Source organism: Eumetopias jubatus, unplaced genomic scaffold (assembly GCF_037043125.1).
Source record: "Eumetopias jubatus isolate StellerSeaLion01/CBP00866 unplaced genomic scaffold, mEumJub1_p1.0 scaffold_2, whole genome shotgun sequence".
In the NCBI taxonomy this organism is placed as follows: domain Eukaryota; kingdom Metazoa; phylum Chordata; class Mammalia; order Carnivora; family Otariidae; genus Eumetopias; species Eumetopias jubatus.
The window spans coordinates 729,956-834,368 of record NW_028274808.1 but is presented as its reverse complement, the minus strand read 5'-3'; the positions used below and the strand labels follow the sequence as shown (position 1 = coordinate 834,368).

At 47.3% G+C, this 104,413-nt stretch overlaps 1 protein-coding gene across 8 annotated transcripts; it reads right to left on the bottom strand.

Moving 5' to 3' along the window:
- Positions 1–17,494: 17,494 nt before the first annotated feature.
- FBXO25 (F-box protein 25) lies at positions 17,495–75,338 on the bottom strand. 8 transcript variants are annotated; one of them, XM_028099754.2, is made up of 10 exons: positions 75,240–75,338; positions 68,088–68,228; positions 41,360–41,463; positions 40,446–40,495; positions 38,056–38,148; positions 27,658–27,751; positions 26,645–26,829; positions 23,051–23,233; positions 21,008–21,143; positions 17,495–18,198 (listed from the first exon to the last, which is right to left on the bottom strand). In XM_028099754.2, exons 2-10 carry the CDS (start codon positions 68,219–68,221, stop codon positions 17,972–17,974), a joined length of 1,206 nt encoding a protein of 401 aa, XP_027955555.1. In that variant the 5' UTR covers positions 68,222–68,228; positions 75,240–75,338; the 3' UTR covers positions 17,495–17,971. The 8 variants fall into 8 exon arrangements, with proteins under 8 accessions (XP_027955555.1, XP_027955553.1, XP_027955557.1 ...); XM_028099752.2 differs by having other exon boundaries at positions 75,200–75,335; XM_028099756.2 differs by having other exon boundaries at positions 23,051–23,230; positions 75,200–75,334.
- Between the last annotated feature and the right edge of the window lie 29,075 nt (positions 75,339–104,413).

Genomic DNA, 104,413 nt, shown 5'->3' with positions numbered 1-104,413 from the left:
CTCAACTGTAGTGGCGGGGCCGGGCTCTCTTCCCAGAAGCCCGTGATCCAGCTGTGAAACCAATCTTCCAAAGGTTATGTTAAATTGTGTTCAACCTGGCAAATTAAACCTTTTTTCATCTTAAATACCAGGAAAGCAAAGGCTACATTTGATGCAGCACGAAATGCCACTCTCCACAAAGCATCTTCATCACTTGCGCTGGGAGGAGGAGTCTCCTGCGTGCATGGACGACGGGGACAGTGGTTCTTACTTTAGGGTTCATCTTACTCGTCCTGAACGTCCACGTCCTGATCTTCATGTTCTGAAAACGCGCTGTTCTGTGATTGCAGGTTAAAGAATACCATCAAGGTGGATCAGGTTGAGCAACTTGATTCTCTGAATTGTTCTTGGAAAACACTAATTTGCTGATGGCGTTAAAACTGTATATAAAATACTGCAAGTGCCTCTTTTCTATAATGTGCAGGTGTTTGGTTTCCAAAGTGAGTCAGTTGCCGTGGCTACTGCCGGACGCCCAGGAAGGATGGGCCGCGCACCGTGCTCGGGGCTCCTTCGCAGCACGGCCGCGTCCACAGGTGGCGCCGCAGCCGCCTGAGGCAATGGTGGTTTGGAGGAAAAGGTTTAGGGTGTTTCTGAATAAAAACAGAAACCTCCAGTGACACTGTGCATACCTCTCGTGAGAAAACACGGTCCCCCGTTGGCTCCGCGTGCACGTCTGTGCCGCGTAGCAAACACACGTGTGGGAACCCACGCAGGCCCGGTGGCGGGACTCCTGATGGTAGAGCGTCAGTCTGTCCTCCATCCATCCGTCCATCTGTCCACCCATCTTTTTTTACTAGAAGAAGCCTACTTGACTGAGTTTTGAACGGGGGGGCATGTTTAAGTGGCATGAAAATAAAGATCGGTTTGTTAGAACCTTGAGATGCTGGGGGTGTGTCTGGTGATGCTGGTGGATGTTGGTGGAACAAGTCCTCAGGGAAAGGGCTCAGTAGGCAGCGGTGGCCCTGCGTCCCCTGCAGCCGCACCCACGCGGCTGTGACCTGGGCGCGTGTGTTAGAGCCCGAGCTGAGGCGCAGGGAAGGAGGCTCTGTGTCTGGGACTCTGGGCGCGGGCAGAGCAAAGTCAGGACCCCGAGACCCGCTGCAGGTCGCTGCACCCACGCGTGGCGACGCCAAGTGCCTGTAACTCACCTCCGTGCAAATCGGTGACGCAAGGCTGACGACAGTCCTTCATAATATGGTTTCTCAAAATCTGAAGACAAAGCCAGATCGGAATTGGAACGTGCACCGTAAATCACATTTTTCTTATCTACCGAGATTAATGTTAGAATAACCTTTTTCTTCTGTTGTATCTGATTAAATGAAAATAAGTATGTCTGCGGTTTTTAATTTATTTATTGGTGTGCTTTGGGAGAGAAGTATTTTTTCTGATAGAATTTACCAAAGCAACTTTGTGTTGTTCATGGCTTAACGAGAGAATGTGGTTTTTTGACTTTGGGGTTTTTGTTTGCATTCTGTGAACACACGACTTCACTGTGCAAAGAGCGAGCGCTCCGTGCTCCTCCTGTTGCTTACTTTGTAAAAGGAAAGTGATTGGCTTTGAAGAAGGTAGAATTCATTCTCAACGCTGAGGTTTTAAAAAAATAAAAGTATCGTTCATTTCCTCTTTCGTTATTAGTCTGCATGGTTATTGGCAACGGCTTCGAGGTGACTGCTTACGGTGACTTGAGTCACAGAAAGCTGATGGCACTTTTCTTGATACCTTAAACCTCATTTAAAAGTGCAAACAATACACGTAGACTATTTCATAAATGACCAATTTCAACCAAAGTTTTTGGGATGTATCTTTTGCATATTTGAGCCGCCTGCTTCCACTGTCCTGTCTGTGAGGAACCAGGGGGAGCGCCTGTGCTCTGGGCGGAGTTTAGGGTCAGGAATTAGAGACGCACCCAGCTGAGAAGCCAGAGCATCCGAGCAACAGTACTTTTACTTAATCACCCTTCTCTTTTGAAAAGATCACCGTCTCTTACAAGAAAGTCTGTGAGGAACAGTAGCCTGTTCCAGAGGAGACAGGTGCGTACCTCAAAAACTGGGGACGCGCGCGGCCAGCCGAGCTCTGCCATCTGGGGATCTCCGGGCGCAGGTCCTTCGGGGAGCGAGGCGTGGGGGGCACTGCGCCCGTTCTGTCCTCGGGGGTCCTTCCTCGTCTCAAGGGAGAGCTAGTCCACGTCCTGTCAGCGAGGGGGCCTGGGGACCCTGCCTGGAGAGTGGGGTCCCCGTGTGTCCAGGGAGCCTTCTCCGCCCGCCCCTCCCAGGTTACTTCTAGCCACTTCCCGGCTTTCTGGTTGCATGCTCATTCTTCAGTGGGTATTTCTTGGCCTGAACAGAAGACCAGCAGGGCCCTCTATTCAGGAAGCTTTGCAGATTAATTGGCTAAGACAGTTTTTCTAACTTTGTGATCCTTTTAAACTAATGTTCAGAATCACCCACTGGGTGGAGCTGAACGCCAGGGTGGGCTGCAGGGGGAGCCGAGGAGGCGTCTGCCTGACCTTTCCCGCGGGATTCGGTGCACTCCCCGGGGCGGGGAGCCGTCTGTCCCCACGTTCTGGTCCCCTGTGGCTGTGCCTGGCAGGCAGCAACCCCACCAGCTGGCCCTGGGCAGGTCCTCGCCCCCAGACCCCACCTGCCAGTTCAGGCGCTGGCTCACTGGCGCCGGGCCGTCCCATAGGATCTGTTCCCCGGCCCAGCCTGGGCCTTCCTGCAGCCCTGCTGGAGCATCCCAAGTACAAGGGATTCACGGGCGTGCCCCCCACCCTGCCCCCCGTGACCCCTGTGCTGCCACCTTCACAGAAACCAGGGCCGAGGGTGGTTTGTCTGCTGGTCAGACTCCCCGGGGTCATGGGATCCGTGCTGTGTGGGTGGACGGTCCCCTGTGCCCACAGAACGTGTTTCCCAGACCCCCAGCCGAGACGGTGGAGACTTGAAGCCCCAGGGCACCGGGAGCCCTGCAGACCGCGCACCTGGAGCTGGTAACTGATGAACCGGGTGTGGTGGTGGACGTCATGTGGACGCTGTCCCTCCCAGATACCCCGTGTCCCCACAGAATGCCTGTGACGGACGGAGGCAGGGCGGTGGTCAGGCCGCAGGCCACTAGCGTCCTCTGGTGCCGTGGCCGTGAGCCCGGCGACCACAGGGACTTAAGCGAGGGTCCGTGCAGAGACCCTCCGGCGGGTTTGAGGAGCGCCCACACTGCGTGCTGGCCCGCGCAGTCCCTCAGTGTGTCCCCCACTTGGCCACCCAGCTCCTTCTCCATGTCGGTCTGCCCGTCGGCCTTGAAAACCACTGACACTTCGCTCCCTGCGTCCCCTGGGGGCACCCGGCCGGCTGCTTGTGGCGGCGGCCGCAAAGACGCCTGGCACGCGTTGGGTCCGGAGTAGGGTCTGCGCTGTGCGCCCTCGGAACGTGGTCACGGGATCACAGAGCCCACAGGGCCGCAACAAGCGCGAGGCCCTGGTGGAAGGGCTGCAGCGACGAGGCTGCACCTGGAGGTCAGTACGCAGGCCGGCCAGGTGCCGCTTCCGTCAACAGGCCTCTAAACTCAAACTTCCTGTTCCGAGTGCTTCCATGTCGTCGGGATGAAGCCACGCCGGTGCCGCTCCACCGACGAGCGGTGGCTCTGTGGCTCCCAACTGCCCTCCCTGGGGGTCTCCTCGCGGCTGAGGGCTGGCTGCGGTCCCCAGCTCTGCTGGGACGCGGCAGACGCGGTGTCTCCAGGGGCCCAGGACGTGTGCGGCGCAGCAGCAGGGCGGGCGCCCCCACCTCGCGGTGGACAGCACCCGCGGTCCCTCGTGGCTCTCCCCCTTCTCACCTTCTGTGACGGGCAGCGCAGCAGTGACTTCCACCACAAACACCAGGACGCTGCAGCCCCAGGTGCTGTCCCTGGCACCACCAGCCGGATTACTGATCCTCTCCTGACGCCCACACGCAGAGTTCTCCAACTGGCCGGAACATGTCTTTTTAGCTCCTTTTAACTTTTCCCTCAAAAGCGGGACACAGTGTGTGAGCTGTTAAATGCGGTATGTTAGGGGTTGCGTGTCCTCATGGCAGTGGAGGCCGGGCTGAAGGCCGCCGGGTCACGCTGGTGCCCTGGGGACCGGGCTCCAGGCAGCACCACCGTCAGGACGCGCCACATGTCTGTGTGGCCTGTGGCCTCCTGCAGGGATCGCACAGCCCCCGGTGCCCCGCGGGCTCCGTCAGCCTGCCTCCCAGAACGGTTTGTTGGAGAACCTCCCGAGGTTCAGATCTTGCCGCGAGGCCCTCACAGCCTCTGCCTCTTGGTCCACAGTCTCTCCCATGTGTCCAGCAGCAGCTGTGCTGGGCAACAAGCCTGTCACCTTGGGCGGATACATTTACGTTATTAAAATGGTTTTCCAGAATTGCAGGTGAGATGCAGTCATTTGGGTAGAATTTCACCTTTCCAAATAAATGATTATCATTGATCTCTTTGGGATCACGTCTATTGAATGTCATTTCCTTAGTAAGTCAAAATTAGTGTTGGGGTTTTAGGAAAATATAGGATTTTAAAAAGTACAAAGTTTAATTTAACTGTATTTTCAAGAAAGCTGAACGAGTCTGGAAGCGGAGGGGACAATGGGAAATACCAATCACTCACTGGAGTTTTGAGAAGTGAGGTGTGTTTTTCCTTTGGAGACTAGAATTTCAAAAGTCTCCCCCGTGGAGACTTCAGAACTGGTGCAGGAGGTGAGCCGGAGACGCCAAAAATTTCTGTTCTGTAAGAAGTCTTCCAAGCACAACACGTAGAAGCAGCACATGAGAAAGCTCAACCAGTGAGGAGAACCCATCAGGAACACACAACTCCAGGGCATCATATTCTCGTATTTCTCTCCCTTTATGTTTGGGAGCCTAGGTGTCTTCAAAAGTAATGTAAAATATTGGGAAAATCTATCTAAATATGAATATTTACCTCAAAGAATTATGGGTAGCATTTAAAATTTTCTGTGTAGGGGCGGAGCAAGATGGCGGAGGAGTAGGAGACCTAGATTTCGTCTGGTCTCAGGAATTCAGCTGAATAGGGATCAAACCATTCTGAACACCTACGAACGCAACAGGAGATCGAAGAGGAGAGTAGCAACAACTCTCTGAACAGAGAAGCGACCACTTTCTGGAAGGTAGGACGTGCGGAGAAGTGAATCCGAGGCGATATTCGGGAAGATAGACGGCGGGGGAGGGGGCCTCCGTCGGCCACTTCTGGCAAGTGCTAGAGCCGCGGAGCACAAAATCGGACCTTTTAGAAGTCGGCTCCGCGGAGGGACGTCGCTGTAGTGGCTAAGCGGGGGGTGGAACCCTCGTGGGACAGTGTGGTCTCAGGACCCTCAGGGTCACAGAGAGACCGGGGGAGCCTGAGTGCGGCAGAGCTCCCAGGGATCGGAGCGGGGAAGCCGGCTGCAGAGACGGAGCCGAGGCGCGGGCTCTCAGCTCGGGGTGGCCATAAACTGTGATCCGCGGCCCAGTCGGGCCACTGCTCCTCCAGCAGGGACCCAACAAGCGGCAGAGCCGGGGAGACTCCCCTTCCTTCCCAGAGAGGAGCAGCGCGGGAGCGCACCGCAGGGATCTGCTGGGTTTGGAGACTCCACACGGGGTCGGGAGCCAGAGATAGAAATGCTCAGTCACAGGCCGGGTGAGCACGGAGTGCGGCCGGAGACTGGGGAGACGGGAGTGACTACTTTTCTCTGGGGGCGCACTGAGGAGCGGGGCCCCCAGTTCTCAGCTTCTCCGGGTGGAGATTGGGAGGCTGCCATTTTCACTCTAATCCTCCAAAGCTGTACCGAGAGCTTGCAGGGAACAAAAGCTCCTGAGAGCAAACCCGAGCAGCTTGCTTAGCCCGGACCGACAACGGCGCGGCAATTCAGCCTCCGGCAAAGACATTTGGAAACCACAGCAACAGGCCCCTCCCCCAGAAGATCAGCACGAACAGCCAGCAAGCCAAGACCAAGTTTACCGATCAAGGAGAATGGGAGAACTCCAGCGCTAGGGGAATACTGCACATAGAATTCATGGCTTTTTTTTACCATGATTCATTAGTTCATCAAAGTTAATTTTTGTTAACTGTTTTTTTTTCTTTTTCCCTTTTTCAACCAACATCTTATCAATCTCTTTTAAAAAAAAAAAATTTTTTTATTTTTCATTTTTAGAGTCATATTTTATCCCTTCATAGTAGTTACCCTTATTTTTGGCATATATATATAAGTTGTTCTCTCTTTAAAATTTTGAGATACAGTTTCTTCTAACAGATTAAAATATACCCTAAATCACTAGTGTATGGCTCTGTTCTAGTCTCCTGCCTGATCACATTCTCTCCCTTTTTTTTTTTAAATCTTTTTTTCAAACAACTTCTTATCAAGTCCTTTTATAAAATCTTTTATAATTTTCATCTTTACAGTCATCTTCTATCCCTTCATTATATCAACCCTTATTTTGTACATATATGACTTTCTTCCTTTAAAATTTTAGGAGGCACTTTTTTCTAACAGACCAATATACGCCCAAAATCTAGTGTGTGGCACTGATCTATGCACTAGCCTGATCATATTTGATCACATTCTGCTTTTTTTGTATTGTTCTGTTTTTATCTTTTTTTTCTTTTTTTTTCCTCTTTCTTTTTTCTTTCTTTTGCTTTCTTTCCCCCGGTTTCAGGTCTTTTCTGATTTGTATACAGTATATTTGCTGAGGACGTTGTTAACCTGTTAGCATTTTGTTCTCTCATTCATCTATTCTCCTCTGGACAAAATGACAAGACGAAAAAAATCACCTCAGCAAAAAGAACAAGAGGTAGTACCGTCAGCCAGGGACCTACTCAATACGGATATTAGTACGATGTCGGACTTAAGAGTTCAGAATCATGACTTTAAAGATACTAGCTGGGCTTGAAAAAAGCGTGGAAGTTATTAGAGAAACCCTTTCTGGACAAATAAAAGAACTAAAATCTAACCAAGTCAAAATCAAAAAGGCTATTGATGAGGTGCAATCAAAAATGGGGGCACTAACTGCTAGGATAAATGAGGCAGAAGAGAGAATCAGTGATATAGAAGACCAATGATGGACAATAAAGAGGCTGAGAAAAAGAGGGAGAAACAACTACAGGATCACGAGGGCAGAATTCGAGAGATAAGTGATACGATAAGACGAAACAACATTAGAATAATTGGGATCCAAGAAGAAGAAGAAAGAGAGAGAAGGGCAGAAGGTACATTGGAGCAAATAATAGCAGAGAACTTCCCTAATGTGAGGAAGGAAACAGGCATCAAAATCCAGGAGGCACAGAGAACCCCTCTCAAAATCAATAATAATAGGTCAACACCCCGACATCTAATAGTAAAACTTACGAGTCTCAGACACAAAGAGAAAATCCTGAAAGCAGCTCGGGAGAAGAGATATGTAACCTACAATGGTAAAAATATTAGATTGGCAACAGACCTATCCACAGAGACCTGGCAGGCCAGAAAGGACTGGAAAGATATCTTCAGAGCACTAAACGAGAAAAATATGCAGCCAAGAATACTATATCCAGCTAGGCTGTCATTGAAAATAGAAGGAGAGATCAAAAGCTTCCAGAACAAACAAAAACTAAAGGAATTTGCAAACACGAAACCAGCCCTCCAAGAAATATTGAAAGGGGTCCTCTAAGCAAAGAGAGAGCCTAAAGCAGCAAAGATCAGAAAGGAACACAGACAACATACAGTAACAGTCAGCTTACAAGCAATACAATGGCACTAAATTCATACCTTTCAATAGTTACCCTGAATGTAAATGGGCTAAATGCCCCAATCAAAAGACATAGGCTATCAGATTGGATTAAAAAACAAGACCCATCCATAGGCTGTCTGCAAGAGACTCATTTTAGAACCAAAGACACCCCCAGATTGAAAGTGAGGGGGTGGAAAACCATTTACCATGCTAATGGACACCAAAAGAAAGCTGGGGTGGCAATCCTTATATCAGACAAACTAGATTTTAAAACAAACACTGTAATAAGAGATGAGGAAGGACACTATATCCTACTTAAAGGGTCTATCCAACAAGAAGATCTAACAATTGTAAATATCTATGCCCCGAACATGGGAGCAGCCAATTATATAAGGCAATTAATAACAAAAGCAAAGAAACACACTGACAACAATACAATAATAGTGGGGGACTTTAACGCCCCCCTGACTGAAATGGACAGATCATCTAAGCAAAAGATCAACAAGGAAATAAAGACTTTAAATGACACACTGGACCAAATGGACTTCACAGACATATTCAGAACATTCCATCCCAAAGCAACGGAATACACATTCTTCTCTAGTGCCCATGGAACATTCTCCAGAATTGATCACATCCTAGGTCACAAATCAGGTCTCAACCGGTACCAAAAGATTGGGATCATTCCCTGCATATTTTCAGACCACAATGCTTTGAAACTAGAACTCAATCACAAGAGGAAAGTCGGAAACTCAAATACATGGAGGCTAAAGAGCATCCTACTAAAGAATGAATGGGTCAACCAGGAAATTAAAGAAGAATTTAAAAAATTCATGGAAACCAATGAAAATGAAAACACATCTGTCCAAAATCTTTGGGATACAGCAAAGGCAGTCCTGAGAGGAAAGTATATAGCAATACAAGCCTTTCTCAAGGAACAAGAAAGGTCTTAAATACACAACCTAACCCTACACCTAAAGGAGCTGCAGAAAGAACAGCAAATAAAGCCTAAACCCAGCAGGAGAAGAGAAATCATAAAGATCAGAGCAGAAATCAATGAACTAGAAACCAAAAGAACAGTAGAACAGATCAACGAAACTAGGAGCTGGTTCTTTGAAAGAATTAACAAGATTGATAAACCCCTGGCCAGACTGATCAAAAAGAAAAGAGAAATGACCCAAATCAACAAAATCATGAATGAAAGAGGAGAGATCACAACCAACACCAAAGAAATACAAACAATTATAAGAACATATTATGAGCAACTCTATGCCAGCAAATTAGATAACCTGGAAGAAATGGGTGCATTCCTAGAGATGTATCAACTACCAAAACTGAACCAGGAAGAAATAGAAAACCTGAACAGACCTATAACCACTAAGGAAATTGAAACAGTCATCAAAAATCTCCCAAGAAACAAAAGCCCAGGGCCAGATGGCTTCCCAGGGGAATTCTATCAGACATTTAAAGAAGAATTAATACCTATTCTGCTGAAACTGTTCCAAAAAATAGAAATGGAAGGAAAACTTCCAAATTCATTTTATGAGGCCACCATCACCTTGATCCCAAAACCAGACAAAGATCCCATCAAAAAGGAGAATTACAGACCAATATCCTTGATGAACATGGATGCAAAAATTCTCACCAAAATCCTAGCCAATAGCATCCAACAGTACATTAAAAGGATTATTCACCACGACCAAGTGGGATTTATCCCTGGGCTGCAAGGCTGGTTCAACATCCGCAAATCAATCAACGTGATACAATACATTAACAAAAGAAAGAACAAGAATCATATGATCCTCTCAATAGATGCAGAAAAAGCATTTGACAAAGTACAGCATCCTTTCTTGATCAAAACTCTTCAGAGTATACGGATAGAGGGTACATACCTCAATATCATAAAAGCCATCTACGAAAAACCTACAGCGAATATCATTCTCAAGGTCAGGAACGCGGCAGGGATGTCCACTCTCACCACTGCTATTCAACATAGTATTAGAAGTCCTAGCCACAGCAATCAGACAACAAAAAGAAATCAAAGGCATCCAAATCGGCAAAGAGGAAGTCAAACTCTCACTCTTTGCAGATGATATGATACTTTATGTGGAAAACCCAAAAGACTCCACCCCAAAACTGCTAGAACTCATACAGGAATTCAGTCAAGTAGCAGGCTATAAAATCAATGCACAGAAATCAGTGGCATTCCTATACACCAACAACAAGACAGAAGAGAGACAAATCAAGGAGTCGATCCCATTCACAATTGCACCCAAAACCATAAGATACCTAGGAATAAATTTAACCAAAGAGGCAAAGGATCTGTACTCAGAAAACTATAAAATACTCAGGAAAGAAATTGAAGAAGACACAAAGAAATGGAAAAACGTTCCATGCTCATGGATTGGGAGAACCAACATTGTGAAGATGTCAATGCTACCTAGAGCAATCTACACATTCAATGCAATCCCCATCAAAATACCATCCACTTTTGTCAAAGAAATGGAACAAATAATCCTAAAATTTGTATGGAACCAGAAGAGACCCCGAATAGCCAGAGGAATCTTGAAAAAGAAAAGCAAAGCTGGCGGCATCACAATTCCGGACTTCCAGCTCTATTACAAAGCTGTCATCATCAAGACAGTATGGTACTGGCACAAAAACAGACACATAGATCAATGGAACAGAATAGACAGCCCAGAAATGGACCCTCAACTCTATGGTCAACTTATCTTTGACAAAGCAGGAAAGAATGTCCAATGGAAAAAAGACAGTCTCTTCAACAAATGGTGTTGGGAAAATTGGACAGCCCCACGCAGAAGAATGAAACTGGACCATTTCCTTACACCACACACAAAAACAGACTCCAAATGGTTGAAAGACCTAAACGTGAGACAGGAGTCCATCAAAATCCTAAAGAAGAACACAGGTAGCAACCTCTTTGACCTCAGCCGCAGCAACTTCTTCGTAGAAACATCACCAAAGGCACGGGAAGCCAGGGCAAAACTGAACTATTGGGATTTCATCAAGATAAAAAGCTTTTGCACAGCAAAAGAAACAGTCCACAAAACCAAAAGACAACCCACAGAATGGGAGAAAATATTTGCAAATGACATATCAGATAAAGGGCTAGTATCCAAAATCTATAAAGAACTTATCAAGCTCAACACCCAAAGAACAACTAATCCAATCAAGAAATGGGCAGAAGACATGAACAGACATTTTTCCAAAGAAGACATCCAAATGGCCAACAGACACATGAAAAAGTGCTCAACATCGCTCGGCATCAGGGAAATCCAAATCAAAACCTCAATGAGATACCACCTCACACCCGTCAGAATGGCTAAAATTAACAAGTCAGGGAATGACAGATGTTGGCGGGGATGTGGAGAAAGGGGAACCCTCCTACACTGTTGGTGGGAATGCAAGCTGGTGCAACCCCTCTGGAAAACAGTATGGAGGTTCCTCAAACAGTTGAAAATAGAGCTACCATACGATCCAGAAACTGCACTACTGGGTATTTACCCCAAAGATACAAATGTAGGGACCCGAAGGGGTACGTGCACCCCAATGTTTATAGCAGCCATGTCCACCATAGCCAAACTGTGGAAAGAGCCAAGATGTCTATCGACAGATGAATGGATAAAGAAGATGTGGTATATATACACAATGGAATATTATGCAGCCATCCAAAGGAATGAGATCTTGCCATTTGCAACGACGTGGATGGAACTGGAGGGTGTTATGCTTAGGGAAATAAGTCAATCAGAGAAAGACATGTATCATATGACCTCACTGATATGAGGAATTCTTAATCTCAGGAAAGAAACTGAAGGTTGCTGGAGTGGTCGGGGGTGGGAGGGATGGGGTGGCTGGGTGATAGACATTGGGGAGGGTATGTGCTACGGTGAGCGCTGTGAATTGTGTAAGACTGTTGAATCACAGATCTGTACTTCTGAAACAAATAACGCAACATATTTTAAGAAAAAAGAAAAAGAAGAAGATAGCAGGAGAGGAAGAATGAAGGGGAGTAAGTCAGAGGGGGAGACAAACCAGGAGAGATGATGGACTCCGAAAAACAAACTGAGGGTTCTAGAGGGGAGGAGGGTAGGGGGATGGGTTAGCCTGGTGATGGGTATTAAAGAGGGCACATTCTGCATGGAGCACTGGGTGTTATGAACAAACAATGAATCATGGAACACTACACCAAAACAAATGATGTAATATATGGTGATTAACATAACAATAAAAAATTTAAAAAAAATTTTCTGTGTATTGGCTTTTTAAGAAAGCTTTTTACAATGAATATCTATTACTTTTGTAATAAAAAAGAAGGTAACAGCTATTTTAAAAAGTAAAATGGAAAGTGTCACACATATGTAAAAGAGAAGAAAAATGTAAGGAATGGGTTGGCAAAACTACAGCCTGTTGGCCAAATTTGGGCTACCACCTGTTTTTTCCTGGTCCACGAGAATTATTTTTCCATTTTTAAATGGTGAAAAAACTTAAAAGAATCCTCTATCATGACACATGGAAAGTATAGGAAATGCACATTTCTGTGTCGGTGAAGTCTGACTGGAACACAGCACACTCCCCCTTGCACAGGCTGCTTGCATGACGGTGTTGCAGCTGAGAGTGCAGAAGGAGGCACGTGGCCCACAAAGCCCAATAATGTTTGCAGAACAAGTTTGCTGAGCCCTGGTGTAAACTCCTGTGTGTGCCATCCTTCTAGGCTCAGGGATGATCTGATTTTGTTTTATCTAGGTACTCCTGACTGCAAGCAATGATGTTAAAGTCAATCCCAGACATCCTTTAATTTCATCATCTTCATGTTTAAATAAAAAATAGTTGAGAATTCATCAAGAAGATAAAATAATTATAAACATACCTGCAGCAAACAGTGACAGAATTGAAGGAGGAAATAGGCAGCTCCAGGATACCAGTACAGACATCAATCCTCCACTTTCAATAAGGGATAAAATGCACGAAATGATAATTTACTACACACATTAATAGAATGAAGGGGAAAACATGATCATTTCCACTGATGCAGAAAAAGCATGTGATTTAAAAAAACACTCAACTAACTCCGAATAGAAGGAAATCTGCCCTGACTTACTAAGGAGCATATAAAAAGCCCACAGCTAACCTTCTACTTGGTGACAAAAGACTGAAATTTTCCTCTAAGGTCAGGAACGAGACAAGGATGTCCACTTTCACCACTCCTATTACATACACATCCTACTAGAAGTCCTCACCATGGCAATTAGGCAAGAAAAAAAAAAGGCATCCTAACTGTAAGAAGTAAAACTAACTGTTTATAAATGATAGGATCTTGTTGGTAGAAAACCCTAAAGATTGTACCAAAAAAATCCCAAGAAAACCAAAACCACCACCAAAAAGTGGAATAGACAAGCTCAGGAAAGTTGCAATATAAAATATAATGTAAATAATAATATAATATATTATAATATAAAAACAACAGTTGCATTTCTATACGTGACCAATGAAAAACTGCAAGGGGAAATTAAGAAAATCCCATTTATAACAGCAACAAAGAATAAAACAGGAATAAACTCAACCACGGAGGCTAAAGTATTGTACGCTGAACACTATAACGTGCTTAAAACAATTAGAGCAGACACAGATACACGGGAAGACCTACTGTGCTTGTGGGCTGTACGACTTACTAAGATGACAACACCACCCAAGGTGATCTATGGATTAATTGCACTCATCAAAATCTAGCAGTTTTTGTAAGAAGAGAAAAAATCCTGGCCTCTTGTAAAAAAATTACATGGCCTCTCAAGGGATCCCAAATAGCCAAAACAATCCTGAAAAAGAATAAAGTTGGAGGACTCACATGCCCTGATGTCAGAACTCACTACAAAGCTACAGTAATGAAAATAGTTTGGTCCTGTCATGAGAACACACAGACAGACTCAAAGACCAATGGGACAGCACAGAGAGCTCAGAAACAAACCGCCACATGCACAGTCGTGATTTTCAACAAAGGTGCCAACACCATTCAGTGGGGGGAAAGGCAGTGTTTTCAACAAATAGTGCTGGGAAAACCGGATGTCCACATGTGAAAGAATGAGGTTGGGCCTTACCTTACACCACACACAAGTATTAACTCAGTGGACCAAAGGTCTAAACATAAAACCTAAATAAAACTATAAAAGTTCCGGGCAAAAACAGAAAGTTTCATGACCTTAGATTTGTCAACCATCTCTTAGGAGACAAAAAGGTCAGCCAACAACAGAAAAAAGGGAAATGAGCTCCATCAAATTAACACTTGCATGCCTTAAGGACACAACACTGAAAAGGCAACCTTCACAATGGGGGAAAATACCTTCCACTCACATACCTGTAAGGTGTTGGTATCTACAATATACAGAGAACTCATGTAACTCAACAAGAAAACACACAACTTGACTAAAAAAATGGGCGCAGGACTTGAATAGACCTCTCTCCAAATACGACACACAGATGGCCAACAAACACATGAGAAGGTGCTCCGGACCACTGATCACCAAGGAGATGCAAATCCAAACCAGCAGGAGACACCACCTCACACCCATTCGGGTGGTCACTGTACAGCAACCACCCCAGAAAGCAAGTGTTGGCAACAACGTGGAGAAATGGGGGCACCTGAGCACTGCTGGTGGGATGGAGAAGGGTGCAGCATCTGTGGAACATGGTGTAGCAGTTCCTCAAAATATGATCAGCTTGGAGTTAGCATCTGATCCACCAATTCTGCTTCTGGGTATCGATCCAAAGGAACTGAATGGAGTCCTGGAGAGATACTTGCACACCCATGTCCACAGCAGTCCACAGGTGGAAGCCACCCAGTGTCTCTACAGACAAACAAAACAAGATGCGGTCCATCCATGCAAAAGAACAGGACTCAACCCTAAAGAGTTAGGAAATCCTGAGACAGGCCACAGCATGGATGGACCCGAAGGACATGATTTAAGTGCAACAAGCTGGTCACAAAAGGACAAGTACCGTAAGATTCCAGGTATATTCTGCATCCAGGGTAGTCAAATCTACTGAGATGGTAGATGGCGGGAGCCGAGTGCAAGGGACCGGAAGTTAGTCTCATGGGGATAGATGGGTGCCAAGGGCGGGCAGGTCCTAACGGCCTTCCTAGTGCCCTGTGCAAGCCCTCGGGCATTTCACTGGGCAGTGTCTGATGCACGAGGTAGGAATAAGGGTGGAGGGTGGGGTCAAGCATGCACCTGCACACGGTTCATGAAGGAAGTAACAGTATATTTCATAAACACAAGATTTTCTGCCTCTTAAGACTGGTTTTCAGAGGGCAGCACCCCTTACTGCTGGTCCTTATGGAGCCAAGCAGCAGAGTCCCTGTCATGGCCGTTTATCTTAGGGTGGCCTTACCTCTGAAAGAGAAAGGATTTTCCAAGACAGGATTCCAAGCTGCTCCTCAGTAACCACGACCCTCAGAGTTCTACTAAATGTTTAAAGCAGAATTAATACCAGTCCTTCACAAACTCTTCCCCTAAAACAGCAGAGGGACCACTTCTAAGGCAAACTCATCCTAAGTCTGCCAAGATGTATCCACCCTGACGCCAAAACAAGACGAAGACAGCACAAGACCATGCAGGCTGATGTCTACGCAAAAGCCTCAGTGTAATAGCAGCAAACCAGCAACTCTGTACAAAAAGGACAGTTTACCACCACAACCAAGTGGGATTTCAGCCCAGAATGCAAGGATGGTTCAATGTACCAAAATCAACCAATGTGGGGCCCCTGGCTGGCTCAGTCAGTGAAGCATGTGACTCTTGACATCAAGGCTGTGAGTCTAAGCCCCACGTTGCGTGTGGAGATTACTTAGAAATAAAATCTTAAAGGAACAAAAATCAACCAATGCCATCACCGCACAAGCAAGATGAAGGATGAAACCACATGACCTCAACAGATACAGAAAAAAACAGGACAAAATCCAATACTCTTTTATGATTTAAAAAAATCCTCAAAAAAGTAGGACTGGAAGGTTAAGCCCCAACCTGATAAAGGCATCTTTGAAAGCACACAGACAACCTCAAACTCACAGAGGAAAGACAAAGCCTTCCCTCGATGGAAACACGACGGACGTCTGCATCTGCCACTGGCTCGGCACCACAGGCTCCAGCTTGTGAGGAATCTACACACGACCACTAGACTGAGCTCAGCAGGGCCACAGGCACGAAACACACCAGCATTTTACGGATTCTAAGGACCGCATTTACGGCACACGTTGTATGCAGTCAGATCATAAATGCTGTCCTAAAGCAGACCCAGCTCCCGGTACAGAGACCTGAACGGTCAACAGTGCCACGTCGTGAGGCGTTCAGAGGCCACCTCAGTCCTCTGTGTCCACAGACCGGGTGAGAAACGTCTTTTTGTGCCTTGAAAGGGGTAAGGAGAGGCAGCATCTGGATGGGCTTCCTGGCTGGTCGCGCCTACTGGGGCCCCCCAGGTGCACGTCCCATCTCCGGCATAAGCGGACGCCTCAGCCTGGCCCTGTCAGGCACTGGAGGCACATGAGACGTGCTGCGGGGTCTCCAGCTCATGGTGTCCTCGGCTCTCCGTGTCCCCACCGACCTCTGGCAGGCCTCCCAATAGATATAAGTACCATTCCGGTGTGTGACCTCATGACAGTTCTGCATCTCGCCCCTTCCTGTAGGTGACTGATGGCTGTCTTGGTGCTGTCCATCTTCTGCTTACCCTGTGGCCTCTACTCATTCCCGTCTCTTCCCTGACGCCGCCGAGAAGGCTGCCACCATCCCCAGCTTGCCCAGGCCTCCCTGCACCTGCAGGACGTGCTAGCAGAGTGGAACGGCTGGGCTCCCCTCTGTGCTACCAACACGTGTTTGGGAAAAAAGAGAGCAAACTTCAGTGTCCTTCTAAGAAGAAACAATACCAAAAAAGACTAACACTGAAAACAGGCAAAGGACACACGTTAGGTAACTTACCGAAAACAAAAACACACGGTCGATAATACCAAGAAATGTGGACCCACCTTGTCCTTCGGGCAGGAAAACGGCACCGGGGGAAGGGCTCTGCAGCAGCCATCACTCAGGACGACCCTAACAGCTCACACGGGCGGCCTGGGCACCCTCAGACCCGTGGCGCCATCACCTGGGCTCCGCTCATTTGCCTCAGGGGCGTGATGGCCGCACACCAGCCGGGGAACAGCAGGAACCAGCAGCACTCTGCCAGCCATGACGGTACGCGGCCAGTAAGACCCACGTTTTCAAACATGCTTCTGAAAACACAGCTGGTTGTCAAATGGAAAGGGGAAACAGACGCCCTGGGTTCCACGCCACATCTAGAGGGCAGGACGTTGTTGGCCCTCAGCACCAGGTCAGCACAGACAGCGACACTGAAAAGCCAGAATCTTTATTTACAAACACGCAAAACCGCAAGCCATTTTAATATGCTTAGAAGAAGAAAACATTAGAGGAGAAAGGAGCAGTGACTTTCGGGGGTTCACACCGCTCTCCCACAGCGCGGGGGTGGGAACTGCTCTTTGTAGCAGGAACAGTGGTCTCGGGGGGCAGGGTGATGGGGGACTTGTATATTTCATAACACCTTTATTTTCAAAATCATCTAAAATAGACATGCATTATTTTAAAAAATAAAACAATCTTTTAAAGGATTAAATCAACGATATCAAAACCACAGACACTACTTTTTCAGGAAGATGCAAAATCGATGAAGTCAAATGAGTCAATAAAGATGATTTATTACTTTGTCTAGGAAAGCACTTCCAGGACAGTGAAGGGGAGGCTGCACTGGGCGGTCCTACCACCCACACCATGGCTGGCCACAGACTGACCACGGACACAACGGTACCACACGCTGCCCCCGGCGCACTTCGCATTTGACGAGGACTCACTTGGACACAACCAATGCAGTTAAGATACATATTAAGAAAAATAAATATTCTGCACCCCGTATTTACAAGGATCAACTGTTCTGTCCCCTGCCCCTAATTACTACAAAATCAGGAAGCTATGATTTGACAATTAAGCACAGTATTAGCTGTTAGTGTCAGTTTGGCACAGACGTGGTGCTAAAAATCCAGAATCTTACTGAACCATATTTATAAACACACAAAGTTGCAAACCTTAATGGCCTTAGATAAAGAGGATTTTTTTAGAGAAAGCAGGAACGATTTTACTTGGGTTCCCCAACCGCTTTCACAACAAACCAACACCCCTGCCGTGTCCAGGTGGGGAGCGGGGAGGTGTGTTGTCCGTGTTCGTGTCACTCCTTGGAGACGGCACAGTGCGGCGAACCCCTTCCACTGGGAGGGCGGGTGGCGGGCGGGGCGCCTTCAGAACTTGAACAGGTCGATGAAGTGCTGTGGTGACACGGGCATGAAGCAACTGTCGGGATCGGTGGCGGTGCAGGGGTGCCCCGAGTCCTGCAGGAGCAGAGGAGAGGCGTCACCACAGAGCGCCTGGCCCCATCACAGTGCTGTGTGGAGCACGCAGACCCGCGTTCCAAAGACAGCCAGCCACGGGGAACTGTCAGTAGAGACAGGTGGCCCAAGCCCAAACCCCGGGACCGGGGTTTCTCTGCCTCCCTGGCCTGGCCCCACACCTCCATTCCTGTGCTGTTCCTCTGCTCCCCTCCTGGTGCCCCCCAGGAGCTCGCACTCGCTGGAGACCGGGATCCTGTTCAACAGGAAGAATGACTAAGGGAACAGGTGCTCTGTCCCTAAGACCGACAAGCTTAAAAGGAGGAGGAGCCTAAAGAGCACAGGCCGGGTCAGCCCGCGAGGCACCTGCCGTGGGGCACCAGTACCTGAATGAAACCTCACGGACACGACTACAATTTCCCCCTCAGGACAATGTCCCCCCAAGGACATCCCGAAAACGGCTCGTAGGGGCAGTTCTGGCTGGCTGGGAGCATGCATGGACGCGACACGAGGCCTGGTCTAGCACAGAGGTACCTTGAACAACAAAGCAAGGCGGCAGTCCTTTGAGATCGTGGAGAAAGAACCAGGAGGAGTGCAGGGAAGGGAGGGAGAGAAAGGAAAACCAACGTTAGAGAGAGAGCAGGCTGCACGGGCATTAGCTGGGACAGCAATGATCTACAAACGCACGTGAAACCATCCGGCAGTGACGACGTTTGCAAAGCCAGCACGTCGAGCATGAGGACCCGACCGTCCTGACACCAGGCCCGGCACTGCCCTTGCCTTGGGAGCCTCGGCTGAACACTGGCCAGGCTGCAGCCCGAACCACTCACGACTCCCCAGAGCACACGCAAAGCGAGGCTGAAGTCTCCAGTTTGTACCGAAAACATCTGTAACATATTCTGGAAGGTCATTCATTCTCCCTCACATCCCAGCATCTGGTTTGCCAAGTGCCCACCGTCCATCGTAGACACTTTCACTCTGGCTTGTCTGTGCTTTGTCTGCGCCCCAGCCACAGCAGCCCGCTGCCTTCCCCACACGTTCCCCAGCCACCCACCCGCCCCCCGCGTGCCAGCCATCCATGTGTCCTGTAGACACAGCATGCGAGCAGGCCGGGAGCCTGCTGCTCATCGCAGAGCTGCCTGTGACCTCTCCCGATCCTGCCCGGGGCCCCGGACCTGATGCAGACGCTGGTTCTGCATGTACTTTGGTGGCAGACACACCACGACAAAGGTCCTAGCCTTACCTGGCTCCCCAGCCTGCCCACACCAGGCTTTCACTGGTGTTTCGTACAGAGATTCGGTTGCTGCCTGTGTAAGAACTGAGGGAGGGCGCCTTCCCAGGGGCCTCCTGAGGCCCTGAGACCAGATCCCACTCAGGGACCTACTGCAACGGCACCATGAGGGCACCGTTGTGGGTTTGTGTCGGCCCCACTGAGCCCCAGAGGCAGGGACGCAGGGAGCGGTGAGCCTGGTCCCAGTGGGTGAGACCCCCCCGCCCATGCTCCTCTGCTGTGTGCGATGTGCACGCAAGCCTCCCCTCGTGCCCCAGGGCTGGTGACACAGTCCCGCCGTGCCCGCCTGTGGCCCTGCTCCCACCCCCGACACACCTGCCACTCCCTCACCCGTCGGACCCAGGCAAGAACACGCCTGCTCATGGATGCTCTGCCCTCGAGGGACCGTGTTCTACAACATGGCTGTGACTGCAGAGCACGGAACACGCACCGCTGTTCCACTGTGACACCGGAGCCCCACTGAAACAGACGGCAGGGACCTAGAGATAAAACCCCACGTGACGCTGCTGACCTTCCACGTCCTAAGTAAACCATTCAAGTAACGCAGGAAGCACCCTCCATGCCGCTGCATTCATGGCTCGCCGCGGACAATCTGAAAACCGCAAGTGACGCTACCGCCAATGTATTTGGAGAGGAGAAAAACCTCAAGGGGTTGTCTCCTTTCCAACAACGCAGTTTGCCATGTGATCCGTCTGACAAGTTACAGATAAACGCACAGCAAAAAGCAGAGCAGGGATGCTGCTGACCAGGCAGGAGCCAACGGCCATCCCCCCAAGAGCACGGGGGGCCACTCCCACGCAGGCGCACACACGGATCGTGCTCGCCGGCGAGCAAGCAGGGACATCGCAGGACATAATGTATTCGCGGTCAAGGAGACCGTGGGAACACATCCCAGGATGGAGGAAAATGGACTGTGACATGAACTCCCCTCCGACCGCAGACAGACGGAGCCCCCGTCTGTGCAACGGGAAGTCACAGGGTGAAGGGCTGCCCACACCCCAGGGTACTTGGATTCCAAGTGTGAGTTGGGAGACACTGGTTCAGTTTTGATCAAATATGAAAACCGCATGTCGCTCTGAGAGGCCAGGACCTCCCTGCTGCAGGGGCTTGGCGTGGGGGGGAGCTGCGAGGAGGCACCCGCACGGGGTCCCAGGGGCACAGGGCAGGAAGCCAAGTGTGGGGCACCTGCTCAGAAACGTTCTTACTTTATAAAGGACGGGGACGCTTTGGCCCCTTTTTCTCAGGCTGGCAGGAACGTGGGACCGCCCAGAACCAAGTGCCAGGGGCCCCAGTGTCCCTGGAGACCCACGTCCCCGAAGCAGAAACAGACGCTTCACTGCCCGACGTTTCTGACTCAAGCTGCAAGCTGTACGGTTTACTCCCGTGAATCTATTCCCCCGCCCCGATACTTGGTGAAATCAATCTCACGTTCTCATCACAATTTCCCATTCTTTCTACCCTTACACCTAAAACAGAGGCAAAGAATCTGCGTGAGCCCCACTGAAGGCCCGAGGCGGTTACCTTCCAGAAGAGGATGCTGCAGTGACGGCAGAAGTGCAGGGTGTCCCCGTACTGCTCCCGGGGCGGGTAGTGCTTCTGGAGCGCGAAGTACATCAGCTTCCACTCCACGTGGCCCTTCTCCGACAGGATCAGATGTCTGCAGAACTGACACACAGATGCTGCTGAGCACCTGCACGTGGCTTCACAGCACACCGGGGCCACGTGGCATTTCAAGGGCCACGGAGTGCACGAGCTCAAACTCCCGTGGACTGAATCGGTGAGGGATGAACCACGTGCCCCACGGCGTGTGCAGCGGACAGCATGTGGCAAGTGTGAGCACCCTGGTCTAGAATGACGCCCGTGAACTGTATCAAGGTAAGATCACGTCACATACGTGAGGTGTCTAGGACTTGTACCTGGAACAGGCGAGGGACACTTGTCTCTGCATGAAAAACACAACCTGATCGAAAACGGGGCAAAGGACCTGGTGCCGAGAAGGCCAGGGCACCACACCCCATCACCGAGGACGCAGACGAGGTGCCACGGCACGCCGCTAGCTCAGCCACAATGAAAAAAAAAAACAAAACAGTACCGTGGACACCTGGGTGGCTCAGTCATTGGGCGTCTGCCTTCAGCTCAGGTCATGACCCCAGGTCCCGGGACTGAGCCCCGCATCGGGCTCCCTGCTCCGCGGGGAGTCTGCTTCTCCCTCCCCCTCTGCCTCCGCCTTCCCCCTGCTTGTGTGCTCGCGTGCGCTCTCTGTGCGATAAATAAATAGAATCTTTAAAAAAAAACCACCACCCGGTAACCAGGAGCACTGGTGAGGGTGCGGGGACGCCGGAACCCGTGTGCTTGGTGGCCAGCAACGTACGATAGTGCAGCCGCTGGGGACAACGGCGCGGCAGCTCCTCCAAATTTTGACTCAGCTGCCACGGGACCCAGGATTTCCACTCCTACGTGCACACCCATGTCCACACAAAAACGTGTACGGCAGTGTTCACAGCTGTAGAATTCGTCAAAGCCACAAGGTGGAAACGACCCTGACGTCCACCAGCCGTGGAGCGGAAACGGGGTCCGTCCGCAGACAGCGTGCTGACCAGCCCCGGAGCGTGGTGGGGCGCTGCAGGCTGCGGCCGGGGTGACGGGCAGGCGGCCCGCAGCGTGGTCCCACTGGGAGGGGAGGTTTTCCAGACCAGGGAATGGTGCAGGGACAGGGGCCGCTGAGGGGCCGCATCAGGCTGGTGCTTGCTGCCGAGGAGACGCTGCAGCATGTGAAGAAGCAGGGCGGACAGGATTCAGCCTTGGGAAACGGGGTCTGCCTCCTCTGCGGAGAAGTCACTTCTCTGTCCATCGCCCTCTGGACCCCTCACACCAGCCTCCTCATCTCTGCCCAGGGCGTGCGCTTCTGAGACCCGCTGCGCCGGGCCAGCCCCAGCGCCCTGGCCTCTCCTTCATCCATGCCTGCGCTCTCAGCCACCACCCTCCTCCCCGCCGCTGACGGGGCTTCTCTCCACTGCAGCAGGCCCCTCAAACAAACCCTCTGCTCCCAGCGCTTCCGCCGCCCTTCTAAGTCCGCCGGGAAAACCCCAGGACGTGGGGTGGCCGCTGCAGCCTCGTGCACAAGACTCTCAGAGCCAGAGGCACCGGCTGTTTTCCCAAGGACACCGCACCCCCAGGCCCATCCTCTCAGACTGACAGCCTCCCCTGGGCCACATATCCCTGATCCCGCCCTCTGCTCTTCTGTCGGGGCCACGGGCAACCCCGCCTCTGATGTGCTGCATCTGGTGCCCCCACATCCCGGCCCCTGCCGCCCTGTGCATAGCAGGTACCCCACACGTGTGCAGCTCTCACGGAGCCCTGCGTGAGGAGTGAGCACATCAACACCCAGCAGCTCACACAGGAAGGCGCTTCGAGCCAGTTCCCACCCTGTGTCTGCAGGCACGGGGTGCAGGGAGGGGAGGCTGGGAGAGCCGGGTGCAGACGCTGGGGCAGGCGAGGGACGCATGCCAGCCTCCCTCCCGGTGACGCGTCCCGCGCACCGGGGCCCGAGGCTGCCACACTCACCTGCTTCTCGGCAAAGTGGTACTGACAGAGTTTCTTCCACAGACGCCTGTCCTCGCTGAGCATGGACAGCGTCGGGGTCACCTGGCCTAGCGTGACGATGTCCCAGCCATCGGAGAGTCTGTACAGGATGTTGTTGAGCATGTGCAAAGGGAGGTCACTGAGCGTGAGGCCGTCGTTCACCTGCTGGAACGGAAATGGACAGGGTTTCACTGCATGGGATGCCCAAGAGCGCCAGGCTACAAGGAGGCCTAGCAGCCCGCTGAGAGCGTGTGCTTCAAAATGCAACACAACCAAAGAGACACAACCGAAGTGTCGCTGTCCTTCACACTTGGCCACGTGAGCCCTGAGCCCCCGTGTCGAGAGATGGGCAGGCCGCACGGGGACCCCGGAGGAGAGGCGGGAGCAGAACAGAGGCCGGTTTGTGCCCTCGGCTCCTCCAGACCCTGTCCATGTGCAGGATGTGCTCGTCAGACACGACACAGAGACCCCGCGTGGAGAAATGGCAGGGTCCTAGGACAGAGGAAATAAAGCCACCGATCTGCTACCAAGGCCCCTGTCCAGCTGTCAGCATCTGGTATTAAATGTAGAAGCCACATCCTCCCTCCCACAAGCCTGCGGGTGTGTCCCCGAGAAAGGGCGCAACGTGGTGGGCAGAACCCATGCGTCATCCTATCAGGAGGGAGGGGAGGACACATGGACAGAAGAGGGGAGCACAAGGCGACAGAACTGGGGGGGCCAGAGGGGCGGTGGGCGGACGACAGTGTCGCAGCCTCGGGCTGGGCACGCACCCACCCCACCGCGCACAGAATGAGCCTGCTCGGTTCTGTGGGCTCGGGGACGCCTGCACACCGGGCCACAGCCTCATGCTTCTGACGTGGCTGACGGTCCTTGTCCCCAGGGGTTAGCCCTGAGGACGGCTGGCTTCTTTCTGGTTTCTGCTCTCTTCGGTGACCCCAGCGCCCCCGCACACAGCACACATCCACGGAGAAATGACCAGAGCGGGGCTGCAGTGAGGCGCTTAGAGGCTGGCCATGCCGTTTTCCATGTCCTTGCCGCTGTGGCGTGGCCATCCTGTTAAGAGAAATGCTCTCCCGGCACTGTGTGTGTGTGGGGACCCGGGAGGAGGCGTCCTCTGCCCCCCGACGGGGTGACAGGTCACGGCTCATCTTGGAGGATGCCTCAGCGGCAACCCCTGGCCGTGGGGTCCTTGGCAACGGCTGCCCATCTGGGGAACAGCTCGGCGCCCGAGATGTCACCGTGCAGCGTGGTCATGCGTGTCTCTTCGGGTCCCACCATCCCACAGGCACGTGTGCCTGTGCCCCCGATGGCCTGCACGGCGTGAGCGGGTGACAAGGGGCTCACACGGAGCAGGTGTGACCACAGGGTCTTGTGGGCTGGCCCACGGCACAGCACAGATTGCGCTCGCGTGTGCCATTCCTGGCCAGGTCTTCACGCCATTACGGAAACGACGGAGACGCATTCTAAACGGCTGCTTCGTGCCTCCTCCTTTGAAGAGGAGCTTCAGCGTCAGAAGGAGCTTGTGAACACCCCGCTGCAAACATCCTGAGGCTTGTCAGAGTGTGAGGTGGTAGGAAAAACCCTTCATGCACGAGGCGCGAAAACCCAGCGCCACGACACGGTCTCCAGCCCTGAGGTGACCGCTGACAAGACACACAGCCACCACACCAGCAGCTTCTGTCGAGACGGCTGTGACCAGTCCGACCTGAAGGGGCACGAGCGGCCTGCTGGACAGTCCATCGGGGGCGCGGGGCCTTCAGCTCAGCCCCCCACTGCCTGGCTCAGCCATTTCCCGCCATGAACCCCTTAACCACGTCGCCGTGCGCAAAGAACACAGCTCTAGAAGGCCTTGCTAGCGCACCAGCCACAGTGCTCCCCGCTCCCGTGGAAGCACATCTGTCCTCACTCAGGTCCCTCATGCTGCTGTAGCTCCTGGGGGACCGAGGACAGAGGACCTGGCGCGTGAGGGGCCATCAAGGGCTGTCCCACCCCCCGCCCGTCGCTGCCTCGGGGAGCTCTTGCCACCTTCCAGCACACAGCAGCAGCAAGGGGTCTGTCTCCACGGGCTGGACCCCAGACTCAGGCCCCAGGACTCTCGCACCAAGGCCCCTCACGTGCACGAGCTGGCCTGACCCTAGGACATGCACAGTCCCTGCTGTCCTGCCCAGGCTGCTCGGCTCCCAGCACACGGTGACCCCCCCGAATCCAGGCTCCCGCCCATCTGGCCACACAGTTCTCTTCCCCAAAAGGCTTTTGGTCCCTGGTTTTGCAGTGGCCACTGGAGCTGCCTGCACCAGCTCACGGGGCCGTGTCTGTGCGTGTGAGGAGTCAGTGTGACCGCAGGAGACACCATCACCCCCAGCTGGGGCCGCAGGGCACAAGGCCACGGGAAAGCCAGCTCCGAGCAGCCGGGCCCCGGTCAGGACGAGTCCCCACCACTGCCCTCTGTCTGTGCCGCCTCCGAGCTGGTGTCAATGACAGAAAGACGCTAAAGGAGGCCAGCGGCTTCTAGCCTGCCAAGGCGAGGAGAGACCCTGCCTCTGCTCTTTCCCCACCGGCATGCACGTCAGCCCAACTCCCTCCCGCCCTCCTGCCCTGTGCTGAACGCACACTTCTCTCCAAATGACACACTTCCCAGCCTCAAGCTCCCGTGCTGACCACAGACCCCAGTTCACTAGCTGCGGTGGCCAGCCACGTGAGGCACGACTGGGACGTGGGTGCGTGGCTGTCCATGTGGTTTCCACACTGTGTGCGTGTCCACCTCACAGACGGACCTTCCGACCACAGCCCTCAGCCGTGGGGGACACATGTGACGGCTCGTCTGGACCCACCTCACCAACGCTGAACGCAGGATTCCTCGCTGTAACTTCAAGGCATAATTAGGGAACCTCTACTCTTCTGTAAACCTGTTCACATGGCAAATGGCTCAAAGCTGAGGCTTCCCACAGTCACTCCTGACAACAGCTGCTTTCAGGTGGGGCCCGGGACGCAGGGGTGAGCACGCACCATCACCACGCCAGGAGGGCAGTTTGGAGAACAATGGGTCGCCTCTCGGGCCCTGAGAGACACGTTCCATTTCTTCTTTCTCTTACAGAGTCCCAGGGAGGCACAAAATACCCCCGAGACGCAGACCTGAGCTGACAGCATTAACACTCTTGCAGGTGAAACTAGTTCCTGGCATAAACCCGAGCAGAACCAGCGGTGTGACCTGCACCATCTTCTCCCCTAGTCTCCCCCATTCACTCTGCCCAAGAACCACACACGACCCCGGAGGACAGCAGGAAAGGGGGCAGCGCGGACCCTGTGTCGCACAGAGTCACTGGCAGAACAAGGCAGCTGTGACTCGTGGGCGGGTGTCTTAGCCCCAGATGTCTCATTTTCCCCGGAAGGCTCATCACCCGTCCCCTTCTCCATGACGACCATCCCCACAGTCTGCCCAAAAGCAATCTACGCCACCACAGGGCCTTCTGGCCCAAATGCACCTGAAAACAAACGCTCCAACAAGCGGGCAGGGTCTTTCACGCGCCCCCGCGGGGGCTGACGACTCTCGCGTGTGACCCAGAGCGCGTCCCGCACCTTAGTGACCTGCAGGTTCTGCAGCTGCTGCTGCCAGTGGAGGATGGTCTCCAGACGGCAGATCCAGATGTTAATGTTTCCCACCAGCACGGACTTCCCAACGCCCCGGATGAGGATGCACAGGGTGGAGCTCAGGTCCTGCAGGAGGTCCTTGATGAGGCGGGGGTTCTGGTGGTCGTCGAGGACTGGAACGCACAAGAACACAGACTGTGGGAAGGTAAGAGAGACCCAGTGCCACGCCCGTCCACGCAGCACCCAGCGTGGACACACCACGGAAGAGGAAGGGGGTCCCGACCCGCGCCCAACGTGTGCGAACCCAGGGGCCGTGGTGTTGACGGGACGGACCCCGCATGACTCCGCTCAGAGCGGAGGGGTCAGAGTTCGATGGGACGGGGGTCAGTGCGGGACCACAGGATGTTCTGGTGGCAGGTGGAGAATGGGCTTCATGCAACCAAACTGTGTGTTTAAAAATGATTAAAATGGTAAACTCAGGGTATGTGTATTTTACCACAATAAAAATAATGAACTAATTTCACTGCGACCCCAAACGGGCATCATTTCTGAGACACAAGTGTGATGAAATTTAAAAGATTTAAATTTAAATTTAAAAGAACATCAAATATTGCCTAGTGTGACTCTAGTTGCATCAACAATTTTGGCTTTAAAATTGGCAGTGTCTGTTTTCCCTTACACTCATCCCAAGGAGCTTACACACGTGATCAAGTCACATACATGCATAAACTCCTGGTGTGAGAGTTAAAGTTCCTTTACTATCGGCCAGGGATCGATCGAGGCAGACTGAAGATAAAGCCACAGGCTCATCTGAGGCCACGCTGGTTATGGAGGTGTACGGCTGCGGCGACAGGTGAAACTTCCCTGAGACCCAGGGGTTCTTCATCCTCCTGTGGGAACAGCCCATCCCGATACGACGGCGTTACGTGGACGGAGGAATGAAGAGAAGCTCCATCTCCTCACACTGCACTTGTTATCAGACACGTCAGTCACCAACTTACCCTTCCGGACAATTTTGTCCAAAACGTTGAAGTAGTTCTTCTGTGCCACGCCGCTCAGCGACGTTAACTGGGATTTCGCAATTAGCTGCAGGAGCTGAAGGAGGAAGGGACGCGCGTTACTTAGTCTGGAGGCAGAAGCCACAGGGACCTGCCGCCACGCTGGCTTGTCCTCTTCAGAGACCCCGCGCCTGTGGCTGTGGCGTTCGGTCATCTCTGAGGGTGGGACATGGTTTCGAAGGGCAGATCCCAGGGGACTTTTACCTCAGGCAGGTTCTCCTGAACGTTGTCTTTAACCGTTCCTTGGGCCCACCCTTCCCTTCGCATTCCAACCACAGGGCTGGGCCCCGGGGCCTCTGCAGCTGAGGGGACCTTCTGTCTCCCCTTCACGCCGTGTCCTCCTTCCTCGTCTGCCCACCGCTGCCCCTGCGTCCCTGCCCTGTGCCCCCGTGCCCGCTCCTCTCGGGCCCCTCACCCACCCGCCAGCGCCTCCCGAGCCCACCCAGACCCATCTCCTACTCCCCACACCGTGCGCTGGGATCTGCCTCCATGGCCGCCCTCCTGACAAGACGCCGAAGTGCCAGGCGGTGGCGTCACGGCTCCGACGCGCCTCTGCTCAAGCTGCGTCCTGCACCGGTTCTGCGGGGACCCCAATACTGCTGCCCAGAAAAAGCTGCTCTCCGCACAGGGAACCCAGAGCCAGGCCTCCCTGGCCAGGTGGGAGCACACCTGTTCACTCCTCGCCAGACTGTTCCTGCCCCCCAGTCGACGCCGCTTTGAGTAATTACGCCTGCCTCCTGGTTCCACGAACACGGATTCCCTACCTGCCCTCCCGCTCACCTTGCTGGTTTCCAGAGGGAGAAAAGGAACACACACAGACTGCGGACGGTACAATAGGACGATCACGCAAGGATCTTCGGGGGAAAAGCATCTAGCAACGCTTCCGCAAGCGTCCCCCGCTGCAGTGGTCCGGACACACGCCGCAGGGCACAGCCCACAGCTCCGGGCACATCAAACTGGACACGCCTGAGACAGGCCCAGTCCTTCTCCCGGCTCCAGATCTTATCACCCACAGGTCACCCCCACCTGCCAGCTTCAGAGAGCCTTCCGTGATGTAAAATTTCATAATGTGATTTTTAAAAGTTTTCTCAATCTTGCACGTTTAACAAAAAAAGGAATGTGACCGAAACTCTGTAACACAGAGCGTTCTCACCAGCCGTCCTGAGCCTGAGGAGAACCGTGACCCCGCAGTCTGGGCTGGTGTCCTGGGTTGGCTTCAGGGCCTGAGACACCCCCTCCCCCTCCCGTCCCTATGCTCAGAGGCCAAGGGGCGTCCCAACACAGACTGCGTTTGAAACAAGCCTCCCGTTTTGGGATCAGCTCGAGCGCACGGTTTGAGTCGGAATTCCCACTTCTTGCTTTGTCCCTTTTCTCCCCTTTCCCAAGGACTCTTGTCTTATTCACAGACTTCTAGAAGCGGCAGAAGGACCGCTATTTCCTTTAAATTATATTGTGACGCAATTTACAATGTTACTCTCGTTACCAGACCCCTCGGTGGCCCCGTCATCATGCAGGTTGTCTTGTTGACAGTATCGGTGTGGGGACAGAGCCGGGCTGGGTCCCTGCAGACCCATGAGACGGACCTTTCAGGTTTCTGGAGGACATGCTTCTGCCCTCTAAAGAACAAAAGCCCACATTCCCAGTGTTCCCACGCCGAGACATACCCGTCTACCATGATCATCAATTTATGCTGCATCACTAAAAATGTCAGACCTAAACATCGAATTTAATTTTGCTGAGGTCAAAGTGTCAAGTTAGTTGAAGAGCGCTTTCTTTGACTGAAAACCGGTGTCTCTCACAATACTGAATGTGAAATACGAGTATCTCAAAATTACATACAATTTTAATATACAGTTTTAAACAGACACAAATCATAAAACTATCTTCCAAAGGTGATAGAACGATAAACAGGAAAGTCGGGAAAGGGTCAACCTCCAAGGAAGAAAATGAGGCCAAGAAGACACTCACGGACGGCGCGTCGGCCAACACACCGTTAGGAATGTCCTACTTGCCCAGTCACATGCTAGACACACACGCTCACGGTACTGTCATATTGTAGTAAACATATTCTTTACTAAAGTAAAACAAAGAAGGAAAACAGGCATCGGCATGAGGCCCCACACTGTCATCTTGGTCCTTCCTCTTTAATGAATCTTGTTCTTAGGAGAACTGACATATTTTGCTAGTAGCTTTAATCCAGCATGTTTATGGGGACATGATTTAGCAAACACCTGGTGTGGTCGCCTACAGCTGATTCCTGGATCGGCAGTAAGGAAGATTTAAGAAAAATACATCTTTTTTGTGCTAAGGAACACAGAAGACATCTTTTTGTGAAGAATCTTAAGTTTTATAATAAAGAATGAACTTTCTCCGTTTCTAAATATCCAGTTTTCTTGAAAAGAGGAGGAACTGTAGATTCGGTAAAACAACCAGTAAAAATTTAATTATTTTAGAGTATCCTACAAGCCAGCTTGTACCTTCGCCAGAATTTGTGGTGAATATTTAACAGCGGTAGGAAATAACTGGCCTAAGTCACCAAACAATTCACATCCACAGTGGCTCGTTCGACCCTCTGTTTGCCCACTATGGGAAGAACACGCAGCCCCTGATCTGCAGGTGCTGGTTGTGGTGCTTGGCGGGGAGCGGGGCTCCCACATGGCGATCACTCACCTGCAACCAGCAAAGGTGTAGCTCAAGAGGACTGGGAACCTTAGAGTCCTTTTCAACAGCTTGAAAGGCCACCATTTCAAGATGTCATAGGACACATTTAGGAAAGTCACTTGTTTTCCTTGAGAGGGAAAGTTCTTAAAACTAAGAACAGCAAGGTCTCCATTGTCGGGGCAGTGGTGTGTGTGTGTCCCCTGGCCCCTCCTGTGCCCTAAGGCAGCCCTCCCCACCTGCCTCCCACCCTTACATCTTGGGGCATAAATGGCCCTGTCCACAGCTGTGGCCCCTTTGTCTCGATCACCCTGAAGAGATCATCCCAACACAGCCAACATGGAGCAGGGTACCATTTAATGAACGTACTCCCCACAGCAGCCTTCGGAGGTTCAGAAATGTGCCCGGGGGCCCCGGTAAATAAATGAGACTGAACCCAGACAGACAGCAAGGCTCCCTGCCCACCACCCGCCTCAGCCCCTCCCTGCGCACCGTGGCGTCAACTGGGGTTACTACACAGTCCTTGGCCAAGGTCAGGAGAGAGTTCAGAAACGTTCGCATCACGAGATATTCTAGCCACAGAGGTCTTTCTCCTTGTCTTCATGACCCCACTATTTAAAGGATCTGTGAGACACTCCGGAAACAGAGGAGGCCATCCTCCAAAGCAAGTAACACTGGAACACACATGTCCAGGACAAAGGGGCCGAGGCCGCGAGGGTCTCTGGGGAAGCAGCCGCCTGCAGACAGAGGGACCAGCTCCAGGTACCAGGAGTCCACGCGGCCCCCAGCGGCCCCCGCAGTGGGGGAGGCGGGCCTTTCTTCTGGAAGCTGATGAGACAGACATGAAAAGCTGAAACGGGGAAACAGAAACAAATGACCCCCTGATAAAACCTTCCTCCAAGAGAAGAAAAAATTCTCTTAACTTCAAAACTAACTCAGGACACAGGCCCACCGAGGAAGAGCCCAGTGGGTGCCCCCGGGCAGTGGCGCGCTCTGCTCCCCGACTGTCCACACCCCGTCAGCAAGGGTCCCAACACCGGCCCCAGTGGCATCAGGGTCGTCACCCCTTCCCCAAAAGTGAAGGTTTTCACAGGTTCCACTACTTGTCCTCCAGCGTTGGGTCACTCTGTAGCCGTGGCTGTGAACCTGCCGTCACCCTGGACCTGGACATCGGCTGCACCTTCCACGTGACACCTCAGGAGAGCCTCCCAAGCTTTCCGCAGCTGAAACGGTCCTCCCTCAAAACACCTGTGAACAGTCGTGCTCGGGCCCTCAGGGAAGAGTATACACAAAACATGGCTGTTCTTCCCGCGGGTCAAACACCCCGCAGTCCCGTCAGCCTCCTGCTGGAGCTTCCCATAGCTACTGGGGCCACGCGCCAGGCACTGGGTGCTGGGAACATGGGACACCCTTTGTCTCAGCTCCAGAAGCTTGGAGCCAAGCCCTGCAGCTGCCCGGGATCCACAGAACCTGCCTCAGCCCGCCTCACCCCAGCTCCTGGGGGACCCCAGGGAGGCCCTTTCCCCCTCACCTTGGGGCCCCTGGGGGAGGCCCTTTCCCCCCTCACCTCGGGCTCCTGGGGGCTCCTGGGGAGGCCCCTTCCCACCTCATGCCAGCTTCTCATTTTAAGGCCCCATGTGGACATAGACTTTTAGAGTTTGCTGTTCAACCCAGCAGATTCACTACTTAGAAATATTTCCTAGAAAAGCATGATAATTCTGATGATTCGATTGCAGCAGTTACATGGAAGGTCAGAACAAAGTACCCACCAGTAAAGGACATAAACGAAACTCCAAAACTCTGAACTTTTCATGTGGGCACCGTGGGCAAGACGTGGGCCTTTTGGGGCATCCTGGGGGTCCGGCCCTCCCGCCCGTTCACACTGCATCTTTCCTTGCGGGGGGGGGGGGGGGCAGAGCCATGCAACCCTGACCTGCTGTATCCTCCTGGTCGAGTTACTCAACCACCCCTTACAGAAATCTGGTTTCCACCATTTAACTTTCTTCTGAGCCAGGAAGCTGCTGAGACACTCTTTCAGAATACCGTGTGCACTTCTGGAAAATCCCACCTCGCCAGTGAAACGCTGCTATCGGGGGACTCTCGGTCCTGTGAGACACCATCTTGTCTGAACTAGACTCTCCCACGACCCACCTCTCAAAGACTAGCCTCATGGCTTTGTTTGTTAGCCGTGTAGAAACATGTATAAACATTAACATTTGCTCATCCCCTAGTGTGACTAAGGGATTAACAAACTCCTTTCACAGGAACCCAGGATGAGTCGGGGCCTAAAGAGACTACAGACAGGAGGTCTGCAAACAGTCCCATCCCCGGCCACGCCTGTTCCCCAAGCAGGTAACGAACCCTGGGGAATGCTGAACGTTTGTTAGCAATATTGCTAAGTATTTCTGTAATTAAATCATGGAGGGTGCACTCAAGTTTCATAAAACTAGGAAGAACACAGTACGCAACCCCATCCTCGATCTCATGAAAGTGCCCCACAGAATTCCAACAGGTGAGCGAGGGAACAGCTTCCTGAGCCAGGTGACACAGCCTCATTATGCTGAGAATTACGGGCTAACACAAGCTGGAAGAATGTGAAATATTTCAGAATATTAAATTTACCATCACGGGGAAAAACGGATGATCCTGTGAGTGGTTTTAAGTAAAGTTTAAGTCAACTGAACTGTCCATACGTACGACATGTCCAATTACAGGTTCACAGGGAATTAAAGTGAAGAACCAGCTCTGATGCCCCCAGAAGGTGAACAGCGGGCATCTGAGAAAATGCAGGACAGGGCAAGGAGTGCACGTGTCTAGGAAGGAGTCCAAGCCTTGTTCTCGGTAGCACAGACCAACATATGGCATGGTCCTACCTGGGACTTAAAATTCTGTGCGTCCCCACAAAAGTATAAATAGGCACACACACTTGTGTACAGAAGAGAACATTTCCTGAAGAATACCTGAGAAATGAACAGTGGCCACCCGTGGGGTAGGTGGGGCCACGGGGGGGGGCCTGCCCACCTGTGCGGGAGGAGGGGGGGAGGGGGGAGGGGGCGGCTCACAGCATCCCACGGCGGTGTGCAGCTCCCTTCACGAGCACATACTATCTTCTAACTACAAAGCGATTCCGATAAAAACTATCCGATTAGCGAGTCAGCACGTGGAAGCGGAAGAGAGTGAGTGATGCGCCAGCGATGGCAGAGGCCTCAGCCGTCTGCAGGAAAGAACCATGGACCTCAGGCACATGCCCCCTGCAGCCCAAGTGAAGGCGTAAACACTTGATGCTTCTGAGGGGACTTCCCCCAAGGAGTCCCTACTTTAGGAACACAGCACAGCTAACATGTTTGCAAAGTTCGACGGCTGCCGCTTTCACAAACATCCTGAAAAATGCACACAGCCCTTCAACCCGTGGCTGCCCCTGCCACCAGCACACCGCCCTGCTGTCCACGGCGTCGTTCTGGTTCCCAGAGGCACCGTCCGTCCCAGGGTGCGGGGCACGGTCTGTTCTCCCAGTGCTATGGGAGGGCCTGGGAGCCCGCAGGCAATAGGAGGTGGAAAAAGGTTACATCCACAGGAGACACGACCTAAGCTCCCAGCAAGGATGGACCAGCTCTGTGTTAGCCGGCCCTGGGTCTGTACCGGCCGCCGACCTAGGCTGCCAGGGCTCTGACAGCATGCCCTCACTCCACCGTGATGGAGGTGGCCTCACGCAAGTACTGGGGCTCTGCAGTGAGCAAAGCAGGCTGAGTCCCTACGCTCCAGGTGACCACCCACACAGGAGGGAGGCCATGCCCGGGGCAACGCCGGGCCTGTAATGGCCTGTGCCCGTCCCCCTCAATGTGGCTTCACTCACAGACAGGACCAGTGTTTATGGCAGACTGTGGCTGGAATCTGGTGCAGAAGATTCTCTGAAATTGCCAGCTTGCTGTTTCCAAGTGCCTGGTTAATCTTAAGTAAACTCTTCAAAATTCCATCAAATCTGTCTTCATTTTACTGAAAGTAAGCTCATAAAACTGACCAAAAATGCATTTACCTTACTTATGCATGACTTATAAATGGGATAAATGAAACGTGAGCTGAATTATGGATCAGATATTAAGAGTTGCTCACTCAGGGGCACCTGGGTGGCTCAGTTGGATGGGCGTCTGTCTTCAGCTTGGGTTGTGATCCCAGCATCCTGGGATCGAGCCCTGTGTCAGGCTCCCCGTTCAGGGGGGAGTCTGCTTCTCCCTCTCCTGCTCCCACTCCTGCCAAATGAATGGATAAAATCTTAAAAAAAAAGAACTGTTCACTCACCAAGGGTCAAATCTAAGCTGTAACTTGACTTGTCGTTTTTTCCTTTATCAATAAGGAAATTTCTCAAGGTATATTATGAAATAACTGCAAACAGTTGATAAGAGAAAAACTACTACTGAGTGAAATATTTCAGTTTGCATTGATTTTCTGGAAGTAAATTTAATAGCTCAATACATTATGCTAAGGCTTTTGGTAAACCGGCCAGGACAATTTTCGCAAACTATTAAAACAGGAAGAAGCTGGTTTTGAATTAGAGATAGGTGTTAAGAGCAGTGTGACACCATGATGACCAGTTAGCCTGAAGCTGATATATGGCAGCACGTTTATGAAAAGCAACGTGGGCACTAGTGAAGAAGGACAATGACATGGCCCGCCGGTTGCAGGTGGCCTGAGCATGGGTGGACTCCCCAGTGCAGGTGTCCATGTTGGCCCAGAGCAAGCACTGGTATCCGGACTTAGCTCCCGGCTGCCTGATGTGGGCACACGCACCTGCCCACTTACACGAATTCAGAAGCCTGTCCTGGCGCAGGAGGGGTGGGACTGGCCCCCATTGCCCTCCCCAGGTCCTCTCCACACAGTCACTCCCCACGGTTCCCACCAGCACCAGGGGCAGAAGGGACCCAACGGCTCAGCCCCGATTCTAAGTCAGCTACACGTGCTTGAAGAACACGGCATCTAAAATTAATTTTCTCTTCTCCTTTAAAAAGTGGAGTGAGTACAGCTTGGAAAAACAACACTCATTCCTCAAAATCCGACGAAAATTGTGAAAAATTATTAAAGTAACCTAGATATAAAAACATTAAAATATTAACAGATAATCCCAAGAATGGCTTATCAGGAGACAACTTAGTTTTGATTTGCGTTTTAATTTTTTTATTTTTATTTAAAGTTTTATTTATTTGACACAGAGAAAGAGAGCACAAGTAGGCAGAGGGAAAGGGAGAAGCAGGCTCCCGCGGAGCCCAGAGCCCGACGCAGGGCTCCATCCCATGACCCTGGGATCATGACCTGAGCCGAAGGCAAACACTGAGCCCCCCAGGCGCCCTGGATTTCTGTTTGTAGAAGACATAGAATTTCACACCTAACACAGTGAGAACGAAGGCCACACGTCCACTCCAAACTACGTATCTTTACCTCAGCAACTGACACCATTTGTAATTGGATGCTAAACTGATAATAATTTTTACTAATTAGTAAAACTAATACTAAATTTTATTCAGAAAACATGTAATAATTATTGATTAGTCTCAGTTTAAAATTGCTAATTTCTAAGGGAACAAGAGAATCTCATACAGAATGTTGAAAAGTACATATTCTTAATTTCTTTCATACAAATCCTCAGGGAAACCATCACTGAATACCTTTAGAAACATAAGGAAATTCAAACACAATGCCACCTCACGCCTTGTTTGTATGTGTTCCAACATTAATGGGTGCAGACAGCTCAGCATTAATTATGGGAAGAAGTCCACGAGGATCCTCTTAGCTGCTGACTAGGAAGAGTTGCTATAAGCATGTAAAGCAGCACAAAAATCCCAAGCAGAGGCTCCTGCAGACAAGGTTGTCTACTGTCAGTGAGGTCAAGTAGCACGTGCCCCTCTCCGGAGCGCATGCCCTGCTGGGCAACAAGGAAAGCGCCCAAGCACGCGGAGGAGGCCCCGCATCTCCATGGAGGAGAAGGCAGCGAGCGGAGTGGGGTCCAGGGGTTCCCAAGCAAATCCAGAGATGAAAATACAGAATGCAACTGGGGGAGAGCCGGAGAGCCGGCGTGGGTGGAGAAGGTGCCAGAGGGCGGGCAGGGGGCTAAGATCCACAGCATGTCCACAGTGGCACGTGCACTGATGCATCGCTGGTTTCTGTCCCTGCTCTTAGCAGAAGGCGTACATAGCAAGTGGGTTTTTGGAAGGCAGCCCTGATGGCCTTTGAAGGGGGTGCCAAGGGGCAGGGGAAGGGGGTGAGAGGTGAGGATTCCCACCAAGCAGTGACTGAGCCGGGCAAGCCTCACGCACGTGGCCTCAGCACCTCCCCGGGTCACCAGGCTCCTCACTCACCATCTCCGCGGGACGATACAGAGACATGTGGTACTTCCAGGAGGGCACAAGACCATTTCAGTCAGCAAGGCACGCAGTACATTTTAACTTTATACTTATGCATTTTTTATGTATCAGAAAACAACCAGCAGAGGAAACATACAGTTTCACAGCCCTTACTGCTGGGATGAGGCTAAAAAAGGTATTTTCATTTTCAAAAAGATGAAAGACCTCTTCAGCGGGTAAGAGTGTGGCATGCAGATGGAACGAACAAATTGTGAGGAGGTTCGGGTGATGGGAAGGACAGACTCTGGCCCACGGACCCGCTTCGTCAGAGCACAGAGTGCTCATGCCCTTGCGGAGTCCCAGCTCCGACCCAGCAATGAAGTCCCTCTACCTCGACATGAAGGTGCTCAAGAGCGGCAAGGACACAACTCAGGTCGTCCTGAACTCTAAGAGGGTGTGCAGAGAAGCAATTACTGAACAGAGACCTCTGTGCTCATGCACAGTTTCCTGGCCACTGAACTCTCGACACTCTGAACCAGATGAGTCCAATCGCAGTGCCTCACCCAGAGAGGAGCTGAGTGATGGACATGCCCCGTTGGCCAGGGTGCACATCAGGATACACCCCATCGGCCCAGAGAGCGGGACTCCCGGGAAGCACGGGCAGCAGAGGGGCCCCCCCACACTGGTCACACACGGCGCCCTGGCAAGCTCTGACTGGGGCCAAACCAAACAGGTACTATTGCATCAGGTGTAAAGTGATTTAACCCCAGTATTTCTGTCCTGCCACTAACACTTTTAATTCCCTAGAAGCCGTTAAGGAAACTTTGCCTATAATACACATTACATAAGATATATATTCTTTTTGAGCCAAGATAAAAATGTCTTCTACAAATAGATCATTAGTGCAATCAAGGCACAATCAAGGCTTCTGTGGAGACCCACTCTGTGTCAATCCCCTTTCTCCTACCAGCTCACTGCTTGTCTGTGGAGCAGAGCTCACCCTTCTGGGGGACACGGAGTAGAAAATGCAGGTGAAACCATCAGGTCAGAGTCTCGGGAAGAGCCTGTACTCACCCCCTGGGTCTCCCACGGCAATGCACCTGCACGTGCGGCCAGGTGAAACTGGCAACGTGGGGCAGCCCCGGGGAAAAAGCGCGTGGGAAGAGGGGCACCAGCGTGGGAGAAACCCCCACTATTTCTGTCTCCTCCTGAGCTCACTCCTCGTGCTCTGCCTGCATCACAAACACAGCTTAGCACCAGCGCCAGAAGCGTCTTGAATACGTACACTCGTCACCTTCAAAACCCAGCCCATCAAGTGTCCTCGAAATGGTTTTTGAAATAGAAGACTTACTTTGACCACGTAGGTGAACCTTCGAATATCCTGAATTGCACTTGAGAAGTCTAAGCGATTAAAAGCCTCTCCCAAAGTACAATAGCCGTGCCTCTGGAAAAACAGACACAAGACAGTTGAAATCCATAATTAGTCAATTAGTCAAAATAAAGTGACAGTTAATGTCTGTGCAAATTTTTTCTTAAATTTTTGCAAAGGGCATTTGTTTTTATGATGTAGTCCATGTTTAGATTAGCATGGAGTAAAATAGCAATGCTAAATATAAGTCGCGTATAGTGAAGACACTATGCTCTGCCATCTTACAGCACTATGGACACGACAAAGAAATACTTATTAAATGTCTCGTTGATTTCCCTTGTGCGGACAAGCTGGGAAACTGAAATCACAATGCGATGTGCTCTGGGCTAAGCACCTACAGATGCACAAACCATGTGCCCGGCTACTGTGACGATGTGCCCGCTAGGAACACCCAATTCCTCTGCAGGGAGCCCCGTGCAGACCCCACGGGTCTGGAGGGTGCCCTGCGCACCGGACCAAGGCCCAAGGCCCAGGGCTGGGGGAGTGACTGTGTGTGGTTTCCAGGTGGGGAGCCGAGGGGATGCCTGGCAGTGACACCCAGGAGCTGGTCGTCTGACCCACGGGAGCCAGAGCCCAGGGAACAGATGAACACATGGGACGTGTTTTCAGTACTGAAAACATTGCCATCTATTTCAGCTGTGTGTCCCTCATGATGGGCCCTACAGTCTACACTGGTTTACACAGGGTTGTACACTGGGTGTCAGGAGTCATTTCAAACTCAAGCTTCTGCATTTGAAATCCTGAGAGTATACAGAGATTTTCAAGTCATAGTTGTGGGGCTAGACGAGCTGGTGATAATCCTAGAAACATGTAGTGACACAGATTACCCTCGCCTCTCGAACGGATGGCGGGACAGGAGCTGGCAAAACAGCTGGAGTGCACACCTGAGTCTCAGACCAAAGATGCCCCGTGAAGGTTGATTTGGTTTTGTGCCCAAATCCCAAGAACAGTCTTAATATGTGCACAAACCAACAAAACACGTTTTTAAAACAATACATGTTATTAAGGAGTATCGACTATATGCAAACTGTTCTCCTGGGAGCTGTGAGGAAGCAAAGGTTAATTATAGATGATAATCTGAAGGCAATCACCGCTGACATTTCTTTCTTCTCCATGAACGGAACTCTAAATACTGGTATAGACAGAGACCCCTTTCCAGGCAGCCACCCATGCCACAGCGGCCTTTTCTTTTTTAGGGAATTAAATCTGATTTACAGACCGCAAAACACTTGTTTGGGCCACACGAGCCTGCCTGCGTTTGGGGGGCCTGGAACCACATGTGGAACCTCAGAGGCTGTGGGGCAGCCCCAGTGGGCCACGCGGACGAGCAGTGGCGATACCTGGTCCATATCAGGTGCTCAGCCCAGAGATGCAGCTGAGTGCAGGGAGCCCAGACCCTCCCGAGTCTGGCTGTGTCCCTGCCGCAGGGCCCACACAACACTGCTGCAGACTCATGAGAAGTTTCCCTTTGCTGCTTATGCTCTTCCGAATGGGTCTCTGCTCTGTAACGGGTGTGGTAACACAGAGCAGGGGAAGTACTGAGTAGTCCGTTAAGCGCTCCTCTGACGGGTCTCGCTCAGCGTGTGTGTGAGCCGGGGAGGATCTCAAACCCACAGCAGCCCAAACCACCACGAACTAGGCCAAATCAGTCTTCCGGCTCAGAAGCTAGCCCCTAAGCTTCTGGGGAGCGGGGCCACACCGGAACATCGAGCAGTAACCCTCTGGAAGGGCTAACTTACACCTGTGCTAAACAACCACTTCCTAGACTATGCTCCCCGACTGCGGCAAACAAGGCAAAGGAAGAGTTTCTCAGGCCGCAAAGGGAAGGAAGCACCCCTGGGTACTGAGCACAGAAGAAGGAAGCAGAGTCGAAGCGAACGGCTCCGAGAAAAGCTGCAGCCAACTTGGCAGAAGCCAGGAGCGGGAGGGCTCGCACTGCTCTGGACAGGTTCGGACTTCACCACCATGTCACAGCAGTTCTAAATGGGGGCCACCCGTGTTCTCAGCGCCCCTAACGCACGAGAGCAAGGACACATGCCCACAATCCCAGAGGCTTCTGGGGAGACGGAGGGAGAAAATGTCAAATCCTTGCTCTGAACAGCCCTCAGATTGGTAGTGGGGGCACCAACCACGCACCGCACCTGCGCGCGCACACAGGCACACACGAATCACCACCTCAAAGATCCTAGGTTTCCATCTGCTAGAACGTGAGCCAGAGAGTTGATACTGCAAGAGACAGAATTTTTTTAATATGACATTACGTATTCAACAGAAACAGCACCGAATACTCTTAATTATAACAGAATACTTACTTCTCTTGTGCTTTCTTTATGGACATAGATCCATTTCTCACGATAAAAACCTAGAATAAAAATTAACTTTGTTTTTAAAATCTGGCAAATCATTTAAAATGAAGATTTTTACGGAACTTCAACAGTTGTAAATGGTAACAAAATTATCTGACTTATCATATAGATGAGAGATGCTATCACTTGGTTAAATGTCAACAGAACGGCTTTGTTTCCCCGACATCAGTTTAAGAGGTGCTGAAACATCTTTACATGAAAAATGACTTAAGACAGCACCACATCTTTGCAACTTAGAAGAAAACTAGCTCTATGAACAACTGCAGTAATATCAAAACATGACTATAAAAATGTGATTGGTCATTAATTCTGGCACCCTAACAATTCTTCTTTTTCTACTACAGTCTTTTTCATGTAACTCAGTCCCAAAGCTTCAAGGACCATGACGACTCTATTCTCCACAGTACCCTGTCTTTTCCAGGAGGCTGAATACCCTAGGACCGCTGCCAAGGACTCCTGCTTGTGCCGCAGCGGGGAGTGGGGCCTGTCGCGCAGGTGAGCCACCGCCAGGAGGCTCCCTACCCCGCCCGACTGCATTCCCAGTCCAGCTCTGGCAGGATTCCAGTCAAGTGCCCTCTAGCCTCCTTGCTTGGGAGTGAACTGGTAACTGAACTCACGACCATTTTTCAGTCATTCCAGATGCACGATTGCTTTGTGGGCTTTGCTATTGTTTGTTTTTGCAGATCTTACTAACTAAATAGTGAAGCTGCAAACGGTCTGATAACCAAGTCAGTAGGCAGAGAGAACTGTCACTCACGTATCGTCCTTTATCTCTTAAGATAGCATTGTCAAAACAATTTAGTATATCAGTACATTAAACAAGTAAAATACCATAAAATTGTTAATAAAAATGATCTTACATTGAGTATCTGTATCATTTCTAAAATGATCCTTTTTCCTCTTTTTGGATGTGTATTCCTGCTCTTCATTACTGAATATTTCTTCATCGTCACTATTTAAGATACTGAAATAAAGACACATTTTATTAAATACTTTCACAGGGAGATCTTCATTTGGCTTTTCTTTTATAAAAAAAAAGATAATATTGGTTTGCAATTCAGGAGACCAAAACAAAAATCATGTTGAATTCTGAAAGCAACCAGTAACTTTCAAAGCAGCATATCACAAGTCTGAGGTTACAAAGCTAATGTCTCATCTGTTGTTTGCGGTGAGGAATCTGAGATTTGCCCCGGTTCTTTTGAGGATGTCAGACCAGGTAGGGCAAAACACGATCACACTCTCCCAGGGGTTCTGGTACGTGCAACCAAGGGAAGCGCAGACTTCAGAGACTTCACTACAACACAGACATTACAAACAATACTACAAACACTTCGAGAGCAGGCTGTGGGAGAACAGGAGGCCTGACGTGGACTCATGACGTGCCAATTCCTGATTCCACATTCCCTGCATCCCCTCCAGGCTCAGACTTAACCAAAACCACCACTGCATAGGAACACTTTCTTATGAAGCATCAACCAAACAATGCTAACTGTCAAGGCACTTAACTGAAGGCAGGTGAAGGAAAATGTTCATTTTCCTATTTAAATACATCTAATTAAAAGCTTTCCCAATTTTTCTTTTTCTTCCTTTTTTTTTTTTGGCTAAAATAAGGAAACAGAATTTAAGGCAGTAACTCAACAACTTGAACATGTTTTCTTTTAAAGGTAATTTATAGTTAAAAAAAAAATAACTGCATACAGCAGTCCACCCCGTCCAAAGTAAAGGTGCACACAATTTTTATTTTCAACACACTGGCACTGGGTGGGTTTTGGTCTGGAATCCAGGGGAGGCTCCGTGGACAGGCGGTGAGCCGGCGGGCGGAGGTCCGGGCCCGGCACTGAGGCTAAGGGCTGGCGCTGCTGGTTCCCAGCACGCTCGACAAGAAAGCAGTGACAGCTCCACCACGCGCCGGGGAATCCATTCATCACATCAGGAGACCAGACTGCTCTGACAACAGCGGTCACTCAGCAGGACGGGCACAAGTGTGTTGACAGAAACGTGCAGAGCATCCCATCCGGTGGTGGGCACCACAGAAAGGAACTCATGGACACGGCTGGTCCCAGGGTGTCACACTCAGTCTTACACGGGTCGGCTGTCATTGACTCGATCCTGAATGTGGAAGCTCAGCTTTTCCTAGAGTCATGGGCACACCGAGGAAGAGCAGCAGCGGCTGCCACACAGGCGACAGCCTGCAGGACGAGGGGGCAGAGCAGGCGGGCCCTGACCCGACCCAGACCCTGCCTCGGGGAGGCCCTCTGAGCCCCCGCATCGGCCGGCAGAACAGTCCCATTCCATCCCACGGACACGCGGCAGGCCTGGCTGGGGGAGCCGTGTCCTTCCAGCAGGTGTATCACAGACGGTGCGAGCGTGGCCCCTGGGGCTCCCCACGCTAGCGCACAGAACGTGGAGTCCACCCACGTGGCCATGTGGGCAGTGAGGTGCTCATCGGACTCAGGCCCCGGGGCACACCAGGCATGACCCCCCACATGGTCCACGCGGATAATTAAGAGAAAATGCCCACTCTACGGAAACTTAGTTGCCATTTTCACAAAGTGTATCTTCAGTGGTTTTTATACTGTCAGGTAAAAACATACACATATATAAGTGGGTAAGAAAAATCAATGCTTCCAAAATTAAAATCAACACTTGAAACCATGACTTCAACAGTGCTGGATGCTGATAGCATCGTTCCATTTCACGTGCACATAAGCCACTGAGCAACCGAGTTTCATAGGAAATGCTCTTATTTATTACATCTGGTTTCACGAGTGAGATCAACATCACCAACCTGGATTTAAAAGTCAGCAGAACTTCAACAACAAGACCAAACAACTGGATTAAAAATGAGCAGAATGAACAGACATTTCCCCGAGCAAGAGGCACCGGTGGTCAGCAGGCACATGAGAAGATGCTCCCCATCACTGGTCACGAGGGACACACAGATGCAAACCACGGTGAGCAGGCAGCTCCCACCTCGTAGGACGCCTACCATAAAGAGCCCGGAAAATAACCAGTGCTGGCGAGGATACAGGAGCCCTTGTGCTGGTGGGAACGCAGCAGGGCAGCGTCTTTAGAAAACATGTATTTGCAGCAACTGCTCCAGAAACTAAGCACAGAACCACCACCTGATCCAGCAGTCCCAGTTCTGGACAGGTCCCTGAAAGAGCTGAAAGCAGAGTCCCCACAAGGCACGGGACACCCACGCCCCCTGCCACCTGGCAGCGGAGGGCCACGCATGTCTGCACACGGCTGGACGAGCACAACAGAAGGTGGCCCACACGCACAACGGGGCACCATCCCGCCCAAAACAGAAGGGAATCCCGGCACACACTAGAGTTTGGGGGAGCCAGGAGGACATGAGTGAAACAAGCAGTCGTAAAAGGACAAAGTCTGTGTGCTTCTGAGAATCTGAGGGAACGGGTGGAGTCAGAAAGCAGCGGGGAGGGAGCTGGGGCTGGGAAGAAGCCTGGAGCCGGTCCCGGGACGGAGCGTCGGGGCTGCAGGGCGCGCGGTGCGGAGGGCGCGGTGACCGCGCAGGACGGCGCGCGCGAGCTTCCTGCCGCCAGCACCGGGAGACAGTGGAGTCAGGTGCGGGGCGCCTTGTTTACCTCAACCCTCACGCCATCCCTCTGCCCACCCACATCGCGGCCCCGCTGCCGCCTCACTGTTCTGAGGTAAGCCCCACAGGGCATCGTCCGGGGGCAAACATCTCAGGATGAGCTCCCGCCAGGCAGGGTGAGGCTGTCCCTGTCACCCGCAGTGAGCGCACCGTGGCTCCCACCACGTGGTGACGCCGCGCGCTCGGCCAGGAAGCCCGTCGGTCTGGAGCTGCACCTGCGTCTCACCGACTCCCCACTTCTTCTGAAGCGCCCACTTTCTTCTGAGTACCACAGACACTCACGGCATTCGGGAGAACGCGTATCTCTGCTCCTTCCTGGGATTTTGCTTAGGACGGGACGCCGTGGCGCCCCACCCCCACTGCCGAGGTCAGGGCCCCACACTGTACGGAAGCAGGCGTGTGTCCCACGGACGGGGCCGACGAGTGGCCCTTCAGAACGTGTCTACGTGCTCAGCCCGGTTCCTGTGCCACCTTGTCGGTCCTCAAAGAGGTCTCGCGCCCCTTCTCTACCTCTTCCCCTTCCTCCACAGGGAATGTCTGTTCGCTGGACGTGTCCAAGACATCCCTCGCCCTCTCCTCCGTTTCAGACGTCGTTTCCTCTTCTTGCTGCTCAGCCTGGGTGCTTTCCACTCCTCCGCCTCCCTCATCCCTGACCCGTCCTTCTGCATCCTCTCGTCTGCTGTGGACCCCTCGGCGTGGTCTCCATTTCTGTCACTGTGTTCTTCAGCCCCAACTGGCTTTGTTTTGCATTTCCTGTCTCTGCTGAAGGTCTGAGTTCACCCACCCTTCCCTGCAACCGAGTGAGCATCTGTACGACCGACAGACTCTCCCTCGGGCACACCGCTCACCTCTGCGTCAGGTCGATCTTCCACCGACGTTGTGTCTTGTTCTTCCGGAGCACAGTCCTCTGTCGACCCATCCTGCTGGACTTTCTGTGTGTTTTTCTGAATCCTAAGCCTGAGGGAATGGTATTATGCATGCCGGGTGACTGGCGGACGGAGTTGTGGCTGGCGGAGGCTGGGGGCCGTGGGGCTCTCCGTGCCGGGCCGCCCTGTGGGATGGCCAGAGCTCCAGCGGTCCTGGGCAGGGACAGCCCCGACGCTCCCCGCGCAGAGGGTACTCTGGCAGGACAGCTGGAGCTAAAGCGGCTACAAACGCAGGGGTCCCAGGACCTCCCCCGTGTGGGCACCCTGGAAGGACAGTATGTGTAGGGAAGCGAGCACAGGAGGATGCAGGCTCTGGGCTCTGGTGCAGGGGGCGCCCGGCGGGACAGCTGAGGCGGGGCTGTGCACAGAGTGCCCTGGCGGGACTGCTATATAGCTGAAGTGGGCACGGGCTGGGGGGTCCCTGGACTGTCCATGCAGGGGGCATCCCGACAAGACAGCGGACGGTGGAGTGGGTGCAAGCCGGGATGTCCCAGGTGCTCAGCACAGGGGGCGCCCTGGTGGGGTGGCTGGGAGGCCCTGGAGCAGCCGAGCAAGGCATAGGAAGCCAAGGTGGTGAGGGTCTGCAGTGTTCCAGGATGCAGTAAGCACCGTGCAGGGGTGCCCCAGTGTGCACGGTGCAGGGGCCACCTCTCTGTGGAGTGGCTGGGGCTGGTGTGGGCTCAGGGACCTGGGCTAGGAGAGGCGGCAGGCCGGTCAGAACACCTGGACCCTGCTCCCATCCACACTATCAAGGGGCAGGGGAACGTAAGCCATGACGCTCACCAGCCCTAGCCCCAGAGAGTTCCAGAAGCTCTCCACAGTCTGGTACAATTTTAAGGGTGTCTCTTTTATAAGCTAGTTGACCTTTTCAACTGTGGCTTTTTTCTGTGCCCTGGGGCAGATGCATGTGCTCAAGGTAGCAGTTCACAGCACCAGGGGTGGGGGGTCCCTCCACCATCATGTCCTCCTCTGTACACTCTCTGCATGGTCTCTAGCTCTGTTGTACAGAAGTTGCTCAGTCAGCCCTCAGTTCTTCTTCAGGAGGAATTGCTTGGTTAACAGCGCTGGATTTGGGGTGTCCCTGGAGGTGGTGAATTCAGGGTCTTGGACCAGAACCAATCCTGAACACAAACTGATCTGGAAACAGGACCTTTGGCGATGGAATTAAGGGAAGGACCTTGAGATAAAATCATCCTGGATTAACCATGTGGGCCCTAACTCCAAGGGCAGAGGGAAAGCCACAAGGAGACCGGCAGGGAGAAGGCCGTGTGACGGTGGAGGCAGAGACTGGAGTGAGGTGGCCACCAGCCAAAGGACGCCAGGACTGCGGCAAACACTGCAAGCTGGGGATCCCCCTCAGAGCCTGTCTGCACCTGCATTTTGGGCTTCTGGCTCTTATACCACTGATGTTATGGTTATGGCAACGGCAGAAAACTAACAAAATGGCCGACGCTTTAAAATTACTTGAGGTCAATTATTGATCTTAAAAGCACTACCAACTCTACTATCAAATACACAAGATGTTGGGAGAGATAACTCAGCAGACGTGATGCCTCACTGGAAACATAAACCAAAGCAAACATCAGATACAAAATGTGGTCACTTTTATCCCAAACGAAACAAAGCACAATGAAGCCCTCAAACATAATTGCTGACAAATGATTCCTGGCTGACGTCCTCTGGCATCTCTGTCAGAGTCCCTGAGCTGTGTGTCCTCGTCGAAGCAGCAGACAGACGGCATTTAGCTCCTCTCCCCAACAGTGCCACAGTCTCTGCTCTAACAGTTCCTGATGACGGTTTTCAGTTTTACATCAATTCATCAATGGCTGCCTGTTAAACTTGGGATTTTTATCCACACATTTTCCAAAAAAAGATCAAGGGTTATATATTATCTTCTCCTGCTGGACAAATGTCCACATTTACCCATTTTCCTATTTAAGGTCACTCTTGCATCAGCAATTAGTCTTTCTTACAAAAAGATATTAAAAGGAAAAGTCCAATTTATTTAAGTTTTTAAGAAAAGATTAAAAGCTTGTTGTTAGGACTAACACTTTATTCCTGAGTATTTCCCACAACACACTGAAGGACTTTGACGCAGACGTGTTATGGGAAGGGGGCGTCCGGCGGGTGGTTGCCATGCAGCCCCACGGTTCACCCAGCAAGGAGACGCACTGGGCCCCACACATCACGTGGTTTAGTGAAGGAAAATGTGGACTTGCAGAGGTTCCGGATGGAGTTTTCCCAGAGATGGGCTGGTGGGTACTCCAACTCCAGCGGCTGCGACATCTGTGAACAGGAAGCGTAAACGCAGGGCAGGCCAGTGCACTCTGGCCCTCACTGATGCCCTGCACACACAGAGCAGACCACCGCCGACAGACTCCCAGCACCAGCCGTGATCCTCACACAGCCACCCACCCTATCAAGTCCCCCCACCTCACGTCACGACGCAGGCCCTGACCTGTAATGAAGAAGCAGACCCCACAGCAGTGGTGTACCAGGGATCACAGGCCAGGAACAGGCTCAGGAGAAAAAGTCAAGAAATTCAAGTGAGCCGCAGATATATCATCTAGGTAAATGGACATATAGGGTAAAGCCCATGACAAAATTTATGAACGTGCACCAACACAGGAAGCGGCGAGACCAGGAGCTTAGTGAGGAATCCATTATAGAATCCACGCTGGAGCAGAATGCTGGAGACAAATGGGACGAGACAGGTAGAGACAAATGGCTATCCAGCAAATAACATGTATTTATTTGTAGGACTATGCGGCGCAGCACGGCGTGTCATGTCATGTGACAATGTCCACAGAGAACAACCACTAACAGTGTGGTGCAGGGATGGGGCGTGAGATCAGCAGCAAACCGCATTATTTACTGTATGGAGCCGACAGTCAGGAACCAAACGGAAGGAAGGAAGTACAATACAAAGATTTTCACTATCAAGGTGAAAATAAGGGGAAACGATGTCCTAAGTACTGAAGCAGTGAAGGCGAGCAAAACGCAAGATGACAGGCTCTTCACACGTATGTATGAGAGACTATTCACGGGCACAAGGGTACAGATCCGATGACGTCTGGAACACTGGGAACTGAAGCCAGACGGAGCAGGAAGTGCAGGGGGCCCGGCTCGGCTTTCAGAAGGAAAAGAGCTAGGGATGGGCTCACCAAGCAAAATCAGACACAAATACCGAATATGAGAAGCACACCTCTGAGAAGACGGGAAACATACATCAGAATTCATGCGACCCCAGAAAAACAACTGTCACAGGAAATCACAGCATCAGGTACATGTAGTTTAAATATATAAATATAGATAAAAACCTAACAGAAGTAAATAACTTAGACATACAATTTAAAAAGCTAGAAAAAGAATTACTAAAGATAAAAGCAAATACCAATAACTAGAAAAAAGGTAGCACTAAAAAATCCAAAGCTAGTTCTCTGCAGAAAACAATCAGCAAGATAAACCACAAGATAGCTTATCAGAAAAATAAAAGTACAAATATTTAAATTTCACAATGACAAGAAGAAAATTATCAATGCAAACAGAAAATTTTAAGACCTGTAAAGGACTATATTATAAAACGCTTTATAAATTAGTTAGAAGAAATAAAACTGATAGTTTTTTAAATACATAAATTTGGTAGACACCAATAAGAAATTGGATTTTTTTCTTAGAAGGCAGGGATGTTAATTATAAAGTGCACCTGAGAAGCAGCCAGGGGAAGCGACTCGTCCCACTGGTTCTGAAACACATTGTAAAACCTCGTGAAAACTGCCTCTGCTCTGGCTCAAGGTGGCAACACAGGAGGACCCTGAACTCAAGGCCTCCCCTGCACATATCAAGGCTCTCTGGCCTATGGAACAATTTCCTCAGGGGTAGAAAAAAGGCTGAGCAACTCTTACACATTGAGTGAACGAGAAAAACCTCCACAGGAGCAGGTGGGAGAGGCTGAGACCCAATCTTGCTATAAACCCTAACCCAGCACAGCAACACACAATTGGGAGCAAATCACAACCACAAGCTTGTCCCTGAGGAGCAGAGGATTTGAACCTGCCTGGGGAACCCTGACATTTACAGCCTGCATCTGAGACAAGCCCTCAAAATGTCTACCTCGGAAAGCGACGGACACAAGGCCGAGTACAGTGAGAAATGGCTCTCTCTGTGCAGACTCTCCCACCCTGCGGCCCAGCACAGACTTTGTGGGAACGAGGCTTTTCTGAGCTTTATAAGGCACTGGCCTGGGGGGGGTAGGCCTACAATCTAACACACACCTCGGGGCCAACTGACACGCCCTATGGAGAGAGGGGCTGGAGGGAACATCTCTGTGCTCTCCTGCCTCACCTGGAAAGGAGATTGTCCACTCATCCAGCAGGATGCTTTCTGTGGCTGGCGCACAAGGGACACCGCCAGATCTCCTGGCTCTGGTAGCCAGCAGGGCTTGAGTTGGGGTCTCTCAGCACCATATACATTCACATGCTTTAAAAATGGATGCCCACGAGTCTGGCTGCCCATCGGCCTGAAGGGAGGTGCTGCTTGAGATCCGCCCCCCTGGAGCAATGACTGGTTTCGGCACACTCTCAACAACTGGTAGCTGGTAAGAATCAAGAGGCTGCCTGGACAGTCACAAAGATCTGCAAGGTAACCAAGACTGAGGGCAGGGTTGACTATGAAGTTGCATCTCCTAGACGAGCCCAACCCATTAAGCCTGGGAGAGCTGGCGGTTTCCTCTAATGCATAAAAACCCACAAGGAGAGTCAAGTAAAATGAAGAAACAGAGTTGTATGCATGAAACAAAAAAAGATAAAACCTGAGGAAAAAAAACCTTAGTGAAACAAAGATAAGTAACTTACCTGATAAAGCATTCAATACCTGATACAGAGTTCAAAATAATGGTCCTACAGGTGTTCCCTGAGCTCACAGGAAGAACGGCTGAACAGAGAGACAGAAAACGTATGGAAGTACTAGGAGTCCCAGAGCTGAAGACTACAGCAGGAGGGGCCCCACAGCAGACTCACGGAGAAAGCAGGACAGAGGGTCAGTGGGCAGTGGAACTCACCCAATCAGAGAAGCCAAAGGGAAAAAGAATGAAAAAAAATTAAGAGAGCTTAAGGGAATTATGAACACCACCAAGTGGACCAACATTCTCATTACAGGCACCCCAGAAGGAGAACACAGGGAAAAGAGGGGAGAAAAAACTTATTTGAAGAAACAATGGCTGAAAACCCCCTTACCCTGGGGACAGAAACAGACATCCAGACCCGGAAGCTCAGAGAGTTCCCATAAGAAGAATCCAAAGGGATCCACACCAAGACACACTCTAACTCAATTGTCAAAGTTAAGCAGCACGAGAAAAACCATTTGTTGTATACAAGAAAACCCTCTAAGACTACCTGCAGATCTTTCAGTAGAAACTGTGCAGGCCAGAGGGAGTGCCATGATGTATTCACAGTGCTGAAAGAGAAAAGCGGCCGAGAGTCCTCTACCCAGCAAAGTTGTCCTGCAGAACTGAGGAGAAAGAGTTTCATAGACGAGCAAAATTTAAAGTATTTAATTGCCACTAGACTAGCCTTACAAGAAGTGTTCAAAGGACTTCTTCAAGCTGACATGAGAGGGTATTGTTTAGTAATAAGAAAAATACGAAAAATACGAAAATAAGAATAATAGAAAATAAGATATAAAGATAAGATATAAGACATAAAATAAGAATAAAAGAAAATTATAAGAAGAAAAATACGAAAACATGAATCTCACTGGTAAAGGTATATATATACTAAAATCCAGAATACTCTAATATTGTAAAAGTGCTTGGTTAATTACCAAAAAAGCTAATATAAAGACTTAAAACAAAAATAGTAAAAATAAGTATAATTATTTAATAGATACACAAGATTAAAAAATGTAAATTGTGATATCAAAAACATAACAGAGGTAAAATATAAAGCCTTAGAATGTCTTCCAACTTAAGTTGTTATCACATTAAAATAGACTGTTATAAATATAAGTTGTTTTATGTGAGCCTTGTAGTAACCACAAAACAAAAACCTATTGTGGAAACACAAAAGATTACAAGGGAGCAATGGAAGCATACCACCACAGAAAATCATCAAATCACAAAGGAAAAGACCCAGAGAAGAAAGAAACAAGGAAACTACAAAACAACCAGAAATTAACAAAATGGCAGTAAGTACATACCTATCAATAATGACTTTAAATGAGGAAGGACTAACTTCTGCTATCACAAGACACAGAGTGGATATGGATATCCAAATGGATAAAAGAACAAGACCCATGTGCGTGTTGCCTACAACAGACTCACTTCAGATGGAAGGACACACACAGACTGAAAATGAAGGGATAGAAGAAGATAGTTCATGCAAATGGAAATCAAAAGAAAAAACTGGGGTAGCGATATACACCTCGTAAAACAGACTTTAAGACAAAGACTACAATAATAGACACACTCCAACAAGAAGATACAACATCTGTAAGTATCTTTGCATCCAACACAGAAGTACCTAAATAAAGAAAATATTAACAGATCTAATAATCATAGAGGATGTAATACCCTCATTTCATCAATGGATAGATAATCTTCACAGAAAATCAATAAGGAAACAATAGCTTTAAAGGACACATGAAACCAGATGGGACTTAACAGGTACACACAGAACATTCCCTCCAAAAGCAACTGAACACACATTCTACTTCAATGCACATAGAGCGTTCTCCAGCATAGATCACATGTTGGACCACAAAACAAATCTTACTAAATTTAAGAAGATGGAAATGATATCAAACATGTTTTCTGACCACAATTGTATGAAACTAGAAAGCAGTAAGAAAACTGAAAATTAAAAGATGTGTAGAGTTACAACAACTGGTTATTGCACAACCAATGGGTCTAACAAGAAAACAAAAGAGAAGAAAACTTACCTTGAAACAAATGAAAACGGAAAACAACACAGCAACACATACAGCAGTTCTGCAAGGGAATTTCAGAGTGACAAACGCCTACGTGGAGAAACTAGAAAAATCTCAAACCAACTTCACATCTCAAGGAACTAAAAAAGAACAAATGAAATTTAGCAGAAGAAAGTAAGTACCAAATTTCAGGGCAGTTATAAGTGAAATGCAAAATAAAAAGACATAGAAAAGATCAATGAGACTAAGAGATGTTTTTTTCAAAACATAAAATTGACAAACCTTTGGCTAGACTCACCCAAAGCAATCTACAAACTCAGTGCCATCCCTATCAAAATTCCAAAGGCATATTTCACAGAAATAGAACAATCCTAATGTGTGTATGGAACCACAAGAGATTGTGAATTGCCAAAGCAATCTTGAGAAAGGGGGACAAAGCTGGAAGCATCATGCTCCCTGATTTCAAACTATATCACAAAGCTGTAATCATCAAAACAGTACAGTACTGGCACAAAGACAGACACAGAAATCAATGGAACAGACTAGAGCACGCAGAAATAAACCCTCACATATGTGGTCAATTGAGCCAAGAATGGCGAAAGGATAGGCTAATCTTTAATTAATGGTGCTGGGAAAACTGGACAGCTTCATGCAGAAGAATGATATAGGACCACTACCTCACACACCCACCAAATTAAGTTGAAACAACGAAAGACCTGAAACCATAAACTCCTGGAAGGAAACACAGGGGGTTACCTCTTTGACATTCATCGGTTTTAGGAATGATTTATTTTAATCTGACACCAAAAGCAAAGGGAACAAAAGCAAAAAAAACAAGCGGGACACATCAAACTAAAGAGCTTCTGGACAGAAAAGGAAACCATTCACAACATGAAAAGGCAACCTAGTGAATGGGAGAAAATATGTGCAAATCATATACCTGATATGCAATTAATATCCAAAATACATAAAGAACTTTAAATAAATAAATAAATAAATAAATAAAAACTTTAAACTCAAAAGTTAAAAAAAAAGTCCAATTTAAAAGTGGGCAGAGGATCTGAATAGACGTTTTTCCAAAGGAGACATACAAATGGCCAGCAAGTATATGAAAAGGCGATCAAATTATCAAAAATGTATATAAAGGGGAGTGGCAAGATGGCGGAGGAGTAGGAGACATGGATTTCGTCTGGTCTCAGGAATTCAGCTGAATAGGGATCAAACCATTCTGAACACCTACGAACTCAACAGGAGATCGAACAGGAGAGTAGCAACAACTCTCTGAACAGAGAAGCGACCACTTACTGGAAGGTAGGACGTGCGGAGAAGTGAATCCAAGGCGATATTTGGGAGGATAGACGGCAGGGGAGGGGGCCTCCGTCGGCGGCTTCTGGCTAGTGCTAGAGCCGCGGAGCACAAAATCGGAACTTTGAGAAGTCGGCTCTGTGGAGGGATGTCGCTGCAGTGGCTAAGCGGGGGGGTGGAACCCTCGCGGGACAGTGGGGTCTCGGGACCCTCAGGGTCACAGAAAGACCGGGGGAGCCTGAGTGCGGCAGAGCTCCCAGGGATCGGAGCGGGGAAGCCGGCTGCAGAGACGGAGCCGAGGCGCGGGCTCTCAGCTCGGGGTGGCCATAAACTGTGATCCGCGGCCCAGTCGGGCCACTGCTCCCCCAGCAGGGACCCAACAAGCGGCAGATCCGGGGAGACTCCCCTTCCTCCCCCGGGAGGAGCGGCACGGGAGCGCACCGCAGGGATCTGCTGGGTTTGGAGACTCCGCACGGGGTCGGGGGCCAGAGATAGAAACGCTCGGTCACAGGCCGGGTGAGCACGGAGTGCGGCCGGAGACCGGGGACACGGGAGTGACTGCTCTTCTCTGGGGGCGCACTGAGGAGCGGGGCCCCGAGTTCTCAGCTCCTCCCGGTGGAGATTGGGAGGCTGCCATTTTCACTCTAATCCTCCAAAGCTGTACCGAAAGCTTGCAGGGAACAAAAGCTCCTGAGAGCAAACCCGAGCAGCTTGCTTAGCCCGGACTCACAAAGGTGGGGCAATTCCGCCTCCGGCAAAGACATTTGGGAACCACGGCAACAGGCCCCTCCCCCAGAAGATCAGCACGAACAGCCAGCAAGCCAAGACCAAGTTTACCGATCAAGGAGAACGGGAGAACTCCAGCGCTAGGGGAATACTGCACATAGAATTCATGGTTTTTTTACCATTATTCATTAGTTTTTCAAAGTTAATTTTTGTAACTGTTTTTTTTTTTGAATTTTTCTTTTTCCCTTTATCAACCAACATGTTATCAATCCCTTTTTTAAAAAAAATATTTTTTATTTTTCATTTTAAGAGTCATATTTTATCCCTTCATAGTAGTTACCCTTATTTTTGGCATATATATATAAGTTGTTCTCTCTTTAAAATTTTGAGATACAGTTTCTTCTAACATATCAAAATATACCCTAAATCACTAGTGTATGGCTTTGTTCTAGTCTCCTGCCTGATCACAGTCTCTCCCTTTTTTTTTCTTTTTTTTTAAATCTTCTTTCTTCTTTCAAACAACTTCTTATCTTACCAATTCCGTTTATAAAACCTTTTATAATGTTCATCTTTACAATCATCTTCCATCCCTGCATTGTATCAACCCTTATTTTGTACATATATAAGTTTTTCTTTCTTTAAAATTTTAGGAGGCACTTTCTTCTAACAGACCAAAATACGCCCAGAATCTAGTGTGTGGCACTGATCGATGCACTAGCCTGATCATATTTGATCATATTCTGTTTTTTGTTTTGTTTTGTTTTTGTTTTTATCTTTTTCTTTTTTTTCTCTGTCTTTTTTCTTTCTTTCCCTTTCTTTTCCCCTGGTTTCAGGTCTTTTCTGATTTGTATACACTATATTTGCTGGGGACGTTGTAAACCTGTTAGCATTTTGTTCTCTCATTCATCTATTCTCCTCTGGACAAAATGACAAGACGAAGAAAATCACCTCAGCAAAAAGAACAAGAGGTAGTACCATCTGCCAGGGACCTACTCGATACGGACATTAGTACGATGTCGGACCTAGAGTTCAGAATCATGACTTTAAGGATATTAGCTGGGCTTGAAAAAAGCATGGAAGTTATTAGAGAAACCCTTTCTGGAGAAATAAAAGAACTAAAATCTAACCAAGTCGAAATCAAAAAGGCTATTGATAAGGTGCAATCAAAAATGGGGGCACTAACTGCTAGGATAAATGAGGCAGAAGAGAGAATCAGCAATATAGAAGACCAAATGATGGAAAATAAAGAAGCTGAGAAAAAGAGAGATAAACAACTACTGGCTCACGAGTGCAAAATTCGAGAGATAAGCGATACCATAAGACGACACAACATTAGAATAATTGGGATCCCAGAAGAAGAAGAAACAGGGGGAGGGGCAGAAGGTATATTGGAGCAAATTATAGCAGAGAACTTCCCTAATGTGGGGAAGGAAACAGGCATCAAAATCAAGGAGGCACAGAGAACCCCTCTCAAAATCAGTAAAAACAGGTCAACACCCCGACATCTAATAGTAAAACTTACGAGTCTCAGAGACAAAGAGAAAATCTTGAAAGCAGCTTGGGAGAAGAGATATGTAACCTACAATGGTAGAAACATTGGATTGGCAACAGACCTATCCACAGAGACCTGGCAGGCCAGAAAGGACTGGCATGAGATCTTCAGAGCACTAAACGAGAAAAATATGCAGCCAAGAATACTATATCCAGCTAGGCTGTCATTGAAAATAGAAAGAGAAATAAAAAGCTTCCAAGACACACAAAAACTAAAGGAATTTGCAAACACGAAACCAGCCCTACAAGAAATATTGAAAGGGGTCCTCTAAGCAAAGAGAGAGCCTAAAAGCAGCATAGATCAGAAAGGAACACAGACAATATGCAGTCACAGTCACCTTACAGGTAATACAATGGGACTAAATTCATACCTTTCAATAGTTACCCTGAATGTAAATGGGCTACATGCCCCAATCAAAAGACACAGGCTATCAGACTGGATTAAAAAACAAGACCCATCAATATGCTGTCTGCAAGAGACTCATTTTAGACCCAAAGACACCCCCAGATTGAAAGTGAGGGGGTGGAAAACCATTTACCATGCTAAGGACACCAAAAGAAAGCTGGGGTGGCAATCCTTATATCAGACAAACTGGATTTTAAAACAAAGACTGTAATAAGAGATGAAGAAGGACACTATATCCTACTTAAAGGGTCTATCCAACAAGAAGATTTAACAATTGTAAATATCTATGCCCCTAACATGGGAGCAGCCAATTATATAAGGCAATTAATAACAAAGGCAAAGAAATACATTGACAACAAAACAATAAAAGTGGGGGGCTTTAACACCCCCCTGACAGAAATGGACAGATCATCTAAGCAACAGATCAACAAGAAAATAAAGACTTTAAATGACACACTGGACCAAATGGACTTCACAGACATATTCCGAACATTCCATCCCAAAGCAATGGAATACACATTCTTCTCTAGTGCCCATTGGAACACTCTCCAGAATTGATCACATCCTAGGTCACAAATCAGGTCTCAAGCAATACCAAAAGATTGGGATTCTTCCCTGCATATTTTCAGAACACAATGCTTTGAAACTAGAACTCAATCACAAGAGGAAAGTCGGAAAGAACTCAAATACATGGAGGCTAAAGAGCATCCTACTAAAGAATGAATGGGTCAACCAGGAAATTAAAGAAGAATTAAAAAAATTCGTGGAAACCAATGAAAATGAAAATACAACTGTTCAAAATCTTTGGGATACAGCAAAGGCAGTCCTAAGAGGAAAGTATATAGCAATACAAGCCTTTCTCAAGAAACAAGAAAGGTCTCAAATACACAACCTAACCCTACACCTAAAGGAGCTGGAGAAAGAAGAGCAAAGAAAGCCTAAACCCAGCAGGAGAAGAGAAATCATAAAGATCAGAGCAGAAATCAATGAACTAGAAACCAAAAGAACAGTAGAACAGATCAACGAAACTAGGAGCTGGTTCTTTGAAAGAATTAACAAGATTGATAAACCCCTGGCCAGACTGATCAAAAAGAAAAGAGAAATGACCCAAATCAACAAAATCATGAATGAAAGAGGAGAGATCACAACCAACACCAAAGAAATACAAACAATTCTAAGAACATATTATGAGCAACTCTATGCCAGCAAATTAGATAACCTGGAAGAAATGGGTGCATTCCTAGAGATGTATCAACTACCAAAATTGAACCAGGAAGAAATAGAAAACCTGAACAGACCTATAACCACTAAGGAAATTGAAGCAGTCATCAAAAAACTCCCAACAAACAAAAGCCCAGGGCCAGATGGCTTCCCAGGGGAATTCTATCAGACATTTAAAGAAGAATTAATACCTGTTCTCCTGAAACTGTTCCAAAAAATAGAAATGGAAGGAAAACTTCCAAACTCATTTTATGAGGCCAGCATTACCTTGATCCCCAAACCAGACAAAGATCCCATCAAAAAGGAGAATTACAGACCAATATCCTTGATGAACACGGATGCAAAAATTCTCACCAAAATACTAGCCAATAGGATCCAACAGTTCATTTAAAGGATTATTCACCATGACCAAGTGGGATTTATCCCTGGGCTGCAAGGTTGGTTCAACATCCGCAAATCAATCAACATGATATAATATGTTAACAAAAGAAAGAACAAGAATCATATGGTCCTCTCAATAGATGCAGAAAAAGCATTTGACAAAGTACAGCATCCTTTCCTGATCGAAACTCTTCAGAGTATAGGGATAGAGGGTACATACATCAATATCATAAAAGCCATCTATGAAAATCCTACAGCGAATATCATTCTCAATGGGGAAAAGCTCTCCCTAAGGTCAGGAACGCGGCAGGGATGTCCACTCTCACCACTGCTATTCAACATAGTATTAGAAGTCCTAGCCACAGCAATCAGACAACAAAAAGAAATCAAAGGCATCCAAATCGGCAAAGAGGAAGTCAAACTCTCACTCTTTGCAGATGATATGATACTGTATGTCGAAAACCCAAAAGACTCGCCCCAAAACTCCTAGAACTCATACAGGAATTCAGTCAAGTAGCAGGCTATAAAATCAATGCACAGAAATCAGTGGCATTCCTATACACCAACAACAAGACAGGAGAGAAGACAAATCAAGGAGTCGATCCCATTCACAATTGCTCCCAAAACCATAAGATACCTAGGAATAAATTTAACCAAAGAGGCAAAGGATCTGTACTCAGAAAACTATAAAATACTCAGGAAAGAAATTGAAGAAGACACAAAGAAATGGAAAAACGTTCCATGCTCATGGACTGGAAGAACAAACTTTGTGAAGATGTCAATGCTACCTAGAGCAATCTACACATTCAATGCAATCCCCATCAAAATACCATCCACTTTTGTCAAAGAAATGGAACAAATTAATCCTAAAATTTGTATGGAACCAGAAGAGACTCCGAATAGCCAGAGGAATATTGAAAAAGAAAAGCAAAGCTGGCGGCATCACAATTCCAGACTTCCAGCTCTATTACAAAGCTGTCATCATCAAGACAGTATGGTACTGGCACAGAAACAGACACATAGATCAATGGAACAGAACAGAGAGCCCAGAAATGGACCCTCAACTCTATGGTCAACTTATCTTTGACAAAGCAGGAAAGAATGTCCAATGGAATAAAGAGAGTCTCTTCCACAAATGGTGTTGGGAAAATTGGACAGCCACATGCAGAAGAATGAATCTGGACCATTTCCTTACACCACACACAAAAATAGACTCCAAATGGTTGAAAGACCTAAACGTGAGACAGGAGTCCATCAAAATCCTAAAGGAGAACACAGGCAGCAACCTCTTTGACCTCAGGTGGAACAACTTCTTCCTAGAAACATTGCCAAAGGCAAGGGAAGCAAGGGCAAAAATGAACTATTGGGATTTCATCAAGATAAAAAGCTTTTGCACAGCAAAAGAAACAGTCCACAAAACCAAAGACAAACGACAGAAGGGGAGAAGGTATTTGCAAATGACATATCAGATAAAGGGCTAGTATCCAAAATCTATAAAGAATTTATCAAACTCAACACCCAAAGAACAAATAATCCAATCAAGAAATGGGCAGAAGACATGAACAGACATTTTTCCAAAGAAGACATCCAAATGGCCAACAGACACATGAAAAAGTGCTCCACATCGCTCGGCATCAGGGAAATCCAAATCAAAACCTCCATGAGATACCACCTCACACCAGTCAGAATGGCTAAAATTAACAAGTCAGGAAACGACCGATGTTGGCGGGGATGTGGAGAAAGGGGAACCCTCCTACCCTGTTGGTGGGAATGGAAGCTGGTGCAACCCCTCTGGGAAACAGTATGGAGGTTCCTCAAACAGTTGAAAATAGAGCTACCATACGACCCAGCAATTGCACTAGTGGGTATTTACCCCAAAGATACAAATGTAGGGATCCGAAGGGATACGTGCACCCCAATGTTTATAGCAACAATATCCACAATAGCCAAACCGTGGAAGGAGCCAAGATGTCCATTGACAGATGAATGGATAAAGAACATGTGGTATATATACACAATGGAATATTATGCCGCCATAAAAAGGAATGAGATCTTGCCATTTGCAACGACATGGATGGAACTGGAGGGTGTTATGCTGAGTGAAATAAGTCAATCAGAGAAAAACATGTATCATATGACCTCACTGATATGAGGAATTCTTAATCTCAGGAAACAAACTGAGGGTTGCTGGAGTGGTGGGGGGTGGGAGGGATGGGGTGGCTGGGTGACAGCCATTGGGGAGGGTATGTGCTATGGTGAGCGCTGTGAATTGTGCAAGACTAATGAATCACAGATCTGTACTTCTGAAACAAATAATGCAATATATGTTAAGAAAAAAAGAAGAAGAAGAAGATAGCAGGAGGGGAAGAATGAAGGGGAGTAAGTCGGAGGGGGAGACGAACCATGAGAGATGATGGACTCTGAAAAACAAACTGAGGGTTCTAGAGGGGAGGAGCGTAGGGGTATGGGTTAGCCTGGTGATGGGTATTAAAGAGGGCACGTTCTGCGCGGAGCACTGGGTGTTATGCACAAACAATGAATCATGGAACACTACATCAAAAACTAATGATGTAATGTATGGTGATTAACGTAACAATAAAAAAAATTTTTTAAATGTGTATCAAAAACAATGAGATTTTAAAAATTTTTAAAAATACAATGAGATACCCCCTCGCATGTGTCAGAATGGCTAAAATCAACAACACAGGAAACAACAGGTGTTGACAAGGATGCAGAGAAAAGGGATCCCTCTTCCTACACTGTTGGTGGGAATGCAAGCTGGTGCAGCCACTCTGGAAAACAGTACAGAGGTGCCTCAGGATGTTAAAAATAGAACTATCATGCGAGGCAATCCCACTTCGGGGTATTTATCTGGATAAGATGAAAACACTAACTCGAAATTACGTCTGCACCCCTGTGTTCACTGCCGCATTATTCACAGTAACAAGGCCATGGAAACAACCCAAGTGTCCATCGATGGACACACGGATAAAGAAGGTGGGGCATAAGTATATACAACAGAATATTATTCAGCCATAAAACATCATGAAGTCTTGGAACTTTCGACAACACAGGTGCACCTTTAGAGCACTGTGCTGAGTGAAGTCAGTCAGACACACAAGGACAGACACCAGATCATCTCACTTACATGTGGACAAGTGAGGCTCACAGATAGTGGAGCAGAGACTGGTGGTGTTGGTCGCCGGCCGGTAGGTGGGGAACGTGCAAAATGAGCACCAGGGGTCAGAAGTCACCAACTTCTAGTTCTAAGATAAGTAAGTCCTGGAGAACATGAGGTCCGGCGCGGCGACTGGAGTTAAGGGTGCCACACTGCACATTTGCACGCTGCTGACAGAGAAAACCCCAGAAGTCCCCATCACAAGCTACATGCTCCCTAGACTGTGGTGGTCATTTCAAACTACAGACAAATATCCAATCATCACGCTGCACGCCCGAGACTTCTCTAATGTTGTATGTCAGTGTATGGAACTGAAACACAGGAAGCAAAATCCGATCAGTGAGACGCGGATAAGGAAGTTACTGATCTAGATCAATGAAAAACGAGGTAAGTCCACACACACTGACGCAGAACTACTTCCAGGAAATGAGCAGCAGCAAGAAAGGGTGACGCGCACAGTCCCATGAACACACGTTGATAGCAGGAGCATGCACAGAGACCACCTCGTTGGAACGTGCAAGATGCGCCCACCCTGCACCCTGGGAACCCAAGCCCTGGGCACCGACTCTACAGAGTCTTGTGCACATGGGAACAAGAGAACCCCATTCCCCAATGCTCCCTGCTTGCCTCCTCCCTGCCAGCACACACACTGCTCAACCTCTCAGCCAGCCCTGGGAGTGCTGGCTGCAACACACACACCCAGAACCTGCACCTTGTCACCTCGCCCAACACCTCCATCCTCCCCATGCTACGACCACCTCTCTCGCAGGGATCACCTCCCCGAGAACCTACACCTTGTCACCTCCCCCAACACCTCCATCCTCCCCATGCCCCAGGGATTTACCGTGAGTCTCTGCCCTGCCCTTGCTTCCCTGCAGCCCATTTCTAACACAGTGGGTAGAAGGAGCCTGTGAAAGCCTGACCTGAACTAAGTTCCCCTCTGTGGAGCACCTGTGACCGCCACCTCCCTTGGGGAGAAGCCCACGTCCCCACAGCACAGGAAGAGTGTCCCCATGACTGGCCCTGGCTCACTCCAGCATCTGGTGTCCTGCTGCCCCCCCGGGAGCCTCCTCTCAACAGACCTCTTCCTCAGGGAGCACCCCCGTCCACATTTCCGTGTACCCCCTCCTCCCCCTTACGTTCTTGCCTCCCACACCGGCTCTTCCCCCTCGCAGCACTCGTTATGTGGAAGGAACCACACGCTACACTCATTTTGTCCACTTTCTGTCTGTCACACCAAAATGAAAGCTCTGTTGGGGCTTGGGTTTTGGGTTTCCATGTTCTGCTGCATTCCGCACAGAGAACACCTTGTGTGCTGAGCGGGTACAACAGCACGTGAAATAAGAACCTGGCACCTCTCGGGTCTGGCTCATGGGAGGGATCCGTCCATGCCCCTAAGGGGCAGAGGTAGACTCAGGCGCACTGCTCCCAAAGCAGCTCTTTCTGGAGGGGACGGGACAGCAGCGGCGTCCTTCTTGCCTGCAGGCAAGTCACTCCCCCGCCCTCACGGTGAGGTGTCTGGCCACGGTGTAGGCACGCTGGGGCTAGGAGGGTTAACACGGCTCTGCTGGCAATGGGGGAGTTAATAAAAATCTACCAAGTCTCTGACTCCAACACCTGAAGTGTGCTGCATAAAAGGAGCAGAGCTTCAGGATTCTGAGAACAAGCGTGTTGTCTTCAGATTCCCCGGGGCGACACGAGCTCTGGTTGCCCCCAGGAGACTCAGAAGTCAGAGGAGAAGGAAGGAGCTCTGCCGGAGCCCTCACCAGGCTGGAGCGGTTGCACGGTGCTGGCGGCCCATCAAGCACAGAGCAGAAGGTCAGTGAGCACGAGTCTCCCGAGTCAGTGGAAGAACGAGGAGATGAGCAGCTCAAGAAACTAGGGCGCGAGAAAGGGACTGAGTGAGCTGATGAGGGGGAGGGTGGGAGAAGTGAATTCACAGTGGCCTCATGTGCACCCTGGGGGGGACTCTCCCTCTTCCCCTGCCTAGCTGCTCACTGTTGGTTCATTTAGGGGTAAGCATTTGCTAAAAAAAAAGAATGGAAGTTTAGGGTACTGGCAAGAGCATCCCCGAAACAATGGGTCACGGAATATAAGCTGGACAAAGAGACACGAGGGGAGAGCGCGGGCAGGGCAGGAAAACAGGTCAGTAGAAATCACAGTTTCAAGACCGGGGTGCCGACATTCACGGCTTTGGACTGTGGGGACGGGCCTCCAGGGGAGAAGAGAAGAAGGCCCGGGAAGGAGGGGTCCCGCCCTGAGTGGCCAGGCTGCGTGAGTGTCCGGACAGATACTGAAACTATACTGGGTGAGAGGCAGTGTCGGCTGCAGAAAACGTCGGCGATGCCCTCGGACATCCAGACAAAACACAGCAGCACTGCGGCTGGTCACCTACGCAGAAGAGGGCGAGGGCCACAGAAAAGACTGTGGCTTTTCACACTGCATACGACAGCACTGTACTGTCCTTGCTTTGTAACTGACAGAAAATGCAATATGAAAACAAAGTCAGGGACAGGCATTCACAACCCACATGAAATCATTGCTCAGAAAAGCAGGACCAACAAATACTGCCTGAAACACTCATCGCTGAGGCTGACGCTGAAGCTCACTTATGTTTACGTTTTTCTTTCCAGCCACTGAAGAAACAACCTAAGGAAGGCTGTCCCAATAAAGATCCTCAGGGAGAAACACCAAAATGACGGTGGTGCTTCTCTGACTACAGAAAGGGGCACGGGAGCGTCTCCTCACCCAGGCGCTGTGGCTGAGAGCAGCTCTTACTCCAAGGGCCAGACGACCTCACAAGCCCTCTCCATCATGATTGGAGACCCGTTCTGCATTCTCGTAAGGGAACCAAAAATACAGCCTCTTTCCTTTTTCCTTGGGGAGACCCACCACTTAAAAATGCTTTTACAGAACTCAACTACCTTCGGATATCCTGGGAACCATTAGAGTTGACGATACTTTCTGCGGAGCCCAGAATTTACAATGCCTTCCATTGCTCCACCCACTGAGAACCAAATGACCAAATTAGCCTTAAAATACTCAAACTTGGGGGGGCGCCTGGGGGCCAGAGTCAGAACAGCATCCAACTCTTGATTTCAGCTCAGGTCATGATCTCAGGGTTGTGAGTTCAAGCCCCACATCAGGCTCTGCGCTCAGCACGGAGTCTGCTTCTCCCTCTCCCTCTGCCTCTGCTTGTGCTCTCTCTCAAATACACAAATCTTTAAAAAAATACTCAAACTTGGATTGGAAACAATGGTTAAGGAGAGGTCAATAAAAATAATGCAATGAAAAGGTTTCATAAACTCAAAGGGAGAAAACCCTAGAAACGTCACCGTTAAGGCAGAGCTGAGCACACCCCCTCTATCACACTTCAGCCTCCCAGGACGAGGAGTGCCCTCCATCTACGGCCTCCTCCGAGCCTCGAGTTACTAACAACAGCGCAATCTGATGGGGAAGGCTATGAATGCTCGAAGACACGCAGTATCCACACGCTCTTCTTCAATGCCTTCCCTTTCCAAAAATCATCCAAGATCTGTCATCAGAAATAAAACTGTGTGCCAACCACGCCCTGATGGAGAGATCGAGCCACATTATTACTAAGTACAGTTCTCCCCAAGGCAAGACCTCCAGGTCTGTTTGGGGCCCCCCTTCTCCTTGTCCAGTCTGTTAGCTATTCTCTGGCTGATTCCACCCAGCTGTATGGACGCTGCGACGGACACACACTCACCACCCCTCACCAGTCTGCGTCTGCTAGAATCCCGAACTGGTTGTCCCCTCGTCAACGTGTAGCCCAGAGGATCTACCTCGTATCGGGCGTCCACAGCTTAGTGACCAAACCTCCTCAGAAGGGGTGCAAGATGGACCCCAGGACATCACAATGTGCTCTGCAGTACGGGACGTGATAACTCTACACATCTTTCACAAGAAGAACAGAGCACGCAAATAGGGGTTAATATTTGCTCCATCACCATGTAACATCATGAATGTCGCTTCAAAAAGCAGCTTAATCAGGACTCAAAGTGTGAATGGATTGGCTACCCCTGAACTGATCATGCTGAACTGTGTGATTTCTTACCTTTATCCTCCGAACTTTTAATCCTAAAATGAGGTGAAAAGAGAACGGGAATATTTAAAGGTCTTCTATTTTCATGCCCATTACCAAAAAAAAAAAAAAAATTAACAAAGTTGGTTAGAATCTTGATTGCCTAAATGATTTTTATGACAATTTTCCTAGTTTTAGAAAGCGTACCCTAAACCAAAGAATTGGGAGTGTTATTTCTCAAAGACATTCAGGGGAAGAGAAGGTCATTTTATACAGCAATCTGAAATGGTGGCTATCTATATTTTATTTTCTTTATCAAATTTTAGGTTCAAAATTAAATTGCTTTTTCTTCCAGGGAAAGAAAAATATCAGACATTTGCTGCAGTTCTGGGTCATCCGTGGCTTCTCCCCACAGGTTTGGATATGTATTTTTGTGGAAAGAGGAAAAAGGAGGAGAAAACCAAAGAGAAAAGGTAGAGTAGGGAAAAAGAGTCTACTAGGTTTTCAAGGCAACCGGACGTCATAAAGGAGTGTTACCTAATTCTGCCTTCGCTTTGCCCGCTGGTGGGCGGTCCACAGTTTCTGTCAGATAGCTGTGTCCGTAAGGGCACCCGGGTATTTTTCACCGCACGTGGAGAAGCGCCTGTTAGCAAAGCTCACTACTTCAGAGGACTCTGACAGCAGTTTGAAGGGGAGCAGGAGAGGGGAGAGTTTGTGGGGCTGGGGGAAAGGAGACAGACGGACATGGAGTTTGTTATGCAAAGAAAACGGCTCTGACTGTATTCTCTAATTCTATGTGTATATAGAAGACATTTAATTCTTAGATGTTTAAAATGTGTGGGATGAAGGGGAAAAAATGCATGAGGAAAACACCCACAAACATGCAAACTCCTTAGTGTAGGAGAAGTGGCAGGTTTCCTACACTACAGTTTTCTCAGTCTGACACGTCACAGCCTGTTGACCCGCCCTAGAGTGGTGACCGCAGGATCCTCCACAATTCACAGTCATCACTGGGAGTCCATGCAGACACCAAACATTTCTAGATGTATTCAACCAAGCTCAAATTTAAATAATTTGTTATGAAAACTGTAAGATAAAAAGTAACTGAAAATTCACAGCCATGTGACATTATCTAAGACTAGTAGCATATATAATTACCAATCTTATATAAAATTTACAGCCATGAATATTGAATAAAATTCAGAATGGCAGAGAAATGCCACAATATAAGTTCAATAAATATAACACATTATCTTTATTATAATCTGAAATATAAATTAATTTTTGCTTCAAATACTGCAAAAACCAATCTCTAGTCTAAAGCTACTAAATTTCGGTCAGAAAATCATGTGGCCTGAAGCAAAAATAAACTATTGGGACTATATCAAAATAAAAAGCTTCTGCACAGAGAAGGAAATAATCAGCAAAACTAAAAGGCAGCCTACAGATGGGAGAAGATATTTATAAATGACATATCAAATAAAGGGCTAGTATCCAAAATCTATAAAGAACTTATCAAACTCAACACCCAAAAAACAAATCCAACTAAAAAGTGAGCAGAATGGGGCACCTGAGTGGTGCAGTCAGTTATGTGTCCGACTCTTGGTTTCAGTTCAGATCATGATCTCAGGGTTGTGGGATGGAGCCCCATGTTGGGCTCTGTGCTCAGCAGGGAGTCTGTGTGAGATTCTCTCCCTCTGCCCCGCCCCCACACACACTCATGTGCTTGTTCTCTAAAATAAATAAGTCTTTAAAAAAAAAAATGGGCAGAATGAATAGACATTTTTCCAAAGAAGACATCCAAACGGCCAACAGACACATGAAAAGATGCTCCACATCACTCGGCATCAGGGAAATACAAATCAAAACCTCAATGAGATACCACCTCACACCCGTCAGAATGGCTAAAATTAAGTCAGGGAACGACAGATGTTGGCGGGGATGTGGAGAAAGGGGAACCCTCCTACACTGTTGGTGGGAATGCAAGCTGGTGCAGCCACTCTGGAAAACAGTATGGAGGTTCCTCAAACAGTTGAAAATAGAGCTACCCTACAATCCAGCCATTGCACTACTGGGTATTTACCCCAAAGATACAAATGTAGGGATCCGAAGGGGCACATGCACCCCAATGTTCAGAGCAGCAATGTCCACAATAGCCAAACTGTGGAAGGAGATGAAATGCCCTTCAGCAGATGAATGGATAAAGACGTGGTCCATATATACAATGGAATATTACTCAGCCATCAGAAAGGATGAAATCTTGCCATTTGCAGTGATGTAGATGGAGCTAGAAAGTATAATGCTAAGCAAAATCGGTCAGAGAAAGACAAACACCATAAAATCTAACTTATACATGGAATTTAAGAAACAAAACAAATGAGCAAAGGGGGGATAAAAAAAGAGAGAGAGACAAACCCAGCAAGACTCCTAACAACAGAGATACACTGCTGGTCACCAGAGGTGGGGGGGAGACGGTGGAAACAGGTGATACAGACTGAAAAGTACACTTATCATGATGAAAAACTGTAATAAAATGATAAAAAAAAGAAAAAATCAGATTGTCTGTCAGTTAAAAATACAGTTGGTAATTATGCAAATGCCAAATAAAAACATAGAGTAAAATCACCTACTCGACCCTTAACACTTTGAAGGAAGAGGGCCTGAGATCTCCCCACAAGCACACCTGTGATGCAGACTGCCACTCAGCACACCGTGCTTCCGAGTTTGTGCAGTCTCTGTCATCTGGATGCATGGCTACGTGACACAGAAAACCCCCAGCCTCCTCTGCATCTAGTGCTCTTGCCGATGAGGTGTGCACAAGTGCAATCACGTCCCCTCCCCTTCTACCCTACTGACCGGGACACAGATGCTGTGTGCGATACCCCACCTCGGGCTGTGCAGAGGAGGCTACACTCAGCACAGCAACCACACAGAATGTCCTTCCATCCCGGAGCAAAGTCACTACACCAGCTCAGGCTTCCGAGGGAGAAAAGCGCATTTGTCTTGTGCAAGGTCTCAGACAGATGCTGCCAAAACTGATTCTTGATATCCTGAGGTTATGGGGTTAACGCAGTCCCTTTTTCTCAGATTACTGGCAGGATAAAATGTCTTCAATAGAGGAAAGTAGCACCTATGGAAAGGTTCCAGACCATCTACTAGGCTCAGTCTTCAGCTAAATAATGTGTGACTTCTCATCAGCCTTGCATATGGGCAAACGCAGCCAATGACAAGTTATGGCGCTCTGTAGGGACTTCACCATACATGTGCAGCAGGCAAAGGACGGGGCTCTGTGCGGCTGTAACTTACATGCTGTGACTGATAGTACGAGGGTTAGTCTCTCTTTCCAGGTCCCGACTCCAGGATTCACATCTCTTCCAGCCATCTTCTGTCTTAATCCAGCTCCATCCAGGAGATCTCCAGTCCTGACCCAAAAATGGCATAGTTCTCCTGTAAAAGAAGTAATTTAATTTTTTTTAAAGATTTTATTTTTTTAGTTAATTTACAGAGAGAGAGAGACAGCGAGAGAGGTAACACAAGCAGGGGAGTGGGAGAGGGAGAAGCAGGCTTCCCGCCGAGCAAGGAGCCCGATGCGGGGCTTGATCCCAGGACCCTGGGATCACGACCTGAGCCTAAGGCAGCTGTCCAACTGACCGAGCCAACCAGGTACCACAGTAATTTTTTTTTTAAGACTTTATTTATTTGACACAGAGAGAGAGAGAGCAGGAGCAGGGGAGCGGCACGCAGAGGGAGAGGGAGAAGCAGGCTTCCCGCTGAGCAAGGAGCCCAATGTGGGGCTCAATCCCAGGATCCTGGGATCATGACCTGAGCCAAAGGCAGACGCTTAACCAGCTGAGCCACCCAGGCGCCCCAGAAGTAATTTACTTTAAAAAAATGTATGTACAATTAACAGGTTTCCTTTCACTTATTCCTTAATTTTAAAGACTAAAGTTCTTAATATTTAAATGCCTCCATATACACTAAATGCTCAGGATAGACTGATGGTAACACAACACCTCGGCCATACGAACACGGCAAGACAGGATATGCGCCGGTGGACTGACTAACCTGATACGGCGTCATGTCAGGACAGGCTTACCAGAGGTACCATCTCAGCTTGTACCTGTAGAGCCAGCAGGAGTCAGGCACTGAGGAAGAACAGGGAGTAGTACACCAAACAGAAAACACTCTGCACCAGAAATCAGAAGCAATGGAACACGAAACATATTCCTGGTGAGCACTGTACGTTCTTCAGTTTGGTTGAAGCTTACGGTGTGAGACTGGGCGTAGGGGGTGGTGAGAAGTGAGAACGGGAAGTGATCAAGTCAAAGGACTGGACTTTTCTCTGAGGGCAGCAAGAGGGCCAGAGAGGAACTTCAGCAAGTAAAGGATTTGATGAGATTCAAGCTTTACAAAAGCCTCGGGGTCACGCTGTGAGGATGGAAGCCAGAGCTGCCCAGGGCAGGGGTGGCACCGGAGGGAGGAGGAGTTAGGACCCGTGGCTACTGAACACTGGCCACCAGAAGGTCGAAGTGTGGCTGCACTGGAGGAGAGAGATTCTAGAAGCATTCAGGAGGCAGAGTTCAAGAGCAATCAAGGACTTCCGTCTTGCATGCTGTCTGTCTGGCTCTCTCACGGACTCCAAGGGAGCCAGCTGCCATGTGCTCAGCTATCCCAGGGAAAGGCCCACGGGGCAGGCACAACGTGCCAGAAAGGCTGGATGTGTGAGGGGAAACCAAAGATAGCCAGGTTTAGCTTCTGGCACCTAGAGATGTTGATTCAGTTTTGGACAAGCCTGTTAGATTTGCTGAACCCATGGTGATAGGCACTATCCTGGAATCCATGTGTAAGAATCCAGGTGTAAAAATTATGACCTTAAATATGATGACACAGACATTATTACTTTCATGAAGCTTGCAATTTGGTGAGAGCAAGACCTCAAATACTAGCTCTTCCATTGTCTCTCGGTTCTCAACCCTTGCTGTGCATTAACATTAGTCTTGGAAGCTCTTAGAAAATACAGTGCTTAGCTTCACCCCAGACAATTAAATAGGAGTATCTGTGGGCAATGGGAATGCACAAAGGAGCTCAATAAACACCGCACGAAGGAATGCATATACAGATCCATCGCTCGGGAGAAAGGGGAAGGCTGGAGAACAGGAAACTCATGAACATTCAGGTAGAAGCCAAACCCACAGCAATGATGCCAGAGAGAACACATAGAGCCTAGGGAAAAACGCTGAGGGAGGAGGACATCTGAGGCACAAGCGATCAATAGGAGCCCAGAAAGGGAACTGAGAAGGAAGAGCCAAAGAGGTAGGAGGAAGGGAGTAGGAAGTCAAGAGAAGAACGTATTTTAAGAAAGGAATGATTGACAGAGAGGGAAATACTTATCAACAAGCTAGCACAGTAAGAATTGACAAGTACATATTGGATTTAGCCTCAAAAAAGTAGCAGATAACTCAACCAAAAATAGTTTCAAAAATGTGTTATATTAATCTCACATCCAAAGTAGACTTGGAGCATTTCGCTAATGTGGAGTATTCCTAACAGAGTACCTGGGAGAAAGAAGTTTTCAAATATAATCTCCCAACTATATTTATTATAACTAACAAAAAAACAGGCTATTAAGTAAACATTTATACTGGCTTAGACTCTGAGACAAAAAAATTAGAAGGAAATTCTAAGTCTTCAACAGTATTCCTGGGTCAACTCTAAGTGCTCCCTTCCTTAATGAAACTTGATTTTCCAGGAAGAACATCTTTAACAGTCACATATTCACTCAAATTCTTATTTTAGAAGATACTTAAAATCATTATTTAAATCTCAGCACTATTTTTGTAAGTATCATCTTTTAAGATGTTTGAGACAGAGAGAAAGAAAGTGAGAAAGCACAGCGACAGAGGGAGAGGGAGAAGCAGACTCCCGCAGAGGAGGGAGCCCGACGCGGGGCTTGATCCCAGGACCCTGGGATCGTGACCTGAGCTGAAGGCAGACGCTTCACCGACTGCGTCACCCAGGTGCCCCTGTAAGTAGCATCTTACACACTTGTTTCAAACTACCAATCACCCTAAAATGCAGGAGCTACTACCACGTCCGGTCAGTTCATCGTTATCTAAAGCTGTCTCCAGTAGTATGTGCGCCTACCAAAGAAGGCAAGTGCAAACCATGATAAAGATGCTGCTTAAAAGGTAATTTAGTCTCATAAAACACATACGAGAGAAGAACGTCTATGAGGACCATCTCCGACAGTTGCCAACATTATCTCCTGGTATCATATACGGTGGATTCAGAAAAACCTATATTAAAAAAAGTGGCAACCATGCAGAACACTGCTGCACAGACCAAATATAGACTACTCCCACGACAGTTAAACACAGACCAAACGTGTTATTATGCTATGTGTCCCTTCCCTGAAGGTGTACTATCTAGTCCAAGAACTAAAAAGACAACAGCCACATCTTCTTTACCCATTCATCGGTTGATGGCCATTCGGGCTGTTTCTATAGTTTGGTTCTCATGGGTAATGCTGCTAGAAACATCAGGGTGCAGGTGCCCCTTCAAATCTGTATTTTTGTTTCCTTTGGGTAAATACCTAGTAGTGCAACTGCTGGGTCGTGGTGGGGGGTGTGAGCTAGATGGGGGATGGGCATCAAGGAGGGCACTTGTGATGAGCAATGGGTGTTATATGTAAGTGATGAACCAGTGAATCCTACTTCTGAAAGCAAAATTATATTATATGTTAATTACAATTTTAAAATTTTTTGAAAAAAATAGGTAACAGCAAATAAGAAAACTCACGAATAATGTACATAAATATATTTAAAAGATTTAAAAAATGTATATGTATGTACTGAATGAGCAGTAAAGAATAACTAGAAGAAATTCAGAGTAAAAAGCAGACCATTTGGGACCTCTGAAGAAAAACCAGGGCATCATCTTGGCCTTAAAGCACAGTTAGATCTTAAGTAAATGGAGAGACCAGGGGAAAAAAATACCAATCACAGAAATGGTGGGCAAACACGTGACACCTTTGAGAATAACAAACAGAATAAGCTGGCTGAAATAGAGAAATCTTTGGGAAGGTTGGTAGGCAGTCTGGAAAGGTGACTGGAAGCCAGATCATGGAAAACTTGTATGTCAAAGCTGTTTGGACTTTATTCTCCAAATAATTAAGAGTTTTGGGGCCATGTAGTGATAGGAGCAGTGCTATTCTGAGAATAACCTGCCAGGTCCTGTGTGGTAGATGAAGTGGGAGAATGGAGGCAGACAGCACAACTCAGGCAACAGAAACTTCCTGCCAACACGTCAGCTAACAGACTGTCTTAAAACATGATGACGCACAAACATTGCCCTTGTCTATGTAGGCACTATGCCCACAATGCCCACTCACCACTTAAGACACTTCTATTCAGGCCCCAAAAGCAACTCCTAGAACATTTAAGCGAAGTTTTCACTGTAAAGAGTGAGCGCTTGGTGTTTCAAGTAATATAATCAATTCTTTTGCAACTACCTCTGTGAGAAATGAATATGGTTAGCCTGATAGTTCAGGTGCCGTTTGTATTTATATGGATTGGAAGGAATGAAGCCCAGCCCCATGGACCATGGAAATAAAAAACAGGAATTTCCAAGGTTTTTATCTTCAACACAGATGAAAAGATTTGTTTTGCGTAGACGTGTGGATTCCATAGATGTGACATATGTTCTTTGCATCACAATGAAGCTTTATTTTAAAGTATAATCCTATACAGTTCATGAACTAAGGCAGACTCTGGAAGAAGAGTTACCACAAACAATAACAAAATCCATCAAGGGAAAAGCAAGAAAAAAAGACAACGTGCAATTCGAAAGGCCTGGTATCAAATTTTCAAAAATACTCCCAACCTGAGGCATCTAAATTTGCAGATCAGAAATATTACTGCACTTCTGGAATGATGAACAACCCATAACTTTTTATGGAAATTTATTTATCTGTCCTGCTAAAAGACTGAATTGCTGTAACTTTATGTTTTAATTAAAATCACATTTGTTTTGAAAAATTTCAAATACAAAAATAAAAGCAAAACTTACTCTTCAAAGTCAAGCACAGAAGAGCAACTCCTCAAAGGGCAGCTACTCAGTTGCAAATAGCTGGTACGAATTGCAATTTCATGCACGTTTCACTCTAACTGATGTCAGAGAGCATCCGGGGCTAAGTCTTACAGATCTTCCCTTAATCTGTGTTGTAGGTGGCATGAGGTGAAAGCACAGGACTTCTCCAAGTTGACTGGCCCGTGGGAACTCCCAAGAGAAGAGACACAGAACCAACCAAGAAATGTCTTCCTCCAACAAGCAACCCTCCTTAGCTAATGATAATCCTAGCACACACTTATGAGACCTTAGTATGAGTTAGGCTTCCTCTGAACAATTTACCTGCACCATCTCAGCCCCCACAACTGCCCTGAGACAGAAAATGTCACCATCCCCCTTTTACAGCCTTAATTCTCCATTTTATAGAAGAAACTGAGGCACGGCATCTGGCAGAGCTGGGAATCACATTTCTGAAGTGTCCAGGGCCCATGCTCTATCACTATATTTTTATAACAGCAATTTGTGAGCACCCTGTGAAAAAAAAAAAGGTCATAAAATTGTGGGTTTTTTTTTCAAAAAAGTGTTACCTTACATTACATAAGTCACCAGATATGGTCTAAATTAATGACTGATCTAAATATAAAAACACTAAGGAAAACATGCCAGGAAACATAGTCTAATACATTTTAAAAGGCTATGTGTACTTTGCTGTTTAAGTTAGATGACAGGAAAGGTTGAGTAACCAGTACTCTGGAGCCATGATTAGGTTCATGTTCCAGACAATAAAAGCAGTAAGTGTAGAGCTAAAGTTAATGCCATGCATGGTACACCCAGATAAAAAGAAAGTTACAACATAACTAATAGTTTTGTGTTTAGCAAAAATAGGTGGCAAATGAGTTTCTTTTCCCCTTATTCCTTATGTTTCAATATAAACTGAGAAAACTTTCATTGCTCTGTGATAAGAAAGAATGGTCCCCATTTCAGAAGCATTCGATCTCTTTTACTGCTTTCTTATCCTTACAAGATTTCCGAATAACCTAGGGTCAAACGTGAATATGGTTTTTAAGCTGGAGGAACTTGGTCCAGAAAGAACATCAAGAAGCAGTGAACTGAGGGCTGACCATAAGAAATTTCCTGTGAGAAGGCCTGAGAGGTGGTCACAGATGCTTCAAAGAAACAGAGACAAGGAAATAAAGAGGGAGAAATGCAATCTGAGGAGTATGAATTCTTATGAAAGAATGAAAAATGTGTCTTCTGGTTAGGGCTGGAGGATACAGATTTGGAAGAGGCAAGAAAAGAGGACTTCACAGATAAAAGCAAGGATTCTTTAGATGCCTGAGTTTTCAAAAATGAGTTTGAATAGGCCCACAGAGAGCAGTGGAATCCAGGAAAGAAGGGTGAAAACGAACTTATGGTGAAGAGAAGGATGCAGAGCCCAGGCATCAGCTGCCAGTGCAGGGAGGCAGGCTCCTCGAGGATGCTGGAGCCATGCACGAGGACCGAGGGCCAGGCACGGGGAAGAGCTGGAGCCCTAGAGGAGTGGGGACCGAGGGCCAGGCACGGGGAGGACACGGGAGCCACGGACGAGGGCTGGGGACCCATGGCCAGGCACGGGGAGGATGCAGGATCGGGGACCGAGGGCCAGGCACGGGGAGGACACGGGGGCCACGGACGAGGGCTGGGGACCCATGGCCAGGCACGGGGAGGATGCTGGATCGGGGACCGAGGGCCACGCACGGGGAGGACACGGGGGCCACGGACGAGGGCTGGGGACCCATGGCCAGGCACGGGGAGGATGCTGGATCGGGGACCGAGGGCCACGCACGGGGAGGACACGGGGGCCACGGACGAGGGCTGGGGACCCATGGCCAGGCACGGGGAGGATGCTGGATCGGGGACCGAGGGCCACGCACGGGGAGGACACGGGGGCCACGGACGAGGGCTGGGGACCCATGGCCAGGCACGGGGAGGATGCTGGATCGGGGACCGAGGGCCACGCACGGGGAGGACACCGGAGCCAAGGACGGGGACCGAGTGAGAAGCTGGAGCCGCAGCCGAGGACCGGGGCACCGGGGTCGGGCAGCAGGTGGGGCGCGGACGGGGACCGCAGGGCGGAGGCGGCAGATGCCCCCGGGAGAAAAGGGCTCGGGGCGCGCGGGGGGGGACTGGTTCGGACACGCTGGCGGGAGGGGCTCCGGGAACCGTCGGAGGACGCGCAGCCCCCGAGGAAAGCTCCCGCGGCGCGCGAGGCCAGGGCGCGGCGAGGTCGGGCGGCGGCAGAGGGGAGGCCGCGCCGTGCGGCCGAGGACCGCTGCGTCCCCACCCGGCGCGCCCGGGGCCCCCGACCCTACCTGGCGCGGGGAGGGCTGGGGAGGGGGTCACCGTCCCCACCTGGAGCGCGCGCCGCCTCAGTCCCCGCCCGGAGCGCAGACGCCCTCTGTCCCCACCTGACGGCGGAGCGGAGGCTTATTGCCGGAAGTCGCCCGCCGCCTGCCGGGGAGCCTGGACCAGAAGCCCCGCCCCGGGCCGCGCTGATTGGCAGGTGCGGCTCCGCGTGGCCGTGTTGCTACCCTGCTCCCCGAGGCCGAGACGCGCGCGTGCGCAGTGGGCCCCGCGCCGCCTCCTTCCTGCGCGCGCTCCGTGGGTGCGGCTGGGTGCGCGAACCCGCGGGCGTGGTGCGGGGCGGCGTCGTCGCGTGGGCGGGCGTCCCGCCTCCTACCTGTGTTTGTGCGGGAGGAGCCGGGGAGGGCCGGGAACCGAGAGGCCGTCCGCACCGTGGTCACCGCGCAGGTCCGCGGGCCCCGGTCTGCTCCAGGGTCCAACCCCGCGCCTGCTCCCCGAAACCACCTGAGCCTCAGCAATGCAGCTTCCGTTGGCCCACCGAAGCCCCGTGCCCCCGTGAGCTTTAGTCCTTAACCTCAGGCTCGAGCATTTCCCGTATATGAACAATTTAGAATATGCACATCTTTCAGGAGGGTTGGAAACGCCCGGGAGGGCCAGCTCGCGCGTGTGGGCTTCTTCCCCAATCTGGGAACAAGGATGTGGGTGTCAGCGGGCGGCAAGGGTAAGGTCAGCGGGTCAGGAGGCAGAGCTCGGCTCCAAGCCGGACTCGGAGGCTTGGTCCAGGAGCGGCTGCTGATGAGCTGTGGGCCTACGGAAGGCCTGAACCACCCTATGCCTCATTTTCCCCGCAAGTAGAGCAGGAGTGCTACTTACCTCACAGGGTTTTGCTGTTTTTTTTTTTAAGAATTAAATGACTTAACATATGCAAGATATTTAAAACGATGCCTGGTGTATAGTGAGCTATATAGAAGTATTTGATCTTAGTATTTTTGTATGTGGAACACATTGTGGGAAGCACAGTAGGTATTCATATTTTGAAAAAATGCTTTTTAAATTATTTCTGATGTGCTTATTACAGTAGCATTCTTTGACTGCATACTTTTAAAAATTTGTTGTGCTGTATTTGCTAGTAAATTCCTATAATTGGAATTGTTGTGTCAGGGATAACTGCATATAAAATTTTGATAAATGTTGCCAAGCCAAAACCCACTACACCACCATGGGAGCCATAAGAAGAGTATTAAGTTTAGCCTAATTTGCCAACATCTGTGTAACCCCTTGTGAGTTACGGGGCATACTGAGAGGAGGCAAAGGTAACAGGGACCCGCAGAGTAGAAGCTGGAGTCCCCACACAGTAAGGAGTGCCCACAAAGCCATTCAGATCAATTCTGGTCCACCAATCTCTGAGAGCACACTGTGCTCCAGTTACTCCATGCTTACCACACATGAGCATGTCCACTGCCCTCTGGAAAGCCCGCCGACCGAGGAGGAGACAGGAGCAGGGCAAGGAAGACTGCTTCTACGAGGTGGAGGTGTGGCTGGGGGTGCAGGAGTCATGGGAGAGGTGTGCTCAGTGTGCGGAAAGTGACCTGGGAGAAGGTGCCTGCTTACCTGAAATTGTACAGGCACTCAGTTCATCTACTAGTATCTATTCAAGGTGAGGGAACATGTCACATTCCTTTGTCTGCTTTAAAATAACCCAATTCTGGTAATATGCAAGGATTTGGGAACACTGACACTCGTTGCAGTCTTTCCCCCCAAGTTGGGGTCTCTCATAGCAGCAAGCCAGGGCAGTCACTGGTCACAGGCCATGCTGGGTACCTCCAGGCCTCACTGGAGGCCTGGGGTGATGGCCAGCACAGGGACCCCCCTGCTTCCTGAAGTACACTGCACAGCCATCTCCCTGACCTCCCCAGGGGCCGCCCAGAACAGGGCGAGCATCCCCGGTCCTCTTGGCACGAGCTTGACTTTGTCCCCTTAAGGCTCAGAGATGGTCTCTCCTCCTGTTCCCCTCTCTGGAACACATCTATGTCATGGAATCTCTCTGCAGCACATGAAGGCTGATTCAGCTTTCCTCACAGCAACAATACCGAAGTAAGGAAAACCAGACCAGATCAGCAAAACAAATCCCCATCACCTTATGTAGTACCTAGTGTCTCCAGAGTCTGGGTCGTGCAGGCTCAAGCAGGCACCGTGAGAGATGCTCTGAACACACACCTGAAATCTGCAGGTGTCAGGAGCTCACAATTCAAAGCAGATATAGGATGGCAAATACGCAGTGAGAAAACAGGGCCACAAAGACCACAAGGAGGTTCAAAATGAGAAGGGCACCCAGGGGGAGAAGCAACCCCCTCTGATGGAGACGCCTCCAGGAAGCCCTGGGAGGTCACAGGGGCGCTGAGTTTCAGAAGCCAACAGGCCATAGCAGGGAGGCAGGACGCAGGGTCGGGCCATCTTTTTGTTTGCTTGTTTGCTCTTGGTGTCAGGTCTCCTTATATGTCAAGTAGGGATTAGCATAGAATTTTGGGGGTTGTAAACTAAGTTGGTGGCCAGGAGCACACGGTAAGTGTGAGACGTCAGAACGGGGAGGCTCACATGAAGACAGCAGACCCACTCACAGCATCTCATCCACCAACTTCTGAAGCTCTGTACTTGACAAAACATACCGATAGTAGCCTCGTTCAGCTCTGAAAACCTGTCTGTGCAGCCTAGCTAGCATGATGCCAGCTGGACGTGATCCTGGATGATCCTGGACTGACGGCACACACTCGGGAGTTCAACAGATGCGGGATGGTCGTCTAGATGCCTGGACGTGTGACTTTGGGCAATTACAACCTCCTGAGCCATGGCTTCTCACCTGGAAATGAAGCCACTGGTATCTACCTCTAAGGCTATCAGGAATGTTAAATATTACTATTCGTATGCATTCACCAGCAAACTTTATTTGTCTCTATCTTTCTTGCATGTTTTGGGCAGTGAACCAATCGGCATGTAAAAGGTAAGGCTACTTAGAACTCTGCTTATAGATATATTTACATTAGTACATATGGCCCAGCACATTCCAACTCCTAGATATTTATCAAAGACAAATCCAAACATGTTCACAAAAAGCACAGAGTATTAGCGCTGTACTCCTAGTGGTAGTGGTCAGTGGAACCTAGAGATCTATCCACAAAATAGTATATTAACAGACTGTGATGTATTCATGTGTTAGAGTACTACTCCCCCGTACAAAAAAACTATAAAATTGCTACATGTAACAACACGGATGAGTATCACCAATATTATCTTAGTAAAAATGCAGACACAAAAAAAGAATGTACTGTAGGATTCACAGGATTCATTCATATAAAATTCTAGAATAGGCAAAACTAACATATGGTGATAGAAATCCCATCTGTGGCGGCTTCTGGGGGCAAAGGGAAGGGACAGAGGCAACTTCCCGAGACTATGGCAATGTTCGTTGTTGTTTGGTGCAAGAATGTGAACGTGTTAAATCTGATTTCCCATTTCACTCTGTTATACCTCAATAGGCCAATATGTATTTTACTTTGGGAGCAACATTTTGTCTCTGACATTCTTAGATCTTACACAACATATTGAATTAAAAAAAAAAATCAAACCAACAACTATGTTGAGTGTTTACCCCACACCCAGAATCATATGAAGAGTTGTAGGAATTGAAGAAAATGTAGAAACCCTCCTTGACCTCTAGGAGCTTGTGCTCTATGATTGAGGACGCAAGAATCATACTTGAGAACTGTTGAAGAGCAATCCAAGACTTAAATAACAATTCAAAAGAACAGAAGGAAGGGCCAAAGCAGTTGCATAAATGGGTAGTAACGTTTATAGGGAATTATAGGTACAAAGAAATCTTTATAACAGAGGAGAGTCCAAAGAAGATACTAAAATTCACTTTGACAAGTGGGAGATAAAAAGCATAGTTTCATAACTGAGTATGGAATCCAACAGGATGACATCTTTTGTAACATCTCTTAGAGACATGCTCATGGAGCATCTGGGTGGCTCAGTCAGTTAAGCAACTGCTTTTGGCTCAGGTCATGATCCCAGGGCCCTGGGATTGAGTCCCTCATCAGGCTCCTTGCTCAGTGGGGAACCTGCTTCTTTCTCTGCCTGCAGCTCCCCCTGCTTGTGAGCTCTCTGACAAATAAATCAAATCCTAAAAAAAAAAAAAAGAGAGAAAAAAGCCATACTCACTTTCCTCTAATGGTAAATCCTAGAGAGCAGATACCTCAACCTTGAAATGAGGATGGTAGATCTCTAAGTACCTCCCAGCTCCGGTAACTTGAATTTTTATCCACAACTTGAAGGGAGCATCTGCATGAGGTCCCATGTTGTTCTTGGCTAGTCCACATGACCCAGTTCCTCAAGATTTGGATCAGCTCCCATGTCTTTATGCAGCAACAACACTGATAATGACACTATTAAGTGGGTAACCTTTACTTAGCACTCATCACACGCCGGGCTCTGTGCCAAACGCTCTGTTTGACTTATGCCAAAATAACCTGCAAGTTCGATCCTATTATCACATCTTGAAGATGAGGCCTCTGAGTCTTCCAGGAAGCTAAGCACCTTGCCAGGACCCTACAGGTTGGTGGGAATGGATCCAGGGTTGACTTCTGGCTCATCTGAAACTGCTCATCCACCATCCCTGGGAAGTGCCTTCCCCCACTCCCCAGGCCTCTGGGTATTTGTTCTCCTTCCCATTCACTGTACAACCATAATATCTTGTAACTCCTCGGTTATTTAAATCCCAAGCCAGTCCCGCCTCTGACTTTTAAAAAAAAATCTCAGTTCTCCATCAAGACTGTAAGCTCTCTGAAGGCAAGGACTCAAGTCTTCTGCATTGTTGGAGCCCTGAAAATCTAACTCTCTGTGGAGAGGGCAGAGAAGTGCAGCAGACTGCTACTTGATCTGGAGCACCTGGAACTACTGGATCTGCACAACACAGCCATTGCTGAAACCCTGCAACAGGTCCAGCCTTCAGAGTCGCTTCTGATATGGTGCTGACATTAGCATGTCACCTGTGATGATCTCCGTGACTGCATGTGCTGGTTTTGTTTCTGTATTGCGTTCTGTGAGATCTGAACAATGAAGTAAACTAACAATAGATTGTTAGAATGGAGAGACACCTTGGCCAGGTAGCCTAACCCCTCCGTGGAGATAAGGCCCCCATCTTCATGATTCCCATGCAGCAGAACCCACACTGGAACCAAGCTTCCTACTTTTCCCAACATAATAGATGGGTTTCTGTGTCTGCTGTCATCTGAGCCTGAAATTCCTAGATCCTTCTCCCTATGTCCAAATGCTAGACCACTGTGGGTTGAGCTTGGTGGCTAAGGTGCCTAAAGCCTTTAACAACAGCATCTCTGGGCACTCCCTGGGCTGGATCCCCAACTGTTCCAGACTTCAGTCTCTTTAGGTCACCCTGGTCTCTTGCCGTCATTACTCTGTCCCTCTGCTTTATGGGGGGATGACTGACCATATCCTCCTGGGAGGGAGCAGAAAAGTGCAGCCCTAGGGTAATGGATGAGCAAAGTCTATGAAGGGGGAGGCATGAACAGAGTAGCATGGGCACTGGTGGTCCAGCAGGAAGCCATGAGGGATGGGAGGTCAGCCGTCAACAGAGAGGAGCTGAGCACTGCTGGCTATTTGAACAGAAGGTAGGTGAGGGGACCATGCAACCAGTTAAACACTGGAAGTGGTGTGGGTCAGGGAAGCCAAGCGGGGAGGCAGAAATTAACCACATGGGATAATGTGAGTGAACTCATCAGCCCTATGGGGAGACAAGCTCTAAGGACTATCACAAATGAATTGGGAAAATTATCACGATGTACAGCATAGGCTGTGAAACATTATGGCGTTCTGACACATCATGACCCTTGTAGCCAAATGGGCTATGTCCACTGGTACGCTGGAAAACCAGCTTACAGAGGAGGGGGGATAGCAGCCCCGATTGGTAGTGTTTGCTGATTTCCGTGAGGTAAACACTCCCACCATAGCAAATTTCAAGACAGCAGTGTAAGGTCATTCAATAATGAGGAGGTGGGAAGAGATGACTTGATCAAGCCTAACAAGCCAATATGAGCCACTCCAGCCACACCTCTGGGTCTAGGCCTGTTGAAAACTGATAGCTGTGGATGTTTCTCATTTCTTAATGAGACCTCATTCTAACACATTTTGATAAGAGTGTTTATAAGTGCCAGATTGTCCAGTCATGAGACTATTTCAAGTTTCTGATGAGGGTCACTAATTGTACAAATGAGGACAACCTGCTACAGATGCCCAGTCACAGGGGCTACAATAAAAACCTAGTAAATTGAAGACTGCAAACTTACAGGTTAAACAGCATGGGTTTTTCCAAGCAATTCAGTCAGAAGTTTACTGCTTTTTTGATTAAATTGAAAAAAAAAACATTAGAAACAATAGGAAGGCAGTATTTTTAATGCATCTGGGTTTTACTAAGTCATTATGGTAATGTTACATAATTTTAGAAAATTAATTCTAGTTTGGTTATAAGCAATAAAATGATGAAATGATTGATGGATACCTTAATCATTCTACCAGTAATGTCCAGGAGAAAATGAAGTTAAAGCAAATCCAACTAACCTAGACAAGAAAGTGGAATTGAATGGACGAAAATGTTTCACAAGTAATTCCTATCTTTTGGGAAGAAACATCTAGCACACACAGAAAAGATAACACAAATTTAGCCTCTATGTTCTGATGAAAACCTCAGCTTCATTTGAAGGGCTGAGGGTGGTAAGACAGGAAGGAGAAAGGATTCATGCCATGAGGGGGTCTGTGTCTTTAGGACCAAGTTGATGAAAGCCACCAACGGCCTGGACAATAGGTCTGTATAAGGTACAGACTTTATTTCTGTAAACACCAGGGCACATGCTCACAGGGACAGCCAGGTACAATACATGCTGGCTAACTGTAAACAAGAGAGGCCCCTCCTGGCTTGGTGACAGCCTCCCCTTTCCTCTATCTGCTGACCCACAAAGCCCATATTCTAGGTGTCTTATCCCACCCCCCACCAAGGATAAGTAAAGTAGAGCAAAAAATACCAACAATATTTCCTCAATATTTCTACAAACGCTCTTTACTTTTACTCCCACATGAAACCTGGGGCAATGAAAGTGGCACAAACCATTGGTGGGTGTAGTATCACAAAGCCTAAAATGTTAGGATTAAGTAGAACATGCAACTGCTTGTAACTTCGCTCTTGAAAACATTCTTCTAGAAGAACCTCTCTACTAAATCTGAATGGACTAAAGTAAAGAAAGGCAGATACCAAAGCTAAGAACGCGTTTAGGCAGGGAATCCCAGTCCTGGATGTGTATTGTATAGAGACATAACAAGACTGAGGAGGGGAACTTGGAAAATTGACTTCCACAAGATTAGAGAAGCTAACTAGGCATAGCTCAGTTAAGCAAGCTTGAAGGGAATGTGATGATTAGTTGCATCTCTGAAGAGTCTTTATACCCCACTGATGGAGAGATTTGTGTAGAGTAATAGAGGTAACAATCTGATAGTACTAAAAATTTAGGAAATCTACAGGAGAATTTCAAAAAGTCAAATTAGTTTCCCTAGAAAATATTTTGGAGCACCATTGCTTTCAATGTTTGCATTTGTATGGTTTCTACATTGTGTAAATAGCCATTTATTTGTCTCTTTAAGACCAACTGGGAGCAGCCTATTATTTTTTCTATTATCAGAATCCCTGGGAAAAAAACCAAACACACAAACCTCTGAAATATTTTCAGCTTATGGGTCTCACTTGTTTGTATAACTTTATTTTATTGCTCACATAGTATAGGAGTTAGAAATAGGTTGTTTGCTTTTGTTTTTTGAGAGAACAAATGGGGGACAGGGGCAGAGGGAGACAGAGAGAGAAAGAATCTTAAGCAATCTCCACACCCAGCACAGAGCCTGATGTGGGGCTCGATCCCTCAACCCTGAGATCATGACCTAAGCCAAAATCAAGAGTCAGACACTTAACCTACAGAGCCACCCAGATGCCCCTAGAAATAGGTTTTGTTGCCTATCCCCCAAAACCCAAAATAAACATAGCTTAAACTAGAGAGTAGTTTATTTCTCTCTCATATAAAAGAAGTCCAACAAAATAAATCTGGAGATTAGAAGTCCAAAAACATGGTAGCTACATAAACTCATCGGGGTCCCAGATCTTTGATATAGATGGTCTCCATCCTTAAGATTATCTCATGTCCAAGGTAGTTGCTGAAGCTCCAGCAATCATATCCACATTCTAGGCAGGAGGCAGAAAGAAAGGAAGAAGAGGGGCATATTTTCTTACTCTTAAAAAATTTTTCTGAAAGTCCCACAGAACACCTCCACTTAGATCTCAGTCATGTGCCTACAACTGGCTGCAAAAAAAGAGAGAGAAGAACAGTGAACAAAGTCTCAGAGACCTGTGGAAGACATCATCAAGGGTACCAACATAGGGCGCCTGGGTGGCTCAGTCTTTAAGCATCTGCCTTCGGCTCAGGTCATGGTCCCAGGGTCCTGGGATCAAGCCCTGCATCGGACTCCTTGCTCCGCGGGAAGCCTGCTTCTCCCTCTCCCACTCCCCCTGCTTGTGTTCCCTCTCTTGCTGTGTCTCTCTTTGTCAAATAAATAAATAAAATCTTTAAAAAAAAAGCGTACCAACATATACATAATGGGAGAAAGAGAAGAAGGAAAAAGAGCAGAAAGAATATTTGAAGAAAAATAATATTTGAGAAGTCTAAATTTTCCAAATCTGATTGAAAACATTAATCTACATATCCAAGAAGCTCAACATATTCAAGTTTTATCCCCAAGTGGGATAAACTCAAAGATATCCAGACCTAGACACACATCATAATTAAACTGTCAAAAGTGAAACCCAGAGACTCTCGAAAGCAACAAGAGAAAAGCTGTACAAAAGATAGAAGAGGAAAAGCTAATTTCTCATCAGAAATCATAGAGGCCAGGAGGTAATGAGAGCACATATTGAAAGTGCTGAGAGTAAGAGTGTCAACCAAGAATTCTATTCCCAACCAGATTACTCTTCAAGGATGAAGAGGTTGAGATAGTTCCAAATAAGCAAAAACGGAGAAAATATATAGAAAAGCTGCCCTATGGGTTTTGAAGGCTGTAGTGAAAGGGCAGGCACTCAGATGCACATGAGGAAGGAAAGAGAATATAGTAAATGCTGCTACACAGCTAAATACAAGCAACAATACACATATGTGCTTTGGTTATAACTCTTTTTTGTACAGTTCTAAAATAATTGGGAGATCCCTGTCCAAATACATGATGAGGTGGATTCCTCTGGGACAGGGAGAATAATGATGATGACAGTTACTGTTTTGGGGGTGTTCCTTTATCAATTGAGTGGAGGGTTCCCTCTGGCCATGTGGAAATAAGTTAATCTGCCTAGCTATTAGGAGTTCAGCTATGAGATGCTTTCAATTCTCCCCCATTTTTGGCAAATTAAATCCTATTAATTCGTGTTTAGGAAATTTGAGGAAAGAAGGCACACAAAGCTGGTTGTACCCAGGGCACCAATGTTGCAATCCACTTATGTATAGGTTGAGTCTTTAAACTTCTAGGAGGGAACTGTATAGAGCACTTAAAACAATTTAGGACCTTCTAAAGGCCAACTTATAAGAAGATAAAGGACAATTAAAATGTGAATGTTTCAACATGAATCTAATTATCTGTGAACTTGCCTATGAGGATTAGAAGGCAGAGAAATTTCAGGGCCAAAATCAACTGCTGTCTTCAACTAAACTCCAGATGGGTATTTTTCTAGTCCCACCCAAGCTTGGGGGGGGTGCATTTTTCTTCTAAATTACTATTACCCAGCAGGTTGTAAAATGCTTTGGCCTCTCTTATTGGAGGGTCACAGGTACAGTCATTTGTTGGACCTTGGTGAGATTTAGGCATAGGCAGGTCTTTCTGCTCAAGGACCCACAGGTAAGGTGTAGGTAGGGACTCGTGGAAATCCCAAAATATCAGTATGGCCACTGTGCTTGAGTGACTCAGTCAAGTTGCTCAAATGATGCATCATGGTATAAAGACATGAGCTTCGTTTCTGTGTTGATTACACTGACTCATGTTGACTGGCTGCTGCAGAAGTCAAACATTTAATGCTTTCTTCTGCTTTTCAATTCTACTTAAGGCAATGTGGATGTTCTATCCAAGTAGTGCAAAGCCACATACAAGTAAATAAACGAAGTCAGGAAGATTACTATTTCAGGATATTCGATTTCCCTACCAGGAAAAAAATCACACCAACAGAAAATACTCTGCTAGCATTATGAGCCAGACAGCCTCAGAGGTCCGTGGAAAATGGCATGTATCTTAAAGAAAAATCTTGAGGAAAAAAACATTTTGTACAGATGACTCTTTGACTGAAGGAAAGTTGTGCTACCATGTGTTTAGAATATCAAACTCTGAAAGGAGACACGGGTTCACTGACATTCCTGCTGTTACAAATAAATTGCCCTCTTGCTTTACCCTTTATTATCCTGGGATGGAAAGAAAATTGCCCTAGAGACAGTATCTACACAGTGTCTTGCAAAGACTGCAACTGAGTGGAAAAGTTGGTAGGAGAATAGGTATTTCCCAGCTGGAGGGTTCTTAAACTTCCAACTATCACACATTTACCAATAATGGCTTCCTCACTCTGTCACATTTTTGCTCAAATGTCACCTCCTCATTAGACCTACCCTTCATATTTCAGTTAAAATTACAACCTCCCCAGACACCCAGAAAACCCCTTACACTGTCCTATTTTTATCCCGTTAAAATACTGTGTGTTCTACTTATAAATTACCCCTAAGATGTAAGCTTTACCAGAGAAATGTTGGTCTCTTGTGCACGGATGTATCCCAAGCTCCTAGGACATGTCAGGTAAGGAGTGCACACCTAACAGATACTTGAATAAACGAGGAAGCAAGTGAATGGAACACACTTCTCATATAAACAATGAGATGTATATATGTTATATATACGTATATATATAACAAATGTTATATATACGTATATATATAACAAATGTTATATATACATGTTGTTGTTCCAGGTCAAAAGATTCTATTGATCTCACAATATAACTAAAAGAACATACCAGGAGCATTGATAAATGAGGATATTTACAGACTCTGTTGCTTATGTCCTTAAGTTTGACATTACTATAGTCTGAATGTCCGTGTCCCCTCAAATTCCTATGTTGAAATCCTAATGCCCAATGTCATGGTACTAGTATGTGAGGCCATTGGAAGGTGGAGGTTGAAGCTCTCGTAAATACAATTATTACATTATAAAACAGGCTCCAGGGGCGCCTGGGTGGCTCAAGTGGTTAAGCATCTGTCTTTGGCTCAAGTCATGATCTTGGGGTCCTGTGATCGAGCCCCCATTGGGCTCCCTGCTCTGCAGGGAGTCTGCTTTTCCCTCTCTTCCCGACCCCCGCTCATGCACGCATGCTCTCTCTCAAATAAATAAAACCTTTAAAAATAAATAAATAAATAAATAAAATAGAATAGGCTCCAGAGAGTTCCCTTGCTCCCTTCCACCATGTGAGGACCCAGTGAGAAGGTGCTGGCTGTGAATCAGGAAGAGAGCCCTCACTGATCATGCTGGTACTTTAATCTTGGACTGCTGGAGGCATCATGCTTCCTGATCTCAAACTATATCACAAAGCTATAGTAATGAGAACAGTAGGATATTCGCATAAACACAGACACATAGATCAATGGAACAGACTAGAAACCCAGAAATAAACCCACACATATATGGTCGATTAGTTTAAGACAAGCCAGGAGTATGAAATGGAGTCTCTTAACAAATGGTACTGGGGAAACTGGACCATTTCCTTACACCATACACAAAAATTAACTCAATGGATTAAAGATATGAACAGTAGACCTGAAACCATAAATCCCCTAGAAGAAACCACAGTAGGAAACCAAAATCAGCAAGTGGGACTACATCAAACTACAGAGCTTCTGCAAAACAAAGGAAAACATCAATAAAATGAAAGCAATTTACTGAACAGGAAAAAAATGTTTGTAAGTCATTTATCTGATAAGGGTTAAGAACCAAAACATGTAAAGAACTTGCACAACTCAAATGCAAAGAAACCAATCCAAATAAAAAATGGGCAGAGGACCTGAATAGACATTTTCTGAAAGATGACATCCAGATGGCCAACAGACACATGAAAAGATGCTCAACATCACTCACCAGCAGGGAAATGTAAATCAAAACCACAGTAAGATATAAGTTCACACCTTTGGAATAGCTATTACCAAAAAGACAAGAAATAACAGGTGTTGGAGAGGATGCGGAGAAAGGGGAACCCTCTTACACTGTTGGTGGGAATGCAAGCTGGTGCAGCCACTCTGGAAAACGGTATGGAGCTTCCTCAGAAAGTTCAAAATAGAACTGTATGACCCAGCAACTCCAATCCTGAGTATTGATCCAAAGGAAGCAAAAAAGATATATGCACTTAAAAAGATGTAAGACTGATGAATCACAGACCTATACCTCTGAAACAAATAATACATTTATATGTTAAAAAAAAAGATAGTAGGAAGGGAAAAATGAAGGGGGGGAAGTCAGAGGGAGAGATGAACCATAAGAGACTGTGGACTCTGAGAAACAGACTGAGGGTTCTAGAGGGGAGGGGGTGGGGGAATGGGTTAGCCTGGTGATGGGTATTAAGGAAGGCACATTCTGCATGGAGCACTGGGTGTTATACACAAACAATGAATCATGGAACACTGCACTAAATCAATCAATCAATCAATCAATCAATAAATAAGATATATGCATCCCTCTGTTCACTGCAACATTATTTACAATGGCCAAGACAGGGGGGCAATCTAAAGGTCTTCTGACAGATGGTTAAAGAAAACATGGAGCACACAAACACAATGGAATATTGTTCAATGATAATTAAGAAGGAGGTCTTGCCATTTGCTAAACCATGAACGGATCTGAAGGGCTTTAGGCTGAGTGAAGTCAGAAAAGACACCTACATGGAATCTAAAAACAAACTATGGAAACAGAACAGATTGGTGGTCACCAAAGCACAGTAGCTGAAATGGGGGGTGGGCGTCAAAAAGTACAAACTTCATTATAAAGTTAAGTCCTGGGGGGTGGTGCACCTGGGTGGTTCAGTCTGTTGAGCGTCTGACTCTTGGTTTCGGCTCAGGTCGTGATCTCAGGGTCATGGGATCGAGCCCCGCGTCAGGCTCCGGGCTGGGCTGGGAGTCTGCTTGAGAGTCTCTCTCTCTCCCTCTGCTTCTGCCCCTCCCTCCTCTAAAAAATAATAATAAAACAAGTCGTGGGATGGAATGTTCAGCGTGGGGCCTACAGGCAAGCACACAGTGTGGCATGTAGGAAAGCTGCTGAGAGAGTAGATCTGAAAAGTAGTCATCACGAGGAACAAAGACTGGTGATGATGTGTGGTGACGGACACACAGTGTGCACAAGGACCAAATCACTGTGTTGTACACCTGAAACTCATAGGCTATTTGCCAATTAGATCTCAAAAAAAAGCCATTTTAATCCTATCAAAATAAGGTATTAATTTGCTGCCGTGGTCTATACTTTGCATGAAGGTCTCCCTCTATTAACTAGAGGTTCAAGGGGGGAGAGAGGATGGGGAATAAGAAGTAGAAGCATGAATCCTAAGAGGTGACAGAAAATAAGACCAGAAGACGACCAAGAGGAAAGCAGGAGACCAGGCCCTGCGGGGTGATGAAACAGATGGCGCCCCTGAGAGTTCAGATAAATGTACGTCCGCTCTATACACACAGTGTGCGCCTATGGGGAAGCCAAGAACAAACTCTACGACACAGGCACGAATCCCAAAACCGTCGTTAGAAAGGAGACAGAGTTTTTGGTTCTATTACTATTTAATTAAATTTTTAAGTTATCGATCACTATGATTACATTGCTGAAGCAATACAGTAGATGGATCATATGCTTCATATTTATTAAACAAATCAATGGGTGAAAATAGAAAAAAGGCATACACGTATCAAGAAACATTTCAAGCCATCCACCACCCCGCCATTCAGAAACCACTGCTGTTTTGAAACGAAGCCCCAGCTTTAAGCCTCCCTTATGAAGGAAAGCATGACAATGGGGCAGAGGACGTGGTTGTTCAGAGCCCAGGCGCTAGGCACGCATGCTGTAACTGGTTTGCATACCGCTGGGACCCCGTCAGATTCCTGGGCAACACAATGGCTCCTCAGATTTCTTTCTTTTTTTGTGTGTGTGGTTCTTTAAATTTTTTATTGTTATGTTAATCCCATACATTACATCATTAGTTTTTGATGTAGTGTTCCATGATTCATTGTGCATAACACCCAGTGCTCCACGCAGAACGTGCCCTCTTTAATACCCATCACCACGCTAACCCCTCCCCCCACCCCTCCCCTCTAGAACCCTCAGTTTGTTTTTCAGAGTCCATCATCCCTCATGGTTCGGCTCCCCCTCCGACTTACTCCCCTTCATTATTCCCCTCCTGCTATCTTCTTTTTTTTTCTTAACATATATTGCATTATTTGTTTCAGAAATACAGATCTGTGATTCAACAGTCTTGCACAATTCACAGCGCTCACCATAGCATATACCCTCCCCACTGTCTATCACCCAACCACCCCCTCCCTCCCAACCCCCATGACTCCAGCAACCCTCAGTTTCTTTCCTGAGATTATGAATTCCTCATATCAGTGAGGTCATATGACACATGTCTTTCTCTGATTGACTTATTTCACTCAGCATAACACCCTCCAGTTCCAACCACGTTGTTGCAAATGGCAACATCTCATTCCATTTGATGGCTGCATAATATTCCATTGTGTATATGTACCACTTCTTCTTTATCCACTCATCTGCCGATGGACATCTTGGCTTTTTCCACAGTTTGGCTATTGTGGACATTGCTGCTATAAACATTGGGGTGCACATACCCCTTCGGATCCCTACATTTGTATCTTAGGGGTAAATACCCAGTAGTGCAATTGCTGGATCATATGGTAGCTCCATTTTCAACTGTTCGAGGAACCTCCATACTGTTTTCCAGAGTGGTGGCACTAGCTTGCATTCCCACCAACAGTGTAGGAGGGTTCCCCTTTCTCTGCATCCCCGCCAACATCTGTCGTTTCCTGACTTGTTAATTTTAGCCGTTCTGACTGGTGTGAGGTGATATCTCATTAATGTTTTGATTTGGATTTCCCTGATGCCAAGCGATGTGGAGCACTTTTTCATGTGTCTGTTGGCCATTTGGATGTCTTCTTTGTAGAAATGTCTGTTCATGTCTTCTGCCCATTTCATGATTGGATTATTTGTTCTTTGGGTGTTGAGTTTGATAAGTTCTTTATAGATTTTGGATACTACCCCTTAATCTGATATGTCATTTGCAAATATCTTCTCCCATTCTGTCGGTTGTCTTTTGGTTTTGTGGACTGTTTCTTTGCTGTGCAAAAGATTTTTATCTTGATGAAATCCCAATAGTTCATTTTTGCCCTTGCTTCCCTTGCCTTTGGCAATGTTTCTAGGAAGAAGTTGTTCCGCCTGAGGTCAAAGAGGTTGCTGCCTGGGTTCTCCTTTAGGATTTTGATGGACTCCTGTCTCACGTTTAGGTCTTTCAACCATTTGGAGTCTATTTTTGTGTGTGGTGTGAGAAAATCGTCCAGTTTCATTCTTCTGCATGTGGCTGTCCAATTTTCCCAACACCATTTGTTGAAGAGACTGTCTTGTTGCCATTGGACGTTCTTTCCTGCTTTGTCAAAGATGAGTTGACCATAGAGTTGAGGGTCCATTTCTGGGCTCTCGATTCTGTTCCACTGATCTATGTGTCTGTTTTTGTGCCAGTACCATACTGTCTTGATGATGACAGCTTTGTAATAGAGCTGGAAGTCTGGAATTGTGATGCCGCCAGCTTTGCTTTGCTTTTTCAATATTCCTCTGGCTATTTGGGGTGTCTTCTGGTTCCATACAAATTTTAGGATTAATTTGTTCCATTTCTTTGACAAAAGTGGATGGAATTTTGATGGGGATTGCATTGAATGTGTAGATTGCTCTAGGTAGCATTGACATCTTCACAATGTTTGTTCTTCCAGTCCATGAGCATGGAACGTTTTTCCATTTCTTTGTGTCTTCTTCAATTTCTTTCCTGAGTATTTTATAGTTTTCTGAGTACAGATCCTTTGCCTCTTTGGTTAAATTTATTCCTAAGTATCTTATGGTTTTGGGTGCAATTGTAAATGGGATCGACTCCTTGATTTGTCTCTCTTCTGTGTTGTTGTTGGTGTATAGGAATGCCACTGATTTCTGTGCACTGATTTTATATCCTGCTACTTTACTGAATTCCTGTATGAGTTCTAGCAGTTTTGGGTGGTGTCTTTAGGGTTTTCCGCATAAAGAATCATATCATCTGCAAAGAGTGAGCGTTTGACTTCCTCTTTGCTGATTTGGATGCCTTTGATTTTTTTTGTTGTCTGATTGCTGTGGCTAAGACTTCTAATACTATGTTGAATAGCAGTGGTGATAGTGGACATCCCTGCTGTGTTCCTGACCTTAGGGCAAAAGGCTCTCAGCTTTTCCCCATTGAGAATGATATTTGCTATAGGTTTTTCATAGATGGCTTTTATGATATTGAGATATGTAACGTCTAACACCATACTCTGAGGAGTTGTGATCAAGAAAAGATGCTGTACTTTGTCAAATGCTTTTTCTGTATCTATTGAGAGGATCATATGTTTCTTGTTCTTTCTTTTGTTAATATATTGTATCACATTGATTGATTTGCAGATATTGAACCAACCTTGCAGCCCTGGGATAAATCCCACTTAGTCATCGTGAATAATCCTTTTAATGTACTGTTGGATCCTATTGGCTAGAATTTTGGTGAGAATTTTTGCATCCATGTTCATCAAGGATATTGGTCTGTAATTCTCCTTTTAGATGGGGTCTTTGTCTGGTTTGGGGATCAAGGTAACGCTGGCCTCATAAAATGAGTTTGGAAGTTTTCCTTCCATTTCTATTTTTTGGAACAGTTTCAGCAGAATAGGTATTAATTCTTCTTGAAAGGATTGGCAGAATTCCCCTGGGAAGCCATCTGGCCCTGGGCTTTTGTTTGTTGGGAGTTTTTTGATGACTGCTTCAATTTCCTTAGTGGTTATAGGTCTGTTCAGGTTTTCTATTTCTTCCTGGTTCAATTTTGGTAGTTGATACATCTCTAGGAATGCACCCATTTCTTCCAGGTTATCTAATTTGCTGGCATAGAGTTGTTCATAATATGTTCTTATAATTGTTTGTATTTCTTTGGTGTTGCTTGTGATCTCTCCTCTTTCATTCATGATTTTGTTGATTTGGGTCATTTCTCTTTTCCTTTTGATAAGTCTGGCCAGGGGTTTATCAATCTTGTTAATTCTTTCAAAAAACCTGCTCCTAGTTTCGTTGATCTGTTCTACTGTTCTTTTGGTTTCTAGTTCATTGATTTCTGCTCTTATTTTTATTATTTCTCTTCTCCTGCTGCGTTTAGGCTTTATTTGCTGTTCTTTCTCCAGCTCCTTTAGGTGTAGGGTTAGGTTGTGTATTTGAGAGCTTCCTTGTTTCTTGAGAAAGGCTTGTATTGCTATATACTTTCCTCTTTGGACTGCTTTCCTGCATCCGAAAGATTTTGAAGAGTTGTGTTTTCATTTTCATTGGTTTCCATGAATTTTTTTAATTTTTCTTTAATTTCCTGGTTGACCCATTCATTCTTTACTAGGATGCTCTTTAGCCTCCATGTATTTGAGTTCTTTCCGAATTTCCTCTTGTAATTGAGTTCTAATTTCAAAGCATTGTGATCTGAAATTATGCAGGGAATAATCCCAATCTTTTGGTACCAGTTGAGACCTGATTTGTGACCTAGGATGTGATCAATTCTGGAGAATGTTCCATGGGCACTAGAGAAGAATGTGTATTCCGTTGCTTTGGGATGGTAAGTTCTGAATATGTCTGTGAAGTCCATTTGGTCCAGTGTGTCATTTAAAGTGTTTATTTCCTTGTTGATCTTTTGCTTAGTTGATCTGTCCATTTCAGTCGGGAGGGGTGTTAAAGTCCCCCAATATTATTGTATTGTTGTCAATGTGTTTCTTTGCCGTTGTTATTAATTGCCTTATATAATTGGCTGCTCCCGTCTTAGGGGCATAAATATTTACAATTGTTAGAACTTCTTGTTGGATAGACCCTTTAAGTAGGATATAGTGTCCTTCCTCATCTCTTATTACAGTCTTTGTTTTAAAATCTAATTTGTCTGATATAAGGATTGCCACCCCAGCTTTCTTTTGGTGTCCATTAGCATGGTAAATGGTTTTCTGCCCCCTCACTTTCAATCTGGGAGTGTCTTTGGGTCTAAAATGAGTCTATTGCAGACAGCATATCGATGGGTCTTGTTTTTTAATCCAATCTGATAGCCTGTGTCTTTTGATTGGGGCATTGAGCCCATTTACATTCAGGGTAACTATTGAAAGACATGAATTTAGTGCCATTGTATTGCCTGTAAGGTGACTGTTACTGTCTATTGTCTGTGTTCCTTTCTGGTCTATGCTGCTTTTAGGCTCTCTCTTTGCTTAGAGGACCCCTTTCAATATTTTTTGTAGGGTTGGTTTCGTGTTTGCAAATTTCTTTAGTTTTGGTTTATCCTGGAAGCTTTTTATCTCTCCTTCTATTTTCAATGATAGCCTAGCTGGATATAGTATTCCTGGCTGCATATTTTTCTCATTTAGTGCTCTGAAGATATCTTGCCAGTCCATTCTGGCCTGCCAGGTGTCTGCAGATAGGTCTGTTGCCAATCTAATGTTTCTATCATTATAGGTTACATATCTCTTCTCCCGAGCTGCTTTCAAGATTCTCTCTTTTCTCTGAGACTCGTAAGTTTTACTATTAGATGTCGGGGTGTTGACCTATTTTTATTGATTTTGAGAGGGGTTCTCTGTGCCTCCTTGATTTTGATGCCTATTTCCTTCCCCACATTAGGGAAGTTCTCTGCTATAATTTGCTCCAATATACCTTCTGCCCCTCTCTCTCTCTCTTCTTCTTCTTGGATCCCAATTATTCTAATGTTGTTTCTTCTTATGGTATCGCTTATCTCTCGAATTCTGCCCTCGTGTTCCAGTAGTTGTTTATCTCTCTTTTACTCAGCTTCTTTATTTTCCATCATTTGGTCTTCTAGATCGCTAGTTCTCTCTTCTGCCTCATTTATCCTAGCAGTTAGTACCCCCATTTTTTTATTGCACCTCATTAATAGCCTTTTTGATTTCGACTTGGTTAGATTTTAGTTCTTTTATTTCTCCAGAAAGGGTTTCTCTAATAACTTCCACGCTTTTTTCAAGCCCAGCTAGCATCTTTAAAATCATGATTCTGAACTCTAGGTCCGACATCGCACTAATGTCCGTATTGAGTAGGTCCCTGGCAGACGGTACTACCTCTTGTTCTTTTTTCTGAGGTGATTTTTTTGTCTTGTCCTTTTGTCCAGAGGAGAACAGATGACTGAGAGAACAAAATGCTAACAGGTTAACAACGTCCCCAGCAAATATACTCTAAACAAAACAGAGAAGACCTGATACCAGGGGAAAAGAAAGGGAAAGAAAGAAAAAGAAAGAAAGAAAAAAAAGAAAAAGATAAAAACAAACAAAAACAGAACAAAACAAAACAAAAAAAAACAGAATATGATGAAATATGATCAGGCTAGTGCATAGATCAGTGCCACACACTAGATTTTGGGTGTATTTTGGTCTGTTAGAAGAAAGGGCCTCCTAAAATTTTAAGGAAAGAAAGACTTATATATGTACAAAATAAGGGTTGATACAATGAAAGGTTGGAATATGATTGTAAAGATGAAAATCATAAAAAATTTTAAAAGAGGAAATGATAAGGTGCTTGAAAAAAGAAAGAGGATGAAAAAAAAAGGAAAGAAAGAAAGGAAAAAAAAGGGGAGAGAATGTGACCAGGCAGGATACTAGAACAAAGCCATACACTAGAGATTTAGGGTATATTTTGATGTGTTAGAAGAAACTGTGTCTCAAAATTTTAAAGAGAGAACAACTTATATATATATGCCAAAGATTAGGGTAACTACTATGAAGGGAGAAAATAGGACTCTAAAAATGAAAAATAAAAATGTTTTTTTTAAAAAAGGGATTGATAAGATGTTGGTTGAAAAGGGAAAAAGAAATATTAAAAAAACAGTTAAAAAAATTAACTTGGGGGGGGCGGAGCAAGATGGCGGAGGAGTAGGAGACCTGGATTTCGTCTGGTCTCAGGAATTCAGCTGAATAGGGATCAAATCATTCTGAACACCTACGAACTCAACAGGAGATCGAAGAGGAGAGTAGCAACAACTCTCTGAACAGAGAAGCGACCACTTACTGGAAGGTAGGATGTGCGGAGAAGTGAATCTGAGGCGATATTCGGGAGGATATTCGGCGGGGCAGGGCGCCTCCGCCAACGCTTCTGGCTAGTGATAGAGCCGCGGAGCAGAAAATCGGAACTTTTAGAAGCTGGCTCTGCTGAGGGACATCGCTCCAGTTGCTAAGCGGGGGGTGGAATCCTCCCGGGACAGTGTGGTCTCAGGACCCTTGGGGTCACAGAAAGACCGGGGGTGCCTGAGTGCAGCAGAGCTCCCAGGTGTCAGAGCGGGGAAGCCGGCTGCAGAGACAGAGCCGAGGCGCAGGCTCTCAGCTCGGGGTGGCTATAAACTGTGATCCGCGGCCCAGCTGGGTCACTGCTCCTCCAGCAGGGACCCAACAAGCAGCAGAGCCGGGGAGACTCCAATTCCTCCCCCGGGAGGAGCGGCGCGAGAGCGCACCGCATGGATCTGCTGGGTTTGGAGACTCCACACGGGGTCGGGTGCCCGAGATAGAAACGCTCGGTCACAGGCCGGGTGAGCACGGAGTGCGGCTGGAGACCGGGGAGACGGGAGTGGTTGCTTTCCTCTGGGGGCACACTGAGGAGCGGAGCCCCGAGTTCTCAGCTCCTCCGGGCGGAGATTGGGAAGCCACCATTTTCACCCTTGTCCCCCAAAGCTGTACCAAGAGCTTGAAGGAAACAAAAGCTCCTGAGAGCAAACCCGAGCAGCTTGCTTAGCCCCAACCAACAAGGGCGGGGCAATTCAGCCTCCGGCAAAGACATTTGCAAACCATGGTAAGAGGCCCCTCCCCCAGAAGATCAGCACGAACAGCCAGCAAGCCAAGACCAAGTTTACCGTCAAGGAGAATGGGAGAACTCCAGCGCTAGGGGAATACTGCACATAGAATTCATGGCTTTTTTTTTTTTTTTACCATGATTCATTAGTTCATCAAAGTTAATTTTTTTAACTTTTTTTAAAATTTTTCTTTTTCCCTTTTTCAATGAACATTTTATCAATTCCTTTTTAAAAAAACATTTTTTATTTTTCATTTTTAGAGTCATATTTTATCCCTTCATAGTAGTTGCCCTTATTTTTGGCATATATATATATATATAAGTTGTTCTCTCTTTAAAATTTTGAGATACAGTTCCTTCTAACAGATCAAAATATACCCTAAATCACTAGTGTATGGCTTTGTTCTAGTCTCCTGCCTGATCACATTCTCTCCCTTTTTTCTTTTTTTTTTTAAATCTTCTTCTTTCTTTTTTCAAAAACCTTCTTATCTTATCAATTCTTTTTATAAAATCTTTTATAATTTTCATCTTTACAGTCATCTTCCATCCCTTCATTTTATCAACCCTTGTTTTGTACATATATGTCTTTCTTCCTTTAAAATTTTAGGAGGCACTTTCTTCTAACAGACCAAAATATGCCCAAAATCTTGTGTGTGGCACTGATCTATGCACTAGCCTGATCATATTTGATCATATTCTGCTTTTTTTGTATTGTTCTGTTCTTGTTTTTATCTTTTTTTTCTCTTTCTTTTTTCTTTCTTTCCCTTTCTTTTCCCCTGGTTTCAGGTCTTTTCTGATTTGTATACAGTATATTTGCTGGGGACATTGTTAACCTGTTGGCATTTTGTTCTCTCATTCATCTATTCTCCTCTGGATAAAATGACAAGATGAAAAAAATCACCTCAGCAAAAAGAACAAGAGGTAGTACCGTCTGCCAGGGATCTACTCGATACGGACATTAGTACGATGTTGGACCTAGAGTTCAGAATCATGACTTTAAAGATACTAGCTGGGCTTGAAAAAGCATGGAAGTTATTAGAGAAACCCTTTCTGGACAAATAAAAGAACTAAAATCTAACCAAGTCAAAATCAAAAAGGCTATTAATGAGGTGAAATAAAAAATGGGGACACTAACTACTATGATAAGTGAGGCAGAAGAGAGAATCAGCGATGTAGAAGACCAAACGATGGAAAATAAAGGGGCTGAGAAAAAGAGAGAGAAACAACTACAGGATTACGAGGGAAGATTTCGAGAGATAAGTGATACAATAAGACGACACAACATTAGAATAATTGGGATCCCAGAAGAAGAAGAAAGAGAGAGAGGGGCAGAAGGTATATTGGAGCAAATAATAGCAGAGAAGTTCCCTAATTTGAGGAAGGAAACAGGCATCAAAATCCAGGAGGCACAGAGAACCCCTCTCAAGACACAGGCTATCAGATTGGATTAAAAAATAAGACCCATCAATATGCTGTCGGCAAGAGACTCATTTTTGACCCAAAGACACCCCCACATTGAAAGTGAGGGGGTAGAAAACCATTTACAATGGTAACGGACACCAAAAGAAAGCTGGTGTGGCAATCTTTATATGAGACAAATTAGATTTTAAAACAAAGACTGTAATAAGAGATGAAGAAGGACACTTACTTCCTTCTTAAGTATATCCTACTTAAAGGGTCTATCCAACAAGAAGATCTAACAATTGTAAATATCTATGCCCCAAACATGGGAACAGCCAACTATATAAGGCAATTAATAACAAAAGCAAGGCAACACATTGACAACAAAACAATAATAGTGGGGGACTTTAACACCCCCCTGACTGAAACGCACAGATCATCTAAGCAAAAGATCAACAAGGAAATAAAGACTTTAAATGACACACTGGACCAAATGGACTTCACAGACACATTCAGAACATTCCATCCCAAAGCAACGGAATACAATTCTTCTCTAGTGCCCATGGAACATTCTCCAGAATTGATCACATCCTAGGTCACAAATCAGGTCTCAACCGATACCAAAAGATTGGGATCATTCCCTGCATATTTTCAGACCACAATGCTTTGAAACTAGAACTCAATTGCAAAAGGAAAGTCAGAAAGAACTCAAATACATGGAGGCTAAAGAGCATCCTACTGAGGAATGAATGGGTCAACCAGGAAATTAAAGAAGAATTAAAAAAATTCATGGAAACCAATGAAAATGAAAACACAACTGTCCAAAATCTTTGGGATACAGCAAAGGCAGTCCTGAGAGGAGAGTATATAGCAATACAAGCCTTTCTCAAGAAACAAGAAAGGTCTCAAATACACAACCTAACCCTACACCTAAAGGAGCTGGAGAAAGAAGAGCAAATAAAGCCTAAACCCAGCAGGAGAAGAGAAATCATAAAGATCAGAGCAGAAATCAATGAACTAGAAACCAAAAGAACATTAGAATAGATCAACGAAACTAGGAGCCGGTTCTTTGAAAGAATTAACAAGATTGATAAACCCCTGGCCAGACTTATCAAAAAGAAAAGAGAAATGACCCAAATCAACAAAATCATGAATGAAAGAGGAGAGATCACAACCAACACCAAAGAAATACAAACAATTATAAGAACATATTATGAACAACTCTATGCCAGCAAATTAGATAACCTGGAAGAAATGGGTGCATTCCTAGAGATGTATCAACTACCAAAATTGAACCAGGAAGAAATAGAAAACCTGAACAGACCTATAACCACTAAGGAAATTGAAGCAGTCATCAAAAATCTCCCAACAAACAAAAGCCCAGGGCCAGATGGCTTCCCAGAGGAATTCTATCAGACATTTAAAGAAGAATTAAGACCTATTCTACTGAAACTGTTCCAAAAAATAGAAATGGAAGGAAAACTTCCAAACTCATTTTATGAGGCCAGCGTTACCTTGATCCCCAAACCAGACAAAGACCCCATCTAAAAGGAGAATTACAGACCAATATCCTTGATGAACATGGTTGCAAAAATTCTCACAAAAATACTAGCCAATAGGATCCAACAGTACATTAAAAGGATTATTCACCATGACCAAGTGGCATTTATCCCTGGGCTGCAAGGTTGGTTCAACATCCGCAAATCAATCAATGTGATACAATACATTAACAAAAGAAAGAACAAGAATCATATGATCCTCTCAATAGATGCAGAAAAAGCATTTGACAAAGTACAGCATCCTTTCCTGATCGAAACTCTTCAGAGTATAGGGATAGAGGGTATATACCTCAATATCATAAAAGCCATCTATGAAAATCTGACAGCAAATATCATTCTCAATGGGGGAAAAGCTGAGAGCTTTTCCCCTAAGGTCAGGAATGCGGCAGGGATGTCCACTCTCACCACTGCTATTCAACATAGTATTAGAAGTCCTAGCCACAGCAATCAGACAACAAAAAGAAATCAAAGGCATCCAAATCGGCAAAGAGGAAGTCCTAGCCACAGCAATCAGACAACAAAAAGAAATCGAAGGCATCCAAATCAGCAAAGAGGAAGTCAAACTCTCACTCTTTGCAGATGATATGATACTGTATGTGGAAAACCCAAAAGACTCCACCCCAAAACTGCTAGAACTCATACAGGAATTCAGTAAAGTAGCAGGATATAAAATCAACGCACAGAAATCAGTGGCATTCCTATACACCAACAACAAGACAGAAGAGAGACAAATCAAGGAGTCGATCCCATTTACAATTGCACCCAAAACCATAAGATACCTAGGAATAAATTTAACCAAAGAGGCAAAGGATCTGTACTCAGAAAACTATAAAATACTCAGGAAAGAAATTGAAGAAGACACAAAGAAATGGAAAAACGTTCCATGCTCTTGGATTGGGAGAACCAACATTGTGAAGATGTCAATGCTACCTAGAGCAATCTACACATTCAATGCAATCCCCATCAAAATACCATCCACTTTTTTCAAAGAAATGGAACAAATAATCCTAAAATTTGTATGGAACCAGAAGACACCCCAAATAGACAGAGAAATATTGAGAAAGAAAAGCAAAGCTAGCGGCATCACAATTCCGGACTTCCAGCTCTATTACAAAGCTGTCATCATCAAGACAGTATGGTACTGGCACAAAAACAGACACATAGATCAGTGGAACAGAATCGAGAGCCCAGAAATGGACCCTCAACTCTATGGTCAACTCATCTTTGACAAAGCAGGAAAGAATGTCCAATGGCAAAAAGACAGTCTCTTCAACAAATGGTGTTGGGAAAATTGGACAGCCACATGCAGAAGAATGAAACTGGACCATTTCCTTACACCACACACAAAAATAGACTCCAAATGGTTGAAAGACCTAAACGTGAGACAGGAGTCTATCCAAATCCTAAAGGAGAACACAGGCAGCAACCTCTTCAACCTCAGCCGCAGCAACTTCTTCCTAGAAACATTGCCAAAGGCAAGGGAAGCAAGGGCAAAAATGAACTATTGGGATTTCATCAAGATAAAAAGCTTTTGCACAGCAAAAGAAACAGTCCACGAAACCAAAAGACAACCGACAGAGTGGGAGAAGATATTTGCAATTGACATATCAGATAAAGGGCTAGTATCCAAAATCTATAAAGAACTTATCAAACTCAACACCCAAAGAACAAATAATCCAATCAAGAAATGGGCAGAAGACATGAACAGACATTTTTCCAAAGAAGACATCCAAATGGCCAACAGACACATGAAAAAGTGCTCAGCATCACTTGGCATCAGGGAAATCCAAATCAAAACCTCAAGGAGATACCACCTCACACCAGTCAGAATGGCTAAAATTAACAAGTCAGGAAACGACAGATGTTGGCGGGGATGTGGAGAAATGGGAACCCTCCTACCCTGTTGGTGGGAATGCAAGCTGGTGCCACCACTCTGGAAAACAGTATGAAGGTTCCTCAAACAGTTGAAAATGGAGCTACCATACGATCCAGCAATTGCACTACTGGGTATTTACCACAAAGATACAAATATAGGGATCCGAAGGGGTACGTGCACCCCAATGTTTATAGCAGCAATGTCCACAATAGCCAAACTGTGGAAAGAGCTAAGATGTCCATCGACAGGTGAATGGATAAAGAAGAGGTGGTCTATATACACAATGGAATATTATGCAGCCATCAAAAGGAATGAGATCTTGCCATTTGCAACGACGTGGATGGAACTGAAGGGTGTTATGCTGAGTGAAATAAGTCAATCAGAGAAAGACATGTATCACATGACCTCACTGATATGAGGAATTCTTAATCTCAGGAAACAAAGTGAGTGTTGCTGGAGTGGTGGGGGTTGGGAGGGATGAGGTGGCTGGGTGATAGACATTGGGTAGGGTATGTGCTATGGTGAGCGCTGTGAAGTGTGCAAGACTGTTGAATCAGATCTGTACTTCTGAAACAAATAATGCAACGTATGTTAAGAAATAGAAAAAGAAGAAGATAGCAGGAGGGTAAGAATGATGGGGAGTAAGTACGACGGGGAGACGAACCATGAGAGACGATAATCTCTGAAAACAAACTGAGGTTTCTAGAGTGTAGGGGGGTGGCGGGATGGGTTAGCCTGGTGATGGGTATTAAACAGGGCACGTTCTGCGTGGAGCACTGGGTGTTATGCACAAACAATGAATCATGGAACACTACATCAAAAACTAATGATGTAATACATGGTGATTAACATAACAATAAAAAATTTTAAAAAAAGAAAAAAATTAACTTTGAAAGTCTAATGAATCATGGTAAGTAAAACCATGAATTCTATGTTCAGTATTCCCCTAGTGCTGGTGTTCTGCCATTCGCATTGATTGGTAAACTTGGTCTTGGCTGGCTGTTAGTGTTGATCTTCTGGGGGAGGGGCCTGTTGCTGTGGTTCCCAAACGTTTTGCCGGGAGGCGGAATTGCCCCACCCTTGTCGGTCTGGGCTAAGCAATCTGCTCAGGTTTGCTCTCGGGAGCTTTTGTTCCCTGCAAGCTTTCCCTACAGCTTTGGAGGACGAGAGTGAAAATGGCGGCCTCCCTATCTCCTCCCTGGAGGAGTGAGAACTCGGGGCCCCGCTCCTCAGTGCGCCCCCACAGAAAAGCAGTCAGTCACTTCCGTCTCCCCAGGCTCCTCAGAATTACTGATGGTGAGCTCGGGCATCTGCTTAGGAATAAGCCACTGGGGAGGTTCTGATACACAGCACCGTCCTAGCTGTTGGTCTGGATGAATGGTTCCCGCGTGTGCCAGGTTGCATCCATGATGATCGCCCAGAGCTCAGCAAAACTGCCAATCCCAGAACCGTGAGATTGTTTACTTGGTGTTCAAACCTGCATTCTTCCATTACTAGAAGTCTTTCTAGTTGATTCTGTGTAGCCAGAATTGGAAACGCCTGCTTAGATCTGTTAAACGTTTCCGTAAGTCTCCAAACTCTTTGTTCCAGTGACTGGGCTTTCAATCAATACGTAAAACAAATGAAAGCAGGTGATCTGTTTGAATCAGAGAATCTGGGCCAAGCTCATGCTGCCCACAGGGACTCCACAGAGTGCGGCTGGAAGATCGCTGCTGGGGCAGGGTGAGCTCTGTGGGCCACTTCACACAGGGCCCAGATCCTGGGTCCAGCATGGTCTGGGCCCCCTCTGGGGTCTGGACTGGAGGCTCTCTGAAGATGGACAAGTTGTATTCACTTAGGTGACCTTCTGCAGGGGACATAGCAGAGACTCTGGCACATAGTAATTAAGCAAGCCATGGACATTCATGGAGCCAATGAGGTGTAGGAGGAGCAAAGCTTGATTGACTCAGATGGTCACCACGTTCCAGAACGTGGCCCAGGGTGGGTGCCAAAATGTGTACACAAGGAGAGCAAAATCTAAATGCTCCTGGCTCTGCTCTATAAACACTGCTGTGTGCACGGAAAACATTTGCTTGACATCTATTCACAATGTAGGTTTCTGAGAGCAAACAAGGGGACTTTTCCAGCAAATGGTGTCAAGCACACAATGAACACGGTCTCTGAAAGCAAACTATTAAATTATCCCTGTATGATTGGCCCACTGTCCATCTCCAGAGTCCTTCCCATGCTAGGAAAACGGTAGAAGTGTTTCAAATAGCATTTTGGTTAAGAAAAGTACAAAAATAAGGAAGAAAATAAAATTCTATGGCAGGGCTGTGCTAGGAGTGTGGCAAACAAGGATGCTCTGGTCCTCCCCCTTTGGGAGGTAGGTGCAAATTAATATACCCTGTGGCTCTCACATTGCTTTTGTGCTCTATTCTCCCAAAAAGATGAGAAAGAGGGAGAGCTCAATGAAATTTCTCGCATGTATGCCATCCAGGTTAACCCAGAGACCACCACATGCTCATTTGGTCAACTATGTGGCATATTTATTTTGCCAAAAGGAATGGAAAGAGGTCTAGGTTACATATTTGATCTCTCTCTACCATTTCAAGTCTATCAATCAGGAATAGGAAACGGATGGAATGTTCAAATTCGGGTGATTTTAAGAGAGCTTAATAAGGGGACTATAGACACAGGTGCAGGCAGGCCCCGCGAGGACAGTGCAGTTGGGGACCATGGCAGCAGAGCTGTGTGTTGGCGCTCGGTAAGCCAGATCGATGCATCAGCAGAGAACTATGTGAAGCGTGAACTAAGTGTTCACTCCTGTAAGAGCGAGGACCTACTGCCAATCCAGGAGAGCAGTCTATGCATATTAAGAAAGACAGGAGCATTCCCTTACAGGTGGCGTGTGGAGATACAATGAGTTCGCTTACTGTTTTCTACTGTAATCCCTGATCAGTGCCCTGGAGCCCTACTGGTGTGGTCGCAGGTGTGGGAGGTGGGGAAGTGTTCTGCAGGCTTACGGGCAGACCTCGGGTTCTCTCGAGCGTGTCCCTGGCCTGTGACCTGCATAAGAGCGTCTCGGGTTTGTTTTCTCCCCACCTTAGCTTAGACTAAGGGAGGCAAGCTGGGCTGCAGAGGAGTTCTGTCCCCCCTGGGTGGCTCGCCTTGGGTAAAACCCTGGC

Bases quoted from the DNA above. Each gene is read 5' to 3' on its own strand.
- FBXO25 (XM_028099754.2), bottom strand. From the start codon at position 68,221: ATGCCATTTTTGGGTCAGGACTGGAGATCTCCTGGATGGAGCTGGATT. The intron at 41,464-68,087 runs GTAAGTTACAGC...TCTTTATTTCAG, and splicing joins CGTACTATCAGTCACAGCAT to TATCTTAAATAGTGACGATG. The intron at 40,496-41,359 runs GTAAGATCATTT...TTTTTATTCTAG, and splicing joins AAATGATACAGATACTCAAT to GTTTTTATCGTGAGAAATGG.